The 144,179-nt window shown below is 36.2% G+C and overlaps 10 protein-coding genes and 3 pseudogenes across 11 annotated transcripts; 1 reads left to right on the forward strand and 12 right to left on the reverse strand.

The window, feature by feature from the left end:
• Positions 1–6,029: 6,029 nt before the first annotated feature.
• On the reverse strand, positions 6,030–17,331 carry LOC146139592 (4-galactosyl-N-acetylglucosaminide 3-alpha-L-fucosyltransferase FUT5-like). Its single transcript, XM_083391470.1, has 7 exons — positions 16,885–17,331; positions 14,788–14,868; positions 11,866–12,078; positions 10,990–11,155; positions 8,717–8,776; positions 7,655–7,855; positions 6,030–7,029 (listed from the first exon to the last, which is right to left on the reverse strand). The coding sequence occupies exons 1-7, from the start codon at positions 17,106–17,108 to the stop codon at positions 6,658–6,660; spliced, it is 1,317 nt and encodes a 438-aa protein (XP_083247596.1). The 5' UTR covers positions 17,109–17,331; the 3' UTR covers positions 6,030–6,657.
• Positions 17,332–23,946: 6,615 nt separating this feature from the next.
• On the reverse strand, positions 23,947–32,215 carry LOC146139593 (4-galactosyl-N-acetylglucosaminide 3-alpha-L-fucosyltransferase FUT6-like). The gene is made up of 5 exons (XM_083391599.1): positions 32,049–32,215; positions 30,884–31,066; positions 26,805–27,030; positions 25,774–26,064; positions 23,947–24,549 (listed from the first exon to the last, which is right to left on the reverse strand). The coding sequence occupies exons 1-5, from the start codon at positions 32,183–32,185 to the stop codon at positions 24,271–24,273; spliced, it is 1,116 nt and encodes a 371-aa protein (XP_083247725.1). The 5' UTR covers positions 32,186–32,215; the 3' UTR covers positions 23,947–24,270.
• A 3,931-nt stretch (positions 32,216–36,146) lies between these two features.
• On the reverse strand, positions 36,147–47,470 carry LOC146139594 (4-hydroxyphenylpyruvate dioxygenase-like). Its single transcript, XM_083391120.1, has 11 exons — positions 47,380–47,470; positions 47,156–47,182; positions 46,788–46,850; positions 46,537–46,631; positions 46,224–46,359; positions 45,092–45,288; positions 43,845–43,922; positions 41,656–41,890; positions 40,348–40,470; positions 38,349–38,465; positions 36,147–36,611 (listed from the first exon to the last, which is right to left on the reverse strand). Exons 1-11 carry the CDS (start codon positions 47,380–47,382, stop codon positions 36,534–36,536), a joined length of 1,152 nt encoding a protein of 383 aa, XP_083247246.1. The 5' UTR covers positions 47,383–47,470; the 3' UTR covers positions 36,147–36,533.
• A 1,074-nt stretch (positions 47,471–48,544) lies between these two features.
• On the forward strand, positions 48,545–50,916 carry LOC146139595 (marginal zone B- and B1-cell-specific protein-like). Its single transcript, XM_083392122.1, has 3 exons — positions 48,545–49,173; positions 49,725–49,936; positions 50,397–50,916. Exons 1-3 carry the CDS (start codon positions 48,907–48,909, stop codon positions 50,560–50,562), a joined length of 645 nt encoding a protein of 214 aa, XP_083248248.1. The 5' UTR covers positions 48,545–48,906; the 3' UTR covers positions 50,563–50,916.
• A 9,243-nt stretch (positions 50,917–60,159) lies between these two features.
• Positions 60,160–62,233, reverse strand: LOC146139596 (proton-coupled folate transporter-like). Its single transcript, XM_083392492.1, has 6 exons — positions 61,999–62,233; positions 61,394–61,734; positions 61,169–61,287; positions 60,882–61,070; positions 60,600–60,766; positions 60,160–60,410 (listed from the first exon to the last, which is right to left on the reverse strand). Exons 1-6 carry the CDS (start codon positions 62,231–62,233, stop codon positions 60,160–60,162), a joined length of 1,302 nt encoding a protein of 433 aa, XP_083248618.1.
• A 2,576-nt stretch (positions 62,234–64,809) lies between these two features.
• Positions 64,810–67,438, reverse strand: LOC146139597 (proton-coupled folate transporter-like). Its single transcript, XM_083392494.1, has 6 exons — positions 67,204–67,438; positions 66,089–66,429; positions 65,804–65,922; positions 65,497–65,685; positions 65,225–65,391; positions 64,810–65,054 (listed from the first exon to the last, which is right to left on the reverse strand). The coding sequence occupies exons 1-6, from the start codon at positions 67,436–67,438 to the stop codon at positions 64,810–64,812; spliced, it is 1,296 nt and encodes a 431-aa protein (XP_083248620.1).
• Positions 67,439–76,667: 9,229 nt separating this feature from the next.
• Positions 76,668–83,246, reverse strand: LOC146139598 (4-galactosyl-N-acetylglucosaminide 3-alpha-L-fucosyltransferase FUT6-like). Its single transcript, XM_083392495.1, has 4 exons — positions 83,186–83,246; positions 82,909–83,029; positions 81,813–82,029; positions 76,668–77,297 (listed from the first exon to the last, which is right to left on the reverse strand). The coding sequence occupies exons 1-4, from the start codon at positions 83,244–83,246 to the stop codon at positions 76,668–76,670; spliced, it is 1,029 nt and encodes a 342-aa protein (XP_083248621.1).
• Positions 83,247–91,180: 7,934 nt separating this feature from the next.
• Positions 91,181–94,515, reverse strand: LOC146139599 (proton-coupled folate transporter-like). Of its 2 annotated transcripts, XM_083392075.1 has the most exons (9): positions 94,394–94,515; positions 94,192–94,321; positions 93,706–94,046; positions 93,015–93,133; positions 92,699–92,887; positions 92,313–92,479; positions 92,000–92,240; positions 91,500–91,787; positions 91,181–91,294 (listed from the first exon to the last, which is right to left on the reverse strand). In XM_083392075.1, the coding sequence occupies exons 1-8, from the start codon at positions 94,424–94,426 to the stop codon at positions 91,694–91,696; spliced, it is 1,314 nt and encodes a 437-aa protein (XP_083248201.1). In that variant the 5' UTR covers positions 94,427–94,515; the 3' UTR covers positions 91,181–91,294; positions 91,500–91,693. The 2 variants fall into 2 exon arrangements, with proteins under 2 accessions (XP_083248201.1, XP_083248200.1); XM_083392074.1 differs by having other exon boundaries at positions 94,192–94,509.
• Positions 94,516–95,749: 1,234 nt separating this feature from the next.
• Positions 95,750–97,719, reverse strand: LOC146139600 (glutathione S-transferase theta-1-like). Its single transcript, XM_083391579.1, has 5 exons — positions 97,578–97,719; positions 97,408–97,495; positions 97,211–97,333; positions 96,972–97,108; positions 95,750–96,339 (listed from the first exon to the last, which is right to left on the reverse strand). Exons 1-5 carry the CDS (start codon positions 97,687–97,689, stop codon positions 96,137–96,139), a joined length of 663 nt encoding a protein of 220 aa, XP_083247705.1. The 5' UTR covers positions 97,690–97,719; the 3' UTR covers positions 95,750–96,136.
• Positions 97,720–99,362: 1,643 nt separating this feature from the next.
• LOC146139601 (uncharacterized) lies at positions 99,363–113,046 on the reverse strand. Its single transcript, XM_083392496.1, has 4 exons — positions 112,379–113,046; positions 111,287–111,399; positions 102,939–103,120; positions 99,363–100,055 (listed from the first exon to the last, which is right to left on the reverse strand). The coding sequence occupies exons 1-4, from the start codon at positions 113,044–113,046 to the stop codon at positions 99,363–99,365; spliced, it is 1,656 nt and encodes a 551-aa protein (XP_083248622.1).
• A 10,683-nt stretch (positions 113,047–123,729) lies between these two features.
• On the reverse strand, positions 123,730–124,383 carry LOC146139602 (catechol O-methyltransferase A pseudogene; annotated as a pseudogene).
• A 6,583-nt stretch (positions 124,384–130,966) lies between these two features.
• On the reverse strand, positions 130,967–131,626 carry LOC146139603 (catechol O-methyltransferase pseudogene; annotated as a pseudogene).
• Positions 131,627–139,974: 8,348 nt separating this feature from the next.
• On the reverse strand, positions 139,975–142,071 carry LOC146139604 (catechol O-methyltransferase A pseudogene; annotated as a pseudogene).
• Positions 142,072–144,179: the final 2,108 nt, after the last annotated feature.

Raw genomic sequence — 144,179 nt, forward strand, 5'->3', positions numbered from 1 at the left:
TTAACTGGCTTTGGAAACAGCTGAATAGTGGCTCGTTTTATCTTCTCTAACTCTGCGTTAAGTAAATAAGGCAATGGAATTCCTTTATCAATTGTGTGATTGTTTTTCACCTTGCACATTTATTAAAATTAATATTACAAAGTTACTAATTTTACTATTGGGCTTTGACAACAATTATAGTCTTCACTGTAATGTTGGATATCAAGTAAGTTAACCAAATTTTAGAAGAATAGGAACCGTAAAAAAGGAGCAGAGCATAACTTAGCAGTTATGTCCCGGAGTGTCCTTTAGTTTACCAGTTCCTATGGAAAACGCTAGGGATGAGTTTCAAAGGTGAAGACATTAGCGTTACCGCTGTCGATCTGCTTAAGGCGATTAGCCTGACAACATGTCAATCTATATAGTTTAAACTTTCCTACAACATTGTCAAGTACTTAACGTTTATTTAGGCGATATTTCTCATGGCTATAAAAGTCAACTGTTCTATCACTTGTTTACCCATAGCTGCAACCACTTAGCGATTGCCTTCTAGCACGTATGTTTATCACACAGTAAACTATCCGCAAAAGTCGGTTTGTGGATTGTATTTGCACTAACTTTCGTTTACTAACCTGAAATCTCTTTAAGCGAACCAAAAACACAAGCACAAGACAGGCAACAAACCGCACTATCCAACAAGAATCATCTGTGCTCTAACCATTGTTGAACCCCACTTAGTTTGTTTAAGCTCATAGTGACCAGACGAGTTTAGCCCGCCAGACACCTCAATAAGTTCATTTTACTATGGGTATCATTACAAACAAAACGACCCTTTTTATCAACAACCAAAACCCTGCTAAGCACGATTGCATGTCAGTAAAGAGCAGCGCTGCGCTCTGTGCCATTTAATCAAGAGGCGTGTACGTAGTATGGCTTAATGCGGTGACGAGGCAGTCGAAAGTATAGAAGGAACTTTAAGCTTTCATGCTTGTCGGAAATGACGCGGTTCAAACCTCGGAAAATCCTAGAAGCGAAATGTCAAACGACGACTTCCCTCATTTTGGTGCCTTTTTTATCATTTAGTCAATGGCGAAGTTATCCCGCGCTAACCAATAGGCTGAAAGCGGTAGGAAACTTACCTAAAGTGTAGTTCTGAAGCAAACCAAAGACCTCTCGCACAAATCTGCCTGTTTCAAATGGCGTTATATCGGTGTTAATTTTCTCTGCGAAACGCTATATTTAGCTTTTAACTAAACGAAAACCTGTCTATCACAAAGGCGTCTCCTATAAGTTTACTTGCAGGCCTTGGATAAATCCTACAAGGAAATCAAAGGCAGAGGCTGAAACGCGATTAAGCTGATCAGTGTGGTCTGGCGCATGCAAAACTTGCCCGCTTAAACCGAAATGCGTTGTTGGTGTAGTGGTGCACGACTTTTGCTTTGCTGTGACGATTGCTGTGATGCTGCTTTAACACAAAGTGTATCAAAATTATAAGCATTCTGTCGTAAGTTCGTGTCATACGCAAGACAAGATTACGACATGTCCTTGGTTCAAAAATACCTTTATCGTTTACTGGTTTCGACCAAACCACATCTACAAGTTGAAATTTTTTAATGATTTTAAAGTTATTAAACGCAGTTGTCGGCAACCTTTTCAGAACTGCGGACCGGCTCTAATAATGACCTAAATAGGACTTGGGCAAATGATGACTTTCACTGGGACTTGAATATAGTCGTGCTCGACTTGGACTTTCTTCTGCAAAGAAAACTGTACCAGCAGTCGGACAATTAGTTATCGCCAGCCAAACAATCGAAAACTAATTAATTATACGCTCGTTTTCAAAGAGAAGCCACTGCCTTTCCGCCAGCCATCAATCTCCATTTGGCTGCAAAACTCACAAAGGAACCAGATTTTCAAGCGGGTAACCCTTAATACAATTAGCAATCACTGCATGGCACCCAAATAGTTTGAGATACGTCTTATGTTAGTTGCCATCTTGTGCAACACACAGCTGAAGTAGCAACTTACGATGCTTATTTGTCTAAGCTTACCGTTCAGCAGTTGTAACAACTGTAACGAACGAGGTTAATACCAGCACAATTTAGGCGTACGAAGCATTTTGATTGATTGAGGCATTTTTAATTAATCAAGTAACTAAACTCTAAAAGAAAAAAAGCATTGTGCCACGTGAATTCACACGGCTGAATTTTAGTATTCCGATGGGGAATTTTAGAGTTTTTTTCTTTAAACGCTTTATTGTTAAAAGAAAAGTCGCTTGCAAACAAATTTAAAGACTATACCGTACAACTAAACCACCTTGCTGCCATGCTGCTTCAATACATGGTGCATTACAATTACAAACATCCATCGTAAGTTAGTGTGAAACGCAAGACCAGATTCCCACAGGCGATTTTTCTCTAATTCGACAAATGCACTTCGCCAAGTTGTAAGTTTTAAATGATTTTCAAGGTATCGCAATAGTCGGCAACCTCTTTTGCATTGCGGACCGGTTTAAAACTGATTTTTTTTTCGCGGACCGGCCTTCGCTCGTTTTGCTTCAACAAGTGCTAAAAGTTATACTTTTTCATCAAGTAACGTCATAGATCTATGGTATTTCGACATTTTAATACATTTTTTTACCAGAAAAAGTTAACAGGCCAAAATAATTAGTCTATCTCAAATATGGCCAACTTGTACATACTTCGTTGATAAGAGGCATAAGGATATTTTCGCACAGTATATCCACCAACAGGTCAAATCTGGCCGCAGTAATATATTTATCAAGTTTGGCCGAAGTGTACATATGTAGTGTTGGCAAGTGGTATATTTGACTTTACATACCATTCATCTATCGAAATGTCAAAGCTGGCCATATTACTGTTTATATCATATTGGTCAAGGTATACATATACCATACGTAATACGTAAGTTATCTAGCATTTTTGTACAAAAAGGCAAGCTTGGCCATATACAACCCCAGTCCTTGTTCACGTCAACCATCTATAAATAGTACATAAGCAGTTAACTTCTTGTAAAGTACCAGAAATCAAACACGGCCCAAACATAATTATTATATATCTGGCCATAAGGTATATAAAGTTATTGTAATTATGATAAAATTACGTTACACATGGCCATAGGTAGATAATGTAAACATAAGCCGTACCTAGAATTGTCTGGCCATACATACGCGGTGCAAAATTAACTTGGGAGAAACCTAAAATATTTGCAATTTGATAAATCACGAACGCATATACCTGACTGAAAAGTAAAACGAACTTCTTGCTGACCGGATGTGGCCCGTGGCTAGGTGGTTACCGACCATTGATTTAACGTATCCCTTCCTCATATTAGTCATGGTGTGTGATCGATTTGCAAAACAGAGAGCCATTAATGGCCCTAGTCCTTACATTATTTCTAATTAGAGCAGTATAGACCGTATAAAGTTAACATTTAACTTTTTAAAATTCATCAATTTTGACTGTGACGGTATAGAAAGACGATTCTGTTGTGTGTGTTTAGATCACAGGTGCTCAACCTGTGGTACGCGTACCACTAGTGGTACACAAAGTCATTTTGGGTGGTACGCTGTACGCAGCATGTTTTTAAATAAAATTACAGTTTTACAAATAAGTTTAGCATTTTTTTTATTGTAATAAACACATTCATCGTAATGATTGTATAGTTGAACATTTTATGCTTCTTTACCGTCAGGAACTATTATCTTTCCGGAACATCCATGTTAATTTCTTTTATGACATCATAGCAAAATAACAAAGAATCACAGGACTTGACCAGTATCTTGTAAGTTAAAAAAGGGAAACTTTTTTGAGAGTAGTGGGCCGCATTTGTTTTGAAATTTCCGGACTAATTAATTAGCTAATCCACCCATTTAATAATCCTATATACATTTTGAGTAAAGTTGAGTTTTTCGACAATGTGTTGGTACGCAACAAGATCATAGAAGCTCGAGGTGGTACGCGGTTAAAAAAAGGTTGAGAACCACTGGTTTAGATATACGGCACTGCGTCAAACATTCAAATTTGTTCTACTACAATTAAAGCATTAAAAACTAAATACTTATAATGCAAAAAAATATTTTAACCGTTCAACAAAAATCAATTTTAATTTACGAGACTCAAAATATATATTTTTTAAATGTAAACGGTTTTAGTTAAGGCCACAATGCTACATGGACTTTGCGTTAGTTTGTGCGATTTAGGAATATATAATAATAATTATAGGGCAATAATTTGGCAAACGAAAAACTCTTGTGACCGACTTGGGCATAATTAAACTTATGTTTTTCTATGTGGGTAATTAAACAAAACGTTTTTTTGTAAATATTTTTAATGTTATTCCAGGCTATAAATATAAGTTGCAATTTTTTTCCAATAATTTTTAATTTCGTGATTTGATCTTCTAATTCCGGGTTGTGCAGTGTTTGGAGAAACCTATAGTAACAAAAACCTAATGAATTAGCATTTTATTGAACCGTATTTTTTAAAAAAAAGTAAAAAAAAAATGTTGTTTCACCAAACCTAAAAACTTGTGAAGCAATTTTTATTTGCTACGGAACCACTTAAGAAAAATGTAAAAAGAGCCATTTGGACCCATTTTATTGTCACTTCACTTTAACTTTGGCGCTCTAAAAAAAACGCATTTGGCTCTCAAATAGATTTTTCGGACATTTAGTAATTTGTCGGTTAAAGTTATTATTCTTTGGATTCTTAGAAGGTCCATCCGCCTATTAAAAGCGTTTAAAAGTCCTTATCGAAAACAATTAAAACTGCCAAGCATACAGGTGTTTGCATTTACATTTTTGATATTTCTGATATTTCCCTACTTTTGATGTTAACGCTCGCACCATTTATGTTTTGCAAAGGTAAAATTCATTTATAAGCCTTTTTGTGAGGGTGTTTTATAGATAAAATGTATGTACGACAATGAGGGAACACACAATAAGATATACAAAGCTGTAGAAAAATAAAATACCATAGTATTAGCACCAAAGAAATAATTAGCCCAAACACGCAATAATACCTACGACAGAATAAGATCTAAATTGTCTGAATGAGACATAAATCCGCCGGAATATGTCCTAATTCCATATAAATACGGCCTGAATACCCTGAAAACGCCTGAAACTGGATTGGGGCTTAGTGGTGAGTACATACTTGGGGTTAGAAAATGGATTATAGGGCTGAAATTATTAGTGGAGTTAGTGATGTACCTACTTAGAGGTGTGGGTTAGGTAAAAGTTGTTTAGGCCTGATTCTGCGAATTTAGATTTTTTTTCCGGCTCCGGTTTCATACGTTATTATGACTATTAGCTATTAGTCCGAATTCTGGTCGTAATCAGAACTATGCTTTGTTCCGACATTGATGTTGTTCTTATTTCGATCTTGTGGCTGGAGTTCGACAATAAATTCAAACAAGACCATGCCTAAAGATGTTTCGTCATTATTACTCGATCGAAGATCAGTTTAGGTTTGCGCCACAATGCTTTGGTAAGTGGATTTTTGAATTTTTTTGACTTTCCACTACCTATGATGTCGTCACAAACACATTACTTAAGGCTGCAACCTTGTGTAAATGTAGCCTAGATATTTTTCGTTAAAGTCACATTTCATTTAATTATTCTACTTATAGGGTTAATTGCTTAATGAATGACCTTGAACTTTGTGACGATACTTTATTTATAGACTTTCCATTTTGATTCTGTTAGAGAACGTTGCCTACCAGTTTGGATGTGTCCTACATCAGGATTAGATTCAAGCTGCTCAAGTTAAAGAGGTATGGCTTGAGTTTACCTGTTATTTTAGCAACCTGTTGCTAAACACAAAAATACCGTATAAGCCTATCTAACTTTATGTTGCATAGCAGTTGCAGCGGATAATATGCTTTTCTAGATAAAATTATCTGAGCAACATCTCTTTGGGGTTAACTTCAATTATTAAGTTGTTGCCTTTAGATTCAGATTCAATTTATTTTTGTGCATCTTTGCAAACGTTGAAAAACAAAATAACATAAAGAATAACACAAGGTCAGCGACAGGACATTTTGGTCATGTCGAGCTGCCCATGAATAATGATTTTTTTAATCAATTCGTACTAAATTAATAAAGGCACGCCACATTAGTCTTTTACGGTAACGGTGCATTTGTTTGGAATGCAGTTCCAACTGTTCCCCCGAGAAAATCATTTGAAAATGAACAGTCGAATATGTTTGTTTTTATAAACTCTTGTTTTAAAGCATATTAAAAACCAGTTCTTACAAAAATGAAAGGACTGTTGCATATATTTGCCACACGTGTGATAAATTGTACCGTATTTGTAAACTAATACCATTATATGCTCTTGCCTTCAAGTATAATCAGAAGACAAATGGGTTTTATAAATAGAAAAAAGCGATATTTTCAGGTAACACAACTTGCAAAACGATCCATTTAGGAGCATAATGGTTGGAGGTTGTAGTGGGACGTAATAAGAATATCAAAGCCCATAGAGAAGTAGGGATCATTTTGAACGTTTCGACTAACTTTTTATTCTTTTTCAATATGTTCTGTATGGGCTTTGATCCATTTAGGATTTACGACACATCGCAATTTAATGTAGCCTTATAACGTTTTGCACAGTGACAGGATGTGAGCCTATATAGATCCGGATGGGACAGTTGCTAGGGTTGTAGGCATTCCTTGCTCTCTGAACTAAACATCCAGTCGGAAACCGACTTTATCGTTTTCCTGCTAAATCCCTTTTGTAACTTGTTGCAAAGCTGCTCTTCCCTTATAAGGCGGTGCTTCTCGATGTTTAGTTTCGCCTCTTGACTCGGTTTAACTCGCCAGTCAAAGTACTCCCGATAGGCTGTCTCGTTCTTGTTGAGGTAAAGAAGATACTCGGCGAGGCGGGCGGGGGTCGCAAAGTCATCACAGTGGATAAAGGACCCGGGTGGGACCAGATTGGTAACGTCTGCCTTTGATGGCCCCCAGATCACCGGGACTCTTCCGCTTTTAATAGCATTCGTCCAGAGTTTTTCAGTCATGTAATCCTGATTAATGAATATAACGTTAAATCCCGATAAGCGGTACCATAATTTTTTGTCATAGAGCAACACAATCTAACATACAGTGTTGTAAACAAGTCATTTTGAAATGAATTAAGTCCCAGTCAAGTCATATCTAAAATAAGTTAAGTCCAAGTCAAGTCGTTTTAAATTAATAACAAGTCTAAGTCAAGGCGTAATTAGAGCAAGTTAGGTCCTTGTCAGAAAAATTGCACATTAAGTTATTAAAATTCGGTAAACTAGTCCGATTATGAGCAATGCCTTAACTAAAAATACCAAAAACACAATAAACAGCAAGCAATGTGTAAAAATTAGAATATTAACCACAATATATAGCAAGCAATGTGTAAAAATTGGAATAATAACCCAATTTTGCCAAAAGATGAATAATGAAAACACTTTATCTCAACCCACGTCATTTGTCTAAAAGACTTAAGTCAATCAAGCCATCGACTTAAGTCATTACAGCACTGCTAACAGACCTAAAGCGTATTGATAAGATAGAAAGAAATATTTTTAAATGCATTTGCTAACTTGCTACACTGATTGGGCCGAAAACCAAAGCTTCTAAAATTACATATTGTCAGACCAACGACCATGCAAATCACACCTGGCAATGAACTGCATTTTCGAACGAGAGGTAAAACTTGTAGGAGCCAAGCGTTTCCGGAGGAAGTTTTCCGAATTCCTCCTTGTTGTTGAAGCACGCTCCGTAGCGATGAACCGGGAGTCCAGCTTTAATGAGGTCCTCAACATACTTCATCCTCATCCTTGATCCGGGAAGAAGGTCGCAGTTGCTCACCACCCAAAGCTGCGTATAACGACCCCAAAGGTTTTGCTATGGTTTATTTCGGATCCAACTGTAAGTATCGAGCGGTTAAGGTTACTATGCTCCCAGAGCAGGGGTCGGGAACCTTCTTAACCAAATGAGCCATAAAAGCCAAATATTAATGGTTGTATTTCCATGAGAGCCATATAACAGCACTTGTTTAACATCTAGTCAATTGAGCAGGGCCGTTTTATTTTGTTCTCATTTAAAGGGCAGATCATGCTTTTAAAATCATTTATAGGTTTGCACAACTTTGATTACGGAGTTCCGTTGAAAGAACCGGGTCTTTTGGATATTAAGAGATTCCTTCAAACGGGATAAGAGTCTCTATAACAGTCTCAGGGAAATATTGATTAACAGTCTCAGGGAAATATTAGGAAAGCTGCCATGGCCGCGTGCAGTTTTATTTGAGATCAGGCTGTGAAATGATAGCTTAGATTTTTCTGTGAGCAGGACTTTTTCATCATAGGAGCCATACGGCGTGACAAAAAGAGCCATATACGACTCGCGAGCCATAGGTTCCCAACCCCTGCTCTCAGAGGATTTGCATGTAAATCTGAGGTTGGTAATTCAAATACCATTGTTGTTTAGATTCGTGTGCCTGGCCTTCTATGCATAGAGTTCTTTGATGTATTTTCTAAGAAAATTACACTTATTAATATTATACATTATTATTACGTACCATTATTATTGTGGTAAAACATGTGTTAGTGTTTGTTCGTACAACGAGATAACATATCTACACCAGAGCACGACAAATGGGTAAATTTTGCATTCGACATTAAATTTTAAAACTTTGACGGGCCTGTAATGACTAAGACCTATCGTTCAATAAAAACTTACCGCTACGTTGGACTTTTTTGCCAGCAAATCGTTCACTCTTTTATTCGCGTCTATGAAAATCTGTAGAAAGTACCAATGTATATTGTTTTTTAATCATATGGTCAAGATAGAACAAAGACGTGCATTTAGTCCAAACTCTACTATAACTTCTCCTATACACTCTTTGGCTTTGATGCCCCCAGATGATTAAAGGGTTTCGTTATTAAGTTGAAACGCATCCATATCCCCAGTTTTAGGCGTGGTTAATTAAGGTGCTAAGTTTTTAGCAAATATAACAAATGTTTTTGATTTATTAAGTATAAAAATCGTGCTGTTTAAACATTTATCGCTCAATTGCAGTGTTGTTATGCCTAAGTCAAGTGTACTGAAGTCATTGTTTTTAAGAGCATTGACTTGACTTAAGTCTTTGAACCAAAATAACTTGAATTGAGTCTTTTGGGTAAATTAATTGACTTGGACTTAAGTAATTGAACGAGCTTACCAATTTGATTAGCATTTTGTTTTACGTTAATAACTCTACTTAGAGTTTATTGCTCTCATAATGACTTGACTTGACCTAAAGTTTTTATTCACATAATGACCTAACTGGTACTTGACTTTGGTAGCTAAAGATTTGTCCTGGAACTTGGCTTAATGTTTTTGCAAACGACTTACCATGGACTTGTCTAGGACTGAAGTCTTAAATCATACACTGCTAAAGTGTGTGAAATTTGGCTAACTTGATTAACTCTTCTTCCACAACCAGTTTTCTCGTGATTGGTAATATGATTGTTAAAACTTCGCGAGAAGCTTCATATGGTCAATGTGCTTGCCAACCAATTTAATTAATTTTTCGGGCGATTTGAAGAGTGGAAAAAACAATCTAAGTGTAATAAGTCACGGTTAAGTTGCAACTTCAACTTGACACAGAAAGTTTTGATTTGAGTTTTCTGATGGAAATTGCGTCATTGGTATGGCGAAACTTTGTTACAATATACCTGAAAACTTTATGAACCCATTTGAACTAAAATATATTTATGAAACTATATATGTTCAGTATATGTTTTCTAAAGACGAAACAAATCCCGTTCGGTTTAAATCTACGACTAAACAACGCACTGTGTAGTATGTCAATACATTAATAACAATCAGCATATGCTTTCTTTCTTTGTAGACCTAATACACCTGAGACCTGTTACCCATTCAACCTCGGCTGAAATATGACTAATTCTTATACTCGTCATGAATCAGCAACTGTGAGTGTTTCAATAAACAATTAGTTTCGTGACGTGTGGATAAATAATGGTTATCCAACCATGTTTGTTTAGTATTCTTGAAAAACCTAAATAATGTTGGAGCATAATGACATTCGGTTATTAGACGACGAACGAATGTGAAAGCCCATGCGATAGGTAACATTTCGTGAACGTTTTGAATACTTCGTTATGCAATGTTAACACTGCACAGAATTTTATGTATAAACTTTATATAAGCTTCGAAATTCGTTCTACGTTAAAAATAATCTGAAATGAATGCCAGTGGTTTTGGACCTATTTGGAGTCTGGTTAAACACTGCTTGTCGGCTTGTATGTTTCACGGTCTGTTTCACCAGTAAAAATACGACTCGCTCTAACGAACAAGAACGTTTATAGTTCTGTCAGTCACGCGCTTTAGCTTACTCCAGTGTTTTAATGAGTTTAGTTAAAGCTCTGACATAAATACAGTTAATTCACTGTTCTTAAATGACTTGACTTGACTTGACTTACGTGAATGACTTGACTGAAGTGCACTTAATTCACTGTTCTTAAATGACTTGACTTGACTTACGTGAATGACTTGACTGAAGTGCACTTAATTCACTGTTCTTAAATGACTTGACTTGACATAAGTCTTTTTAGTTGACCTGGACTACAGTAAATGAGTTAAATGGTTTGGGTTGAAATTAAATATTTTGTAAAACATTTCTTTATAGAATTCAGCTATTTATCTCCATTTTTTGCACGTAAAACAATCTACTTGTTACATGATCATATAATCGGTCGAGTTTACCAATTTTATTTATTTATCGTTTTGTTTTTAAATCAGTGATTTGACTTTATTTGACTCTGATATAATGATTGGACTCCAATAATGACTTAAGTGGAACTTAACTTCGGCAACTCATAAATTTGACTGGGACTTGACTTGTTATTTTTTTAAATGCTTGATTTGGGCCTAAGTTATTTCACAAGTGACTTGACTACGAGTTGAGTTTTTAAAATGACTTTACTCCAGTCGTTTTTAAAACTGCTTACTTCATTCGCTTGCGTGAAGTACGAGGAAAATATGTCGGAGCTGAAACGATACGACATGGTCCAGTTGATAAAGTCGTGGTCGAACTGTCGCATGTCACGTTGCTCCACGTTTCGTATGTAGCTGGGGCTTTCCATCGTTTGGAACACAAACACTTGATCGGGGTGCCTGTTAGTGGAGGAAAGAGGAAATTGGTAAAGCAAAGCAGTTTTTAACGGAATTGCTTTGTGGAAACGTATATTTTTTATTTTAGGTTCTTTAAAGTCTTAACACGCACGCAGATTGGGCAAGTACTGGAAAACGAAACGAAAAAAACGTTTTTTTAACTAAACATTATTGTTCACCCAACACGTTTGTAAGGTTCGGATGATTGTGTCGCCATTGCACAAAATTCACAATTGGTAGAGAGGGGGCTCGCTTAATGAATTAATACATAAGCATGTAGGTTAGCAAAATGCAAATCTTTCAAAACAGTTGCCTTTTTGCGTGAACAACAAGCGCTAACCTATACACGCAAAACGCAAAAACAATAACCACAACACTGCTCAAGCTATACGCAGGTCACTGAGAAATTAAAGGCCAAAAGGGGGAACAAATTTGAAAACGTCCATTGTGGCCAATAAATAAAAGTTTGGTTAAATGGATATTAAGATATGTTTATGTGAAGATTTCACCTAATTCCTTTGAAAGCTACAATAAAATGAAACGTTTGGATCCAATATAATTTATTTTTGACGGCAACACAAAAATTACTGTTCAAGTAGGACATGTGTATCTCGTCGCTATCGCAACAGAATACACGCTCTCAATGATATAGGGCGACCACCTTTTTTGAACCTTGCAATAACAGGAAAAGTATATATACTTGTTGATTTAACCTGTAATGCGTCCAGGGCATGTTCTCTTTGTCGAGACTCGAGTAATGGAACATGACGGCGCTAGCTTGGCTCAGTTTCGACCGGTCGTATGTGATGGTGCAGTTGCCCGCTTTTTGTCCCTCACTTGGCCCTTCGGTCGGGACCGACCAGGGATGTGTCCATTGTAAGAGCAGTAGGGGACCCTCTTGTCCCGGGACATGATCTTTGGATGACCTGTACAATGAAAGGCGAAAATGAATAATCAATAAACGCTGCACCAGAAATTTATGTTTAACTTTAATTTTAGATTAAAAACCTCCACATGTAAGGTAAGGTGTTTAGGCAGAAAAAAATTTGAATTACGCCAGAGGAATAGGTTTTTCACTGCTATAGATAGGCGTTTTTCAAGTTTTGATTTTCGAAATAAAAAATTAGGAAATAAATGGACCTTTAGCAATTGTAAACGCACCACCATCGAGCTGCAATTTTGTTTAATACAAAAATCGGTCTAAATTTAGGCAACCAGTTTAGGTATAATGCAATACTTCGGTACCACTGTAGGGTAAACGACTGAACGTTCAATGCGCGAGTTCGGGCGAAGGAGGCGGTGATGCTTCCCTCGCAAGATGAAAAATATGTATACCCATAGCAAATGATTAATCATTGGTAATACCTTTCAGCAGGCTTGGCAATTAAAAACAACAACAACAACAACATGTAAAGGAATTTTTGGGGGACACTTATTACCTTTAATGTACCCTAAATGTAACGTGAACAATGTGTGAAAACTAATAACAAGAGGCAAAGTTAACAAATTGTGTTTTTAAGTTAACGAGTTCATTAAGTCAGAGTGAAAATAAAAAAAAAGTACGGCCATCAACCAAGATGTATAAACAATATGCACGATGTATAAACAATATGCATTGCGTATTAGTCGAATAAAAGATATAGCTGAGGTATAAAACCCACCCCGATGAAGGATCAACCTGACCTGAAATATACCATACGAATATATTATTTCTTCGATCGTGCAATATTAGGATTAGGCACATATCTAAATTCGAGGTAATGAACCAAAAAATCATTAAATAAAAGGTTGCTGAAGCCTAAGTTGTGCAGAACTGGTAAATGTGTCGCAGGAGGCTAAATACAGGCTTAAAAAAACAACGTCTATTTTCAAGTTTTAATATTGTACGGTATAATCATTTTAACAGGAACATATTAGTTTTAGCTAAAGCATAAAATAAAATGCCTAATTGACCCGTTCAATTCTGCTTCCCAATTCATGTTTGAGAGGTGATGTTAAACTTTTCTAAATACGTTCATGTTTAGGAGGAATGTGCGGGCCCAACTTAACGCACGGCAGGAATAGCGGCTTACCACGTGAGATTTTTGCGGCCTTACATCCTGCATAAATCCATCGTGTTTTGCAAAGTCTGCATCCCATAGAATTTCGCTCTTACCTATAGGGCGCAGGCAATCTGCCTTTCGACAGACAGTAGACCTGCACAGTGCACATATGCTGCGTATTGTGCAACGAAACAACAGCTGCGAACAAACGCCGGACATGGCATTGTTGGCACATGCTTGGCTGCATTTCCGCGCACATTTGTTACTGAAGGTTGCGCTCATGTTAACTGTGTTACCACAGCGGTCACAAAACTGATAGCATCTCTAGCCCTGGTGTGGAAAACGAAGGAATCGTTTGGCGTGTTTTGGCGTAAAATCAACACCAGTAATGTTAGTTGTTTAATGTAAAAAAACTTAACTAAATAAGATATCGCATGTCGGGTTAAGGGTCGAAAAGGTCACATGTAAGTCACAGGGATTATTATTCCAATATACTTGCTTTTAATTGGCGGCTCTTTGTATTTTTCAAAAAACAAAATATTGTTCCTAACAAATAACAAGTCCATTTATTACCCAACATATTTCCGTGGTAAAAATCTAACCAATACAGTGAGCCTTGGTGTTTAAAAAAAAATTAAATTGACGTGTTTGTATGGATAGGAAGTTATTAACCGACGCTTCGGCAGCATATACCAGCTGACCTCGTCGGAGTAATTAGTTAAAACGACAATACGCCCAGCTTTATTATTAATCCACAGTTTATTCTATTCAACTTTTCCACAGTATAGAATCTGGCTAAAGTATTCTCGTTTTAATTAATATTTACCCTGTTAACGTCAGCTTGTATCTTCTGCCGAAACGTAAGTGGATAACCATGCTAAAAACACTTGAAGGGCAATTTTTTATCTATTGATTTGCTGTCTGGTCGAACAAACTCTATTTTTGATGTGTTAGAATTGACAAGCCTAATTATTAGCACAAAACTGAGCTAACGTAATAGAGTTACTTTCGCACATTTGCCGGTTGAAACGTCGTAAAATCGTAAAAACAGGGATAATATTAAGTCGAAATAAGACCTATGAAACGGCCAGAATAAGTCCTAAATATTTTTACCTAAGCCTTATTCCTACTAATGATATCAACGCTAACCCATATTCTAACCCCGCGCCTTACTCAACATTTTGATGTTAAGATGTCTTTAATCTTAATTCTATAATAATGTACTAATTGTATATATTGCTTCGTATGTCTTTATGTGTGTTCCATTTGTCAGTTTCTTGCAAGAACCGCATGACATTTATTATAATTATAAACGGGTGGAACTATTGAAAGACTATAATCGGTCATTTTATTATCGACAAACATATACAAATCCTCTTTTTCGGGTCTAAGTATAGGAATAAACACAATTAGAAGAAACAGAAGAAAGTACCCGCAGACAAGCGTAAGTAAAAGCTTTAAGGAAAGGCAACATCCTCCACTGACAAACAATCATAGTTATTACATTAAACAAACAAGGTTTCCTGACAATTTAGATTGGGGTGGGCAGAGGTTATGCAGAGACACTCGGTTGCAATAACCCTATACGCTTACCCGCCCTCTGCTGTCTCGTTGCCGTTCTCAGTGGCGTGTGCTAAGTCTGATACGAACAAGACCTCAACGACGGATGGCGTCCTGTTGAAGGAAATATGTGTACAGATGTTTTATGTGCAATTTGTTAGTTTTATAAAAGTAGTAATATAAAGACTTTCTCGACTTAAAAAAACGATTAGAACAATAAACAAAAGCGCAATTTTACTAAACTAAAGGACGAGACATCAAAAATCCTTTAAACCGGTATACGCAACAACACTTTTCTAAGACACAACAACACAGCGACGTTTTCGGAGTTTATTGTGCTTATAGCTTCCAAGGCGAAATCTAAATTCAGCCTGTTATGTAATAAAGGCCTGATATACATATTCCCTTTCGCAGGAACTTGCGTGAAGTCAATGTTGCTAAAATGTTGTCATTTTGTCGTCGATTGATAACAGTGCGGTCTAAATGAAATCGTCTAAATAACGTTACCAGTCCCAAACAGTCCCAGCCTTGGGTACGTTAGGGAATTTTGACTAAGTGGAAAGCTCTAAGTCAGGGGTTTTTACACTTTTTTACCGCAGACCCATAAAAAATATTTTTGCTTCGCGTGGACCACGGTAGGCAAGGAATTTTAGAGGTGACGTCATATTGATGTCACAATGCAGAGGGGCATAAAAAATCTGCTGTTTCTGGTTCACAAAATGTGAAAGAGTGATGGAGTCTAAATATACATTCAGTGCAAAAACGTTTTTTTTAATTCAATACTTTTCTTTGAAAACAATACTTTTTAACTAAGCATTCATATTTCAATTAGGCCTTCATGGACCCCTTAAACTAGTTCACGTGACCCCAATTTAAGAACCCCTGCTCTAAGGGAGTCTTATGTCACTAATATTTGTCGGCTTATAAGCGGAAATGGCGCAGAGGTAGTGTTAGATAAATGATTTAAAGTGCTCTCGTCAAACGACCGAATAAAAACTTGTAACGCAGAGTGGCATCGTCACACTTTTTTTACAAACTTTTAAAATGTGATACGGTCAGTATGTTTATTAAGTGAAAGACAGTCTGAATCACGTGTTTCACCGGCTGTGTCAGCGATTCATCAAACGTGACCATGTGATTAAGTCTTTCCAAATATTTGTTTGCAACACCGGTTCAAGTATATAAGGAATAAGAATAAACATGATACGATTAGTTAATTCAGTTCAATAAAAATGTTGACTACTATTTTGAAGAAATAGTACAATGCCAGTAATTCGTTATCAAAGCGTTGCTTAAAACATTGTGGTGACTTTTGTAGCTCAAAACCAAAAGTTTGGTTAGATTTTGTGAAATTTTTTGTTTAGTTCGACATGTAAAATTCCCATGAAATATTAGAAACAGTTGTTGATCAACATTTTACATTTTCTTAATCTAAAATCCAATGACACTTTTTTCCGCCCAGATTCGCCCTTCTGAGACTGATAATAAAGATTTTAAAGACTTTATCAAAATACAACGAACAACGAAAAGTGTTGGACGCACTACGCGACATCTTTCTTAAGTTTTAATTACGCATACGTTTTTTTGCATTGAGCAGTAATATAAAAAGTATATTTGGAAAATGTTTTATTCAAGCCTCCTCTTTTTGTTGCGTTAACGAATACGTCTACGTTACGTTGTTCCTGTCGTATCTTTCAAGCTTTCGAACTTAAACCTTGAAGCTTTTCATTCTTCACCGCACAGATAATAATATATTTCTCTCGAGGTTTGAGCCTTAACACAAAACAAGACTAACAATACTCAAACGCCCAGAGCGTTTTCACTGCCGCATGTGTTACCAAACAAGTTTCGAAAAAACACTACATTGCCACACGTATAGACTTTCCTACTGAACGCAAAACCCAATAAAAACATTGTTTACGATATGTAACTAATTTCTAACGCTGTGCGTTCAGTTTAATCTAAATAGGAATATTCAAAGCACGTTGCCAAGACTAAAAGTATAGAGGAATTTATCGTCATACCGGTATTTTAATTTTACATTTTTTCGCTACACCTTGAAACATTTTTATAATAGATAAGGCCTTAAAATATAATAAAAGTATGCAAGTGAACAACGAACTTTCTTACCTTACCTTTGGGCTGGAACGGTTTATACTGGCCATTTTGTTACTCCAAATAAAGAACAGCAGGAGCACAACTGAAGTACTTAAAATTGCAAGCGAAAAATAGCGCATGCTTCGCATCATTATGTATAGCGGCTTAATTTTCCTTAGTGACTCGAAACGTAGGTAATACACTAAAACATGTAAAGAAACATCTTCCATTATGTCTGGCGAGTTTTTAATACTCATTTGTCTCTGATCTTGACTTAAATTGTAAATTATACAAAGTAAGATAACTTCTGACTTCTTAGTTTATGACATGCGGTTCCCTAGTTAAGTTTTCGCACCAAAAAGCTTTACGAAAATGACGTTAAACACCACGAAGTGATAGCCTATACATATTCTATTTCAAATAAACGATGCAGCCACGCAAACCATTAACCAAATCAACAGGTCGCAGTGTGGACCGCTATGGTGGACGACAACTACTCATTTGCTCAATACACTACGACTAAATGCACCCCATTCAATTTGTTTTTAACGCTTGTAGCGCTCAAAAGTTAGGATAATTCGGGGCTTTGTAGCGAAGCGGACTGTACTACAAATGGATACAGGTTAACAGCAGATGTGCAGACTAATCATCCATAACGAAACGTTGTCAAGCGATGGCAACTACCGATTTTATATCTTACAGGTTTGTATATTATTATAAATGTTTATAATTTTACCTGGTTAATAGCAGGCTAAATACTTTTATTGTTGCTAAAACATTGTTAATTCAGCTTAAGTAAAATTACGTTGGGAAAGGCTTTATTGTTCGGTTTAGTAAATGTATGTTGGCTGTACTGGTGATTTGGTGAATAACGCTGATCCTGTCTATCATCTTTCATGCCAAACTTTGATTAGTCTGCACATTCGCTGTTCACCTGTATCCATTTGTAACAAAATTTTCAACACATGTTCTAACACAGACGCTACAAAGCCCCGAATTATCCTAACTTGAGCGCTATAAGCGTTAAAAACAAGTCGAATCGGGTGCTGAAATAGTAGTGTTCTCTGAAAAAATCCCTTCCATGGGTTTTCGCTTGAAACCATATTTGCAATTCGATACGTTTCAAAAGAGCATAAAAGCCAACTCAACAATGCGGACAACGGCGACAACTAACTCCAAACTTTTTTGTGAACTAGCACTAGAGGGTCGAACACGACCGTAAAGCCTTTAGTTTGATGAATTAAACCAGTTTTTGGTTCAATTTATAATAAAATTACATAACGTCTTGCTGTTTTACCTATATGGTTGGAAAATTGTTTTCAGGTTCCTATAGGAATGCGCGGCTATAACGAACATCGCGTGTTACTAGCCGAATGCAATAAGGTTGATTAGAAATCCTTATGGCATCAATCGTCGACATTTTGTGAAAGGTGTCTAGCCCGCTAGGGAAGCAGCAAATGTTTCAAACATTTATACAGTGATTTATACAATATTTAAAGTTATATAAAAGTTACCAAGCATGCTAAACTGAATAACCTGGCTCAATCTCGGCAGTTAGGCCTGAAACTGCTCGCGTTGCATAATAAATGTATTACAGTGACCTTTTGCATTGTTGCAAATTATTGCCCACGTGTATTGGGTCCCCTCCGACAACGGTAGTACTACGCCGGAAGTCAATATATTAACATTTCCGAACACTAACACACATTGAATCCTCCACCCTGTATGGCAGACTGGACGAATTTAAAGCAGGCCATGTTCAATTCCAAACGCAGTTTTACCCACGAATGTTCTGGATGAGTGATCGTTTTTTCTCTGTTCACGTGGTTCGTGAAATAGGATACTTTTTATCGATGTTAGATTAAAACACGGTTATCAAGTCAGCAAGTATATAAATCCGCCGCATAGCAGTTAACTAAAATGCTACGAAACACATGCTTGACTTGGACGAAGGTTATTTTGTAAAATATTTGACTGGTACTTAGGTCATTTTAAAATATATTGTTTACAGCACTGGCTATCGGACTCAGAAACCCACATAGGCTAAAATATTGGCTTTATAGCTTTTTATACTGACTTCGTATAGCAATAGTTTAATAAGTCTTAAATACTAACAAAACAAGTTAATTTAAAGAAGCAAGTTCATTTTAAAACAAAACAAGTTATTTAAAGTTTGGCGTTAATGACACCTAAGAAAATGAAAAAAAAAAAATAAATAAATAATGAGAAACCGCAATTATTACTAACAACGGCTAGTTTTCTGATGTATTCACAGAAGTATTCTATATTTTAAAAGCTTTTAGGAAATTAGAAAAGCCGTATTAGTCTCTCAAAACGCCCTAAAAACGCATAACAATATGGCGAAGGGTTTCTAAATATTTTGTGCACAACATATTATGTTTACTACTATAGAACCTAGAATTAAGTTTAGTTAAACAAAGGTGATATAATTATTACGCGTGCTGTAGAGCAAAAAGATACAACACATTACTATAAACACAAACGTAATTAACGTAACTAAGTTCTCGTTCTTTGGATGTCAGATGTTGTGCTATTTAACTAAAGCGTCGTTCTCGATTTGCCTCATATCTATAGCTCCGCTAGCTAGCCCTCTGTTATGCCAATACATTATAGTTTTTATGCCTTCGTTGCCTCAACAATCAATATGAATCCTTTGTGAGCTACTGTTTCCGCACCCTTACTACGAAAATCTCCAGACGCAATAAAATCAATCAACCCTTTGTCTGGCAATACAGATTGAGTGGCAAGTCTGTACCAAAAGTACCAATTTTAATTTTCTATGTGGGGACCAAGCTTCAGGACCCAGTCATCAAGCCATGCACCCCTTTTTACGTTTGTCTGTTTCAAATAAATCTGTTCACCCCAAAGGCGTTAGACATAATATGACACGCTGCGCTCTGTGAATCATATGCAGTGTCTACCTTCTGTTAAATAATACCACTTACCAACCAATGTATCAAACCTACTTTATAAAGTTGAATGTACTAAGGGCACTACACGATTAGACGAAGCCTGAAGGTTGGAGGCTGTAGTGTACAAAGACGTAGTAAAAATTGCAAAGCCCATACAGAGGTAGGTATCATTTTGAACGTTTAGAACAGGGGTGGCCAACACGCGGCTCGCGAGCCGCATGGAGCTCTTCACTCAGTTTTATGCGGCTGTTACTTTTATGTTGCAAGTATGATATCTTAGAATGTGTCGATTTTGTTTGCCAAAGTTATTTTTATTTGCCGGTTCAGGCTGTTTGCCTTAAAGCCATTTTTTGTGGGGAATACTTTGAAAACATGATAAACGCAAAAAGTATGATATTTGCAGTTCGCAAAACAGCCATAAAGCTGTGAGTCAATCATTCTCAGGTGATTTGTACAAATCATCTTGATAAATGACATTATATCGATGAATGGGCATTTTTGAAACCAATGCGCCGAGTCTCCTTCTAAATTAAATATTTGTCTTTAACAAAGTAAAGGCACTCTTTTTTACGTTTCGTGCGACCGCTTTGTGAAAGTGAGCAAGAAATATAGGTGGGGGAAGGTTGCCCATGATGGGACACGTTTTTTCAAATTATTGTAGTTCTCAGTTATACCAACAATTTTGAATAATATCATGCCTGTTTGATACCTCTGTCCTTAACGCTTAAAAAACACCTATAACTTTGCCTCTAGCGTTTCAACTTTTTTATTAAATCATCTTAGAAAAAACGTTGCTGTGTCCCGTCTTAGGAAACCAGAGTTTTATTTGATGGGACAATGTGATTCGCAAGATGGGACAGGAAGAATCCGTTGTTTTAGATTGATCATTTTGTACCACAAGCATTAAAAACAACTTTAGCTCCACCTGCTACACTTACATAAGTTTCAAACTAGCCTGTTTAGAACAATTTCACAGAATCTTAGAACGAATTTGCTTTGGTAAGCGAAAATTAATATTTTTAAATTAACAGGACAAGTGCGTGGCAAAGAGTCACTGTCTTGGAACTTTAGTTCTGTTGTGTCTATATTTTTACATTGAATACATTATACAAATATTCTGCTTGTGTTGATAGCTCTCAACACACACGACCAAGGCCAAATCTTGTCTGTTTGCTCCTTTGTTTTTTTAGTGGACTTTTAAACAATAATTTTGTTTCAATTCGAATAGGTATGCGTTTTGTTAAGTGAAGTTTTACCTGCATTTGCAATATTTCTTACAAACATGTTGATACGGTAATCCATTTTAACCAGGTGCATTTCTTAACGTATTTTATGGATAGGGAAACCGTATAAAATGTTTTACGTCATACATCACAAATTTTAAACTAACCATATTAAAAAATTTTTGAACTATAACAAAATGTCAGCTTCTTAAAAAGAGATAATGGCAAGTCCATTTTTTTGTCACAATAACCCAAAATGTAGGTTGCAACAAATAGTTCCTCACTTGGGAACGGCCTGTCCCATCTTACGCACATCACCATATACAGAAGATATACTGGCTGCTTATAGGTACAAGATAATATGAAAAACTTACCTGTATAAGTAAGCCTGGTAAATTACCCATACAATAGTAAAAACTGAATTTTATACAACTTCAACAAATATGAAATAACTCAGATATAAAAATAATAAAACTAGCAAAAAAACACCCCTGTTTTCTTTAGATTGATATATTGTAAAAACGCCGTCAGCCTACTGAAATGTTTTTGTGTTAAAATGATGGCTACCATTGGGTGCTTTAAAAGATAATTAAGAATTGGTGCTACCTAATGGTACGTTGATGTAATCGCCAAGTCCCGACTCAGGCAACGTCCCATCTAGGGCAACGTTCCCCTATATAGGCTATATTCTTTACTTTCCATGTGTGAGGTGTGGCTCTTTGCGGTTAACCAACTAAGAAATTCGTCCCTTGTTCTCTGACTGGTTGGCCACCCCTGCCTTAGAATATCTTATTTGAAACGTTCAAATTGAGAGCTATTTTTGTATGGGAATTGATATTCTTACGACGATTTTCTTTCTTACTGACCTACTTCTTGTATGGTAGACTAAAAACATATTGTTGTATACCGGACCACATGCCTTTTCAGCTGCCATCCAACTATCTCCTTTAATGTATTTAAACTATGTGCACTACATCGAACGGTACCTCAGGTTTTAAAAGGTTAAATTTTTAGACGTCGTGTTATGACGTAACTTTGTGACGTCATCTCTGAAAATGTTATCTTCCGGTAAGAAAATTATTCTATCTATAGGCCTTGTCCAAAATGTAGGATTTGCATGACTATGTAAATGGCACTTCTTGGTGAAGTGTGGAAAACACTGAAACCTATCACGCTTTGTAACCTCGTGACCCCCCCCCAAAAAAAAAAAAAAATTGTTTTTAGGGGGGTATAATTTATTTTTTTCAAAAAAATTAGCCCAAATCTGAACTTTCAAATTGACGGAGCACGGTCAATACTGAACAAAACATGCTCAGATTTGGTTTGTGGGGTTTTTAGACGCAACCTAAAAATTCCAGGGGTCCCCACTGAAATTTGACAAAAAAGTGTGTTTTGAACAACCCTAGTGTACACTGTACAACTCGGTCTACAGTGCATTAGCAGTCCGGTTGATGAACGATGTGTATAGTCAGTGTAATCATTCAGTTTTAGTTTTAGGCCAGTGGTCGACAATTGTTTTGTCGCGGCCCAAAATACTCCTCCCAAGACTTATCGTAAGTTTACGACGTGCACGCAAAATCATTGAAACAACATTGGCGGATCCACTATTTTGTTTGAGGGATAAAAAAGATTACAATGATGTCACAACTCACAACAGTATGTCATATTTTAATGTCATATATCCCCCTAAAAAAAAACAGCTGTTGTCCTCGAGAAAACTCGTGCACAATATACAGCTGAAAAACATTCTTGATGCGTGTTGCGCGAAAAAAATGCGTATATTTGTGTAATTTCGCAAAACGTAAAATAAAAACGGAAACGTGGCGCATGAAAGACGTACAAGAGATTCGAGTATTACTCGAAATAACGTCATGTATAATTTTACACAATTGGTACTTCAAGTTTACGAGTCACACAGCGCCACATGACATAGTATAGGCTACATAGCACATTAGGGTAACTCAGTTCTTTAAAACGAAATCGAGATTTGCAAAAAAAAATGGTTTTAACATAGTTAAACTAGGCTAGTAATACACGGTCTGGATGGAGATGGCCTGGTAGTCCTATGATTCATAAGCTGAAATAAACACACTATTAGCCAAACCAACTTAAAATACAGTCCAATGAATGTACGAATAACCTGCGGTCCACAAGTACGTGATGAAACTAAAATGGTATTAAATAACTCTCTGCCCAACAACAATGCCTCACATCGGTTTGCCGACCACAGTATTAGGCGTTTATTGCCGATCATGATATTGGGCGATAATTGAACAGGTATTCTGTTGAGAAAGAGAACACAGGGAAATCATGGATGCAAATACCCAATCAAACATGGAACGAAAGATTTTGTATGACCAGAAAAAATACTGAAATACTGGTTCCATGGTCTAACATGATATATACGCAGTGGCGTAGCCAGCCGAAAATTTTTTGGGGGGGCCAAAAAGTTGAAATATTTTGTTTAGCTTTTGTCATTGTATTAATTGTCGTAACGAACACAAATAACAATGCTAGCAAACCGTTTCGAGCAGCAACTGACTGAATGTTCACGCAATACTCAAAAACCACTCAAAGAGCAAAAACTGAATGAAGTAGTAAAACTACATTATTGTATAGCAAACGTTATATTAACTATACATCGTTTGTGACGTACCAATGCATGACAATTGAAAGTGTGGCATGTCTGTGATAGACTTTTGTGGTACTGCTCGCCCCCCCTGGCTACGCCTATGCCTATAGGTCCTATACACACACTGTGAGGTGTATAACGCAGTTACTTGTTCAGGTAAAATATATAGAAGGGCGTATCTTTTATGGAATCCAAAACCAAACAATAAAATTTAAATTTAAAACTGTTTTTGACTTTTTTATTAATTTTATTATTACTTTGCTATGTATATGTATTTTACTTAACTTAAAGTAACTGACGATGCCAGTATAGGCGAAACATTTGTTTTTCCTTTTAAAAATGTCTGATCCTGATTTTACTCTGATTTTTAAACTTTAAGTTTTATTGTTTGTTCAGGTAAGATCTTTATATCCGGCGTGCTCCATAGTAATTTATCATTACGCAAACCACGCCAGTCCAGGATAGGTATATGGTTTCGCACAAGTGCCCTCCTATCACCAATGCACTCTTGATAGTTTTTAAAGCCTCACGCTTTCATCCTGCCATTCATGCCCACAAATCAGACACGGCTACAAATTAGCAGTCCATGGCGCTAAACTGCGAACAGCGTGTTGTCCAGCCTCGACAACTCTTACAGTAGACACTCCGGGAACTCGTTCGTGTAAATGAAGCTCGCAACCGACGAGTAGCTCTTTGGCTTCTGATCGATAGCCAGCTTGTTACACAGGGCCCTCTCGCGGCTGTTCTTGAGCGCACGGAAGCGCAGCTTGGTGGCGCTGTCGGGGAACTCGAGCCAGCGGAAGTAGGCGCGATACTCGGCGTCGTTCTTGTCCAAGTGCTCTAGGTATTCGACCAGGGCCTTGGCGTTGGCAAAGTCCTCGACGTGGATGAATGAGTGCGGAGGAGCGACCTGGGTAGATGGGTAAGTTGTGAAATGTCGGTTTGTGCTATTCTGGTTAGTTAAAATAGGCTAAAAATGCAGTTTTAAGGGAGAGGCGTGGTCACGTGGCACGTTATTGAAGCATAATTAGATTTTCGTGTAGCGCAAAAAAATAAATTTGTGTTAAAATATGCAATATATACAGTTTGGGGGGCATTGCTTCGTCCCACACCACCCTTGGATCTGCCCCTGGAAGTTTCCAACATTCACACACGGCCCAGGAAACACACTCTCAAGGTTTACATCTTAACCTGACTTTATTACAGTAAAATATCTCACAAATATCAATCGTTCTATTTCATTGACTTTGTTTATAGGTATCCCGGAATGATACAAATATAACTTAGGCCTCTCAAAATATAACCGAAAATTTTTTTGATCGGTATCATTAAAATACCTTTGTCATATATAAAAGTCTCGATTAAAATAAATAATCACCAGAGCCTATGTGTGGCGTGCATAAAAACTAGCAGTGTCTTATTTCTTTTAACGAAACCTTCTAAATACGAACTTATCAGCAACTGTGACGTAACACGGGACATGTGGTCCGTGAGATACGTCACGACTATTCTTGTATCTGTATTATTATGAGTTTTTCAGCTCATAGCTCTGTGGAAGATCTTACCATAATTTCAGCTATCTCTTTATTCCCCGAATAGGTGCATTATGCGCTGTATAATGTGTATTGATTTCTTTAGCATCGCGAGTATGATTAACTTTTCTTCACGAGTTTTCTTCACGGTCCCCATAAAACTGCTTCGCCGACCCCTAGGGGACCGCGGACCCCGGGTTGAGAACCACTGGTATAGAGTGATTCCTCTGCCGACCCCATACCCAAATATAAGTTGAATACTCCTCAAAGACTTATGTCATTGTTTCACAATTTGTTTGGCTTGCGGCACCGTACAGACATTATAGATAGTTCTCGTCACCCTTGCTCGTACTTTTGCTGACTGGTGAAATGTAACGTTAAAAAAACGAGATTGAAACAGCACATTCACTGTGCAACAAGGTTGATAAAACGTTTTTAATTATTGGCACTTCTATCGTACACAACAAATTGTATCAAAAGTGTTACCAATAGAACAAAAATTGGAGTCCAAAATAATTTCAAATATCTCTCGGCACCCTTTAGCGTTAAAAATGGCACCCTAAAGTGCCGTGGCACCCCGGCTAAGAACCATTGGCTTATACCTTTTCGAGGTCGGCGCGCGACGGCCCGTAAACGACAGGCACCCGGCCGGCGTGCAGTCCGTGTTCCCAGAACTTCTCTGTGATGTAGTCGCGGCAGTGCACCGCGTTCTCAAAGGACAGGTAGAACTTGAAGGAGCGGTGCTGTTCGATACCGAAAGCGTTAAACTCGGCGCTGTTGTTAAAGCAGCGTCCGTAGCGCTGCACTCGGAGCCCGGCCGCAATCAGCTCGTCCACGTAGCGCATCCTGGTCGCAGAGCCGCCCGAAAAGTCGCAGTTGCTCACCACCCAGAGCTGCGAGAGAAGGCAATTTATGTGACGGGATTGTCGGGTTTCGTTGTTATGGCTTGGGGCGTTGTAGTCGTTCGTTTTTTAAGTTAGGAGGGTGGAACTGCTTGTTCGTTGTTCGTGTTGTGTTAACAAAAAAAAAATCCGTAGTGTCAGTTTTTTCATTTAGTTATTTAAATTAACTTGGTAAAGTCGTGTTTTTTTACATTCGCGACCGACGTCAAAACGGTATTTACCATAGTCTACAGTAATTTAGAAAATAAACGCCGGTGACTAGCCCGTTTAAACCAGTCGTGGCTTGCAAAGTAATAGTACAAACCACGGTCAAGATTATAATTAGTTGGTCGTATCAGGTCTCTTTAATAATTTAACTCATATATTATACATGCGACCGGTTTTCAGACGTAACTATTAACCTTTAGCTAATAAACTATCTCTAATAACCTTGAATCTATTACAAAAACGGCTAAAAACTAACCTATCTATATAACGAAATCAGAAAAATTTGTATAAAATCTTGATATTTTACGGAATTTAATTTCACACAATAGATTTATAAACAATTCATTAAAATTTAGGGATATTTAAAATATATAAAACATATACATGCTTGCCATTAAACACTAATTTAATTCACAACCCCCTGTAAACATTTGCAAATTGCAGATAAGTAACTCCTACAGCCAAGTGACTCACGAGGTTTCATTTCAGAAAAAAAGCCTATGTCCCTTATTTTAAAAACTTACCGCCAGCTTGCTCTTTGCCGCCATCAGGCGCTCGACGTGTTGGGCGGGAACGCTTAGGGCCTCCTCGTGGTAGCGAAGGTATGGGTAGTAGACGTCCGAATCGCGCCGGTAGTTCATCGTCCAGTTGATGAAATGCCCATCGAAGTCCTTCAGATCCCGGTGCTCGACGTTCCGGATGTAGCTCGGGCTTTCGATCGAGAAGAAGATAAAGCGTTGGGCGTGATCCCTGGAAAAAAGTAATGCCAGATGCCGGTTTCTCGGGATAACCCAGGTGATTGAACTGTAGGAGTGGGTTTAGCTGTTGTGTTGTTATTTTTCGGTCGAGTTGAGGTGATTTACATCAGTATGCTTCAATCGGATTTAGATGAGTGCGCTTTAAGCATTTTGTATGTGATAAAATTAATACCTACGTTATATGGTCAAACAAACTCAACTTCGGGACGATTTGCGCATTTGAATTTTGTAAGAAGCAAGTGTTATGCCCTCTATACCAAACCTCCAAAACTCTAGATCAGTGCTCTTTAGCCACGGTGCATCAAAATGTGCATGGGGGGCACCAGTACAAAGGTATACAATGCACCACAAACTTTTAATGAATCATTAATATTTGACATTCAGGATATTAAAAAAAAAGTTTGTTTGAATGCTGTTTTATGAAATGCAATAGTAATGGCAAGCAGCTTACTGCCATAATCGAACTCTCACCCAGGGTTTTTTTAAGGTTTGGTTTGGGTGACCGCTAAGTAGTTTTAAGAGACCGCAAGTGTTTCATTTAAATAACAAAAGTCCAAAATTTGGGAAACCGCTGGAGAAATTTGGGGGACCATTTCGGTCCCCCAAAACACCTTAACAAAACACTTCTCTCACCGACAGTGTGTTAAGCTTCAGCAGCTCCGCTCGGTTTAATTGACATGATGATATTGATATGCATAATGATTTTTCTTATCGCTTTCTACCTTAGTTTACCTTTTAAAGTAAATAGGGTACATGAGTTTGTCGCAACAACCTTAAGGGTTAACCAAACCAAAAAGGCTTAAGAGCACTGATTTAGATAACTTAATTTTATTTTTGGAAATGCAACAATTACTATGGGGTAGATCTAACTTATATTTTAGTAAATGAACAAATTATTGTCCCCAGCAGACAGGATACTTGTATCCAAGACGCTCTTATTATTTAAAAAAAATATGCCAATAGAGACAATAGTCCAGTTAGAAGTTACAGTCGGTAAATGGAATACGTTGCAGTCAGCAATGGAATGCTCGAAGAGGCAATTTCGCAATACTCCTTACTCGGCCGAGTTACTGGGATCCCTAATAGAAATGATCTATGAACAGCGCGGTAACAGTTATTCCAACCGAGGACTGGACGATGAAATTAGCTATATACCTATATACTTAGTCAAGTTGAGTAAATGAGAAAATTCCTCTATATAGTGTTTCGCTTGTTTGAACACTATTGCTCTTCGAAATTTTGCGTACAAAGGTCAATTAGTGTCGCGGATCAACACAGCATCCTCTCCCTATCAAAGATGAACTGGGGTCCATGAACCCCTTGGGGGTCCGTGAACTAGTTTAAGGGGGGCCATAAAGACCTACTTCAAATATTAGAGTTTATTTAGAAAGTAATCATTTTTTAAAAGAAAACTGTTTGATTAAAAATAAAACGCTTTTGCACTGAATGTATTTTAACTCCTTTCAATTTCACGTTTTTGGAATGAAATCAGCAGATTTATGAAATCTATTTGTCTGTGACGTCAATTTATTATACCATTTTAAAATTTTGTTGCCTCCTGTGGTCAACGCGAGGCAAAAATATTTACGGGGTCCGCGGTGAAAAAAGCTTAAGAACCCCTGCTCTACGGGAATGTTCCGCAACTATTGGACACGATAAAAGTATTTTTTTTATGTTTTGATCTAGGCTTTTGTGTAAAACGACAGCTTAAAGCGTAGAGATTAGAGATCGGACTAAATGGATGTTGTTTTAACTAATTCACTAAATTCGGTGACTCGTTAAGTGGTTGGGTGAAGTTAAAAGGCATGTACTGCCAAGCACTTTAACCTGTCTAACCACTAATATACTGCTCCTTAATATTCTCAATCAACAAAAGGCTGGGTTACTTTTGTTTAAAATATTGAAAAAGGTTTACTTGCATTTGTCGGCCCAAATATAACACGTAAAAGTAGATTATACTTAAACGAACTTTGAAACTCGTGAAACTGAGCTGTACGATCAATTTAACATTCTTCTACTTTTTTGGATCAAGATCCCTGTCAGTATATCATTGACAGCTACAATTGTTGTGCTAATTGCTAATTCAGTTCTTCTTATTTAGGTAGCGGTCAAAATACAATGTTCACCTTTGAACGTACGCTACCTCGTATTCTATTCCAACCGCAATAACTTATGTTTTAGGCCAGAAATGCACCTGTTCGCTCCAATACAAACCTATTTAGTTGCTTTAGGCCTGCATTTGGTATTACTTATTGGCTCAAAGACGAAAAGGCTGTTTTGCGTCAACATAACAAAAGAATGCAGTTAAAGAGGTTAAATACCACCGACCATATAAAATCCGCAAAATGCAAGCATTAACAGTATTTCTGATGTTTTAACAGACTTCAAGGTTGACATATAGTATTGTACAGGACCAGTAACGATTTACCTCACACAAGGGCGGTGGCCAATCTTACGTCACAAATTAAAGATAAGGATGAGGTAAGCCTTCAAAAATGTATCCCGAAAAGCACCCTATAATTTAGAACATCAACACAAGGTTAAACCTATTCATGTAGCACCTTTGCTCTTTATGCTTGAATGAACAAGAATACGTTACCGTGTGCCACCACCCGCTAAATTGCTGCTTCGAATGGTAAGCGAGCTAGCCCATATTTGTGATCGGAATCAACAGACGAATCATAAGTTTCGACAGTACACTATTTTGGTGAGGGCGTGGTAAAGTTATACACCCGCGTGGATACAAACTCAATGTGTTTCTCGATTTAGAGCCTAATAATAATAAATTCAGCATGGCGGTAAACGCAGTTGAATAATTAATGAAAACTGGCCAGATCGGCCATGTTCTACCTACCCTCAAATTCACACCGAAACACCAAAAATAAGTATATTATATATAACCATATATATATAACCTGGAATAGTGATATATAGTACTTATTTTCCATTCTAATTTATGTCAATTAAAACAACAAAAAATGTAACGCAAAACATTGTTTTTTTGTAATTTTATATGGCGACAATGTATACAAAATAACATTGATACATTATGTTTTTGTTTCTACAGAATTGTTCCGGGTTTGTAAAAGGCTTTTGTAGCACTCCCCTTTGCACTAATTCATTGGCACAGGTCAGGTTTAAAAATCTGAAGTTAAACTGTTGAAATTTGTCTCATCATACAAGTTTCAAACCAATAACAAAATCAAGTTTAGAATGAGCTATTTCATCATTTCTGTCAAGTAACCTCAGGCAGTATTTTATTCAGAAGCATGTTGTGGTCCTTTACAGCAACAACAAATCGTTAAAAGGCCAATAATTGGGCTAAACATCACAAAAATATCACTTATAAAAGTCACAATTTATTATAAATCAATTTTATTGATTTCCAAATTCATAAGGCTGGGTCAACGTCTGTTGCTTGATTTGGAAGGCATTTTTGGGAGCTGCTTAAAGCATCTAAGGTATTGGTTCTCCACTTTATTTAGTTGGCAGACTGTTTTTGCCCACTTGTTATAGTGCTGAACTAGGTCATTTTCAAACCACAAAATTAAAAATTAATTACAGTACAATAACCACAGTACCATTCCAATCAATAGTGCCTTTAAAAAACTTAGTTTAGACTTTAGACCTCACCAAGATTTATTTCAAGTAAAGCTCCGTATTATCAAAATAAGTATAACTTATCGAAAAAGGGAATTTACAGGATATAGCGGTAACCTGAAGCTTCCTGAAAGGGCCCAGTTTAACAGCCAGCACTTCTAACCGACGGCAAAGTTCAGTATTTATAGTTAATCTGATCCGAATTTACACACTGCGTGGTTGCCAATAAATTGGCACCCATATACCTGTAATGCTTCCAGGGCATGTTTTCTTCGTCCAGTGACGAATAGTGAAACACGACAGCACTTGCGTCCTTCAGTTTTTCCCGGTCGTACGTGAATACACAGTTGTCCACCTGTAGGCCATCTCGGATGCCTTCGGCTTCCTTTCCCCAAGGATGGCGCCACATGACAATGTAACGCACTTCTCTGTCGGAATGGAAAAGGTCCGTTGATAAGATTGGCAGTGTTGTAATGACTTAAGTCCATGACTTGACTTGACTTAAGTGCACTTAAGTCACTGTTTTTAAATGACTTGACTTGACTTATGACATTTGGGCAAAATCACTTGACTTATGTCTTTCGGATAAATGACTTGAATTGAAATGAAGTGTTTTCTTCAAGTATTTTTTATCCAAATTTTTGATCAAATAACAAATTGCTTGCTATATGTTGCATTTTTTCTATTTTTAGTTCAGTTTTTGTTTAAATCTAGCAAACTTTAAAAAATCTAATATGGGACTTGGGTCATTTTTAAATGACTTGTTTAGAAGACTGTTGATCGGTTCATTTGGGAGTCGGTTTCGTTTTTAAAGTCTCACCCCACATGTGTGTATGTAGCATGTGTGCTATAGGCGCGAAGCACGAGCCCGACGGAAGCGCATTACCGTATAGTGACTGCCACGACACTATTAAAGCTGGAATGGGATTGTTTTAAAATTAAGGATTTCCATGTTAAGAATCTGGTTAAACAGAGCTGTCCAACAAACGTTAAAGTTCGTATGAAATCCCTTTTAAACCACAAACCGCTGGAAAACTGGGTGGTTTAGGACTAAAGGTTAGCTCAGTGTTTCTCAGCCTTTTATGGTTAGCGGCATCCCTTAGAAATAATAAATAGATTTCAGCACCCCTATAGAAGTTTTTTGGTAGGTAATTCACTAGTATATCCTCATAAACAGAACTGGAACAACAAAGATCAACTCTACGCAATGTAGGAAGGTATAATTTGATTTATTCCGCTCTAATCTTACACAAAAAGTTGTAGAAGTTTAGCAAAAATTCTTAATGATTCTCAGATATCTCTCGTCACCCTTGAGCATTAGAAATGGCACCCGAGGGTGCCGCGGCACCCCGGTTAAAAACCACTGGGTTAGCTGAAACGTAATCAGCCATTATTTAGCCTGGAACTCACCCCTCACTCCTTTCTTTGATGTGCTGCTCCAAAGTTGATAGCGGTGGTTCTTTCGGCAGGTTTCGCACAACGACTACTCCGATGAAAGCAAGGAGCACCAAGAATTTGCCGACCAGCCATAAACGCCTACGCAGCATGTTGTAACAAATACACGGTCGAGCAAAGCAACAACTAAAACGGAAACTGATAGGTTTGCAATTGAATAAAGCAGTTATTTCCTAGGTTGCACCTACATGACAGTGATGAATATATTGGGACCATTACCTACTGGTAATGTTCTGCGTTAACACTAAAACCTCACTCTGAAGGTATTTTATTTCATGCTTTTTCTTGGTTAAAAATATTTTAACACAGTTACTAACTCGTAGGCTATACGTGTGTCTACAAGTTTAAAGTGAGGTAAAAAACAGTAATTGTTTAGTTATAGATCCATTAAATAAACCCAATTTTTTATCAAGACTTCGCTAGTTCGCTTACATTTACATACACCGACACTAATGTATATGGCCCGAAAATTTATTATCTTGTTTTAGTTGGTTTACCTCACTTTAACTTACGACTTGCATCTATATTTTTATTTTTTGGCTAAGCGTGCAGTTTACTAAACTATTTCAACTAGTTATTTGAGAAATCTTGCAGCCACACAAAGTTACACGAGAACTAGTCTTATTTTCACGGATGAACCTGTTTTCTACTCATATACCTGTTTTAACCTGTTAACCGTCTTGGACCCGTGACTCCCCGCGGTATTGTCTCTAACCTGCGCGCACTGAAGCGTCAATTTACAGCGCTGACTGCTGATTAAATAGGACGTTCCTTTGTAGCCGCTTTGAATAGACCAACAAACCAATAACGACAGCTGGACAGCTGGACTGTACTTATGAAGAGATAAAATCTTTATCGGACGCGGTTTTTCGGTTAGCTCTGCATAGACGATTGGTGTAAACAACCTTATTAATTCAAAACTGCTGTATAACTTCTCGAATGTGCTCCTAACGCCTCTTAAACAACAAACAAAATAAGAAAATAATCACGGAAACGACTGGTGTTTTTACGCCCCAAAATAGTCTTCAAAATAAGCCATTGCAATAAAAAAGTGACGAAATTTGACATTTGTTTCGCCTCTTGATTCATTTCCAGCTTGATTCATGCGACGTTTAGTCGCGCATAATAAGACATAGTGTTTTAGTTGGCCGATAAAAGCCACAAAGAAAACAAAGTTTGTTGGTCTAAAAATCGGTTTATTTGCTGGTCCTTTTGTACTGAGGCAAAGCGCCTTTGTTCCTAAATTGCTTGGCGCTAATTCAACGTTTTTCCAACGTTTAAGAAACTTCAAATTTAGACTGTTGACTACAGTTTGGCTAACTTAAATACCAATGCTCCTCTAGTTCACCGCGGTTAGGGTGTAAATATAGAGGAAATATTTTAGTTGTTTAAGTAGAGCGTCGTTTAGCGTTGTTTTTGTAAAAGCACCAGAAACATATAACTCAAATTTTCAATAATGACCCATATCCGCTATAGTTATACTTTACTTTAGCCTATAAATAGAGCCACAGTCAAACAAGTAATGTTGCCAAACAGCCAACAAGTAATGTTGACGTACGTTCAAGTTAATTTCTTGTCCAAACGAATAAGACTAATAGTTAATGTCCAGTTGTTTATCCCTTTATAAACACTACTAAAGTATTAAAAATACAGAACTATTTTGCAAAAAAGAGTTTATACCATTTTTGGAAGAAAGATAACATAAAATTACCAAACCCACTCTACACACTGTACGAAAAAAGGTTTTAGTAAGAGAAAGAAAAAAACATTCGTAAAACGAATGCGATTTCTACAATAATAGACATTAATAAGGCCAACCACAATTGTTTCTAAATATGCTGAACGGAAAGTTGTAAACTCTTACCACAATATTTCTCTTATGGTCTGTTTTTACGGTCTTTGCAGCTTACTTAAGCAACCCACTACTGACTGTCGTTATTATATTTCCTTGAAGTGGGCCGTTTGTCGACGAGCATCAAAGCACGCATATCGCATACGCATCACGCATACTGTCTGCTGTGCGTTCTCTACATACAATAGAACCAGATTTTTACCACCGTTTTCAAAACAACTTAACTCATGATTTTGTGTTCCAATTTTGACAGTTTTCCAGTTTACACAGAAAACTGATAAGGTGGTCAGTGAAGCTACTCAACAGATTACATTGGTATATATACCGGAAATATGTTGTTGTAGTTTCTCTACCTTGTTGGCATACCACAGGTATTTCATACAACTTGCTGGTATCACGTGTTGCTTAGGTACGAAATCGCTTGCACAAAAAGTAAAACAAGGCTTAACCTATTCTCGTCTTGTTATTCATTCGAAGTACGGCGGCACGCAAAATCCAGCCGATATAGCAAACTACACACATTGCGAAACTAACATTACTAAGAGGCAGCAAAACGTAGTAGACACATATTTCCCGGATATAAAGCATGTGCACTTTGATTTTCTAAGTGAAACACCAGTTGCTGTACCTGTTATCAGTGTTAACAAAACCCCGCAGGGCCTGAATGGCTATTGCTTAGTCAAGCGGTCATCAGACTCATCACATACCTAAAAAGGCATGATATATAATACAAGTTAGTTTTTGTCGAAGTGCAAGACTGAATTTACACTTTTAAACAACGTTTATGCGGATAAAATAAGGGTGCATGTGGCACTAATTCTGGTTTAAAAAGGTTGGGAATTTTCACCTAGTAACATCTTCTTTCTATTTGAAAGACGGCGGCGCCAAAAATGAAAACTTTGATGGAAATTGAAATCTGCCGTGCGCAATTCCTATCTACAACCGACGTAAACTTCTTACCTGTACTTTAAAACTGGTTGTTGTAATAATATTTCTATACTGTTCTTTGACACTACGTCTCATTTCTCTCGGAAAATTCTGGTCACCCTCAATGAACAATTGACTAATTACGCTTTAGGACTACATTATGCTTTCCTGTTTAGAGTTAGATCAATTGTTATTTTAAATGATCGGCGTTTCAAAACCAGGGCTAAATAGAGTGGGTGTCAGTGAAGAATTATTACTTTTCCTACACCAGTATAACATTATGTTTTGAAATGGTCCAGTTGGCTGAACGACACACATGTTGGTTTCTGTTTCAGACACACAAAAGCAGTAGTTTAAAGCGGCTGTAAAATAAAAAAAATGTCCATTGTCCACTAAGGACAGAATTTTCTTATAAGCTGCAGTTCATAAAGACAAAGTCGACTGCTTTTTTTAATTTATTGCTAACGAAAACGGCAAAGCATATAATTATGAGCTGTCTGTTTGATAAAAGCAAAATCAGCGCGCAAACGGAACGCTATCAAAAGTTTTCTATATCGCTTTTCTTTATATTGTATAGGGGTAGTTAGGTAAAAATGGGGACGTTGATATGCAAGATTGTGACTAAGAACAAAATGAAAATTTTAGGTAACAAACAACACACATACGATGCAAATATGTACACAAATAAAATTTGTACATTGAATGCTGACATTATGTGATCATTTTGTGTATAATGTGATCTCTTTATCACAATGGGCGACAAAAGATGATATGACAACTAAAGTGTAGAAAATGCAATACTATTATTCGACAAAGAGTCCAGATTGTTGCTCGAAAAGATAAAAAGTGTTAAAAGACACGATTCATAACCTTGACTATCGCAGAACAATGTGTATCACTTACGTGTAGCGGCTTCAAGAAAAACGTGTGTACGTCGACGGTTAGTTAATATCTAATTTCCAGTACAGTTTAATCTCGTGTTAAAACATTACGGGCAAGTCGATAGTTTAATCCCAAAAGCTTCTATTTCGCTCCATAGATTAAGTACGTAATTTTACACGCAGACACAAAGAAAGGGCGGAAAACGATTTAAAATTACAAGTGATTAAAAGTAAAAAACAGAGTTTTGAAAATACCTAAATAAATATACACTTGGATCGGAAGAAGATTTGATAAAAAGTTAAAAGGACTAGCTGAAGTCCATATGCCAACTGAAAACCGTAAAACAAAGGGGAAAAACAAATCGATTAAAAAACTATAAATTTTACACAAAAACGATATTTTAAGATGGGAACAAGAGATGATGAAGGCTTAACTGCGTAAAACAAGGGTAAAATGAAAAATGTTGTATTTTTATAAGGAAACAAGACTTGATAAAATGTCGAATACGAAGGGCTTATTAAAGTAGTCATTGAAGATGCACTTCGACAAAATGGATTGATTAAAATCACGTCGAATTATCAATGAAAAGCACACATCAAATATTGTGCACATTTGACGACAAACAACTCAGGATTTCACAGCTGGTAATTAGTACGTCGACTTTGCTGCTAAGTTGCATACACGCTATACACAGGGTTATTACGAGATTGAAAAACTATGCACAAACGTAGGTCAAGCAAAAGCGGTAGAGGATTGGTTGATCGAGGGTTACTTGAAACTTAGACCAGGTTGCCGCGGGCCGCCTGGTCAATTTCGATCGATTCGAAGAGGGTCTTGAAGTTACCGGCGCCGAAACCCTGCGAAAAAGTATTTACAAAAAACTTAGCACGCGGTCTTTTTAGTCTAAAAACTAACATCTACGTTTTGCAAATCTGTTGACTGTCATAAAGAACCCATATGAGGATGTCCGATAAATTTGTGCTGGTGACCCAATGACAAGTGTTAGAATCGATACTCCACCGATACTAGGGTGGTATCGATGTCAATCCAATATACAAATGAATGCAAGAATTTCAGCCAAAATTTGCCAAACTTACGCAACGCATTGTAAATTTATCAAGATAATAGTTTGACCCGCTCAGAGTAACCAAACTTCTTCAGGCTGAAAAAAACCCTTCAAAACGTCTTTAATTTCCTCTGTTATGCTTATTTTAGCATAGTAATGATGTCATTCGGTATATAGGTGACACCGCCATATTTTTGTTAGTAATATCGGAATTCCTTATCGAAAATTTTAGTCAAGTTCTGACATTTTTAATAGTGATTGTACCAAAGTTTGTAATGCTGTTTGCTATCTGTTTAGAAGTTACGAACTCAAACAGACGTCCCTTGCATAGTCCTGAACAGGACAAATACAAAAGGCGCCTACGGAGAAAAAAATGTCCTGCGCCTAAGGTCGAGGTGCAAACAGAGAATAAAGATGGAGTTTTGCATTTGATTTGTTTTTGCATGGGCTTAAGACGCTTGGCCAAATTACATTAAAAACATTGCCGCTTGGAACAGTGAGTTAAACCCTGAAAAAAGCGATTTACCCCCCGTCAACAGTACTCATTACAAGCAGGATCCCCCATCAAAGGTCAACGGTTCTTGATACAAGCAAGGCGTGAGACGCAGAAACTTAGGCCGTGTTTCGACTCCTTTTTCGTCTTATTTAGTCGGAGGTACTCCGCAAATAGCATCGCCCGTCTTATCAACCTTCCGTTATCGACAGTCCAGGAAGGCAAGCGAATAAGGAACACAGAGTTATACCATTACAAGATCAACCGAAGCCATGCTCGTGTTTAAATCCTTGACCGCTATGCGAGTTTACTTTCTTTACGGGACATTTCTTTAATGGGCTATTATTAATTGGTTACGCTAAAGTTCCCATAAACGGTTTTTACTCAAGTTTTGTGGAGAAAAATTAGTTTTTTTTTCTAAAATTCCCCGCTACAAAAATAGTTACGACTACAACGAGAAAAACGACATTTGTTTGTAAAAAGACGAAAAAAATAGTAACATAGAGCACATATCATTTAACGATCGCAAAATAAAAGAATTGTATAGTTAACGTGATACCTGATGTACAACCTACGCCTGGTGGCTTGGGTTGTAATTTTAGATTAAATTTGGAGAAGTTTTAATTCAGACAACGACAAAAGCGCATAATCTTACTTAAACTAATCGCTTCTTAATTGTGTCACCTAGGAATATCGTTTTTAACTCGCATATACTTACACTCAGACTCGGTTTTACTTAGGAAACTCGTTTCTAGCTCGCTTCTATTCGCCCTTAGACTTGAACAGTCAGGCCATTTAAAAAAATATTAAACAGCATACTTCCCTATATTTCAGTTCGAGAACCCCTGCCCTACATAACCCTGATGGCAGGTTGGGAGATCAAGCTCCATTTACTTGGTGGTTGTGGCACTGGATAACCTCCAAAAAGAAGGTGGGTCAAATTTTAATCGGCGTAGGCTCCTATATTACAGTTCAAAAACTGCTACCCTACATAATCCTGAATATAGGTTGGAAAAGCAAGCAGCTATACTATACCTGGTGGTTGTGGCGCTGGATAACCTCCAGAAAGAAAGTTGGTCGATCCTGCATCGGTTTGGCAAAGATCTGCAGCAGGTAACCGTTTTCGTCGAAGTCGATCAGTATGCGGTGTTTCTGTGAATTCACGTACACAGCAACGTCATTTAGTCGCGTGAACTTCAAGCCTTCGGTCAACCTTGCTGCCTTGCTGTTTCGCTTGCGGTACATTGAGTACCCAAGGGTATAGGTACGCCAGGATACGAAAATATTTTTGAGCCATTATATAGCATTTTCGATTTGAGTAAGAAAAAATGTTTGTTTTATGGTTCTAATCAAATAACATCAGCTCTAATAAAATAGCATCAAAAAAGGTAAATTTGCATTAATAGAGTATTTTTATAGTCACCCTTACAAAGGTCCGGTCAAATATATACTAAAAGTTATTGTGGTATTTATTTATCCCACGTTTCGGCTACCCAAGCTTTCAACGTTCAAAAAAAAAACGATAAGAGCTAGGGATGTTCAAAGTAGAATACCAAGGTATTCTAGAATAATAGGTTTCGAATCTAGAATAACGAATCCAGAATAGCGAATCCTAGTATAATTTTATTAAATTATTTAATCTCGATTTTGTTTGGGGAAGGGATTTTTTGCTAACATGTGTACATTATAATAAAAAAAATCTCCCATATGTTTAACATTCTTAACAACTGTCATCTGAAGTCGTTCTGTAAACTGTAATATGTCCATTGTCCAGGTTGTTGCCAAAACTTATATTTTTGCCAATAGTGAGTAGCCTACAATGCAACACCGAACACAGAACTCTTTAGCAATTCGGCCCTGTTTTTAAAGCATTGTTGGGTTTTTGTGCTTCTTTTTTTGACTAAAATGATCTATTATGCAGTCAAATAATAATGTACTGCAAAGAATAAGTTACTATTGACATAACGAATACTTGACAATCACGCTGTGCATTACTGTATAACCTCGCTGAATATTGGCCTAAAGTTAACCTTAAGTAACCCTATAGCGCATATGGTTACATCCAGCACCTCTTACAACGTAATGTTACGTTTGCAACTTAACGCATTTAGGGAAATTGGAACTCCCCACCTGAAATTGCACGTTAGTCGCTCGCCCAATAACGCTTGATTGACACTTAATTATTAGACGAAAGTTATCGCGAGACGCGGTAATTGGTCGCCCGAAAAAACGCTGACGCTACACTAACTGGTTACATTTAAAGCAATCACTATAAATTGGTCGCCGCAGCGACAGGCCAACTTACCACACGCGTTTGTACAATTAGGCGCGACGGTCGGTGGTAAAACGTTAAATTATATCGGTTCCAATTACCCGAAATAAACGGCAGAATTGGATTCGAATCTCATCTGGATCCGAATCCAAGGATTCGATATTCTACTTTGAACATCCCTCATAAGAGCAAAGACATCCGACAAACAAACAACGTCGGACAACCAAATTTATGCCAGCAAATTTATATGTGAACTATATTTTTAAAAGGATAAAAAACGCCACTCGCGACATAAAAATCTTTAAAGGTTTGAAAGTCAGGTAAGAGTCTTCAATGACAAACTGTTATAAAACCTTGACAAGATTTCGCACAACCGTGCTTTATCTGGTCAAAGTAGAAATTCAACCTGATAAACCACGCTTGTCCGAAAACTTGTCAAGGTTTTATTACAGTTTGTGATTAAACTACCGAAATTCCAGATTTAGAATTAGACAATACAAAGGTCCACTTTATACCATGTCTATGTTTGATCGTCGTACCATTGCTTACAGAAAAAAATATACGTCGGTATTAGGTGTACAACAACACAAGCTACCAGTGAACTACAGTTTGGAAATCAAAGTCCGTACAGAGGTAGGTATCAATTTGAACGTTTCAAATACGTCATTCTAAAGGTTCAAAATGCTACCTACTTCTGTATGGGCTTTGATATTTTTACTACAACCTCACAACCATTATGCTCCCAAAGTTTGCAAATATTACCTTGATTATTTCCATGTCTTCCTTGACGACAGTCTTTGACTTGGAGAGATTTTCCTGCAGCTTTTGGTAATAAACGTCAGGGATGGTGAGGAACTCCATGCCGCGGCTGCGCAGAACTTCGATCTGACAAATAAAAGAACAAACAAAGGCGATAAAGAATAAATGTCAGGTGTTTGGAAGAAGAGCAGTTAACGCTTATAACTATGGGCTTAAAAAGCAAGTTAATTTTAAGCTTTTTCTTATGAGAAATTATAACTTGAAATACCAGGTTCGCGAAAAAATGTTGAATACAAGGTTTTATAGAATTCATTCATTTTTTTAAAAGGACTTATGATTTGCAAAGATTTGGCAATAAAACAAATACTATCTAGCAATTCAGCAAATCGCCTAATATAATTAGCAAGTCTAAATGGGTTAGGTCGCTGAAATTGTAATTAATGTTCATTATTTAAACGTCATTTATTTACTGTTAAACTATTTAGGTCAAACCAAGTGCACTTTTTAGAAACCAGGGCGCTTCTCAGAAATAAGCACGTTACTGTCACTTCATAAATCAACGCTATATAAAAAAAAGAATATTCGAAAGGTTGCAGTAGTGTACATATGAACCGCATTTGGGGCAAAAAGTTTAAAATCATGATCAAATAGAAAAGCTGCCATTATGGTCAAATAAGCAAAATTAATCAAACTAAAACGTACATTGTGTTAGGCTTTTACGCAGTGTTGTGGTAAGATTTAGTTATAGGTTCACCATATTCTTACTGTCACTTTATAAATGAACTCTATCTAAAAATGAATTTTCGAAAGGATGTGCGACCAAGGCAGTAGGAGTGCGCTTATAGGCAGTATTTTGAAAGGCCGCCATTACTATGGTAACATGAGCAAAATTAATGAAAGGGATTTACGCAACGTTGGTGAAACCTTGAAAAATTTACCTTTTCAGGTGCAACATCGCTGCTTCGAATAGCAAACCATGGTGAAACTAACCATACTCATTGTATACCACCATACCAGATATCTACCAACCTATAGTATCGAACATTAGGGTGTATCTTTATAAAATCCAAAACCATCATCGGCAACTTTTAGCCAGTCGATCACTGCTCCGCTGACGCGTATAATAACAAGTAAAAGTCACAGTTGAAAACATGAGTAAAAACAGGATCAGACGTTTTGTTTAGAAGGAAAATATACTTTGCCAAGTGGCATCGTCAGTTCCTTATTTCGAATAGTATCGAAAGAACACACATTTTGGAGTATCGTCTCCGATAACTCGGACAGCCCCAACCCACAGCAAACCTATCTCACCGCGTTAAGGATGTCGTCGGTGTTAAGGGCGATGTGCTGTACGCCGGGCCCGTCGTTGTAGTCGCAGAACTCCTGGATCTGGCTCTTGCGCTTTCCCTCTGCCGGCTCGTTGATTGGCATCTTGATCGTTTCCTGGTGGTTGGTGACGACTATGGAACGCAGAGCGCTGAACTCGGTGTGCATCAGGTCGTCGTCGATGGACCAGAAGCGATGAAAGAGCAGGTTGTTCTCGTACCTACAGTGCAAAGAGGGTTAGGGGTAGGGAGGCGTTTAAGTACAAAGGGGGTTAGTGGGGCGTTTAAAGCCAGGTGTAGAGCAGAATTTGCGGTCCTGCTAGGTTTTCCGTGCAGTTAAACCGCCCATTTAGGAAGCTTTACTCAATCCATGTTTAGGTTTTCGGGTCATTGGTATAAAACAGCCTTTAAAATATAGTTGAGGTAAACCAGAAGGGAAACTTAAAAAAACTATTAAATCACCGCAAGCTTTTTAGTCAAAGTTTTAATTTAGTGCCTGTAGTTTTTGAACAAACGCATTTTTACAAGGGGACGAAATCATAATGGGGCTCAGCGGTTGTGAATTGTTTTTTAAGCGTTGCTGACCTTTAATAAAATACTGTTTTTTTAAACAGAAAGTTGTAGCCGGGAATTACTATCTGGCGCTGAAAAACGGAGACCACACAACTGTGAATTGTGTAGCCTTTTCTCGAAGATAGGAATAAAATGTATGTGGGAAATATTTGTATTGTTAGCCGAAAGTGCCATATTACGTATCTCAACACAGGGCAAGTAATTCTTGTGTTTGCCTACGCCTTGCTTACACGGAATTCTATGTGGAGGGCAAGCTACTTTTAATTTGCTGAGTAGGACAGTTAAAAGGTTTTTCGATAAGCTGTTCAGTTTCTTGGCAATTAGAAAGTCAAAATTAATTAAAATTGTTTTATAACGTTGCATACTTACGAAACGTGGTAAAATATAGGACAACAGTTAAATTATAGACTAGTACAAAAACCTACCAATCCTGCTGTAACATGACAAAATAACTTTATCGAACTGTACCAGTTGGGTTTCCAGGAAATATTACAACACTTTTTTGACGTGGGGTGTGACTTGCTTTTACTTCGAATATAATCGATTAATTTCAGCAAGGCAACTTAATTTGAAAGTTCGCAGTTTTTGACAACTATTTTAATGTACCAGTAGGCAATATTTTGCACACAGACAAGTTTTACGTGATTTAAGTGATGTTAAGCCATGTATCGCGAGTGAATTTGAAGGGAACATTGCTATATTTGGTTACCACAAACCACGTAAGACTTATCAATCTGACATGATTTTAGGGAAATATCCACTGTTTTTAAGTTATGAAATATAACGAAAATTGAATTAATTTGTGCCACAATTATCTATTGAATAGCTTAAATATGTAACCATAAACGTGGACATAAAGGTGATTGTATCGTACCAAAATGTCATTGCGGATGCTAAAATCGTATGGACGAATTTAAAAAGACAGGTTTGTGCCAACTGGTTGCATACGAAGGTTCAAGAATAACAAGCTTGCACCACGCTTTGATCATTAACGATTCATTGGTCGTTTGCACGCACAACCGTTTAAGCAAATTCCTCGCGTACAAACAAACGAGGATCCATGACTCAACCTAACAGCTAATAAATTTGCAATACACGCAACCACGATATTGAGACGGATCTTTTTAGGCATCCAACTAATAGACAGTGTTTCAATTTCGAAAGCCTGTTCGCAATGCGAATTGCGATGAAAGCCAGCATGAGCCTGCTTGTTATTTCTATTTGTAGTGCAATTCACTGGACTTTACTACAGTTTAGAAGGTATGAAACCGCAAGGAATCTCAAATGTACATAGGGAATAAAAGTGCAAAGTTGAAAGAGCACATATACTTATCGCTTAATTTAGTACTGTAACTCCTTTGGACCAGTAACACTTTCAAAAGCATCCAAACAGAACCACAAACGCAAAAAGCATCAACAGCTCGACCTACATACTTGATGCGAATGATTCATGGATAAAATATAAACAACTGGCAGTTTTCAAACAGGCTTGGATCCGAATATAAACAGTAAAAATAATAATAACAATATTATTATGTATCAACATCCAAGAGTGGTGCTTATTTTACAAGAATACACTGTAAGTTAAAGCAGAATACGAACCACTTAGTGACAGGCATCATTTGTTGGTCTGGCTGATTTCCGACGCAGTGATCGATGAAATTCAGTCCGACAGCGGGCCTAGAAATGCAACGGAAACACTGAGTTACGTTCGTCGAACGTTCGTATATAAAACAAAAAGCAACACGAGTATTGTGTCGCACCCTGTGATATATGGCTATGTGACGTACAAACTGTACCGGTACCTAAGTGAAGAAGATTTGGATTAAAACTTGTAGCGTATTTTACAAATTATTTTTACGCTACATGTAACACAAGGAATATATCAATTTAATTAGTATAAATCCGTTAAAATAGAGTGCATTCTTATGGCAAAAAGTTAAGACGCCGTCCAAATCACGAGAAAGCCGTATATACAAACGAATTTATTCACTTAATATATTCATATACTCCTTGTGTTACATGTATCGTTAAAATATGTTGTGAAATACGCTACAGGTTTCAATCTAAATTTTATTTATATATTTATTTTCATATCACCGTCCTGCTTCTAATTTCAGATTACAACTAAAAATATTCGTTACCACAAACTGACAAATACAAACGCAATATCTATTAGGAATATGAAAACGATACCGTTTGTTGTAACAGTTTGTTAGATGTTAGACCGAAATCTTAACCTCAGTCGTACGTTATTAAATAGGCATGTTAAACACAGTTATAAAGCTAGAGCATGATCGGGAACCTTTTAGCTAAGGGTGCCACAAAAGCCTAACATTCTTGGTTGTATTTCCATGAGAGCCATATAATACTTTTTACATCTAAGTTGTAGGTTAGAAAAATTAGCAATTTAAGCAGTGGCCCTTTATTTCGTTCTCATTTAAAAGACACATACTAAGCACGAAAATATCAATTAGGTAAGTTTGCACAACTTTCATTATGGAGTCCCGTCGAAAGAGCATGCAGTGCAGTTTAGATATAAACAAATTCCATGAAATCGCTAACAGTCCCGAAAAAACAAACCGCATTAGCGAAATCGATGAAAAATTTACTACTATGTTTGTTAAATAGGGAAAAATAAAGTTAGAAAAGCGGCCGTGGCCGCGTGGAGTTTAAGTCAAATCATGCTAAGAAACTATAGCTTCAATTTATCTGCAAGCAAGATTCTTTCATCAAAATAGCCATATGGCGAGCCATAGGTTTCCCACCACTCAGCCCCTCATTAAGGGTAATTAAGTTTTTAGCGACTTCGTAAACAAATCGAAAATCTATCAAATCGCGCGACTCACAGGCTCTTGTAAAACGGGGTCACGAAGAGTGGTGGCTTGTATCCGGGCAGAAACAGGCCCTTGTAGTTTCCCCTCTCCACCAGAGTGTGGGTCGTGTCGCCGTAGGTCTGTACCACCGCGAAAGTCACCGACCCGTCTTCATCGCTTTCCGTCCATACGTCTCTCACAATCTTAACCCCTTTCTTCGATTTGGTAACCTGAAACGGCACGGAAGTCGCGGACAATGAGTTCGGCCGTTTGTCGATACTGGACGGGGTTTTGTGAAAGCGAAAGCAAGCGAACAATATGGTTGGCACCGGTGACATGTGGGCTGGTGGCATATATTTTTAGCTCAAAGAAGCAAGGACAGGCCATGTACGGGACTCTTTAAATCGGACGCAAGACACTTTAAGGTTTATTTCGTTATACAGCGCACTACACTGTTAAAAAATGTGAAAAAAACTTTGCGATTTGCGTCTCGTTTAAACGAAACAAACATGAAAACATTTTTTTTTCACATTTTTTAAACTGTCCATAATAATCGGCACTAATTTGCAATCTTTTAGGTGCGCTATGCACGGAATGTCGATGCCAGTTATGCCTTTTTTGGATTTTGCTTCCTCTATTCACATGGGATTGTAAAGTAGCTTGATAATAATGAACCCCATAGCCAAAAAGGTCGAGTAAATCAACATCACAAAGACGTTTTGATACGTGCTAGTAGTAGCGTCTTTAATAAGATCGATTTGCTCCACCTTTTTGGCTATGGGGTTCATTATTATCAAGCTACTTTACAATCCCATATGAATAGAGGAAGCAAAATCCAAAAAAGGCATAACTGGCATCGACATTAGTTAAAACCTGGCTAAACCAAATGTTTATTACAATTAATATTATTCTTAATTAATAGTAAGTAGTTTTATTAATTGCTAAAAATTTTGGTACAATAAGCTAGTTCTACTAGAGAACTGAAGTGCCTGACTTAAAGAAACATGCTAGGGATTTAGTTAATAATTCCTCAATGTATGTCATTGCATTCATTATAGCCTAATCAGTTTTTAAATAGGTTTAATAAAGTCACTGTATGGCAAACTTTTGTGGTGTGATATTTTATTCATAATTTGTTTCCCTTTTAATTAGTTAATTAAGATACCTCCATAAGTGCAGCACAATGTTCTACAGAAAATGCAATGTCCTTCACAGCATCTCCGTGCCTGTCCATGTGTTTAGAAAATTCAGCATTTCCCGGATTTAGGGGTGATTTGAAAACAAATATGATCTTGTTCTGGCTGTGAGAAATCAATAATTTAAAAATATTAAACAGCATATACTTCCTATTGTCTGCCACAGCACAAATCTGTCTATAAATAATGTTTCAGTATATATCGGTATACACCTTTTTTACATTCAAATATTTCTGAAAACAATAATAAACAACAACAGATGGGGATATTGTTAAAACTTACCTAACAGCGTGTGATACAACATTTCTTTCGCCTGTCTCAAGGCCTTTATATGCAAGTGGCGAAAATCCCATATGTGTGCAATAATAGCTAGCAGCCTTAAAAACAGAAATAAGAGTTTAAATGGAGCTATTGCACAGCGACTAAGCTAGTGTCAATTTTTCAAATCTCTAATGCATTCACCATTGAGACAGTATTTCAACTTAAAAAATATTTCAACTTAATAACAATACAAGGAAAGTTAGGTGACAGACCTGCTTGGCATTTCCCACCCAAAATGTGACATGGTCGAAGGACTTAAACTCTCCCTTGGCATGCTGGAAAATAATAAAAATCAATATGCGATTCGTTTGTTGTTTTTATGTAATAATCTATATCTGATGGTGACACAACTACACATTCGAATATCTTTCTTAAGATGATTTTGATCTACTAGATTTATATGACTTTGTTGATAAGTAAACAATTGGTTATCACCTTGTTATTACTTTGTTTAAATATAATTAACGTGTCCATAACACTACTCAAGTAGAAATGAAAGGTGTATATTGCTGTTTAAACTATTAATTTAGCTATGACATTAAACAAGTAGACTAAGGTGTTAGGTGTATATTATACTCACCTTGTCTCCTTTTGATTCATAGTAAGTCTGGAAAACAAAATTCCTGGTAAAGCAACAAAACAACAACTGCAAACTCACAGAATCTTTATATCCGTGAATAGTATATAAAATAGTAACTAAAGATAAGCCTACAATTACCCAAGCCAAAATATTATTAACATCATTTGAAAATTAGTTATTTTAAAGTAACATAACCTTGGTGTATTATTAGAGAAATAACTTACCATTTTTAATTTCTTTTTAAAAAACTGTAGTACTAAATAAAAGAAAAAAAATGTCACAGTAAAAGCTGATAGCCTGGACAAAAACAAGAGGAATTTACTGCAAACTCTTAGGTTTTTTCACAAAAAAATAGATTTCAAATTTTTCAACATATTTTTAACAAACACTTGAGAAAATTGTGTAAGCAACTTTCACTTTAAGATTAGACTAAACTTGTCAAAAACAGGCAACCACAACTCTATCTACATAATGACCACAGCAACTGATACCATCTAAGACAATATTTTTATAGGAAACCTTATCTTAACACATAAAATGACAGAAAATAGGTTTAATTTAAAGAATTGAGCTACTTATCAAAATAAGATTTTTTTTACGAATAAACCTATTAGAGGAATGAACACAAAACCAGAAGTCACGTAAATACTGGTGGCACACTAGACTTTATAAGCTCAATGAAAAAAAGTGCTCTTACTCGCATATATCTGTATCGGGTCAACAGTCGTTGCTTACTTTAAATAAACTTAATAGCCTACTACTACATCTAATGATCTAATCACAAAAACAACATGTGTCGTTATCGGGAATGAGCATATTGCTGAGCGAGCAAGTCACGTAGGATAACTGGATCTAATTGGACGAAATCCGTACACGCCTACACACAGCAACCGCGCGTTTCGCAATATCTTGCTCGAAGGTCACTCCAGAACGCAGCGAACGAACGGTAAATTCGTCGGCAATCTACGAAACTTTTTACCAAGTGGCAATAAAAATCACATACTAATATTACTTTCTACCTTGGTTGCTTGGCCGCATAAACAACTAAGTACAGAAAGCTAGTTGGTATCTCTTAGAACATTTTGAAACTACTTTAATACAAACAACTAAATTAATTTGTATTATTTCACCGAAATGGCCATGGTCATTTTTACTCAATCAACATAGAAGTCTAATATATTAACGAGTATTATCAAATAATTACGTCAAAAAAACAGCTGATTAAGAGTTGGTCACGCTAGAGTGAACTCGTGCCGACCGTGACAGGAACTGAAATGCACCCAGGCTGTAAATTTTTCCTGATCAACTCAATTGTTTGTTTTGACAATGTTATCTCTTTATACCTACGTGGCCTTTCTGATACAAAACGCTTGAGAGAGAAAGTGTTTAGTCAGGTTGCTATTCTTTCGTTACAGTTGGACAACAATGGCTGACAGCAGTGCACATTATTCAGCAGTTAAAGACAGATCAAAAACCTACAGCTTACTTGTTTTAAGCTAAGCTTGTTTGCGTCAGTGGCGGGGCAGCAGTAAACTTAAATATATATAAACATATTTTATCTTTGATCATTTTACAGGTAGTTGTTCAAAGGCATATTTATGGGAACATTAGGTCAAGTACTGCAGGTTAATTTAAAATCGAAGTGTCAAAACAGTAAGGTATTCGACCATAGTTTTAAAATAATTCTAAACATTAACTGAATTGGTTTTGGTGAAGTGTTTTTGCAAATAATTGACATTACACTTGTTGAAATGTTTTCCAGATTAAACCCCCATCGAAAGAATTTAAAGATGACAGTTTGCAAATGTGCAGTGCTTGTCTTTGCCTGCTTGTTCACGTCACCAGTTCACGGCCAAATGGGCAAGTCGACCATTCAAAAAGACGGCAGTTCGTCTGGTACGATTAGCATGGGGCCGCCCGACCTATCTGATGAAGAAACCCAAGCAAATTTCATGCCCACTAAACTGCGTTGTGAGGCGTGTGTTGGAATTGCCAATCGGTTTGCCAACGCGTTGAAGGTTAGCCTAGGTGTATTACGATGTCCGTGACTTATGGTTAACTTTTTTACGGCGTTGCCCACTCAACCATTTTTTGTACGTCGCCGCCAACTTTTACTATCTTTATCTTGAAGCAGCGGAGCAGCTGCCATTCGTTGGTTGAATGCTTTTTTAAGTAAACGCATTTTCTTGCAATGTCGTTTTATTTTGGAACCTAAAATAATTGCGACACGCGCCGTGGACAAATCTAACTGGCGTACCTTTGCTTAATACGTAATTAGAGCTTAAACCTGGCTCTGCTGTCTTACTAAAAACAAGATTGTTAGACTCTGTTTGTTTATTATTAAATATCTTAATGTAAACTGCTACAATTTTAAAACAACTGTAGTCCGACTTCAGCCTAGAAAATCAAGTCGAGTACCTTTATCATTTACAGTCTATGTTGCAACTTTGCTACTTAACGGGTATTTGGAGCATACACAGCTTTAACTTTAATCCGAGGCAAAATCGAATCCGTTGGGCGCATTAAAACCACTTTTTGACTTTAAACTAAAAATGAAAAATACCAACAGGACAAAATCGCCAAGTACAAGTCAGTGAAGGACGGAAAACGGCAGCTGAGCGAAGACACGCTGATCGACCTTTTCGAAAACGTGTGCGCGGACAAGGAGTGGAGCGGCTTCGGTATAAAGGAGGTCAGCGGGGTGAAGCATCTCATCTATCCAGGCAGCACGGAAGCCGAAGTTCCCGGGATTATGCAGGGTGGTGGCCCGTGGCCGCGGAGGTTAGTAATCTTTGGCACGCTTGGTAAAACCTAACTTACTTTATTATGGAACAACTTATTTTGTATAATTTAAAACGGGACTTGGGACAATCACGGTGTTGATGGTAGTTTTTGAATATTTAAGATAAATCTAAGGCGAATGTGTAATGACTTAAGTAATAGATATATACTGTGATCTAGCCCTTCTGAAATACCTTAATAATGCTTTAGTTAATTTCCATTCAATGTGCCGATTTTCCTGTAATACAAAGTGATGATACAGTCATCATTTTAAAATTATTGGTGACTGGTTAAATAAATCGACACAATGGTGTGGGGACAATAACTTCCTTCCTAGTATGATATGTACAGTTTGTGACATCACGTTGTTGCCAGCACACTATTTTAAGGTTATAAACAACATGAATAAAAAGCTAGTCGGCGGGAAATCTCTTTTATACTGAAAAACGTCTTGTTTTAGGCTTTCGGACATGTGCTACCGCTATGTGGGCGACCACGACGAGTACGGAATTTACAAAGCACACGTTCACCGGCCTGAGGACGGCATCGTCGACCTGTTGTGTGCAACAGAGTGCAATTCAACGAAATCGCAGCGTAAAAAGAAACGGCCGAAAAACGAGCTGTAAACGCTTGCATTTCGGGTCATCTTTTGGCGCGTCGTTGTCAGATTTGACACTAAAACTTAATGCAATTACATATATTATATTCGACATTCTCATGTAAGAAGCCAACATTTGAATCCAAAAAAAATAAGGCGATCAATCCATTTGTGATTATTAGCAGAGTGGAGTTCCTATTTTGTAAACTTGTTTTGCATTGTGATTTTTCATAAAGTTGTTAGTTTTTTTTCTTGAGTAAGCAGTACAATACAATGTTAAAAATACACACCAAGCCTTGGTAGTGGTTATTTTTTTCTGTTGGCCAAGCTTTCCTACAAAATAAGACATATGCGAACTGGTGTTTATATTAAAGTTGAGTAAACTGTAGGTTATAATTAATAATGTTTTAATATGACTAATCACTCTGTTTAGCTTGTGGTTTACAACAACAGTACTGGTAAATTAAGTTTTTGGGTAAGTAGGCCTATACCTTGAAACAAGATCTTAAAATTTGCTAGGAAATCAGTCAGTTATGGATGATAATTTAATATTGGCATATCAAAACAAATGATTTTACCAATAAAATGAAAATAATCACCATATGAAAGTTAAAATATTGTTAAGTGTCTGAACTTTAACAAATTTCAGCTGTATTTCAAAGAAAGTTTAAACTACTGTAGACATTAAGGAGTGCTAAAAGTAATACATTTAAAAATACAGGAAGTTACATCAAAATAAAGTTTATTTGACTTTCTTAAGTTGTGGTAAACTATAATAAATCAAATAATAAAAATTAGTTCTTCTTTCATCGGATGCAACTACATCTATGCTTTTTTCTGTTAAGATTTTTGTGTGCAGTAGGCAAATAATGTTTTTCAGTTTCTGTCTTGATAAACAGTACCGATATATTAAATGACTGAATATAAATTTCCTAATTTTACCAATATCCCTGTATATAAAAATTGTATGATTATCAAATTACCCTTTGTATTATTTTAGTTAAGACTAGTGTTTCTAATTGTTGTAATGATGAAATAAAAAGAAATAGTTGCAACAATAAAACAATTAGATTTAAAGTCTTTCCTGACAATTTATCACTTTAGGCAATCAGAGAATGACTGTTGCCTTTGTTTCAGACAAGGCAACCCTAACACCTAATGACATAAATGATAACATAATTTACTACTTTTAGTTAAAATTGCTAATCATGGTATATAGATATCTAAATGATTATTACAAAAATAATATTTGACCTACTTACAGAGGAATCATTGCATTGATCTAAAAAATATTAAGCCACCAGAAAGATTACAAAAATCAGGTTAAATAACAATAAACAGCACAACAAGCTGTCACTAACCTAAAAATTCTGAAAAATCCATGGTAAGTTTAGGATTTTGTTTCAGCACAGCAACATCTGGTTGTGGAAACAAAAAGTTAAATCCTTACTATGGATTTTTTATTAAAGATCAGTAAAACACAAAGGTGGAGTACATTTGGATATAATAGATAGGAATATTTACACCCATCATTCAGGGCACAGGCATATAGGAGCAAAACATGACAGGCTGTTTTTTTTTCTTTTGGACATTTACAAATTCTTTAAGGTGGCTAAACACTTGAGCAGTAAATATCCCAATCTCTGAGCCATGTAATCTACATTGGTAGATACTGTGATCTAGCTCTGCTGAATTACCCTAATAATGTTTTAGTTAATTTTCATTCAATGTGATGATTTTGTTATAGTACAAAGAACATTATGTAATCATGATTAAATTCGACAACCACATGGGCTCATTATTAAAATTTACCATATTATTATTATTATTATTTTTTTTTATATATTTTTTTTTTTTTTTTTTTTTTTTTAGGGGGGGGGGGGGTTTACAGGTAGTTCACGAAGGATATTTTTCTCTGTCGCCTTTCTTTATTCGTTTATGTTGGCTGATTGGCAAGTATGGATTCCACATATCAGCTGATAGAATGGTTTGTTCAGTCCGGACTCTGGAGAAGGCAGACAAAAATTGCAGTACAGGAGTTCGTTGAAACCACGATAAAAGAGGATATCACACTAAACAAGGCCAAATCAAGCCTTTTTCCTATTTTGCATTCTAATACCACGTGATTACTGAATAGAATAAACACAACTTTTTCCCCTTAACAACATCTTGGATTTGAGCTGACTTGGCGAACAGCTGCGTAATACCAACAAAGACAAAGATTGTTTGTAGGTGATTTTATTTAGTAAATATATTCAAAGAGATTATACTGTTTTTTCTATCTCAGGTAGGTCGTACAGTGTCCTAATAATAGAGTTCCTGTTTTTAGCTTGGTTAAAAGAAGAACACAAAATAGTTAAAGTTGTTTTGATGCACTAACCCCTTTTTAGACAAAAGTTAAATTTATATTATTTTCCATTTGTAGGCTACGTTAGATTCGATTTTATGTTTTTTCATAACTGAAACCACCCTGGTTACGTTCTGTGACGGGGAGAACAATGGAAGAACCACTTTACTAACAATTTAGAGCCACTGCACTAACGAAAACTTTCGCTTGTAAGGATAACAGGTTGTAGATATATTTAAGCCTACGTTGTAGCGTAATAATGAAATGGCAAAAAATGTCGAAATTAAGATATTCTGCTACTGTTTTCGCAAAGGATGAACTTTAATATATCCTATGAAAAAAACTTGTATATTACACGTGATTTATTAGGGCTGTTAACTATGTATATAGCCAGGGGCGCCCGCAGAAAATTTTCCAGGGGGGGCAACCATGCAGGGGCGTAACCAGAAAATCAAACAAGCGGGATCCATAATTTTCAACTTAGGGAATTCCCCTATTTTTCGTCTGACGTTAATGAATGATGACGACATAAAACAGTGTCAGTATGACGTCATAGAATGGTGATTGCAAGACGTGATAAAAAAACAATTAGAAACAGCCAAATACGTCCAGCAAAAGCGACCGCGTGCGTCATCGACAATCCTGTCAGGCGCCAGCTGCGAAATCACAGTGTGCAATCTTTAACTAGGGGCGAAAAAAGACCGTGAAATATATGTGACTAATTGTGGTAGAATCAGATATAATTCGACTATCAGTAGCGCAGTTCTCAAGGTACATGGACGGATCGAGCGCTAAATTACAAGCACGTCTTGCACCACCTGCACTACTAAACGAAGATCGTTTTTTCCGGGTGTTATTATGCCACGATTAGCACAACATCTGCGCTGAGCTGTGTGCCAAGTCAGCTAAATTACAAGCTGAGGTTGAGGGTAAATAAGTTGTGTCTATTGCACACTTAGCACGTGGTCTTACAGTATGCTTAAAGAGCATAATTTTGCGTTAAACATTTATTACTTAAAGTCACCATTATACCTTCTTTTAAGAATCTGCTTCAGTTAAACAAATGTCGATGTTACACCACCAAAAAAAACAATAATATCACGTACAAAAGGGGGTAAGAACTCCCGCGCCTCTGAATACGCCACTGGATATTGTATAATGTTTTTAACCTTCATAAGTAATACATATTACACTTATAAATAATACTAATATTGACATTTTAAAATTCCAGGGGGGGCAAGTGCCCCTCCCCCCTTGCCCCCCCATGCGGGCGCCCATGTATATAGCCACGGCTGTAAACTCCGTTATACTTCATTATTAGGCGTAATTGCGCTCATAGTATTATAAGCTAGACTTGCGTAGGGAAATTTATAGAATAAAAATAAAATAAAAGTAAACTGCTTTCGTTAATTAGCCACTTAGTTATAATCAAACATTTTTTGAATTAACATAAAGAATTTATTTTAACTGTTTTGACAGTAAATAATGCTTTAAATTAAACAATACCGGTATATGCCACTAAAAACAACAGACGAAATGTTTGGACGATATATAAAAAAATTTGGAGAGATATATAAACGTAGTTATGCATTTAGAAACACATGACAACTAGAAGAATTCTGATGTGATACATAAAATTATTATAGGCAATATCCGGATTTGAAATTAAAATAATTGTATCACCAGTAGTTGATAAGGAGCAATTTAATCACTAAAACAGTGATTTTTCCGAGTAAGTTTTTGGACTTATTTAATCCAGGTTTTGAACTGTGTGTGTAACATAAATAAATGTAGAAAAAAAAAAACAGTTGAAATATACAAAGTAAACAAAAATGTTATGCAGACACTGTTCCCAAGTCTTCAGTTATTTGGCTATATTTTCGATCCGCATTCTCTTGTATTGCATTCTGAAGTCTGTTATAGAAAATTCTACAAAGCATATGTTTAGAAATGTTTAATTGAGGAAAACAAATATTCAAGAATAAAATATTTCTTACCTGAAAACGGAAAATATTGTTATCACAAATAGAATCGCAACAAACATAACAGCAGAAGAATACGTAGAGACAGTTGCCACATAGACACCGTTAAATATAAATGCGGCAACCAGTCCAGAAAAGGATTCAGCGCACGCAATAAGTGAAAACACGGCTCCCTGTTCATCAGGATCAACAAGTCGTGAAACAAAACTTCGAAAAACCACCGCCTCCATGGTTTTCGGACACGCTATACTTACACCTTAAAAATATTTAAGTATTAATTTCCAGTTTGTAATAATGATATGTTTACGTAACAGAACTTTAACACAACAATAAACTTCGGGAGCAAATTTTCATTTACCCAGAATAAACAACCAAAACGAGTTTGCAAATGCAAGAGTAAGCATGGAAACAATAATTGTCATGGCAGCGATAAACGTAATCCAAATTTCACTAACTGCGTATTTAAGAAGTTTCATTATCACTATGCCCAACGAAAATCCACCAGTATAGCAAGCCGTAACATAGCTGAAATAAAATAAAATGTTAAAAAATTTCGTTTAGATCGGTAATCGGTAAAAATCTTACCCAACCAATGCATTACTGAAACATAAAGGTGGAGACAGTTGGATGATAGGCAAGACATTATTGATGCCCGTTAGGCAGCATACGTGTAGAAAGAAGCAAAACATAACGACCAAAATATTCACCGTCCTCTGTTTATCTAATTTTAGCAAATTCCACACTCTTTGAAATGGCTTAAGAGTGAAAAGATGTCTGAAAAACAATGGATAAAATAATCCTTCTAGTAAAGTAGGAAAGAGTTCAAGCCAATTTTAAGAATAGGCTTTAAAGTTCCTAAAAAATGCGAACCTTAGTTTCCATAAAAATATAGAATCACTTTCAAGTACTACAGTTTCCTGGAGTACGAATGTACTATAAAGGATAGACGTTATCATCATAGAAATCAAAAACCACATTGGAACTGAATAACCCTGTTAAAATACTTTTAAATATTTTTTGGTAAAACATTTCTGGTAACACCGATATCTTAAACAAGCCTACGCAAAGGGTTAACTTCAAAAATAGAAATTAAATTAGTAGGTAGAGGCCTACGGTAACGGTAATAAAATATTTAGTAACCTGTGCATCAACCCAGACACCACTAACTAAACTGCTAAGCAAGCTTCCAAATGCCAAAGAAAATTCGCCAATTGCAACTTTGGTAGTTCTTTTGCTGTAAGAGGAAATATCTGAAAGGTAGGCAAAACCGGAGGCAAGCATTCCAGGAAAATCACCACACAAGCCGGAGAAAATACGGCCGAATAGCAAGATGTACAGGGAAAACTCATAACTGAAAACCAGTAGATACACAATCCCAAGAACCAGGAATCCAAAACTAGATAGAATTATGGGATAACGTCGTCCGACAACATCGCCCCACGATGCAGTCAGTGGGGTGATTATCATAGAAGGAACAAATCCTAAAAAAATCATAACTAAAGAAATATTTCAAATATAGCACGAGGTGGGCAAATTATTATATGAGCTTGTAGCATGTTTAAGTACATGCAGGTAATTAATACAACGTGAATCGACCGGAAGGGTGTAAAGTCTAAAAATGTTTTAAGTCAAGGATCTATAGTTAGAAATAGAGTCGTCTCTGAAAAAAGAAGTAGGTATAAGCTTCACCTAATATTTAATATGTTTTGTACACATGTATAAAAAATTACCAGCAACGTTCAGGTACAATCCCCATTCACAAGCTTCAGCTGAAACCTTATCCTGAAGTTCCTTTTCAGCTGGGCTTATTTCTGTTATGTTGCATTCGGTGGTACGAGTTTCGTTGGCGAGGCCATGTACTTTAGACAGATAGTGGTAGATGTATTCGCGCGATATTGTAGCATACATCATAAAAAATACCATTGTACCAACCAAAACAGGTTCTACAGTAATTAGACGGGGCATGGTTGATGTTTTTTCGTAGCGTTGCAGTCAGAATTATTGTCTACTAAATTTCAGACAACATCCTAGAAACTAGGATAAAAAAATCCAAACAAGCACCCTTTCAACAAAACAACGATTTCATAAAATCGATCTTAATACATGCCTAGGGAATAGTTAAATGTCTAATCTAATGTTATTAGTTTTCTAATGAATAGTGTACATTCAAGCACCATTCGTGCTTGCATGCGTTTTAGTGAAACAAATAGATCACTTTGCAAATTACCGAAAGGGTAGCGGCACACTTGACAGACACAGCACACCAGTGTGCCGCGGTACACAGTTTGAGAATTACTGCTGTAAGACTTAAGGATACCGTAGTCTAATATTCTAACCTATAGCAGGCTAGCAGGTCACTGTTAACAGTTGGACAAATCTTGAGCATTTGTGCTTTATCAATCTTTTGTAACTAAACTGCCGAACGCGAAAACATTTAACGAAGTGGACATTCTACAGGCAACAAACGGATTGAAGCAGTTAAATGCCGGACATTGGGCTGAAGCAGTTAAAAGCTGGACAAGCACCGATAAAGGTGCAATGTACACAAACGGCTCGCAACAGCTGCAGCGAAACACTATAAGTGACAAATACTATATTTCTAGTCGCTCATTAACTTTTGAGTCAAATACATCAGATACGAGTAGGTTACTGTGATATTTTTGATGTCATTTGTTGTATCTTGTGGGACTATATACCAATAACCAAGGCTTACTTTTTAATGATAAATTTTCCGTGCGACCAGAGAACCTGCGACCCTCTTTTTAGTTAAGTATGAAAAATAATAAATGTTTATTAACAAATATTTCTTCCAGTTGACTTCTGCATTATTGGCAATTTGCAGTGTTGTAAACATGTCATTTTGAAATGATTTAAGTCCCAGTCAAGTCATTCGTAAAATAACTTAAGTCCCAGTCCAAGTCATCGGTTGCCCAAGTCAACTTCAAGTCAAGCCCTTGTCACAAAAATAAAACTTTAAATTATGAAAACTAGCAAACCCATCGATTGTTAGCAATAACTCAAGTAAAAATAACATAAACTCAACATATAGCAAGCAAATTGTTTTCTGTGCAAAGATAACGCAATTTTATGAGTAATTGCTTTATGAAAACAATTTATTTTAACCCAAGTCATTTGTCCAAATGACTTAAGTCAAGTCAAGTCATTTGCCCAAAAGACTGAAGTCAAGTCAAGTCATTTAAAAACAGTGACTTAAGTCATTACAACACTGGCAATTTGTATCCAGTTTTCGCATTTAACGTTATAATGAAGTTATAGGCTACACTAGCTACCAATATTCAACACTTGCTTATTTAAAACCTTTATTAGGCAGCAAACCTATCGAGCGCTGTAGGCCTACACATCCCTAACCTACTCCCGGAGATCCCTTACTGTACCTTGGAACTCCAAAACAACTTTGCTTTGTTTAATGTGGACTTTGTCTTGTAATCAAACGTATACTTTGTTTGCAGTTACAAATATATAAGCAATATATCGATCTATCATTCAAAGGCTTGACAAGAACCGGAGAAATCAATTTGTGACAGTGTCTGTCGGAAGTGAGGCTTGTTTTCTCTCGCGAGTTGAACACGATCAGTGAAAATAACGTTTTACCGACCTAACATGTTAAATGTTTTTGACGAGCATTTAAACTTTCGCAAACCAAAGGGAATTGGCATACTCAAAACAAAAAAACTATATTGGCTTTGGGGGAAGATTCAATGTTTGTTAGATAAAATAATTAAATAAGCAACCCGTTTTTTTAAATCCCTTATGTTTTTTGGTTTGTCTTCTGTCACCATCAAAATTGTGAAGACCTAAAATTTGTTGACAACATTTAATTGAGGTTCGTTTGCTTTCTTCAGCGATGTGAACTTACTGTAATAGAAGAGATTCAATTTTATATATAAACTGTTTCAAAAGCAATCGTTCTGCCGGAGAATCCTTGTCGTAAAACGTTTGGCGGTTTAAATCTATTTAGCTGCTACTTTGTTGCAAGGCGTTAATGACAAAAGAAGTTTGCTACCGAAATTTGACAAACAGAAAATTTTAAGAAAAAACTTTAGTAGCACGGTGTGCAGTTTTATTTAACCGGATTACATTTTCAAAAATCAAAATAATTGTAATAATTCAGCATAACATGGCTTATCCTGGGTTGATAAAAAATACAAACGTTTGTTTCGAAACAGCCTTTTAGGACTAGTTTATTCGTTTTGCAAGATGTCTGATAGGTTTGCTATACCTATACAAACAAACTTGCAATAGATTTTGTAAAGAACAATTTACGTTATACAAAGCGCTGAAACATTGAAAATAAAATATTTGTAGTCAGAATTCTAAAAAGTGGAATCGAAAGTAGGTAACATTAAGAATACACTTTAAATCATTGTAACGTTATTGTTTACATTTGACGTTCAAATTATATTTAATTTGATTTAATATAAATTCGGACAGTTTTTCCAGCAATGTGATCAGTCTTTACATTTTTTTGCAAAAGCCGAAGTTGAAACTTCAAAAAGCGAACCTTAGGCATATATTAGATTACAAGTTATACAACAAACAGAATCATTCTAAATTAAATAAATAGACCTACTTATTAAAATCACGAAAATAATAAAATAAACATGAATAAAGTTAAAAATGGGAAATATGTATACCATAAATCAATCAAAATTATATGTAAGCATTAAATTGCTTCCGGTAAACTACTGCCTATCTAATTTTCTATACACTTTAATTTGTAAGAAAAACGCAATGCATATCATGGCAGTACAAAAACTTTGTTAGAACAAGTTTTTTATAACAATTTTATCAAAAACAGAACATTTTTTAAATGAATCTTAAATGTATTGCACGTAACATATGAATTCTTTAAAAGCATATTGCACAAACATACCGTATCCAACTATAGAAAAAATTACTAAAATGTAAAACAAATGTTTATGTAGCTTCCGTTGCCCCCAACTGCTCATTTATATGTCTATATGTATTTTCTTCTTTTTCTTTTATTGATCTTTCAATCTTGTTGTACGAAAATCTGCAAATGCATTATTAAATAATCGTATATATTTAAAGATGGACCGGTTGAAGACTCAAGATCCATATAATTGCGAGATTAAAACTTTGGTTCAAATGAAATTAATTTAGCTTTTATAATGTTATATACCGGTCAGCGAATATATGAACAGCGAGAATTGTTGTAAATATTAATGTAATTGCTCAACTATGGATAAAGTAGTGGGGCTTATTTTTAAAGATTAAAACTTAAAACGAACTAATATTGTTACAAAACAAATGGTTACCGGTACCTAAAAACAGAAAGTATGATCATTTGAAGAAGAATGGTAACAAACATAACGGTGGATGAAAATGTTGAAACTGTTGCAGCATAGACACCATTAAATAGAAATGACGCCACAAGTCCAGATAATGATTCAGAGCAAGCAATAAGAGAAAACACAGCTCCTTGTTCATCAGGATTAACAAGTCGAGAAACCAAACTTCGAAAAATGACTGTCGCCATGGTTTGTAAAAATGCAGTGCTTACACCTAATCATGATGTGAAAATTAATATATAAACATAAATTTACAACCTATAATAAACAAACTTAAAAATTTTTTTTTTCAGTTAAAGATAATTAATCAAAAAGCTAAAATAATTATTAAAAAATTATATTTTTTGTGTGACATTATTATTAAAATCTAAGAGTATTATTACCTGTTTAAGAGTATTATTACCTAAAATAAATAACCAGAAAGAGTTTGCAAAAGCCAGAATGAGCATGGAAGTGATCATTGACATGGCAGCTATCAGTGCAATCCAGATTTCATTTAACACATATTTAAAAAGTTTTAAACACACAACGCCAAACAAAAATCCACCAGAAAAGCAAGCTGTAATATATCTAAAAAAATCCTTGGATGTAATAATAAAATATCCTACTCACAGATTTTAGTCACAAAAAAATAATTATTTAAACAAGATTTTACAAAAATAGTAAAATAATGTCAAAGACTTACCCTATGTAAGTATTGGAAAAGCACAAAGGTGGCGATAATCCGATGATAGGCAGGACATTGAGCATGCCAGCGAAACAGCAAATTTGCAAAAAGAAGCAAAACATGACAATTACAATGTTTACGGTTCTCTCTTTACGCAACTTTAATAAATTCCAAACTTTATAAATTGTCTCCCGAGAAAAGAGACACCTAAACAGAAAATCTTTTTTATGTTTAAACTATATTTTCATTATGTTACTTTTGAAAATGTCAAGGTTTAGCACTAAAAAATAAAATGATTGACTTGCCTTATTTTCCACAAAATCGAGTCACTTTCAACCGATATAGATTCTTGAAGTATAATACCAATATAAAAAATTAATGCAACCATAATTGAAACCAAAAACAACATGGGGGGAACAAAACCCTGTAAATTAATTTTTAAAGTTTAGAAACACAGATTCACTCATGCAACAGTTTGAAACGCTTGGACTGTTCAATTTTTCAATTAATATTCATTCAAAAGACATTACCTGTGCATCAACCCAGAAACCACTTATCAAATTGCTAAATATACTTCCAAATGCCATTGAGAGTTCACCAATAGCAACTTTGATAGTTCTGTTACTGTGTGATGAAATATCTGAGAGGTAAGCAAAACCTGAGGCAAGCATTCCAGGAAAGTCGCCACAAAAACCAGAAAAGGCTCTTCCAAATATCAAAATGTACAATGGCAATTCGTAATTAAAGGCAATAACGAAAACAATTCCTAGAACCAGTAATCCAAAACTTGACATAATTAGGGGATAACGTCTTCCGACAACATCTCCCCACGATGCAGTCAAGGGTGTGATAATCAAAGACGGCACAAGTCCTTTAAATATAATTTTTTATGTAAAAAAAACGTTCTTAAATAAAAAAGTCGAATTTAAATTATTTATTTCAATATTAGCATTTCAAAAAGTAAAATGATTTACAATTCCTTTTTAAGTTTCACTGGATGGTAAAAGTAGCAATGGATGGTAAGGTGTAGCATTTAAAGTAATTGCCTTTTTATCTGTTATAACTTTGTATTCATAATATTAAATGTCTATAATTTTTAAAAACATTAAACTGTTATATAAATTATGTGAAATACCGGCAATGTTAAGATACATTCCCCATTCGCTTGCTTCAGCAGAAACCTTATGTTGCAGATGCTTTTCAGCTGGGCTAACGTCGGTTGTGTTACATTCGGTCGATCGTGTTTCGTTCGCAAGACCGTGTATTTTGGACATATAGTGATAGATGTATTCACTTGATATTGTGCTATACATTGCGAAGAACATCATAACACCAACCAAAACTGGTTCCACAGTAATAAGACGGGCCATATTGTTTTACAGAGCAATTTAAAATAAAAGATTTTGTTTGCATACCGTTTGGCATTTAGCACACTGAATAAATACTACAAAAAAAACGCAAAATATCCCATATAACTTTTTTATTATGCGATTCGATGAAAAAACATTGACTCGCCTTTGTGGTTGACTTCCACATAGCTACGCTAAAACCAAAATTAGGTTTTTAACATTGTAATATACCGTAGGCTAACGGTTTTTAACTATCGTGAAACTGTGTAATAACCTATGATTCTACCTCAAGTTGTAAGTCTCGACCTTCGGAGTACCTAAAGCTTTAAATCAAACTAATGATAAATAATGTCGCTGATAAAAACGTTCCTCAAAGTAGCTCGATGTACAGCGTACACACGCTGTTATTAACTGCACAACCAATTGTTAGGTGAAATGTGACGTATTTACAAAGTCGTTGTCACTTATTAACCTTTTCACCGTAGGCCTACTTAACGTTTTCCGACATGGGTACATCGGGATATAGAGTACGTGCACATAATAAAGTGAACACTCTGGCATTTGAAAATCTGTCATAAATGTGCACATTTCGAAAACCATAAAAAAAATATATACGCATATTGAAACGTGCACATTTTACGTGTGAGCATATGACAAAACATTTCGTCGCCTTTTGTGCCAAACAAACCACGACTTCTGTTGCAAATGTTTGCATACAGTGTGTGCCGGCCTAAACGTCAAACTGTTTAAATATTAGTATTACCTTAATTGCAAATAAAACAAGTAAATTAATTTATTAATGCCTACCAGGTAAATTAATGTTATTTTTAAATTAGGCATCTTGATCTCAACTCTGTTACCAGAAACTCAACAACCTTCCTAAAATGTGCGCACATTACATGTCTTAAACTTAAAGTGTGCCCAAATTTGGCAAAGTGTGCACACATTTTAAAAACATTTACTCGCCAAAACGGCGTCTGTTAAAATAGGAAATATTATACTCGGCGCCAAAGTCAACTACCCGACGTAAATAACCCACATTCGCGTTACATTCTCGACGTGGCAGCGCAAACTTAACCCTATAGGTTTACACCTGTTAAGATTTGAAGCATTTTGGGTATGGTTAAAAGGCATTTATTGCGAATGGAAAACTTACTGTCAAAGATTTTATTGTGCTTTTCCTTTCACAGAAACATTATGAACAATTTTTTTTAGCAAAGTATGACAATGTTGTATTGGGTGTCCTTAAATCCGTAAAAATGAGGTATTCATTTTTTAAATGAGGTAGGCCTATTCATTTAAGCAAAAATAATTGTAATAACTTAGTAGAATTAACTTGTGGTGCAATCAAGTACCACCAGTTTTCTGAAGATGAAATTTTAGGAAATAATATGACTAGTTTTTACTGGTTATACCATAAACACTTAAGCAATAAAAATAAAACATATATTTAGAATGCTAAAAAGTCCATTTAAAAACAGTTAACATTGTGAAAACATTTTAAATCATTGGTATTTTTGACATTTGATTTTTAAATGAACATGGATTAAAATTATAACGGTCATAAGGTATACAACTTGTTACGATTTTTTTGTGAAAAGCAAAAGGTGTACATTTGAAGGTTTATAACAATTGAAAAGCGCAGAATTAAAAAAATATTTGCACTCTTAACTTTCGAAAATCAAAAATAAACGATAAAAATTTATAATGATAAAACATGCAATAACGTTAAAATAGATTCATGTAACTTTGAATTAATACGTACTCTTTTAGTAAGCAGCCTACAAAATTTTTGCATAGCCTACACTTGGGTTGATAAATAAAATCCATACCATAGTAGACAAAGTTTTTTAAAACAGATTTATTTATAACGGTTAAATAAAACATCTAGGTCTACATTAAATAGTTGAATATTGCACATAAACTAATCCATTTTCGAATAACATATATTGAACTGCTTATTGAAGTCCAAAGAAACGTGATAATGATTTAATAAAAAACACATGTATACACAATGAGTATTTTGTGATCAAGTACAGTAATAAATATATTAATAAACCTAATCAGGCTGGCCGATTTCAAAAGGCTTTTGCGAAGGCATTCGGTGTATTAAATCAAAAATATTGTAATTTTCTTGCATGGTAAACAAATGTTCTTGTAGTTTATGTGGCCTCCAATTGTTCATTTATTTGCCTATATATATTTTCTTCTTTTTGTTTTATTGAAATTTCAATCTTGTTGTAAGAAAATCTGAAAAATATAATTAAGTTAAATAATTGTATATATAATAATGGAGCAAGTTGTAGATTTAATATTTCTATTTGCAACTAAAAAAATACTTTGAAAATTTGTTGGCTCTTATTAGCCAACTCAATGTTTTCTTAGTAAAATATTGATAACCATACAAAAACATTGGGCTCTTTTAAAGTCATCTACTTACTAGTGATGACATGATCGATGAGCATTATAGTTAATATAGATCGTAATTTACAAATAATAACATATACAAACTTCATGTTCAGGCAATCAGGTTTATGTTTTACGTTTAGGCCTAAAACTAAAAAATAAACCATTTAAAAACAAAACTGAAAATTTAGTTACCCAAAGACAGAAAAAATGATCATTTGAAGAAGAATAGTAACAAACATAACAGTGGATGAAAATGTTGAAACTGTTGCAGCATAGACACCATTAAATAGAAATGACGCCACAAGTCCAGATAAGGATTCAGAGCAAGCAATAAGAGAAAACACAGCTCCTTGTTCATCAGGATTAACAAGTCGAGAAACCATACTTCGAAAAATGACTGTCGACATGGATTGTAAAAACGCAGTGCTTACCCCTAATTATATTGTTGAATCAATATTTAAACTAAATTCCTAACTAATAAGTTAAAAAAGTGCAAAAAGTTTTTTTTTTTAATTTAAATGAAAAGTTGGTAAATGAACTTCTAAAATTATAATTTATCCAAATATCCTTTATTGTTATAATTTTTAATGGGTTACATTATACCTAAAATAAATAACCAGGAAGAGTTCGCGAATGCAAGGATGAGCATTGATGTTATCAGTGACATGGTGGCAATTAAAACAATCCAGATTTCCTTTAACACATATTTAAAAAGTTTTAAACACACAATACCAAACAAAAATCCACCAGCAAAGCAAGCTGTTACATATCTAAAAACAAAAAAAATTGTAAAAAAAGATTTGGTTACTATAAAATATTTTTTATTTACATAATTGCAAAATCATAAAGATATTTCCGAAAATGTAAACCCTTACCCAATGTAAGTATTTGAAAAACATAAAGGTGGAGATAATCCAATGATGGGAAGGATGTTAATCATGCCAGAGAAACAGCAAATTTGCAAAAAGAAGCAAAACATGACAATTACAATGTTTATTGTTCGCTGTTTATGCAACTTTAATAAATTCCAAACTTTAAAAATTGGCTCAGAAGAAAAAAGACACCTGTAGAAAGAAGAACAGCTGACTTCTATCTACATCAAAAATTTGTAATCGTTAAATTTTAAATATATCGGCAGAGTGTCAAAGATTATAATTAAATTACATTATGATGTATTTTTACTTTAATTTCCCCAAAATCGAGTCATTTTCAACTGATATGGATTCCGGAAGTATAATAGCAATATAAAATATTGATGCAAGCATAATAGAAACCAAAAAGAACATTGGAGTAACATAACCCTGTAGACAAATGATTTTTAACAATTAAAAATATATTAGGTTTTAAGATTAAAAAAAAAACAGCTCCAGTTATCTAACATCTCAAAAACTTGAATTTTTTCATATTTTGTTAAAATAACCAAATTATTTGTTAAAATTAGTATATGTTTGATACTAAAGGCTTCACCTGTGCATCAACCCAGATACCACTGATTAAACTGCTAAATATGCTTCCAAATGCCATTGAAAGTTCACCAATTGCAACCTTAATAGTTCTATTATTATAGGATGAAATATCTGATAGATACGCAAAAGCTGAGGCAAGCATTCCAGGGAAATAGCCACAAAAACCAGAAAAGATTCTTCCAAATATCAAAATGTACAATGGCAATTCATAACTGAAGACAATAAGGTAGACAATTCCAAGAACTAGGAGCCCGAAACTTGCCAAAATTAAGGGATACCGTCTTCCAACAACATCGCCCCATGACGCAGTTAATGGTGTGGTAATCAAAGATGGCACAAGTCCTAAAAATAGCATTTATTATTCTAAAAACCTTTGTATTTAATATGTTACAATGATAAATTTAACGGATTTATTATGAATTGTAGCATATCTTAAAAAAAAAAAATACAATATGTTAACATTTATTTGTAGAAATAGCTTAAAATTTGGTAATTGATTATTTTAATTGATATTTTAAATTGTTTTTGAAATTAGAATAACAGTTTTACAGATTTTATTTTATTATTAAACTGCATTGTTGCAAACAAGTCCTTCTTAAATCACTTAAATCTTAGTTAAATCATTTGTGAATAACTTTGTTTCAAGTAAGTCTTTTGTAAAAAAAGAACATGACAATTAAGCCAGTCCAAGTCAGTATATGAGTATTGAGTAAGCAAAATTATTTAAAACAATTAAACCTTAGAACTAATAAAATTTGTAAACTTGTTTCATTAAAAAAAAAAATAACCGACATATAAACATAGCAAGCATATTACTTTTTTTATGAATACCGGTAATCTAATTTTTTAAAAAGTTATAAAAAACAATCAGTTTTAAGCCAAATCTTCTGATTCAATAACTTAGGTCCAAGTTAAGTCATTTATCAAAAAAGGAAAATAATTTTGCCTCAAGTCAAATAATTTTGTCGAAAAACTTAAACCAATCTATTTAAAAACAGCTACTTCAGTGCACTGAAGTCAAAATATTCACTTAAGTTATTATTAGACTGTTATATTACAATAATATTGGCTAGAACAGATTTTACTTAAAACGTTATATAACTTAATGTCAAGTACCGGCAATATTAAGATACAATCCCCATTCGCTTGCTTCGGCAGAAACCTGATGTTGCAGATGCTTTTCGTCTGGGCTAACGTCGGTTGTGTTACATTCGTTTGACCGTGTTTCGTTTGCAAGACCGTGTATTTTGGACAGATAGTGATAGATGTATTCATTTGATGTTGTGGCATACATTGCCAAAAACATCATAACACCAACCAAAACTGGTTCCACAGTAATAGGACGGGCCATGTTTGATAGTGTAATTTGAAATGTAAGGTTTTGTTTTCATACCGTTCGGTATTCAGCACATTGAATAAATAAATATACTAGAAAAAGGATGTTTAAACGTATATAATTTAGGCGAAATATTCAATATGACTTTTTTACTATGCGATTCCTTAAAATAACATTGACTCGTCTTTGTGGATGACTTCTACGTGGCTACGATAAAACTAAAATAAGGTTTCAACACGTAATATACTGTAACGGTTTTTAACTATCTTGAAACGGTGTAATACCCTACGATTCTACCTTAAGTTGTAACTCTTTACCTTCAGTATACCTAAAGCTTTATATCAAACCGGCGATGAATAATGTTGCTGATAAAAGTAACCCTTTGAGTAGCTCGATGTCCAGTGTACACACGCTGTTATTAACTGCACAACGAATTGTTAGGGCAATGTGACGTATTTACAAAGACCGTTGTCACTTATTAACGTTTCGCAGTATTTGCAACAAACGTTTTCTAGCATGTGCACGTCAGTCGAAATCAGATTTGCGAGGGATTGCATTTTCTTTCACTTTGTTTTTGTTTTACTTTGTATTATTCTTTTACTTGCAAGGGCCGATGTGACGATCGATCAAACTCATGAATCCCAAGAAATGTATAAAAAGTTGTATCCTTGGCAGCCTAAATACGCTTATTTTTTTTTATCTCGGTCTAAAGCGGGAGGTCATCTCCCTTAATCTCTTACGATTATTCGGCCAAAGCGCCTATATTTTTCGTATACATATTCAGGAAAATAAAGTTTAACAGATCTCTCTTAACCTTTCTTCAGTCGCGCCCCCTTTGGTAATTTTCCTATGCCTTGCGCTTCCCCTTCCCCATGTGAAAAGCAATTTGGCATTTTCAAGTAAGCACTACTGAGAAAACTTGAAAATAGTGAAGTTTCTTGTCGGTCGTGCAAAGCGAGAAAAAAAAAGAGTTTAATTGGTTGAATTGGCGCTAAACTGTAAATTCAGGAGGCTTTTTGCATTGGGCACACAACAAATTTCTCGTGCACGAGCTGATTTTGACAAACGAGTTGTGATGGTATTTACTCCACGGTTTTAAGGCTGTGATGTTGAGTGCAAATAAAAATTTCAAGCGGAAAAATTAAACATTGCGTTATCGTGTTTTAAACTATGTGACGAGTGACGACACACAACACAACGGCAATATTGCAAAAACATTATCGATTCGCGCAAAAAAGTTCAAGTCCCCCTGTTGCAAGTCTGTTATTACAATATGGATAAAAAATAGTTCGAACGGTGGATGAGTTTTATCGTTTATCTATAAGATGGCAGTTATACTATCGATGATATGAAAACATGCAATGGCACTCAAAGAGACTTTGAGCTAAAAAAGTTAACAAACGTAGAAAACACTAGATTCGAAATTTTTTTGCAGTTTCAATATTAAAGTTGAGTTTGTACAGCGCTGTAGGAGTGGTGTACAACCCAAACGAAACCATACAATCATTGCATAAAATTTAACTTAGAGCTCGCGGCCCCTAAGAATTGCTTGGCAACCCCCGTTTAAGAAACGCTGTTAAAGACTCTGTAAGAAACAAGAACATATAGTCTATCAAACAATAACACTGATTGTATAAGATAGCCTAAGCCTACAAACCTTATAACTTTGCTTTATTAATGGACTTTTTAGATGTGAGGTTCTGTTGCCATTTTTCTGGCGAAATGTTTGCAATAAACAGTTAAGAAGGGGCTGGTAGGGCGAATTGTTGGAAAACCTATTTTAAACCAGCAATTCAGCATTTTTCATGGCTACAGTAGGCTATATTTTTTGAATTAAATACAACGTCTCGCCTAAAAGTCTTGTTAAAAGTATAAGTAAGTAACTCGAAATGCGAAAAAAAAACGTACAGCATTTCACGTTTGCTTAAAAATTAATTTTCTGGTTTAGGCTGGTACATTACATTTTTTAAAACTCTAATTTATGTTTTCTGCTTACGCCGTAGAGTACTCCAGAGTTGCTTGAAGTTATAAGTTGCGTGAAAATTTCAGCCGAGCTCCCAATCTCGGGTATTCAATCTCGGGTATTTGGTAACTTAATTTAGCAATATACTTTAAGCCATGACTCTTTTTTGTTTAAGCGGCAACGCTTGGCAATTATGTATATATATGTATATATATGTTAATGTACGGTACCTGAAAATTTATTGTAGTATTTATCATGCAATATAACTCGATATTTCATAATTTGACGTCACTATACACGTGACCGTTGTTCACTGACCCTTAAGCAAAACAACGAACTGTGGGCCAGCTCCTTCTTACCCGTTCCTACACAATCCTATCTTCGCTAAACTGGTGACCGCCTCGTTCTTTAGAAGACATCGGAGAACAGAACATTGCAACTAAAAGCAGGCAAATCTCAGGAAACCACTTAAATTTCGACAACCAGAGAGGCGACAGTCAATCTCTCCCCAAAGAAGAAACATCACCCTTCCAACAGCCCCATGGTCGATCGTCTTGTGCGAACAGCCCCCAGCACCCCGGAGCCAGAATCGTACTATCTTATTCACAGGGAGACGACAGCTGGACGATCGATTTTTTTCAATTCACAACTATCAAATTATAGTACACCGTAAAGCCATCGCAGACTCGCCGAATCTGTCGATCTATGATGCAAGCAGAGCAAGCCAGAAAAACAACTGGCCTGCAGTGAGGTTCGAACTCCCCACCTCCGGTCAAGCCGGGACCGTCGCTCCACCAACTGAGCTATGCAGGCTCAGAGAGGAGCGAGTCGAGAAACAACCATGCGCCAATACTTGCACATTTTGTTAGTACAAGCAACTTCACACTGGGGATCATCAGTCCGTATCAATCAATGAAAGACACACACAAACATATGTGTTTAATAACATCTGTGATCTAGCCCCTCAGAAGTTGCTTTATGACCAACGATTACGGCTTCCGTATCAATAGTACACCGAAAAGCCATCGCAGACTCGCCGAAACTGTCGATCTATGATGCAAGCAGAGCAAGCCAGAAAAACAGCTGGCCTGCAGTGAGGTTCGAACTCACGACCTCCGGTCAAGCCGGGACCGTCGCTATACCAACTGAGCTATGCAGGCTCAGAGCTATGCAGGCTCAGAGAGGAGCGAGTCGAGAAACAACCATGCGCCAATACTTGCACATTTTGTTAGTACAAGCAACTTCACACTGGGGGATCATCAGTCCGTATCAATCAATGAAAGACACACACAAACATATGTGTTTAATAACATCTGTGATCTAGCCCCTCGGAAGTTGCTTTATGACCAACGATTACGGCTTCCGTTTCAATAGCATTCTATTAAATTATAGTTAGATAAATAAGGTATTTTCGCTTTACTTTAGCGAAAACTGATCGTTTGCAAGTCGAATTTTCAAATATAAATTGACGAATATTTTTGCAAAAGTGTTGAACAATTAATGAAATAATTTGCACTTTAATTAGTTCAAGACCATCGTATATTGTGCGTTGTGCTGCATGAATGTTGTGTTGGCACTGTTTATTTTGACACTTCTGTATAATAAGCGCGTCGCTGTTAAGGCAAGCACAGCAGACCTTTGGCTATCACGAAAAGCGTTTCCGGTTCTCACGGCATAGATCGCGCGAAATGGGGACCGGTTTCCTAACCGCTGTAGCTAACAAAAAGCCTATCAAGGACATCTAGACAGCAGAACGAAACCTTGAAAAAGACGAAGCAGTCGAACAGAGCAGTTGATGCCTGAAAAACAGACCTCCCAAGAAAGGTGCAGCACAACAGACACATCGTATGACGAAAGTAACGACACCTTATCGTCATCTGAAGAAATAAAGAAGTCAAAGAAAAGAAGTTCAGGACCAGCGAGAAGCCGTGCAAGCGCAAGAGGGATCGAAAACCTGACTGCAAAGTGCCCGATGTGATAAAAGGGAAAGTAAGACATTGGTTTGACCTTGTAGACGACACATTTGACCGACATAAAGTATCCGACGCAAAGCGATACAAAGAACTGCCAGAAGCTATGCCTCGTTCCATGTTTTGGACACTCGTTCATCAAATAAAGAAAGTTTAGGGGTCGGCAACCCCTGGCACGCGTGCCAAAAGTGGCACTCGAGATGTTTTTTCAGGGCACACCAAATGAATGGACAGTGTTCGTGTCCGAAATAAGTTTCAATTGTTGCAGTTAACAATGTTTTTGTAGGCTTGTTGTTTAGGGCGAACCAAACTTATTACGTCACGATGCCCAAAAATTGGCGTGTTTTTCACTTCGCGCGTTAAAGCAGGGCTTTCTACATAAAAATAAGCACGTAAATTTTTGTTCGACTGAGAAACCAAGCTAAATGCCGAAGTGATAGTTAACACTTACAGGTATCGGCTGCAAAGCGTCAAAGAATATTATAAAATAGCGGGCACAGTATTGTGCTCGTGACATTCGTTTTTTCAGCAGGTTTAGGGTATCTTTACAGAATTTAACCGATAAAATTAGGTTTACTGGTGTCTCCCAAGATGAGTAAATTAGATGTCAGATCACAACAGAGCTGGGAGTCGGATCCGGGATTAGAGTAGTCTTATTCGACATGTGCGCATGCGCAGTACCAAATTTTAAACTGATAAGGCAGCAAACTGTAAATGGTTAGGGTGGAATAGCATATGGTTGCATATTTTCCAATTCCATGACCCCTATGGTTGGATTGCTAAATATAAATATTATTTTAGTTATGTAAATGGGTGAAATACAGGCTGTGAGAGTCTGAGCCGGATTCGGACTCCGATAATTGTGTTTAACCGATTCCGAAGCCCTGGTTGCCAGTGCAAAACCATACATAGAAAAATGTCCGGCACGCGAGTTGTTAATATTTTTAAATGATTCATTAACTGGCACAATGTATACGGAAGGTTGCCGCCCCGGCCTTATCTTGTCTTGGACTCAACATTTGTAAGTATTTTCCGGAATTGTGCAGGCGTGTAGCATCACGCTACAACGTTGCCATTCATTTTAGAAAATATTATACTAATCCTTTGAGTTTTTGTTTTAGGCAGCAACTTAATTACCTGATGCAATGAATCAGACGATTGCAGGGAAGCCGCGAGCAGAATGCTTGAAAACTGGTTGCTCTTTTACAAACGTAGAGTATTAAATATTTTTTTTCTTTCAGAGAAAACAGTTTTAAATGTGAGCAAGCAAGCCAGTTAAAATAACAAATACCAACTGCTAGTAATGTTCAGGGTCTACTTCTACTAGAACTTTGAACATTCGCTGCGATGTCTTGATGATTCCCAAATTAGCCTACGTATGACGTCAAAACGAATCTTCACCTATGTGACGTCATCTACACAAAGTAGGTTGTGACGTAATTAGCGGTACAGTGAACTTAACAAATGCTGCTTGCTTTATTGTATAAACTTTATACCTCTGTTGGTCACATTGCAGAGACAGTAAATTTGTCGGCGTCATAAAATTATAACAAAACAAAAAAATACAAAATAAAAAAAAAAATAAAAAAAAACCTATAAAAAAAGTAGAATATAGAGCGAATGTTCCAGGTAGATTTAGACAGTGTTTAATTACGGTTGTGCTTTTTCACGTGTAGGTCTTTGCAGGGTACAAATATCATTTTTTTATAGAAGAATACGAAACTAGTTTAAATAATATTTTTTTGTTATTTGTCCGTTACGGGGACTTATTAGTCCGATTTGAAGCACAGATATTTAAAAAAACGAAATTGTATTCCTAATGTGACGCAACCTAATTTTTCAGGCAACATAAATTCATGTTTTTTGTTCAAACGAGCCAATATTTTATACACTTGCTTAAAATCTGTAAAAGTTCAATGCAAAACATGCGACGTTTTTGGGTTTCTTTAACTAAACCAGAAGTTCTCAATCCGGTAGGAAATGTGAAGTTTAAATCATGTTCTAGTTTGAGTGAAATATTGACGTTTAAGGTAAAATATTGTTGCAAGTTATGCGCTGAGCCAACTTAAACATATAAACATTGCAGATATTTTTCGCGAAACTTTGAGTAAAGTGTATACAGTTCCCTTAATATTACGTCACAATAAGCTCTGCATTGTGTTCTTTCTGTTATTTACTGCCACTGCATTATTTAACCTTATAACAGTGGTTCTTAAACTGGGTTCCATGGACCTCTTAGGTGTCCGTCAACTAGTTTTAGGGGTTCCATGATTACCTAATTGAAATATGAGTGTATATATATTCCCTGCCGTGGTCCACGCAAGGCAAAAAAATTGTTTAGCGGTCCGGTGTAAAATAAAATTCAGAACCCCTGCCCTATAGGCACATGCTTAATTTACTTAATGGCTAATTCAGCTTTGCACGTAGGAGAATCTTAGGGAGGATATTTATACAGAAAGCCTTTATTTTCATATATATTGCAAATTCTATATGTTATATTGTTACATATATTCAGTGGTGAAATCAAGCGGCGTTTCTGCGAAATAATTTTCGCAGGTAGATCACGTCGTACCGTTAAAAAGAGTTTTTTTATACCGGGCCATCTCGCCATCTCCTTCAATGTATTTAAACGAATATTTCAGTTGTATATTCTCCGATTTCCTAAGATTACTTGATTTAGACACTGTTATGACGTAACCTTGTGACGTCATCTCTGCAAATATTTATGCGTTCCGATGAGACAAATTTTTTTCGTTCGGCTAGAAATTTTTTTTTAATTTCACCCCTGCATATATTGCGCGGTGCATCTAAATATACAGGTCTGCCGAGTCGGACTGTTGACTCTGTGGAGTCGATTTTGCTGGAGTCGGACTCGGGACTCGAGTAAGGCCACGTAAAACAACCCGAGTCCCAAGTCCGACGTGCACATGCGCAGTACCAAGTTTCGAAGCTGATAAGGCCACAAACTGCAAATTGTAATGGTTCGTTGTTTTGGCCTAAGTCGGACATGCGTTGTTTCAAACTGCCCCCACAACCCTTCCTAAGATCGATTTAATGCATCATATTTAAACTGGGTCCAAAGTGAGAAGAATAGTTTAGTGCAGAGGCGAACAACCTTTTTTGTGGCGGGTTTTGTCCGAGTTCTGTCTCAGCCAAGTTAGAACTAGAGCAACTCATCTCCAAGTCCAACCACCAATATAATAATTTCCCCAAAAACAATGAAACGATGAACCAATAAAATTAGTAAGCTTGTCCAATTATTAGCTATATTTCAACTGAAAAGTTTTTTTACGTGCAAAACTAGAAATAAATAGCTCAATTGCATAATATACTTATCAGCCTGCGTCACACTAAAACATTAAAAACTATTTCGCGGAACAATTGTAAAATTACAAAACTTGACAATCACCCAAGTAAACGTCTTACGATTGTCAATTTTTCACTGATAGCGTGCTTTCTTGTTAGCACGCGCATTTTTTAAAACAAATATGTTATTTTCCAATTTAATAAATATTACACAGCAAACTTGAAAATAACCAGTGTATAGAGTTTCTCTGATTTGCCACTGTTTTCAAAGACTTCAAGAGTCTTTTGGGCAAAGATTAACTTCAACTTAAGTCATTTGGGCAAATAAAGCAACTATAATTAAGTGCTTTAATTAAGTGCATTTTAGTAAAACTGGATTAATTGCGTCAAGTATTAACCATGAAAAATCTTAACATTTGATTTGTCATGTTTTTGACAAATAAAAATATTTAGGCTGCCGTAAAAACAACTTTAGTTTAACGGCAAATGCGTCTGAGGTAACCCAAACCAACGATGCGTATACAAAACATTTCGACTTGAAATGTGTGATCATTAAATTGAGAAATAAGTGCTCAAGCCTTCAGGGCATTAAAGTGCATTAACTTCGGTTTTTATATTAGAATGGTGGTTTTTAACCATTCTAATCTCGTTGCCCCTAAACAGACCAAAAAATGCAAAATACAGCTTGCAATTAACTAATAAAAATCACACTATTACTGTTACACGAATTGAGGACTTACGTTAAATATATATGAAAATTTAAGGCTCATCAGTGTAGAACGGCTAAACAGCTTCAATTGCGTAGAACGTGTTTTACCGTTTAGGTATTGCCACAAAACTTCACAAAAAATATCTCCAAGAACGCATGATAGTTGTTTTTATAAATTTTTTGATAAGACAAGTTTCACAATGCTAAGCCGGTATTTAAAATTAACGAGAGAGTTTTGGCAAGAGTTGCATTGTAAAATGATTCAATGATATCTCATTAAATTAGGACCACACTTAAATTTCAAGTTCGTTTTGGCTACAGCCAATAGCTTAGTGTTGTGGATAAATAAACATAGTTTTGGGTTTGGAGATAAATTCAAGTCTAGGAGATAGTCAACAAAAATACCTAACACCTGATTTAAAAGTCGTATTATATTAATGACAAATTAATGTTTTGAATATCATACGGCAAAGCAAGAGGTAGTAAAATAAAATTCGACTTTAACAAAAATAATTTGAACTTTAAACTAAGAAAAAAAACAGCAGTTTAAATAACAAAACAGTAAAATTGCAGCCGCTTTTTGTTCAAAAGTTTATAACACTCCTTATAGGCTTTATAGAGCTACTAAGGACAAATTCGTCCTCAAGCATTTGGCAAATTTACATAGAATTTTAAAACAAAAAATTGGCAAATTTTTATCAGTTGGTAAATTGACAAAGATTTTTGCAAACCAAAAAACAATGGAAAAATTGGATAATTTTTATCAGTTGGTAAATTTGCGAAGAGTGTTTTTAACGAAAAGTTGAAGTTTCAAAAAAAGAAAAAAAGTGCGCAATTTAAAAAAAAAATTAATAGCAAAATTGTATCACGACATTACGACTGTCTGAAAAGCTCAGTTTCTAATAATCGTTTAGCTTTCAGAGCCTTATTATAAAATATTCGCGGCACAATTTTTGCAAAGAATGTTCAACCTTACTTGGCAAAGCAATAGATAATTATCACATCTAAAAAATTGCGTTTATTTTAAGCCTTGCATAAGTATTTAGGAGGTGCCAATCTTTTACAATTTTTTGCTATCTTTATTTCGATTTGAGAAAATGTTCCGTGATACCACAACGATTTTTGTTGTTGAAAACTCAACAGTTTAAGACCATTTTACTTTGAAAAACACAAATACCGTCGAAAAAATTAAATCATTAAAAAGTATCAACAAAAGTGCTAAGAAAAAAGGTAAACCTAGAACGGTTTTGGAAAAAAAGAGAAAGGGAAACTAAACTGTCAAATCGTACCAAAACATTACCAAAGTAGTGTTACCTTTTCTTCATAACACTCTTTCGGATTGTTGAGCACAAATTCTTTTTCCAACGATTCTATTGTTTTTCGATCTTTCCCCTTTTCAAGGAAAACCTCACACAAAGTTTTCGGCCTAGGGTACACTTTCAGTCCCGGGTTTTCCCCCTCGACCTGCGTCATCATGACGTCATCGCTCACACCCTCTTGCTCCCTCCAGCGGAAATACTCGCGGTACGCTTTCGGGTTTTGATCGAGGAGGTTTAAATGCCTTACGAGCATCTCGGGGCTCGCGAAGTCCTCGGTGTGTATGAACGAATTTGGGGGTGCAACCCTGATGACGTCATCCTTTGTAGGTCCCCACACCACCGGGACTGCCCCGTTTCCGAGAGCGGTGTTCCAGAACTTCTCGGTGATGTAGTCTTTACAGTGAAGAGCGTTCTCGAAGGCGAGGTAAAACTTCGCTCCTCTCACTTTTCTCTTTATCTCCTCCTCTTTGCTCATCGGAAAAAGCTGCTCGTTTCCGAAACACTTGCCAAACATTTCGACCCGCAGACCGGCTTTTACAAGGTCATTAGCATACTCTAGGCGCTCTCTGGCGCCCCTTGTGAGACCGCAGTTGCTGACAAACCAGACCTGCGAAACATCGAGCTTCTTAAATCGAAAATCGGCGCAAAACAAAAGGTTTTCTTTCGATAAATTATTTTCAAACGTGAAGCCCCATTACCGAGGTTTATAAACGAAAAATTAAAATTTTGGTTATAATTTTAAATTAGCATTTAAATAGATTGACGTAACAATTTTTAAACCAAATACTTTTGACGACAAGCACGAAATTTGTTTTATTATTTTAAAACCCCAAAGAAAGATAAATAACTAACAAAACCGAAAGAATCCTACCACTTTGTTTTCTAGGTTCAGTAATGTAAGTTGTATACAATAACACTTCATCCAACCTAACGATATTTTAATCAATCAATTTTCGTGGTAGGATTTTACTAGAACAGCGCCTTCTGAGCCTGCGGGTGCTTTTTAACCATTTCTGATCGATATCTTGTAAACTTCCGGAGATATAACACGATAAAACCTTCCCTTTGGTTTAAATTATCATCATGGTTAGGTATTTGCCTCGAGCCCGCCGGTTCAGTTTTTATAGCCCGCGGTATAGTTTCTTAATGATCCCAAAATACGGTTATTACCAGTTTATTACAGGAAAATTTGTCCAATGCAAATTTAAGCTAAAATTTTTATGAAAATTAACTAAACCACAATTACATTAACCTAGGGCTACCATATTTTCAGCACCCAAAAACAGGACATTATTTTTTCGGCAAGTAAAACGAAAGTAGAATTGATACTTTTGAGTATGTGATGTTTTATGCTGATTTATGCTGATTTTCGAAATATTTGGTTGTTTTGGGATTCTCGGTTTAATTTTCGATCGGAAATTTGGTATTACTGGCCAACTCACGCGCAAATATTGATCTATTTGTTGCGAATTTAGCTGTTGGCGACAACAAAGAGAGTTATAAGTGAGAATTTAAAATCCTACGTTTTTAAGTGAATAATCCGGTCTCACACACCTTTGCTTTATTAATTGAGCAGGGGGTGCACATTTTACAACGGCCATATATAAATGGGGGAGAAACACACAACATGACATTACCTAACCTAGTTCGAAAAAATTTGGTATAATGTTTCAGGGTTTGGAAAATGGTCTGTATTTCGTTCATAGTTTAAAGACGCAATACTTTCGACAGAAGCGCAAAGATATATAAATGCAATGTAAATGCAAATATTAGACTAAGTTTGTTAAACTTTCGTTGGAGATAGTACCACAGTGCTTATAGGACGCTATTTGTCTGTAAAGATGCTGAAAAATTGCGTGTTTACGATACATCCAAACATGTAGAAACTCGTCCTTGTTTTCGCTTAGCCTTTGTATTTTATGGAAACTAAGCCGCGGGCCGTAGCCTATTGAATTGCTCGGCGGGCCGTATGTTCCCCAGATCTGATCAAGAAGATAGGGCTGGTAGGGCAATTTGTCGGAAAACCTTTTCTAAACCAACAATTCAGCATTTCTTTCTGAAAATAAATTCAACGTCTCGCCCAAAATTTGTTGACAGTATAAGCCATTAACTCGAAATGCGAAAAAAGAGGAAATTTGGGTATTTTTGTGCGTCCTCGGAGGACCATTCACATTTTTTGAGAAAAGAGGACAAATCCTCCTAAAAGAGGACAGATGGTAGGCCTACATTAACCTAATTTTACACTTTATGTTTAAACTTCACCGCATGCGAGTTGTTTTACTCATTGCTAACTAAATTTCGGCTGAATTCGGATGCCCCCCAAAGGTATCTTGTGTTCTATATAATATGTGCGGTTAATCGTTGGTCAGTACGACTCCAGAAGGGCTTCGTCTCATAATACATATTGTGTAATGTGTATACGTATGTTTCAGTTATTTTTTTTTAGGTAATATATGTATTATTCTTTAAATAAGAATCAAGTAAAGTAAGTTTAAAACAAACTGTTATCCGGCCAGCGATATTTAATCGTTACCGTAGCTTCAGCTATCAGTCCTTACAATTAACTAGCCCTTTATGAAATACATTTGGTGACCCCTTTTATAACAATAGCCTATTTAACGTGCCCGAAATCACACCTGAATATCTCCAAAAGTTACAGAACAGGGGTGGCCAACCAGTCAAACAAGAGCCGCGTTTTTTACTTGGTTAAGCGCAAAGAACCACACCTCACACATGGAAAGAAAAGAATAACCTATCACTCCATTTCTTACTCACTTCCACAAAGCGAACCCACGAAACGTAAAAAAGAGTGTGTTTATTTTGTTAAATTGACAAATATTAAATTTAGAAGGGGACTTGATGCATTGGTTAAAACAGCGGTTCTTACCCGGCGGGGCGCCAAGGAATTCTAAGGGGGGCGCGAGCTCGACTTCAATATTTTAACTTTGTTTTAGGCATAATTCCTACATACAAACTCTGGTTTTTGCCAACTTTAACAATAAAACTGCAAAAATTTTCGCGCTGCGCGCGAATCTTTTATTAACCTTTTAGAAAATCCACGGAATCACTACCCTATTATATTAAGTTATAGATAAACGATAAAAGCTATCGCCCTTTCGGACTATTTTTCATCCATATTTTATATATGATAACAGGCTATAGCAACGTTCCGCAACCGGTGTGAGAACATGTCAGGTATGCCGCGACGTTCCCGTATGTGTGTTACTTGCGTTTTTTAATTGCACTTTGTACAGCAGATTATAACGAAAATGATGCATCAAGGCAGATATTTTACTTTTATTCAAATAATCAATGTAAATATCCCTGGCTATATAAAACTATGACCTATGTTACGTTTAATCGACGGAAGTCAAATTTTTCATCTTTGTAACTAACTCAATAACATGAGTATAAATTTTTAGCAAATTATTTCTAACCACGATATAATTAGATCTAAAATCGTCGAAAAAAAATGGCTAAACCTGTCGGAATAAACCTAAAGTTGATGGGAATAAGGCCTAAATTGACAATAATGCCTAAAAATGTAACGGGAGGGTATGGAATGATCGGGGGTCATCAGTTTGACGTTGGATGTCAACGTTTCGGCGTTCTGCTTTGAATGGCGATTATGGCGCTGTTAAGTCGCCGCTGTTTTAGCATTGGGTGGTTTCCACTGTTTGGGGTAAGTGGTGGGTATATTGATTGGGGTTAAATATTAAGTTAGGGTTGGGATTTAGGAGTTAGTGATGAATTTAGGGGTAGGGTTTGAGGTTAAGTAAAAGGTTGTATAGGCCTTATTCCGAAATTTAGGTCTAATTTCGACAAGTTAGGACTTATTCCGATTTAGATGATATTATACGACTATGGGTATTAGTCCTATTTTGGTCTTATGCCGAACTGTGTTTTATTTCGACTTTGATGTTGTTCTGATTTCGGTCTTATGGCTGAAGTCCTTTTGGCCGTCTTAACATATTTCAAAAGACCGTAAAACCGTAAATTCAGAAGATAAAACAATGTAAAACGTCAAATTTTCGGCACCTTCGGCGCGTTAATCGTAAATGCACATTATTCTCTGAGCAGCCTGCTATTATGCTTTTGTTGTCTATTCTTAATCGTCATATATTTCGTAGGTGTGCCGCCAATTTTGTTTACCTGTGTGGGTGTGCCGCAAGTGAAAAAAGGTTGCGGAGCACTGGGCTATAGCAACAGGGGGAGTCGAACTTTTTCTGCGCGAAACTATATTGTTTTTGCAATATTGCCGTTGTATTGTGTGTCGTTACATCTTTTGAAACACGATAACGCAATGGTTAATATTTGCGCTGGACATTTTTTGCGCTCGACGTCATAACTCTTACAACTGTGGAGTAAATACCCTCGCAACACGTTTGTCAAAATCAGCTCGATAAAATCAATGTGTCGAGCTCGCGCAATTTGTTAAGTGCCCAATGCGAAACGCCTTTTCGGTTGCAGTTTAGCCAATTCGACCAAATAAAACTCAAAATTTTTCGCGACCAACAACACCCTTCACTATTTTCCTGTTTACTCAGTGATATTTAATTGCAATTCATGGGGGGGGTTGGGCGCAAGGCATGAGAAAAGGAAAAGAACCACTGGGTTAAAACATACACATTTATCGATATAATGCCATTTATCACGATGATTTGACCAAATAACCTGAGAATTATTGACTCGTAGCTTTATGGCTGTTTTGCGAAGTACAAATACCATACATTTTGCGTTTATAATGATTTAAAATTGTTCTTAACAATACATGGCCTTAAAGCAAACAGCCTGAAGCAAAAAGAATTAACTTTGCCTAACGAAATGGACCATTCTGAGATTTCGTAATTGTTCAACACGTACGTAAGAGCTGCATAAAACTGGGTAAAGAGCCGCGTGTTGCCACCCCTGTTATAGAGAAATAAATCCGAAAGTTTTACACAAACCTGGTTTTGGCTTTAGATATATCCAGCAAACACACCATCACCTGTTAAACGTTCATGGCGATATAATTTGCGATTAACAAATTAATATTAGCCTCACACTTTTAGCAGTTCTTATTCGACTGAGCTTTGACCACGCGTCACCACTTGCAATTATTAGGTAACAAGTTACAACTCACGGCAAGAGTCTTTTTTCCCGCCACAATCTCATCCACGACCTTTTGACCTCTGGGCATGCGCAGTGCTTTGCTACGGAATCCGTAACCACGAAAAACGTCGGCATCATGACGGTAGGTCCACGTCCAGTTAAAAAAGCCACCGAAGGGTCGATAATGCTTGGGGTCGATTATTTGGGGCGACTCACCAGACCACCAAACAAATATCTGCTTTGGACCCCTGCCATAAAAACATAAGGGTCACAATCGATTGTTAGAGTTTATGTCAGTGGTTCTCAACAGGGGTGCTGTTTCTAACGCTTTAAGGTGTCTAGAGATATTTCAAATTATATCGGATTCAATTTTTTCTCCATTGGGAAGCTTCTTGATAACTTTTGTGTGTGTGATTAAAGTGTAACAAAATGAGAGGATTTTTTTAGCCTTGTGCTCAGTTGATGCGAGTTGTTTTAATTTTTTACAGTTGAGTTTAAGAAAATACGGGATGGGAAGCCACAGAAATAGCATTAACTCCGGCTCCATCAACCACTAAAACCAATGACTTCGATTACAGGTCAAGCCCGTAGCATAACTTTTAAAGGTTCTCCAGCAGACGCTAAATAAAGTCAAGTGCTGCAAAAAAAATATTTTTAGTTTTTTTCCAACGTATTTGATACTAGAGTGGTGTCTGTGCCGATCGGATATAAAATCAATATAGAAATTCCAGGTGTTTTTGTTGCGATCCAAGATTTGCAATCCATTGCAGCTATTCGAATTTATATAAATGTTTACAACTGATAATTACACTTCTGACACTAAAAGCAAATTTTGACCTAAGAAATAACCTAAAAAAACTTTAAACGTTATAGTCTTCCTTTTTTGATTGTTTGGGCGTAGTAATAATGTAATGTGGGTCGGATTTCAAATACTTTGTTAAAACGTAGAGAAATATACAAAAATCGACCGATATCGCTTTTTTGGACCGATACCCGTTACCCGATACCAATATTTTATATACCTGGAAATGTTTAAAACTTGAATTAACCGATTCGAATATATACATCTTTATTTAATTTTCAACTTCCAACCATTATATTCCAAAAAACATATAAAAGTTAAATACCTGTAGTGTTTCCAAGGCAGCAAGCTTTCGTTGATGGTAGTAAAATGAAAAACAACCAAATCTGCTTCTTTTAATCTCTTGTAGTCCCTAGTTCGAATGCACTGACCATATGTCGAGTTTTCTTTGGGTAGATACTGTGGGTTATTAAAAGGTATTCCCCAAAATAATATTAGGGGCTGCTTGGCACTTGAATTTAGAGCAGTCTTAATTGAGGGAGTTTTTAGATTACTATGGGTCAAGTTGAGATTTCTGGAAGGAATCAATTTTAGTTTCTCACTGATATTCATTGATCCACTGTGATTGGATGATGACTGAGCAGAAACGGCCGACCTTGGCATTGAAATAAAAGACCTTGAGGCGAAATTGTCCTTTGGTGTTACTGTAAACCATATAGTGACAGCAAAAACGCTCAGCGCCATTAAAGTCAGTCGCCAAATTGCTATAAAGCTCTTACGAAACATTCTGTTGTTCAAAATAGAATCACAGATCTCATAGTAGAGTCGTTTCACACTTTTTTTTGTAAACAGCAGCATAATGAAAAGCATTTTGATTTGACAAAGAACTACAAAAAGTACAAAGTTATCAAATAATTGGTGTTAAAATTAAAGACAAAGGCAGGTATAGATAAGTCTGTTGAAATAAAGGAAGTCCTAACACTTTGCTTGTGGTAAAAGTGATACTCTGGATACAAGAACTGTCATTACAAAACTAAGCATGTAGCAGACCCAGTGTGCATTCTGTGGCAGGTATACACCCGATATGTTTTCTAAGGAAATTTGTGTGCACACCTAACAGGTAGATCGCTAACCTAAATTTCAAAAATTATAATTTTGAAAACTAATAGTGTTAGTACCGTCTGAATTCAAATAAGTCCTAAATCCGTCGGAATAAGACCTAAAAGGTCAGAATCACGCCTAAACAACACTTTAACTAACCCCAAACCCCACCCCTAAGTACATCATTAACCCCCCAATAATTTCAACACTAACTCATATTTTAACCACACCCATTACCCACCAATGACCCCAAACAGGAGCAAAACTCCGGTCCAAAATAGCGGCGCACTAACGGCGCCGGTCCGACTAGAGAGTCCAAATGTAGTCACCAAAACAGCCGATGCCAGACCGATGGCCCCCGATCGTTTCATAACTTCTACCCACAGGTTTGGGCATTAATCTGGCAGTTTAGGCCTTCTTCTCATAAATTTTGGACCTATTCCGATGAATTTAGGCTTAATTCCGATGTTTAGGCCCTACTGTGAAGATAATAGGACTTATTCCGATGCATGTAGGACGTATTCCGATGAATTTAGGACTTATTCCGATGAATTTAGGACTTATTCCGATGCATTTATGACTTATTCCGATCCATTTAGGACTACCTCCTATGAATTTAGGTTTTATTCTGACAAATTTAGGTCTAATTCTGACAGATTTTGATCTTGTGTTGTATTGGATATTACTACGTATTTGTCTGTATTATGTCGTTGGTCTTAATACTATGGTTCTATAGATTTTTCTGCTTTATGTATTGTTACTTTTTAGGGCTTATTGTGTATTCCCAATCAGTTAACCTAAACGAAAGGCGAAAAAATCCTGCATTCATTTGTCGACAGGTGTGCAAAGCCAGACGAAAAAAGGCGTTTTGCCTTTGATTTCGGTTTGGCATTCGCATAAGACGCGTGACCCAATGATATTAAAAAAAATGCCGCTTCGGACAGAGAGTTAAACCCTAACACAAACGATACTATCACTTACAAAATATTCACACAAATTTTAACTTTTGTAACTAACACCGAAACTGTCCAAATAAACTTAAAAATAAATATTGCTACTTGTAGAGAAAATGCAGCAGCAAATTTTGCGTTTTATTAACAAGTTATTTAATGCGCATGACCCAGTTACGTTTTTCAAGTAACAAAAAATATAGTTTACTTAAAAACCATAGCATGGCCGCACGTTATTAAGTCCCTATGCAGAACCCGTCAACTGTAATATATTGTTTTGCCTAAACGATGTCTAAATTTGTCGTGAGTTTACAGATGCAATTTGAAGGGGTCTTTACACCGACTATTATTTTAAATTAGTACCTTAAAACTTGCAAATTGCAAAAATAACGAACCATACATATCCGTTACTAAACTGCACTTGCGAGCATAGTAATTATGCTACTCGCACCGGTGTGAGATCCGATCGCAATACAGCGTATAGTATTTTTAGATCGGATCTCAATGGCCCGCGGCATATTTGCTAAATAAAGGTGAAGTAAACAGTTGTTGAATGCTTTTTAATACTAAATTTTTATGTATTTTAAACTGTATTTAAGGCTCACTAGAGTTTTGATTAGACAGTTATTTCCTTCATCTAAAGATAATCAAGTAAATAAAGTTCAACAACAGGCCTTAAATCGTCACGCCGTACATTTATTAGGCCTTTATGAGAAAAGTTTAATGACCCCTGCTACAAAGCATTGTCGAATTATGCTAAGAATTCCCAACGACAGGTCAATAGACTTCGATAAGTGTGCATATTTCAAACCATTTTATTTGCCTAACATTTGGTAAAAATTTTGTGTCATTTTAACATTTGCTTTTCACTTATCATTTTGTAATGTGACGTCTTACGGTGGAACTCAAACCACTACTATGGTTCAATGGTAAAATCGACATTTCTACAGCAGTTAGCTATCGAATCCCAAGCCATCAGAACAGTGTTTCCCAACCCATGGGTCGCCGACTTCTGTAATTGTTAAATTTTTGAGATTGGTTCTGAACAAGAATTTTAGAAAATGTGACACACTTCGAAAGCAATGCGAAGATAGTGCTAAAAATAATTGTATTATAATTTATTTGTGCCATTTGTCTTATGTTATGTCCACTTGCAAATAGTTCGGTGAAGCGTGCGCCTATTTGCCTTTCAAAGGTTGGTACTCAACGCTAAGTATTTCGCTTACTCAACGCTAAGTATTTCGCTTATGGAGAAGTTGAGGAAAAAATATAAAGGGTGGTTAAATGTTGAAAAACAATTCGGTAGGATGTAAATTTGCCCTCACAAAATTTTATAAATAAGTAACTGGAAAAATTGTGGTGCCCCGCAGGAACAAATTAAAATTGTACAAGGGCGTAGCAAGCAAAACATAAAGCCGAATGCATTAAATATTAGGGAAGGCGTTACAAAACTACGTTATAACATGGCGTCATACTGAAATAAATATTACGAACACTGCGTTTGTCGGATTTCAATTGGCAAAACTTTCAATTTAAAAGGTGGTTTATTAGGCACATAAACTTGTTTTATATATTGCAGATTTAAAGTCTGTTATAACTGTGATTGCTCGGACCAAGCCATGGTAAAAACTTACCCAGTAAAAGTTGGCAAAAGTATAGCAAACCATGGACGTCAAACCATTTTAAGGGAATGACAATATTTGCTTTTTAAACATGTTAGCTGGCCAAAGTGTAATAACATGCTTGTACGCATTATCTACGTAAATTCTATTTATAAAATATAAGTTTCGATCATTTCCCAAATACTACTACGCCATACTTGAACCCGTTTCGCATCCAAGCCAGAAGTTAGGTGGGGAAGTTTTCGGCCCATATCTGTTTTTGCTTGCAGAAACAAGTTAAGGAAAAAATAAAAAATATATAATATGAAATATACAATACAAAATATCAAAAAATAAAAAAAATTAAAAAAAAAAATTTTTAATTTAAAATAAAAAAAAAAAACACCAAGCACTGAAAATATACCCCCTGACAAAATATACAACAACCGCATCGTCTAGGTATATGGGCCGAAAATTTATTTTCGGGACATATCTTCCTTTTGCCCGAAAATGTTTCAGACCGATTTTTGTTCGGAGCTTTATAGAAAAAGTATACATCGTAGAACTTTCAAATTTTCAGACATGGCGTAGAGTGGTATGTAGGTGCTTTGGAGAAGTTTATGAGGCTGCACCCCCAAGGGCCTTTGCTTTGGGGGCAAAAACATTAAATATTACGTTTTAGCTCTCCTTAGCTAACGACTGCCACCTAGCAGCAGAAAAACTTCCTAGTTGTTTTATGTTTTTTTTTGGTTTGTTTCAGACCGTTTTTTGTCCAGAGTTTTCCAGGAAAACTGTAATTTGGAGAGACTTCAAATGTCCATACAAGTGGAGGCGTATATGTAGAAGACCCTTTAAGGGTTTAGAAGTTTATTTACCTAGGGGCCTTAAGCTGAGGGTACAAATTGCAAACAAAATATGACGTCATCGCAAAATTGGTTTGAGCTCTGTACTCCAACTTAGCGGTAGCAATATTTCCCAAAAAGGATATGGTTAAAACGAAACCGGCAGACTGTCTCGCGTTACGCGACAATGGGGCACTGTTAAATCAGCGAAACAGATTCCGCCAAGGAAGTACATTCTGCTTTGAAACGCCAGACACAAGTATGTCAATACTTACAGCCGAAACCTAAACATCTTACCATCGGCTGTTATCTGCAACTACGAAAACTGTCCATTATGTTTTTATAAGCCTATAAATTTGTGTGTTTTTATAAATTAATGCATTAGGCAAACTACAATACAATCCATTCTTTGAAATGTATCATGTTACTCTGAAAACCCGTACTACGGTATGTAGTGGCTACGGTATGTTATGGATTCTACACTAAAAGCTAACACTGTATAAGGTTGTGGCCCTAGTGTGATTTAGCTCGTTTTAATGGAATCGTTGTGCAATTCTATAAGATTTACAAAATTAAACTTTGTATCTCGTGCGGCTCTTCGTAAAAACTTGTCTATTTTGGTTTAAATGTTTAAAAAACGATTTTCAATTGAAAATTTTTTTTCAAATTTAATGTCACAATAATATGTCAATTGCAGTCTTAGGATTTTAGGAAAATCCTTTTTAAAACAAAAATACAATTTATCAGTGTCTTTCATCTATTATGTCACAGTTGGGCGCACAAACGTTTGACGTCTTTTTCGCAGCTGCAGTCTGGGGGAGTTTCTACTGCTCTGTTGTGAAATGATCTTTGGTTGGCTGCACTATATTGAAACTGATGCCTGACCGCCCTAAACAGACACCGCGTAACGCAATATAATTTATGTTTATTGTCGCGTACAAACTGCAGTAATGCGGTTCTAGTGAGCTCCAACGCACCTCATGGGAACGAAAATACGTAATGAATAGCGAAACATAATAATCAAACCGAATTAGGCTACGCTTAATCAGAACCGGAACCTTTTACGCGCTTGCGATTACCCAACAACGTTTATTTATTGCTTCACTACCATAAAAATATAATTATTCGCAAGGTTAGGAAGAATTACAATTTTGAATTTTAACTGGAAAAATTAATTACACAAAAACTGTAAAACTTTTCGCTTGCAATGGTAAAATATAATGGGCAATTATAAAACGAAATCAGTCTTTTTTGTAGTTTCGGAAAATTTGTTTTCTGTTTTAAAAGAACTAAACGAGTCTGCCGCAATCTATTAGGTGGAACATGCACTAAATGTTTTATTAATGCACAGAGCAAAGTATTTTTACTTTTAGCCAAAACACACGCTTCAAAGAAACATTACAATCTCCATTACCAGGATTATCATTTAAAACACAAAGGCTGGCATAGGTTATGTTAAAAGTCGAATATTGGGCAAGATCCATTATAAGTTTGGTACAACTTTAATATTTGGTACAGCTGTTTAAACTATAATTTCGATAGCCATAAGCCCATGATAGGTTGAAAGGAAAATGTTGTGGAGGCTGTTGCGCGCTAATAAATGACAAAGGGGCACTTTGATTGCAGCGAAACAGATTACGTCAAAGCGTTGTATTTTGCTTTAAAACGCCAGAAGCCAGTATGCAAACAAATATACAGAACATACCTAAAAGTCTCCCTGGCCATCGGATGTCATATGGTTTTATAGAAACTGTTTAGTATGTTACCATAAGCATTTATATTTCGCAGTATAACCAGTTCATCGAAATGTATAACGTCATCTTGAAATTGTGCACGCATTCTAAATTTTTATCTTAATAAACAAATACGGAATACGGTAAGAAACAGCCTATTGAATTTTAGACAAAAATCTCACAGTTTTAAGAATGAAATGTAATTATTTTTGTCTATATTGGTAAAAGCAGCCAACTATTTATACAACGAAGATGATATAATGATTTTATATTCACAAGTAAACAAAACAAAATCTGTTGGGAATACTATTTACTAGGGTTGCCATATTTTTAACATAATCTCTGCTAAACAACATGATGGTTTAAGGGGCATAAAAAGGCCGGAAACGTCATAAGGTTTTTGAACTTTAATAAACTTGCTGTTGTCAGGCGAAACAGACCGCAAACAAGCAGCTTAAGTTAAGTGTTTTTGCGCAAAGCGCGAAAATGTTTTTTTTAATTGTTTTTACCATGTTCATTGTTCTTATTTGAAAATGGATTTTGTTAATTGTGCTTTAAAAGTTTTGAGGGTCTATAATCTAGTACTCATAAAGTTAACCTTTAAAACTTGACATATTAGGCTTTCATCTTTAAAATTTATGTTTATTATGTAATTTTGGTTTATAGGTTTAAAATTATAAGCGGGTCCTATTTTTTCGCAATAAAATAGTGTAACGTTAAGTTATTTGAAGCTCTCTACGCCTTCCTAGCGACAGCAATATCTAGCAATATATCTCCCTTTGTTAAGTGGTCGCCAATATGCTAGTTATTTAAATCGAACCGCTAGTAAACGATAAAAATGATACTACGAATCCCTTTTTGTTTTTCACGCCTAAACAACCCAACATTCGGGTTCCTTTGGATAAAATTAATACAAAAAGTTAATTTGAATTTAGATAAAAAAAGATGATGAAGAAGGTTGTAGATTTTTGTGGTTTTGGTCCAAGAGTTGGGGTAGCATTTTTTGAAGGGCGTTTGAAAAATTTAAGAATATTGTTTTGTTAATGAAATATTTACTCCCGGGTGGAGAATGATAGTTTTGTTTATCGTTTATCTTTGGTTTCGGGGTAATCAAACATATTTGTTTAATGGATTGCTGTTTTTTTATTAATAGGGGGGAATCAGTTTTATTTGGTTTGGTGGGAGGGTGTTAAATCGATAGGCATTTTTGTTTTGTAAAAATATTTGCATCTTCGTCAAAAGTGAAGGCAGGAAATTTTCGGCCCATATTTGTTTTGCTTGCGGAAACAAGACAAGAAAAAGTAGGCTACAACTTAATGTAAAATAAGTAATACTACAAAAACTAACCTGGTAAATAATCTATTTATATACATAAAAATAAGGCCCTGAAAAATACCCCATGACAAAATATACAACAACCGCAACCCCGTCTAGTTTATTTTTTGTTTTGGATTGCGGTCCGCGAAAAAACAGATTCACAAATAGTGGTTTGTCACCCCATCCGTCAGAAATCAGTGCAGTTCTAAGCAAAAAGGTCTACGACAATCAGTGCATTCAAAGGATCAAAAAGTCCGGCTTTTAGACTTTGAGGTCTTGGACAATGCACTAATTTGCATTAACAAATGTGCATAAGAAGGTTAAGTTTAACAATACTTGACCCAACCAAACCCAAACGCTAACCAGCGCCCTAACCCAAATAATGTGCGATAATTTAATAATTATAACGCTTCAGGCCCCTATACCTCAATTTGTGACGTAATAATCTTAAATACAATGGACGAGAAACCACCTTATGCCCATCCGAGTTTGGGCTTTTTCCCCAGCATTTAAAGAATGTGGGTCAAGTGTTATTAATCCTATCTCATACTTTTTGTTATCTTTTCTGAGCTTTTAGTAAATATTTTTAATTTATCTACGCCGGGAGTTTACCTAAAGGTCCAAATCAGTGCATTGCCAGGACCTCAAGGTCTAAAAGTCTAGACTTTTCTGCCATTGGATGCCCTGATTGTCGTAGACCTTTTTGCTTAGAAATGCACTGATTTCTAACGGATCGGGTGGGTCTGTGGTCCAAATAAGTTTGGGAAGCCCTGATAACGAATGTGTAAAAAATGTCTGATTGTTATCTTTTTGTTGCTCTACACAAGAAACAGCAATCTAGTTTATTTCTTTAAACGTGACGAATTTGCCTCAGACAAACACAAAATTCAGCACCAGGATATTTAGATTACTGAGTTTTTGGCGACAACAAATTTTATTAGTTCAAATAAATTAATTATTACTTTATGTAAAAAAATATATAAATATATATATATATAGCCAATGAAAAAAGTAACCCAAAACCAAAATATTCACATATTTTGAAAAGTGAAGAAAATATATTAGGATGACCAAAACATCTCACTTGAAGATTTTTTAATTTTTGTAGAACACTAATGTTAAGTTTTATTTGAGTGTATTCTCACGTTTATGTGCATAACACAAGGCCTGTTGTTAAGTATTACGCATTTTGAGCCATGTACTGTAGTCGTTTCGCACCCTGCGGCTTAATTACGTTATTCGCATTCTTGTGCTGATTGCTGATTGATTACAGTGCTATTGTGCTGCCATGCTAATTGATTTCTTTGCTACTTAAACCGTGGTTGGTTTCGTTTCATTGATTACTTCACTGCTCTGATCAAGAATACAACACCTGTAATGGGCTTCGCTAAAATAAAAACAAAATAGGTTGAACAACTACACAAAATATTGAAATGCTAAAAGGCACACAGGTCATACTGCTACTTAAAATGGAAACTTTTTAGGTAGAAAGTGCAATAAACATACTTAACATTCGAATCACAATAAAGGGCGCATATTAAAAATGTCATAAAATTTAAAACATTTTTATGTTGTCACTGATTGGAAGTTTTCTTCTACTTGACTATAGGCTTTTGCTACATTTTCTTGTATTGCTTTCACAAGTCTGTTGTAGGCAACTCTGCAAAAACAGTGTATTTGTTAATCATAATTATAATAACATTACTACTGGTATCTAATATGTAATTCATTTGACAATATAAGAGACAACATATACTTTAAAACTTAGTTTGTTCATATGTCACTCATGTTAGGAAAAATAGTCAATTGTTGTTTTAACATGTTTTTCATATCTTTAAAATTTTAGAATAAAATTAAAAAAAAATAGTTTACCTGAATACGGAAAATATTACGACTATTAGCAGTATCGTAACAAACATAACTGTGGAGGGAAAGGTAGCAACAGTTGCCACATAAACACCATTATATATAAATGATGCTACAAGGCTGGATAAAGATTCGGCACAAGCAGTTAAAGAAAATGCGGCTCCTTGTTCATCACTGCTAACAAGTCGTGAAATGAAACTTCGAAAAATGACTGTCGCCATTGCTTGTCCACAGGCAACACTGGCACCTAAAGCAAATCACAACATCAGTTTTAGTCAACAATATTAAAAATCAATATCTTTATAAAAATGTAACTTACCTAAGATGTACAACCAGAAAGAGTTTGCAAAAGCAAGAATGACCATTGATACTATCATGAAAGTTAATGAAATTAATACAATCCAAATTTCGCTCAGAAAGTATTTCAAGACTTTCAGAATAATAATACCAACCACAAATCCCCCAGTATAGCATGCTGCGACATAGCTAAAACCAAAACAGTAAAATAAACTATTGTAAACAGTAAGAAATTACTAGATTATTAAAGTAAAACACACAATTTAGTTAACTAAAAGTTTGTTTTACCTTGCAGAGTATTAAATTAACTGTTCTACAACATAAAAATAGAACTGCAATCCATATTATGTTATGACAACATTAAATTATAACAGTTCTCCGAGAAAGAAAATATTAATGATTTTTTACCCAACAAAAGTGTTGCTAAAACATAGAGGTGGTGACATTTGAATGATAGGCAAGACATTTCCCATGCCTGAAAAACAGCATATTTGCAGAAAAAAGCAAAACATGACAACCAGAAGGTTAATTGTCCGTTGTTTGTTAAATGCCAGCAAATTCTGAATTCTTGACAGTGGCTCATAAGAAAACAGACACCTACAAAAACACAGATAATTAGTTTTTTAAACTGAAACTTTTTCTATTGGATATGGCAAAGTGAACAACAATAACAAAAAAATGTCAATCTTAATATTTAATTAGAACGTATACAAAAAGAACTTACTTTAATTTAAGTGCTATGTGGTCATTTTCAACTGGTATGGATTCGGGAAGTATAAATCCAACATAAAGAATGGATGCACACATAATTGCATTTAGAAACCACATTGGGGCAACATAGCCCTATAAAATATTAATATATTTTAATATACATTTTTATTCCTCTTATTTATGATACAACTATATACAGTAAATTCAATAGCAAATAAGACAAAACATTATCACAGTACTTTATTATTACCATTTTAACTATATATTTTTAAATTTAAGAAAATATTTTTAAACTAGACAAGGTGTGCCGCTGTGTAATTTTTTTGTAGGGGAAGTACTGTGATACTACTATATTCTGCGAAGGTATACATATCTTGCATTTATACTATTTTTCTTTTTTAGTAATATTCAGGGTTTTTGTATTCAAAAAATGTTATTCAGTGTTTTGATGCTTTAGCAGGAAAAAGCACATATGGGGAATAGTTGCATATTATTATCTAAGGATGGTGGAGTTTAGCAATATATATATATAGATATATAGTTTGCTAAAAAAAAAGACAAAAAATAACATCTGCCCAAACAAACTTATTTTAATGGCTAACATACCTTTTCTTTTAAATTTAGCCTAAATAATACACACACAAAAATATTAGACAAAGACATGTTTCCCCCAAAAAATGCTGTTCTCGGGTCATAAACTTTACCTGTGCATCAACCCAGACACCACTGACAAAGCTGCTAAATATACCTCCAAATGCCAATGAAAATTCTCCAATGGCAACCTTGATAGTTCTGTTACTGGGTGATGAAATATCTGAGAGGTAAGCAAAACCTGAGGCAAGCATTCCAGGAAAGTCACCACATAAACCACAAAAGAGGCGACCAAATAACATTATGTATAAAGGTAATTCATATTGGAACACCACTATGTATACAATAGCTAGAACCAGGAATCCAAAACTTGACAAAATTAGAGGGTAACGCCGCCCAACAGAATCACCCCAGGATGCAGTCAAAGGGGTAATTATCAAAGATGGTACAAATCCTAAAAAATAAAAAACACAAATTATCTCATAAAGGTCACATACCGGTATAAGTCAATAAAACATATCTAACAGCTAACAAAAAATCAATAAAAAATATAAAAGTATGACATTTGAATATGTGTTCTATTTAAAAATGAAACAAACCAGCAATATTCAGGAACAATCCCCATTCACCAGCTTTTGCAGAAACCTCATCTTGAAGCTTTTGTTCCGCTGGGCTGATATAACTTGTGTTACAATCACTTGCCTGCGTGTTGTTTGCAAGTCCATATACCTTGGACAGATAGTGATAGACATATTCTTTTGAAATTATAGAATACATTACAGTAAATACCATCATACCAACCAAAACTGGCTCTACAGTTATTATGCGAGCCATGTTGATTTTTGGCAGTATTTGTGATTTTCTTTGTCATTAAATATGAAACATAGGTAGCACAATCTCAACACAGCACCTTTATATTAAAAACATCTAAAATGTGAGTGGATTCCGTTATTGTTCTTAGAATAAGTTGCAAACGTCTTTTTAAAGTCTAGCTTAAAAGGTCGGATGCAAAAATAACAAAATAGAAAAACAATACATTTGCAGGTTAAGTACATATACAACAACAACAACAACTAACTGCACCCGTGCGCCTCGCTCTAAGAGAAAACCACAACAGTCTAAGTAAAAAGGCATGGCTGTGATCTGCTGTGGTTGCAGCGTTTTGATATTTGCAGGGTTCCGAATGACGTCACATATCAATTTTCGCCAACGTTGCTTAAATGCAATGCAATTATACAAGCATCTTTAAACCCGAACTATTGGTTGTTAAAACGGAAAAACTTGCGTCTAAGATCTTAGAACGTGACTTAGCATAAACTCGAGATATGTTGTGCGTCACTCTGCAAATACTGCATTGGCAGAAAGTAATTGCTTACTTTAATTTGCTGTATAAAATCGCTAACTCTTGGGATATTTCTGATATTTTACTATGCAAAAGTAAATAATCTTGACCAGCTTTATTAATAATTACTGTAGAATAAGACAAACAGCTGACAGGTTAACTGCTAGCGCAATGGCATAGTCAAGCCAACCCGCAAGTCACACATTTCACGTTTGTGAACATGAGTATCACCATGTTTCTTCCTTACTGACACACATACCTTCGAATTTTGCAGCTCGATTTATAGGAATAGTTGCACTACACATTCATAATAATAAGTAAGGTACCTACATTAACGCGAATTTATATTTACCCTGGGATATTATATGAAAAAAATTGAATGCATTCACGCTGGCAATGCTTCTAAATTCTATAGGTATTGGGCTACATAGAACAGAATAGGTTCTGAGTCGAGATTTGCAAAAAAACATTAATTACGCCAGCTAACTACTGGATGATCCAATACCAAATATTTGTACAATTTGTTCGCCAGTCGGGCGGTCTTTAAAATATCAGGGTTGTTTCCACCAACGAAACACAGTTACCATGCGACTTGTTTGAAACTTAGACCGCACGACGCACGTCTTTCCTGTTTGAAATGACATAAAGTTCGGCTGCTTGATGTTCTGCATCCGTTTCGTAATAATATAATAGTTATAAACTTAAAACCTGCTAGCGTACCGCCTCTAAAACGTTTTGGGTGTATCACTAGCGGTATGTGCAGTACAAATTGAGAACCACTGGTTTAAATGTGCAACACAGAGCAACATTAATTAAGCGTTTTATTACACATATAAGCACAAAATTAACAAGCATATATCGACGTTGCTTACATTTTAAATGCTGGATGTTAAAATCGTAATCAAGTGCAGATTTGGTATGAAAGACTGCAACGAAAAGTAAAAAAAAACTAGCCGTGACTAGTTTAAAAGAATATGAACAAAATATAGTCACCAAATAATTATATAGCAACACAAGATTTAACACCCGAATTTTGGTATGACAACATTTGCATAATTAAAATATATATGTTTTTTTAGTTGGATTAATTAAACAATAGACATATTTAAGCCGTTTTACAGTAATCTGTGTTTGATGTATCACTGATTGAAACAAAAAAAAAAATTTGCATAGAATTAAAAGGAGCCTTGAAGTTGGTTTCATCATAGCTTGAATTTTCTTGTAAACCTTTCATTTACACCGTTAAATGGCAGTGTAGCCTCACTGAAAAAAGGTTCAGTACTTTGCTTAACCCTCTCAAACCAGGCTTTTAGCTTTGGAAAGTCCTTAAAGAGGTCTCTTGTACCAACGGTCGCTTGCAATAACTCGTGAACAGCAAATAAATCAGCAATTGTAACTACGTTTCCTGCAAATTAGTGATAAAATTGTATTAAATATTTAGAAATGCCTTCTATTAGAGCAGGGGTTGGGAACTTTTTTACCTAAGGGGGCCATAAAAGCGAAATACTTTCGGCTGTATTGATAAGAGACATATAACATGTTTTAAGATCTAGTTTGAATAGGGCTGTTTGTTCTGTTCTTTTTAAAAGACAGGGAAAATTTAGCGCAAAAAAGTGCATTAGCTAAGTTTACAAAACTTTAATTACAGAATGCCATGATAAAAAACATTACTTTTGGAACAATAAGAGATTCCGTACAGGGGTACAGTTTTGAAAGGGACCATGCCTGCGTGCAGTTTTATTCACATCATGCTATCATTTATATTAAAAGAGCCATATGGTGACACCAAAAGTTATCATTTATTAAAAGAGCCATATGGCTTGCGAGCCATACGTTTCCGACCATTGTGATTGTGTTAAACAAATAAAAAAACTGTTATGTTATTTGTTCAGTTTACAACTTTATGGTTTTCTGTCATCTGAGTGTGTACAAAAAGGGTGAAATAGTATAAGATTCAGAAATGCAAAAGTTTATAATATCAAACTATACATTTACTTTTGGCCATGAAATAACCAACTTTTAAAAACTAAAATCAACCTGTTAAAAAAGGTTGGTCTTTTAAAAACATGAACTCTAGCTGATTCAGTGTTGGGGTCAGATTTTCCGCTGCCTCTTCAATTCTTGTAGCACCTCGCATCATAAGTGTACTGATAAATAATGTGGAAGCTTTCATCCTTGAAACACACAAAAAAACAAGTGTTTACAACCAATTTATTTATAATCAAACCAAGAACAAACACTGCTTGTAAACCAACAAACCAATGTACTATATAAACCTTGTATTTAAATGTTGCCATTCCAAATACTCATCAACCTTTGCTCTCTTTTGAAGATCCTCAGGGTACAAAGATGCGTTACCTCCTCTATATTTTGCATCGAGGTAGCGAAGTATGGCAATACTGTATGCAATAAAATACAATGGTATAAATATACAAATACACATATGATCTCAACAAAGAAACTTGGAATGTACCTCTCAGTTAAAAGGAAATCACCATCCTTTAAAACTGGAACTTTACCCAAAGGATTGATTTCTAAAAATTGGTCTGTCTGATGCTCACCTTAAAAATATTTATTTTTATAAACAAAATGTTTTTTTTTTAGGCAAACAAAAAACGTGACATGCCTTTAATGCATATTTACCTTTTCTGAGAGCAATCATTTTAAAATTGCAATTTATGTTGCACATTTTTATGTACATATACAACGACCGGCATGGTTGGGACATCAAATCAATATACAACAGTGGAGCCATTTTGTTTAGTTAGCCTATATTGAGTCACCTAAACAAAACAATAAACATTTCAAAATCAGACTATTACTGAATTTATTGTGTTTATGACTAAAAGGGGCCATTCAAACGCTGGCCAGGTGGTCCACCGGCAACATGCCACAAAATGAAATGCATTGCCGCTGCGATTTTTGCAAATACCCTGAGTCATGGTATAAGTAGGGAAACTCCCGTAGTGTAAACTTGGCCGTTAATTTTAATCATGTTTCCTACAACGAAGAACTTTATATGAGAGTTAATGTTATTTTATTAGGAGCACATAATGAAGCTGTCAAAAAATGTTACGAGAAATAAATAAAAGATAAACTTTAATTTCTTACTCGCAGTCCAAGCAACGTCATGCATACATTCCACCACTGTAGCCTAGTTGGCCAGTGCTTCTTAAACTTTTTTAGTTTTGTTCACACCTAGCATCTATCTCCAGACTTCATTCACCCTTGTCTCATGATATGATAAAACTATTTAGTCTATATATAACAGCACAAAATGACTTAGATTGTTTCGATTTTTGTTAGGATCAACACAAGCTAAGTTTTACCATTGCAAATCTACGATTTTTCGAGTCCAGAAATATAAAGCAACAAAAGCACCAAACAAAGTCACCGAATTTTTGTACTTATGCTAGGGCTCCCACACGTTATTGAGTAGGAAAGGAAGGTCTGGCCATAGTGGCCAAGGTATCAACGAATATTTTTCCTGTTATCTGTTTTTTATTGCCGTCTTAAAACGCAAACTGTCCGCTATATTCTACTTTCACCAGTGAATTTTCTAATATGAACGAACAACATTAATGTAGACAAAAAATCTAACAACTGTCACCAGGGCTGCGGAGTCGGGGTTAAAAATAACCCCAGTCTTACTCCCGATTCCGACTCCGGCCAAAAAATAAAACCCGAGTCCGACTCCCGAATCCCGATTCCGACTCCGGTCAAATGTGCGATTTTGTCGAGTGCCGAGTCCAGCTCTAACTCTATTCCGCCAATTTACGCAACTAAAATAACGTTGTAATTCAGCGATCCACTTATAGGGGTGTCGTATAATTCATTCACCCACAATACATGGTTCATAAAATATTCCACCATATGCTATTCCACCTTTACAATTTTCAGTTGGCGGCCATATCAATTTTAAAATTTAGTACTGCGCATGCGCATGTCGGACTCGGGCAGTTTTAAGTGATCTTACTCGAGTCCCGAGTCCGACTACAGCAAAACAAAACCGACTCCTGGAGTCCCGAGTTCGACTCCGCAGCCCTGACTGTCACTTATACTTGCGTCTACTGTTATCTTAAAATATTTGAACAAATGCTGTGGTTGCAATCTGATAATAAGTGAAATATGCGCAGTCATTTTTAAAATGTAGTTAATAATACTTTAACTACATTTGCTAACAAACGGCTGATAAACACAAAACCATCAATGTTATAGTGGTTATTTTTTTCCTAAAAAAACACAGAAGCGATGCACAAACAGCGAAAAAAACACGAATAACGTTACATCAAAATAAATACCCAACGACCGTCACTTTTCCGGTGCTGATTTGAGCGTCCACGTGATTATCATAAACTATCAATCAAAAAAGAAAAAACTCAAAAAAATCGACAAAATATCGCGTTTTGCGCGCCTATGAAGTCCCGATCATCTTTTGCCACCGAACGGGAAACTGGGAAAGTTAAACTCGTCGCCTGGCGGCGGGGATTCCCCGGTTTGCTGGGGCTGCGTCCGTTGCGTTTCGCACTGGCACTCGCTCGGGCCCTGGCCGGCGGCGAAGTGGTTCAGCATTTGACAGCTGTCGTCGCAAGGCACTTGGTGGCCTACCAGGCAACTGTGCAGGCTGCCGTACTCGTACAGCCGTCCGTCCGACTCGCCCGGCGTCTTTAGCCACACGCTTGCGTCGTGTGCAGTCATGAAGGTGGGCCGGGTCACGCAACCCCGCAACCGCGCCCTGAAGGAACGCATCACCCCGGCTGCCTCCGCCGCGCTCCTCACTTTCACAGGTGTAGCTGCTGGTTTTCGGCTCACGGTGCTGCTGAAAACGCGACCTCCGGCGCCGTTCGGGTTGTACCCGTTCGTCGGCACGTTGTTGTTGTTGTTGTTGCCGTTTTGCGCTTGATTGTACGCGTTCCGGTTCGCCTGGTTGTTGTTGTTGCGTTGCACGTTGTTCTGGTTGTTGATGAAGTTGTTGTAGCTCTCCTGGTCGCTGCGCGGCGGCGGTTGGCGCTGGTTGAGAGGCCGCTGCTGCTGCTGTTGCGGAATGCCGGAGCTATAGATGTAGCGGCGCGATCGCGCGACGGTCTTGCGACTTCCCCACGACCAACCGGGCTTTATGCCCTGTGAGGATGTAAATAAAGGTTCTCAGCGTCAGCTTAAGGGTACGCTATTACATTTTTTGGCACCACTCTCCCATGTTCTGGATCAGTCATTCGCAAACGGTGTATGTCAAAAGGTTCTTAATAAGAGTGGTGCGGAAATTGATTAACCTTTAATTGGAATTAAAGGTTAATCAGTTGGCACTATATATTGAATTCTCGACAAGCGTTCGCACAACCATGCTTCATCTGGTCAAAGTAGAAACTCTTTATTTAGAATTAGACAAATCGGCCATTTACATACATTTTTCTATTATGAAAACCAACCATATGGGCATATAAATAGGCTTGTGATCAAACATTTCAATACACATTATCTATAAGATAACCGATAACAAAATGTGTGCGACAATGTAAAGACTTAAAAAACCAAAACTAAAAAAAAATCGAAAAATAAAATGATGCTTTTCTCTTATGCTTAAACAAACTATAATTTGGCGACCAATTTTTGAATCAAAATTTGCTGATATGCAAATTTGAATTTGGGTCCCTTAATTACGATATATAGCCTAAGTTTTGTACATATTTAAACGTAGTATCATTGTTTCGATGCAAAACCGACGAAAAAGTAAAATGTTCAAGTAGGAAAACGGTTGTTTAATTTTATCTTGTTATTTTTTTGCCTTATATGCTTCACAAAATGTATCACATACAAAAATAATACTTCATTATGGCCCTTAGCAAAGCGTTTTTTAACTTTTTTATTTTCAAAGAATATTTGACAAAATGAATATATTTTCATGCAAAGCAACAACAGAGTATTTTCGCACGATTGCCCACTTACGAAACCGTTTCTTAGACCCTCTTAACCTACAAGACAATTACAGTCCAATTAAGCGATTGAGATATTTCATAATTTCAGTTAGAGCTTTTTTCTAATTGACCACTCAAACAGCGTTTACGCGACAAAGAATGCTGCAATTAAAGTATTTTGCTGCTCAGTGCATAACTCGATTATTCTGAATGTTACATTCCATCATTGTACCTTAGACACATATAGCTTGTAACTGAGATCTGCGTTGTTGCGATGTAGTTTTAAAGTTTAAAACAAAGCAGATTTAAATTACAAGCAATGTGTTTGCGCTACAATGATGGCATGTATGATTCAGAATGATCTCTTAAATGGTTGGATATAAATAAAAATTTAGGTTTAAATAGATTTCATGTCTAAGCTGTAATTTGGTGTTCGAAGAAAATTACGCGTTCATTTTTCGTTTTTTTTTCGGGTATTAAGAAATTCCACAGATAACAACGCTTTGTTTATTACGCTTTCTACGATGAGTGGTTTGTTAGTTGATAGTCTAGTTCGTGTCTTAGCCTAAAGGCAATTTCCAATATTTCTGTACAAATGGAATTGCTGATGGAGTGATGGCGCACAAAATCACATCAGTAAACCGTTATTGCCAGCAATGTTTCGCAAATGACAAAATGAAATTCATTTCAAACAGTCCTTATTCTTGAAAGTGCCAAATCTCAATTTTTGAAATAAAATTAAGATGCATTGACACAATAAAGTGAAATCGGTCGTATATAGTATAGGCCAGTGGTCGGCAACCGCCGGTCCGCGACAAGTTCGTTAGCAGGGTTACCAGATTCAAATTTTAATTTAAACACTGCACGTAAAAACCTGGAAATAGTTTTTTTGACGTACAGTGTTTAGATTATGTAAAAAGTCAAAAACACTTAAATGCATTTTTATATTCAAAACACATTAACTTTCGTTTAAATATACTTGGTTGATTGGTATGATAAAACATCACAATTAGTATCAAGCTCTCGTGAGGTTCAAAACAATTAGTGTGCTGTGGCCATATGAATTACATATCACGTTCACAACATCCAAAAATACATATTTATATTGCAAAATAAGTCTCTCTTAGTACTTACAATATATAGAAAATGGGATAAAATATTATGTATTTTTGATGTTCAAGCGTGCTCACCCTAAAGTGTAATAGAATAAATTCATGCAAACAATGTTTATAAACAATGTCCCATAATAAAATGATTTGTTATTTTAACATTTGAGCAGGAAATGTTTCGTAAAATCGTATCCTTTTTAATTAGTTTTAGCAAGTTTTAGCCTTCATAATTTTAGTTTTACCTCTTTTAAAATGACAGATAAAAGTCAAAAAGCCTTATAATTTTTGTTTGATCAACCATGTTAAAAAAGGCCAGATTTTTGTAATTTGTTCTCAAAAAAGCCCATCTGGCATCCTTACGTACGATGTAGGTATGTCTATTCTATACTATGCTGGTGTCGAACTGTGGTTCGTACTTTTTCATACGGCTATTATTTTAATTTTTAATTTTTTGTATTTACGTAATAGAAATGTAAGGCCTAAAAGTTTTATTGAAATGAGCCGCGGGCTGGGTTAAGTTGCTTGGCGGGCCGCATACCGCCGTGGGTTTCATTAGGTTCAATAATTCTTAAATAGGAGAATCTCTTTGCGGCAAAACAAATTTAAAGTTCGCAATAAAGTTGTAATAACATTCCTTTACTTAACATTTGTTTGGCCGGTCCGCGACAAAATTTCAGTTTTGAACCAGTCCGCAGTGCAAAAAAGGTTGCCGAACCCTTGTATAGGCTATATAATATGCCCTTAGCTTAGTCATTTAGCAACCACACTGGCATATTTAAAACTACTACCTAAATCGATAAATATATATTTCTTCAATACAAAGTGAGAAAAATAAACTAAGAGCGTTACAGGGAAATTCTGTATTTAACGCCTTTTTGTGTATAGCTTGCAAATCAAACAATTTACAAAAAAGTGACTGTGTTTAATTTCGGAATAGTTTTAACTGCCCAGGGTACTTAACAAAAATCTTAATTGTCGCTCACGGTTTTCATGTTGGGCGGGTCGAAGAGGCACTTCTCGATGTCACGTATAGCTTGCAGGGAGAACTTGCCGCCATTCCTACTCGTGTCCACCACATAATGTAGCCCGGTGCGACAGTGCAGTTTGCGGGCGATAAATTCGGTGTAGGTCCGGTTCACGAAGTGCATTGTGTTGATGGCAAATCCTGTCGAGGCAGAAAGAGATTTTAGCCAATTGTTCGTTTTTTTAAATACGATTTATGACAATGATAAGAGCACAGAAACACCCGTGGAATTGGGGATTCGAGAACTTTGAATCATTGCGATAAATTGCATTCTTAGGACTAATTTCAAAACGGCACTATACGTAACGCTGTCCAAAAGAAACTTTTTGTAGTGTTGCAACCAGGCGAGGATCTAGGAATTTTTTTTGTTGGATTTTGTTTCAGTTTTTTCAGAGATGATGTCACGAAGTCAAGTCATAACGTGACGTCTCATAATTATGTCATACCGTGACGTCAGAGGGTTACGTCAAACTGTGACGTAACAAAGTTACATCTACACGTAACGTAATAAAACTAATCTTATGAACACCACACAGTTCGTTTATTTAGTTAAAGTTTTAGATTGGACAGGTGTTGCTGTAATACAAAAGCTATAATGATGTAATGGAACATCTTATATTATACGCGATAAATCTTAAATTATACAAGTATACAGATGGGGGCACGTGGCTATGGCCTCGGGATATTTTGCCTATTTACATAAATGCATTTTTATTTATATCACGTTCCAGTGTGTCTAAGCCTATTTTGTAAAATGGTTTTAGCTCAAAGGCTTCTTGCGTCTCATCGCACCCTCGAACATAAAAGTGATTCATGCCCCAAAAACCAAAACCAAAATTCTGCATGTTTATAAATCTAGTTTAGTTGCCTTATATACCCTGGCCAATTGTGTCCTATAGATATTGACAATTTTTACTAACCCTTACAGACTGTTTTACAATGTATACACATTTGTAAACATAGTTTAACTATTTTGTATCCACTTCTAAATATGTCGTATATGACACGGATTGTTTGGTGTTTTCATTCACCTGGCCTCGGGGCCCACTTGTTTTTATATAATTCAACACAAATATCGCGTTAGATAGGTTTACAAAACAAGGGCACTTGCAACAACATTCACAAGGTTTGTGGCATACCAACGGCGCCCTAGCGCATTTATATCGCACAAGTAAAATAAACAAATTAGGAGCAACCACATGCTAAAGTGGGCCCTATGTTTATCAGAGACCTGTCCTAACTAATTTCTTGGTTTGGAGATTACCATTGACAGTATATAGCACTTTATATACAATACCTTTCTGCTTTTGATAATGAATTGCAAAGCCAAAAAGTCGATCGATGTCAACTTGATTAAGACGTTTCGATACGAGCTTGTATTATCTTCAGTTAGTGCTTTTTTTGGCTTTGCAATTCATTATCAAGCTACATTACAGATCCGTGCACAGTGTACCCTTTTTGTTTTGTTAGCTGAATCTTAAATATGTAACTATAACTAAACAGGTTAAATGCACAAATCGGTCAAAATGTTTAGGCTAACAGCTTTTTTATTGTCTACCAAAGCTAATCGTTTTTTGAAAAGCACATCAACCGTTCGGTTTATATCATTTGATATTAGGCCTAAATCTCTAATTTTTTTATAGTCTGTTGGTCAAACAAAATGCAGTCAAATTTCAATGAATTAATGGGAAGGATCAAATTACGTTATATTGTTTTGGTGAAAAAAACAATACGGCCCACAAAACAACGCTTCTCGGCTCTGCGCTAATTCCGCAACTGATTGTATCTCGATAATTATATTGGCCCTCCAGCATCAGATTTACGGAAGATACAAAATTGTGGGCGCGTGTTGGTTCAATTCTGCTGGTTTGGGTCTTCTGAGAACGACGCGTAACTCGCGTTTATGTAAACATCGAAAAATCCGAAATTTTGTGAGATAACTAGACAGGTTGTCGTGAGTTTGCCAAACAATATTTACCTTTATTACTCTGAGACCCTTTTATTTCAATTTTATTTACTTGGCGACCCTTGATGCTTTGTTGTAATAATCGGGGATTCGCAGTGTTGTAATGAATTCAGTCAATGACTTGAATCAAGTGCAATTAAGTCACTGTTTCTAAATGACTTGACTTGACGAAAGTCATTTTGGTCAAATGACTTGACTTGACTAAAGTCATTTAGACAAATGGCTTCACTTGGGACTATTCAGTCAAGTGACTTCGGTTGAAAACAAGTGTTTTCATTTAACATTTTACTATAAAACTAAGATATTTATCTCATGACTTATAAAACGATTTGATCGCTACATGTTGTTTGTGTTAGGTTTTTACTTTATTTATTAATAAAAAATAATAAATCGTTCGAAGTTACCAATTTTAGTGGTTATTTTACAAATTGCTTCAATGGGACTTCAGTCATTTCAAAATGACTTGTTCACCACAATTACATCAATTTACTTAAAAAGCTGTCAAATGATAATTATTTAATGTAATGCGCCGACCCTGTCCTTTTTCTAAGACCCCCTATGGCGTCCACGAAATTCTTTCGATATAAATTTTGTTTTGATATATAAAATGTGAAATTAAATACTGTAACAAAAACAGTAATTACTGAATATCGGGGAATTTGTGCCTAATTGTTTAATAAAACATTATATTAATCTGTAAGGTAATGTAATATTAAAATGCAGCTCAGTCAAAAAAATAAACTTTGATTGACGAGTAAAGTAGTTAGTAAATTCTCCTCATGCAAGAGAAAACTCACCACGTAAGAATATTAAAGTCCATACAGAAGTACGTAGTATATCATTTAAACGTTTTGAAAGTCTTACTACAACCTCCAACCATTGTGCGCCTAAACTCAAAAAAATAAGTTGGTAAATTCTCCTTGTTGCAAGAGAAAAAATACCACGTTTCCTACAATCCAAATGAGATTGTTATCTCTTGACCCGTTGCAAACGCCCCTCGTTAGTCGGCACATAATGCTGCCCGTAAACAAACGTGTTTCTGCTGCCCAAACAAGTCTTTGTGGCGACCTGGTCATTAACTGAACCGGTTTGCGGCCTCAGCATTTCGTACGCATATATGATTGCCGGCACCGTTCAACGGTAAAGCAAACAACCATAAAAAACAATTAACGCGACTCGTCTCAGCGACGATTGTGCGAACCGGGCGATTTTTCGGGAGTTTGATGACGTCGCCAGGCGTGAAATGACGTCGTTAATTTGGGCGGTCGCATTGTTATCGTGACTTCTCACCCCCAACCACTTCCCGACCGGTGCATTGTTTATTTCAATAAAGCGAAAAGGCGGAACTTGCGACAATAAAAGGCGGAACTTAATATCTTCGCGGCCAACCAACGGCGCTTTGATCGCCTTGTCGCGTTTTACAGATCCTGTGTAACCATCATACATCCGTTTTTACGGATTTATTCTAAATTTCGGTGTTAAATGTTCGTCTAAAACAGGGATGGTTTTCATCGCGCGGGTCACAAACACGACCTTAATCCTTACAAAATTCTCAAGTGGGTCATATATTTAATTATTTGCTAATTTTATGCGAAATTAACCTGCTGTTGCATCGTTGTAAGTGTTGTTGTGTGGGTTGATAGTTTTTGTATGATTTCCAAATTCGGATTCCCACAAATATTAAGAAGCTAAATAGTTAACAAATGCTGCAGCATTAATTATGGGATTACAGGAGTTCAGCAGAAAGCTTTTATTGGTTTATTGGTTTAACCAGGGTATTTAGAATTTTTTGTCTGCGAACTCCAGGATCGCCACCATTTACGTTTTACAGTGATAAACAAAATGCTTTTAGTCAGCTTTTCTGTACGTATTTTTTTGAAGTGCAGTTAATGTTGGCCTAATCGTCACCCCTAAAACATTTTTGCACGACCCACAGATGGGCAGCCCTAGTGCTATCTAACGAGAACTGTCTTGCAGCAACTGTTTCTTTTACATTTATCCTTTTATGAAAATGATTGATAACATTTCGGTATTTCTAGAGAGGCAAGTGGGTCATTAAAAATCTGTGGTGGGTCACGAACTGATCTAAAACAATAGTTTCCTTTATAGTATTAATTATCATACACTGTTTTGGCATCTGTAAAATTCAATTGTAAAGATAAAATGTGCTATTTCACAAACTGACAAAATTTCCTGATTTCCCTGTAAGCATCACCATCATGACCAAACTTTGAACTCGGTACGATTTATAAACTTTGAATACGGGCTATTATATGCTATTAGTCAAGTTATAGCCTAACTATCAGTCGCTGGAATGTTGGATTATATCAGACTGTATACCTAGTAATATATGACAAGTGTTTGTCGGTACTCGGACGATACTCGGCGGAATCATTACTTGAATATTAAAGTGTGTGTATGACATAATGTGTGTGTTTTCAGCTAGAAAACTACGCTTGCGATCCAGCGCAGTAAAAAGGTAAAACGCATATTTGCTATATAAAATTCCCAGGAGGTAATAAACATCGATTGAAAGTGACTAATCTTCCTTACGGAAAACCAAACTTTGGCTAAATAACCTGAAAGTTTTAACTTAGTCAGTTTTGCTTATTTTATCTCGGTAATGACATCATTCAAACAGGCGAACTTTTCCATCAAATATCGGGTTTCACTATGGGAATAGAAAACGAATCTACATATCTTTAATAGCCGCTAAAGCGGCTCAAAACATTTTTGTTTGTATGAAATCGAATATGCCTCAGGAAATGTTTTAAAACTTATAAATTCGAGTCCAATACACGTTCCTAACATACACATTATTTTGCTGTTGGTTCCCGACAAAATTACAAATGTCCGACATTGCCGGTCCGATTAAGTCGCAGTGACGAAACAATGCCTGTTGATGAATTTTCTACGCGTTAAACTTGTCATTCGAGTTTGGCGGGTTTATTTCGTCTTAACCGCAGCACAAAACTCGCGGCTAGCATTTTCTTGCTAAGTTCGATAAATATTTTCGCAACACATGTGTAGGGTAAATCCGGAAGGCGTTCTCGCGCCTAGTTTGCGAGCAACTGTTTAAATCTGTGCTTCACAGCTCACTTTTTGGAACCTTTGTTATGTAAGGGTCACACTTCGGGAACCTTTGTATATTAACAACACTATAAGCACCACTGGTAAGCAGGAAGTTGCAAAAAAGAAAGATTTGCACATAATCACTTCTAAAAATAGAATTTGCTCCAAATGGCAACATATAAACAGACGTAAACCTCTCTTGTGGTGTAAACGCAGTTAATAACCGACGTTTCGGCAGCAGGTGTATCAACTTTGGCCTCATCAGGGTAAATAGTAAATTAAAACGAGAATACCTTAACCAGCCTATTCTTAAAATAGTGAAATAAAAATACTCTTTAGATTAGCGCCACAATTTGCTCAAGTGTAAGATAAATTAAATTGTCAATTATAAAGAGGGTTCTTTCGACAATAATTTATTCTGTACCGACGTTTCGATAACCTATCCAGGTAATCTTCATCAGGGCATTATATGATTGTCTGAAGAACCCTCTTTATAATTAATTTAATGCCTGGCAGCAACAGTATATTCATTAAATTGTCAGTTCAAAAGTACAACTTGTATTTCCACCAATCAAAATTAAAAAAGTCAAAAGAGCGCGCTCAGCTGAATGATCTATACTTAACCTACCGGTTGAGCAGCAATAACTTAAATGTTTACTTTAAAATATAACCGCGATAAGTTTGGAGGCAACCTGTGTCTCCACAGGTCCCGACAATGATCGATTTTTGCTGCGATATGCAAGGCCGCCGCAGACCTAACTGGCACACTGCAGAAAATAATATGTAGATATATAGGAAGGGGCCTTATCCAGTAGGTAAGCGTTGTTCCTTGCCACCGGTCAACTCATTTAGAGCATTTTTTCATTAAATTTGTTTGTTGTTTGTTGCCTTATGCTAATTTGTTTGGTGATTGAGCTGGATTTTGGTCTGAAGAACTGAAACTTACAAATCTGTTTAAATAATTTATCGTTTATTCGCTGATAACCATCTGTATAAACATTTTCTAAATACTCAGATAATTAATTTAAAACGCCAATGAAAATAGGGGTTTATACGTTGTACTTATACATTTTAATTTACAGTACTCTTGTCCGAGTTGGGGCGGTTTTAATACTTAAAGCGTGTCAAGTTTGTTGTGATCAATACACGAAGGCTCTTCCGTTTGAATTGTATAGGTTCAGTCGACCGCGCTATCTATCAATCTTATTACGCGGGTACCAAGATAAGCGGATTATCCAAATACCGACAATGTGATACACTCAACTTGAGCCACACACGATCTTACGCAATCAAGTGCCCAAGGCTGCGCGGATTACATGTAGTCATACATAGACCTATATACATAAACCTAATCAGCCTATGCTGATTTACTTTAATAGTGTGCGCGCCAGCACTTTAGATATCAGTAACCCGTTTTCTTTACCCAGCCTCTTTTAGAGGTACATTAGGATATTTAATACGATTTATATATTGCACGCTGTTACAACCGCTTCGAGTTCTTTATTTGAAGTAAACTTTTTACCAACCCGCTCCCGAAAACATAAGTACGCAGATCCCGCAAGTTATTTGGACACACACATGCATTCGTGGCAGATCACGATAACGTTAGTTTTTTCAAAGGGCCTAACGCATTTAAGTAGATGGTTGACGACAGTTGTGGTTGCAATAAATCCCGCAGTTCAGCTTTGTCTCTATACTGCGCACCCGCTCGCATGCTGTCAGTAATTTTCTTGCAACGCTTTCTTTTAGGCGTTGCCGCCAAAGTCGTTACGACGCTGATTGGGGCTGTTTTAAGGAGGTATGCTGAAAATCTGATTTACGGCACTGCTGTCTGGTGAATTGCACGCTATTTTGTGCTTATAAATGCAAGCCAGGTCTCTAAGTTTTTTGGCCGACAGGTGTGATTTTTGTTGTTATCAAAATGACATCGAACCGGCATAGGCGAAATATTGATTTTCCAATTGCAAAAAAATTCCGTTTACTTTAACATAGCAAACGCCTTACACGGGGAATTCGAATTTCCGTGTTATTTATTAGTCTTTCGCAAGTTGTAAATTGTAACAAACGAAACGGTATCAGCTTATGATTTAAAAAACAGCGTTTCTACTGCAACGCCGAGGCTTTAATATATAATTTATTTTATTATTTTTTTCTGTTTTGTTTTCTGCAAAAGCCAGGCCAGGCGAGCCGCCTGTCGACGCTGAAACTACATAACGAGAGCGCGTAAAGAGTGGGCTTTTTTGTAGCGCTTTGCATTAAACCCGTCGCAATTTTGCCATCAGGCACCAATCAAGAGAGCCGCGGTCGGTGAAAGTTCTCAAGAATCGCCACCGCGATGGGTCAATTACCGCAGCTGGTCAAACACAGTAAACACCGCCCTTCGTCCTGAGTGGCGTATTGCGATCGCGAACCTCACAACGACGAGTCAGCCCTAAGCCACCGACTTACGGGTGTCGGGTGTTGTCAGGTCTCGACCTAGACGTGGCTTCTCGCATGTCGCCCTGGATAAGCCCCTCTATCTGACGTGTACGTGTCGAGTTATGGTCGTGTGCCTGTGGGAATCTTCGTAGACGCCATTTTGAGATTGTGTCGAAATCGGATTTGCCACAGAAGAGCAACTGTGTGTGTTTCGCCGGCGGATCGCGCGTTTCGCAAATGTCTTAAAATACGCCGCTAATTCGAGCTCAGCAGGCGCCGTTGTTTACGATGGACGAAGAGTTGTGTTTCAACTTATGTGGATTAAACTACGTGTGTTCGTTTGAAGTGTGATCCTGTACACTGAGCACTCGAGAGGCAGCAAGTATATTGATATATTTTCGTGCTACAATTGACCGCAAATCTCGCCTAAGGGCTATTCAGTAACTTTTTAGGTGGTACTGCGGATAAATTGTGTTTTAATGCAGATCCTGTATTGTATTAAATTAAAATTTTAATTTTAGCTATGAAAAAGAGAAAGGCGGCTGAAATCCAATAATTAATCTCGATATACCTTATACACGTATCTATACGGATGACCTAAGATTAGTATGATATGTGTGCAAAAACGTTACATGCATACAAAAAATAACATTATATAGGCGTTTAAAATATATCTTAAATTCTTTGTCTGGGTTGACTGTTTAATATAAAAACCTTCAAAGTGCTTCCCTATATGAAATAAATTTTATTTTAAACCTGTTTATGATATTAGGGTAAGATTTTCCCTCGAACCAAACACAACCCCTATTATGCTCCAATTTTGTTTACAAACTAAAACCATGCGGTTGTACCTCGCAGATCGTGCAGCCTTAGCAGTGTGAGGGCCATCTGGTCCAGGTTTTTCAGGTTGCTCAAATAGCCGGCGTTTCCCGCGTCCAAGTACACCCACGAGCGTTTTAACCTCCTGAAATAAGTCGAACACGTCACTGCTTGTGTACAGACAAGCTTTAAACACGCTGACGGTAGAGTTCAACACGCTTTAAACGCTACAACTGAATAACTTCAAAATGATCAGCAATATTGGCATAGGTATAAACATATCTTCCATACCAGGGATTCTTAAACATTTTTAGCTTGCGGCACAGTAAGCATAAAAACAAATTGGGCACACTTTCTACATAAGATACTCTGGTATTATCAATTTTCTTGTGGATGATAGCGTGCATTAAAGTCTCACATGCTTGCAGGCAGGTTTGAAATACGAACGTGTTATTTTCTTTGGTTTTAAAAGTTAGGGACACACTTGAAAATCTATCGAGACACACTAGTGTGCGGCACACAGTTTGACAAAGCAGTTTGAGAATCACTGTTGTATACCGACAGCTGGAATAATTTATATTAGCCTACAGTGTAAGGGTGTTTGACGATTTTTTTTCGATTTGAATATAACCTACAATTTCTTTAATTGTTTTTTTGCTGTATACCGCTGTGTAATATAAATATTGTATCCCGGTTAGCGAATTTTGTGTTTTAGTTGGGCTTTCGCGATTCTCTAATTTTCATTTTATCACGTAGAATTCAGTCTGAACTTGGCGCCAGGATGGATTAAATGTCTAATGATTACTTAATGGACGACGAAGGCTTAAGGTTTGGACAAGAATGTCGGGTTTTTGCAACCTAAAATTAATCCGCCGAACACTAAATCTGATTGCACGTTTTAAGTCCAAAGTCGCCTAAGGTCATACTTGATTTATTTTATCCAGTCGTAGGAGTTTCAATGTAATCACATTGTCCTAAATAATGCCGCCATTTGGTTACGATCAGACGGTCTTTCTTCGTTATACATCGTTCGGTATCGAGATAAAGTATAAAGTTATAGACATCCATAGAGCTGTCACGCCAAAAAATGACAGCGTCACAATAAAAACAAAACTTTCTCTTACTTGATGACGCGTTGCGCACGCTTAAGAAACTCTTCCTCGTACTGCGCGTTCTTCCAGCGGAACTGCTGGTTGCTGGCATCATAGGCGTACATCAGCAGGTCGGGCTCGAGCACTATAAGCGAAGGAAAGCGTGCGAGCACCTTGAGCTGCCTCTCCAGCGCTCTGTCGTATTCCTTCCAACTCTCCAAGGCCGAATCTGGCTTGTAGTGCTCCCACGTCTGGAAACCGTGACTGATTTTCAGACCCTCGCTCGGTCGCATCTTGATCGCAACCACTGGGATCGTTTTTTGGCACGCCGCCAGCTCGATCTGCTCCAAAACGCGCGCGTCTTCAACCGCGTCGCCGCTAAGCCAGAAGGCGTTGCGCACCACTTTGAATCCGGTCTGTCTTACCACAGATTCGCGACTGGCTATCTTGCTCAATCCCATCTTCCCGGTGAATTCGATCTTGGCGGATCCCGCCAGGATTCGAACGCAATCTTCCCGCGAACGCGCGCCGCCTCCGTCGTTTGCCGCCGACGGCGTGTCGGTGCTGGCGGCCGGCAAACGCTCCTCGGCCGGCGCCGCGTCGTTCTTGTTCATGACCCAGACCACGATCGCCACGCCTCCGCCTAGCGCCGCCACAACGACCAGAAGCAGCAGCACGAAGCACTTTTTCGACATTGCCATCGCGAGACCAACTTTATCAAGTGCTTTTATAAGCCTTAGCCAAATCTGCGAGTATTACGAGTAGTAAACAAAGTTGTTATTTTTGTTTTTTCTCTGACGGTGGTCTTTAACCGGATCACTGTAGAGTTTGTGTCCTGGCATTTTTGGGGGGTAAACACTTAACCTATTAGCTACACCAGGGGTCGGCAACCTTTCGTATGCAGTGTGCTAGTTTATGAATAATTTCAAAATATCAACAACTCGCGTGCCAAACTTTTTTATGTTTGGTTTTGCACTCGCAACCAGGACTTCGGAGTCGGTTAAAAACTACCCGAGTTCGACCCCAGCCAAATGTACAATTTCATCAAGTCACTTCATCAAAGGCTCATGGAAATATGCCATTCTACTTTAACAATTTATAGACAATTTCATCAAGGCTCATGGAAATATGCCATTCTACTTTAACAATTTATAGTTTGCTGCCTTAACGGTTTCGAATGTGGTATTGCGCATGCGCACACGTCGGACGGTAGTTTTACCTAGTGTTACGAGTCCGAATGCGCAGCTCTCCTGTGATCTGCTAATTCACAAATGATATGACATCTACGAATCTTGGGAGACGCTAATAAACCTAATTTCATAAGTTAAATTCTATAAAAAAAACTAACCCTGCTGAAAATAAAACGAACTGTCACGAGAACAATACTTATTTTGGAATATACTTCGACGCTTTTTAGCCGATACCTGGAAGTGTTAACTAACAGCTTTTAATTTTTTTAAACGCAGTAAACATCACGCCAATTTTAGGGAGTTCGGACGTAATACGAACGGTTAGTCGTAACCAACAAGTTTAACGCCCACAAAAAATAATGTTAAATTCAACAGTTAAGACACTAATTTGTGACACGAACTGGTAATGTGCCCGTTAAATCAAAAAATCAAACCGCACGAAAATATCCTTATGCCGTTGTAAATTCTTAAACTGTTAGCAAGCCTCTTCTTCAACGTGATTCCGTAATTCTCGAACACAAGACACCCGGGAAAATAAATACATTTTCGTAATTTTTTATAGCTTAGTAAAATTTCACTTGTCCTTTTTATTGTGCCACAAACGATAAAAACATCAAGCAGTTATTTTGTTTAAGTTTTAATACCTGTAAGATCACACACTAATAAGGGCCAATAAATTCTCCGCAAATTCGTTATATAATACATCCCACCAGTATTGGCAAAACATTTCGTAATTACGTAATTAATTCTCCTTCGATACATAAACGCTTCGGGATGAAGCCCTTGCCAAAATAAAGCGTTATACGTGTCGCTTTTTCAGGTGTAACTTGTTAAGCAATTTGAATTTTGATCGCTGTGTTCATCAAAATCGGGAGTAAAATATATGCTTATGACTGGTGTAACACTTTTAACAAGTATCGTTAAATGTTATGTTACTACAGTAAAATGGCAAATGTCTGCCAGATTTGATTAAAGAAATAATCTTACAAATTTACATGTTGAGATATAAACAATGTCCGCCCTACGAAAAATATAGAGAGATGTACCGATATCTATTTAACTGCGTATATTAACTATATAGGTGGATACCTTGTGACAAATTTCATTAGACGAATTGATTGCACTGTTCGCTAGCCATAACTTCTGATTATACTAATGCAACTACATTGAAGTAGCCTTTATTAACTGACAAACATTGGTAAACTTTTATGTCTTGAAGAAACTTGAAATATATTATGAGGCTGCAATGCGTTAATGGCAAATCTGTAAGCTGAATTCTAGCACAGCCGAAACCACCAAGTTAAAATTGGCACATTGCCAAATTGGCCTCACAATTTTGTTTCTTGTGAAAATATATGTATTCATATTTAAAACCCTTACTCTCTTATGACTATTGCAATGTACGATTGGTAAGCCTAAAACTACGCTCCAATATCACCAGACTTACTGTTAAACAACAAATACACTTGCCATGTGACTTTAACCCAATTTACCTTGAGATCTCGCTGACCCGCACCGACTAACGACAATTCTCTGTAATAATTACATGGGATCAACCTGGTAATTTCTCGTCAGGTCCACGTTGCCTTTTTTATTACTCGCCCTTGAGGGCGGACGGCTGTAGCCTCGGTCTATAATTATAACGGTATGCTTGCGATATTAATGTTTGCGGCAAACCGTGACACTTTTTTACCTTTCATTCTAAACCCGAAAAAATGGAAATTTTATCAGCTTTAGTATAATCTTGATATATACAATGTTAAATGTTATATTATTGCACACAAACATTGTATAATTGTATTCCGCTCGTCACTATGTTTTTCTTTTACCTAAAAAATAAGAAAGCCTAAGAAAAACACGTTGGTAATTTCAGAAAATTGTTAAGCAAACAGTGGTTGAAATACAAGGTAAAAAATGTTGTAAAAACTTAAAGACCGATCATTTTTATCGAAGTTCGAGCTAAACCTAATGCGATAAACCAGGCCCGCGTGGTTAGCTCACGTATACCGTATATGCCACTAAAATTTGTCTAATATAAGACAGTTAAAATGTTGTTCGAAGTAATTCAAAACCAAATTTAATACAATAATAAACTGAACGACAACTTTAAATACCTTAATATAGTTTTTTTCTAATTTTGCAAACAATGTTTGTGTATTTTGTAACGATTTTGACATTTTTTGAAAAGTCAAAACCAAATCGCCCTAGTTATAAAACACTGCCGGTCAAGTCAAGGTCAAGCCAAGCTGCTGTCTCGTTTTTTAGTTCAAAGCCGGATTAAAACCGACGCACAAGTTGTTTACTTGCTCAGTCGCGAATTAGAAACTTTTGTGTATGATTTTTTACGACTGGATGGCAACACTTTACTACTAAAGCAAAAACATTAGTATATGTAATTCTTTGACGATTTCTTATTTGATCGTTAATTTATCAGAGTAATTAACTTTAACTATTTTCAATTACTACCTGTCTCTAACAAGAATTTCAACGACACGTATAACCATTAGAGCAAAACTTATAAATATCTGTCTGGTGATTTTAGGCTTGATTACTAATTTACTATAACTGTCTATGACTAATTTAAATCACCTGCGTATATCCACCTAAAGTTCCATTGCTAAATAATCTAACAGAGCAAAAAAGAATGCCTTCGACAAATTTGCAATATCTACCCATCTCTGCCTAAGATTCCAACGACATTTTTTCTTTTAGGAAAGATCTGAAGTATTACTTGGTAATTAGTCGGGCGACACAATTACGATTCACAAGCGAAGCGGTCCACACCGCGATAAGGTCGCCCGAAAACCGCACACTTTTGCGCCAAGCACACAACGAAAACGCGACAGTCCCACCGCACAACTGGCGCACTTCATCACCGCCTGCAATCGGTCTATCTGCCGCGCTCATAAGGACTATAGGTTTTAAGGCGGCCGTGAGCCCAGGGGCCAAAATGCGCCGTGCATTTCGTGCTATGCAGGGCAGCGCAGCCCAAGCTGTGAAGTGTGCAGTGTTTACGGGTTGATCGACGAGTGACGGGCGCCTTTTGCGGCCGACTAACGGGCCGCTCGTAATCGTGAGAAAGCCCGTTTGATGTATTGCCCTTTGAACTTGGTAAATTTTATGTCGTGCCTGGACTTTTCGTCGGCTGCGTATTAGTGCCTTAATGTGGCGAATTTTTGTTCTACTGCGAAGTGGTATTGCCCTTTAAGATGACCTTGAACTTAAATCGCAACCGGGTCGCGTGGTTTCCAAAGCATTCAAGCCGTTGTAACGTATGAGTTACGTGGATTATGAATATGAGCTGTAATTTGATGTCGCAAAACTTCTCTTTCTCCAATAATGCAAAGATTTTTTTCTTAAATGTATATTAGGGTAAAATGTGGCGCCCGTAGCAGAAATGCGTGCCGTTATTGAAGCTTTTTATATTATGATAATCGAATATTTCTAGAGATGTATATTATTCTGCCCTTACGTATTTTCACGCCTTGTCTATTTAACGTAAATAACAACACAACGGACATTTTAGTTTTCTGTCATCAAAAATAAACCTGCATAGTTTTATCAGATATGTTAGAATAAATCCTCTTGTCAAATGGAAACAAATAATACTAGACCTGGTACCTAAAACCATCTACAATTTTGTATCGGTGATATTGTAAACAAACATAGGTTAAAACGAATTTGAATTTAATTGATCGATGTTTTAATTTATACCTTTGTATAGTAAGTTAACTGCTTTAAAACAGAATAAATAAGTGCAAACACGACATATAGGTTTTCAACTATTTTCGAATTTCGGTCATTTTCGCATCACCGACCGTTAAGTTTATTTAAACATTTTGTTCATTTTTCACCCAAATTACAAGAAAAAAACCTATAAGGGTTGACGGACGTATACTGACCTTGTTCGAACACTGATAATATTATAAGAATATCTTTAGCACTACCTAACGCTGCGAATCGTATTGTTTTCTATACATACTTTCGTGTATTCAGCACAACGAAACGCTGGCGACTTAGTGTGCAATAAATTAGTCTATAAATAATTTTTCTACCGTCCAGTGTCGCCAAATCGGGCATCTATGTTTTGCGTTAATTATATTTCCACAAGTACCTATATCAGGGGTGTCCAACTCAAACATGATGGCGTGCCAATTTTTATCCCATAACTTCTTCCAGTTCCAAAGTTTAGTAACTAATTCTTTCTAATAATAAAAGCGTTTTTACAAATAATAAAAACGTATAGTAGCAGTGCGCATTACTGCATCTAAGTGTCCGTCTGTGAGCTGACTTTTGCTTCTTTTGCGTTTCTTCATAACAAACGTTATAATAATGTGAATGCTAATCTCCACTGCAATATGATGTTATGGTATTAGAAGTAATTGTTAGGTGTCGTGATTGCCGCGATCGTGTTAGATATTGTAAATAAACAATGACTATTTACTGTATAAAAAATTATGTATTTTTTGACAATTGACTGAATAACAAATTAAATATGTTAGGGGGGCTTGCGTGCCATTTTTTATTAGGTCGCGTGCCAAATTTGGCACCCGCTTGTTGGATACCCCTGACCTATATTCTTTCCTAAAGTTTTTAAAATGTTTGCTAAAGAGGTTTGCCACATCTGTTTCATTTGCACGTACCGTATGTCATCAGCTATTTGTCATAGTTTAATCCGTTTTGCTGTAAAAAGTACCTCGGAATCTTTCCACATATATATATCAAGTCAAGCTCTCTCCCAATAAAGGCGTTAACGAAAACAAATTAACGAAAACGCCTTTAATAATGAAGCTTCTTTCGCTTTACTTACTCCTCATAACTGCGGCCTGCACTGATTGCTGGAGGCCATGGTGTGATCTAGAACAGGCCGTTGCGGAATGATCTTGTGATGCTTAAATAATATCGCTCTCGCGCGGCATTATATTAGGCAACAAACATTAAATCAGAGTTACCTTATTTCGCTCCAAGCAAGTTTGATTTTTACAGCCTGTTTGATTTATTTATTAGTAGCCAAATTGTTCAACGCATGAAAATGTCATAGTGTGCTGTTGCATGGGTTTCACTAATTTGGTATGTGTAACCTTAAAATGAAAAGCATTTAAATTCGTTAAAATGTACTACTATGGCCTAGCAAGTCAGTTTATATGGTGATTACCTTTTGCGTATAGGGTTGGCTAATTTTGGTAGGTTCATTAGCAATCTGGCAATAGTGTAAAACATGCCACCTCATACTTGCAACTTGAACTGATGCCGATTGCTTACAAGGAATGTCATAGCAGAACGCCAAACCTTTGTCGTGGATGCTGCTTCACGGTTTACGATATTTGTAAACATAAACCGACGATTGGCAAACATATCGACGAAACTGGTTCGGTACGTGAAGCTGATATCACGTTTCTACATATATTTGTTTTTTTTTAATAAAAATGAATATTAATATTTTTTTAATATTTTTTTCTGAAAGTGTGATTGCTGGATTGCTGAAGCTATTATAAGGCGTGTGTGAAAATTTCAGATCTCTAACTTGAATATTAGATGGTATTTGGGGCATTTGAAATCGAAAGGCCATATGTCGAATTTGAGCAGTTATGAAATTTTTGATCGCATATTAAAGCAAGGCCCGATTGATATTGACTACAAGCTATGGCTCATTTTGAAGAGTATGTCTTGTAGTTTATTTCGTGAAAAAATTAGCGAGAAAGTTTGAAAATTAGGTGTTAATATAGCTGAATATTAATATTCATAAAAATGAATATTAATATTTTTTCGTTAAAAGTGTGATTGCTGGAAAGATGTAAGCAATATAAGGATTGTGTAGAAATTTCAACTTTGTATCGTCACAACTTTTGGAGATATTGCCCAAAACCAATCCAGCGCGCCAACTTCGCCCAGGTCCTTTTTTATTCCTCGCCCTTGAGGGCGGACTGCAATAGCCTCGGTCTATAATTATAACGGTATGCTTGCGATATTAATGTTTGCGGCGAACCGTGACACTTTTTTACCTTTCATTCTAAACCCGAAAAAATGGAAATTTTATCAGCTTTAGTATAATCTTGATATATACAATGTTAAATGTTATATTATTGCACACAAACATTGTATAATTGTATTCCGCTCGTCACTATTTTTTTCTTTTACCTAAAAAATAAGAAAGCCTAAGAAAAACACGTTGGTAATTTCAGAAAAATGTTAAGCAAACAGTGGTTGAAATACAAGGTAAAAAATATTGTAAAAACTTAAAGACCGATCATTTTTATCGAAGTTCGAGCTAAACCTAATGCGATAAACCAGGCCCGCGTGGTTAGCTCACGTATACCGTATATGCCACTAAAATTTGTCTAATATAAGACAGTTAAAATGTTGTTAGAAGTAATTCAAAACCAAATTTGATAAAATGATAAACTGAACGACAACTTTAAATACCTTAATATATTTTTTTTCTAATTTCGCAAACAAGTTTGTGTATTTTGTAACGATTTTGACTTTTTTGAAAAGTCAAACCCAAATCGCCCTAGTTATAAAACACTGCCGGTCAAGTCAAGGTCAAGCCAAGCTGCTGTCTCGTTTTTTAGTTCAAAGTCGGATTAAAACCGACGCACAAGTTGTTTACTTGCTCAGTCGCGAATTAGAAACTTTTGTGTATGATTTTTTACGACTGGATGGCAACATTTTACTACTAAAGCAAAAACATTAGTATATGTAATTCTTTGACGAATTCTTATTTGATCGTTAATTTATCAGAGTAATTAACTTTAACTAGTTTCAATTACTATACCTGTCTTAACAAGAATTTCAACGACACGTATAACCATTAGAGCAAAACTTATAAATATCGGTCTGGTGATTTTAGGCTTGATTACTAATTTACTATAACTGTCTATGACTAATTTAAAACACCTGCGTATATCCACCTAAAGTTCCATTGCTAAATAATCTATCAGAGCAAAAAAGAATGCCTTCGACAAATTTGCAATATCTACCCATCTCTGCCTAAGATTCCAACGACATTTTTTCTTTTAGGAAAGATCTGAAGTATTACTTGGTATTTAGTCGGGCGACGCAATTACGATTCACAAGCGAAGCGGTCCACACCGCGATAAGGTCGCCCGAAAACCGCACACTTTTGCGCCACGCACACAACGAAAACGCGACAGTCCCACCGCACAACTGGCGCACTTCATCGCCGCCTGCAATCGGTCTATCTGCCGCGCTCATAAGGACTATAGGTTTTAAGGCGGCCGTGAACCCAGGGGCATTCGTCGAACAGACCCTGCCAAAATGCGCCGTGCATTTCGTGCTATGCAGGGCAGCGCAGCCCAAGCTGTGAAGTGTGCAGTGTTTACGGGTTGATCGACGAGTGACGGGCGCCTTTTGCGGCCGACTAACGGGCCGCTCGTAATCGTGAGAAAGCCCGTTTGATGTATTGCCCTTTGAACTTGGTAAATTTTATGTCGTGCCTGGACTTTTCGTCGGCTGCGTATTAGTGCCTAAATGTCAATTATTTCGCGCTTATGGTGGCTTAATCACCCACAAACGTATTTGACTGTGACGTTTAAATCTCAAGGTTTTAATAAATTTGCAAAACATGCACATTAGGGCTTACGAGACTTGATGCATTGGGCACATACAAATTAGTAGGCCTTACCATTGTTCGATATATATTAGGGTCGTTGACATCACCTTCGTGTTCTGTGCCAACCTCTTTGACTCTTTCTTGATTTCGACAACAAACTTCAAATTTAGACAGTGTGTGATTGTTGTGTTGCCGACATAGGAGACGCGTTTCGCTACAAACTTCAGCCTTCACAGTTCTGCGCATAAACCGGGGCGCATATAACAAACGTTATATACATTATGAACCTATTTTCTAAGAATTTCATTATCAGCATTAAATTCCTCTTTAAATATGTTTGGTAGCCATTCTTCTTGTCATAAAGACAGTAAAAAAGTGCAGTATCTTATTTTATATTAAGCTTTCGGAACATCTCTAATTAACCTCCAACACTTCCACTTTCCAGTTTCCTTGATATCGCTTCTCCATCAGCTTAATATCCTGACAAAATCGTTCACCCTGCTCCAAGATTTTGCGGAAACAGGTTGGGTGACTGTACAGGACTTAATTGCTCTTGTTACACCATTTTGTTTGCAAGCAGAAGAGGAGTCCCCTCTATAATATTTGTTAGTTGTGAGACTTTTTGTTCCCGAGGAAGTATTTGACCACATGGCCAAATGTGTACGAAGATCAAAGCAAATATTGGGAAGGGTATATCATCGCAACAAGGAACGGGTCGGTTATCGAAAAGGTTTGCTCCGGTTTCATTAAATGATTTTTCTTTTTACATTTTACATTAACCTTAGGTGATGACTCCGCTCCCTACCCCACTGCGTTTAACACGCACTCACACCATTTGTTGGCTCTTAACGACTATTATAAGCAATTTGAACGCCCCGCCATAGAGTAAAGGTTAGTATTATAGTGGGAATATAGCTTATTGGCCATTGTATTCCCAAACAAAATGCTATACTGGAAGTCTAGGGAGGTCAACTCGGGTGTTTTTTTGCAAAAATGGAACATACAGATAGCGCCAAAACTTGATGTGATAACGAAAATCTGACAACAGATTTGAAATCAGCTCGCCAAACTACACTTACAACACTTATCACAGTTTATACAATTAAGAAAAAATATTTTTTTGTTGACCAGTGTTATGAGGAATAAATTCAACTAAATATAACCAAAACGTAATACCAAGCAAGCAAATTTTTTATGTGCACAGATCTAGGTGTATAACCCAAATATTTTACAAATATTGATTAAACATCAGTGTTGTAAACAAGTCATTTTAGAAAGACTTAAGTCCCAGTCAAGTCATTTGTAAAATAACTTTAGTCCACGTCTAGTCCAAGTCAAGTCTCAATCCAAGTCATCAGTTGCGCAAGTCAAGTCATAATTAGAACAAGTCAACTTCAAGTCATGTCTTTGTCATAAAAATAAAACGTTTAACTATTAGAACTATTAAACTCGTACGTTTATGAACAATAAGTGAACTAAAAAATAAGAAAAACGCAACATATAGCAAGTAATTTGTTTTTTGTGCAAAAATTTGGTCAAATAGCTAAACTTTATAAAAAATACTTGAATAAATACTTTATTTAAACCCAAGTCATTTGTTCAAAAAAATTAAGTCAAGTCAAGTCATTTTGCCCAAATGACGTAAGTCAAGTCATTTGAAATCAGTAACTTCCATGCACTTAAGTCAAGTCATTGACTTAAGTCATTACAACGCTGTTGAAAACATTAAATTTTAACCCAAGTTATTTGACAGAATGACTGAAGTCAAAGTTAATTCATTTAAAAGAACAGTGACTTACAGTAAGTTAAGACATTGGATTAAGTCATTACAACACCGTATAACACCGCAACAAGTTGTTGTATTAAATTTGATTAGTATTTTAAGTACATATGTCTCATTTATTAAAAATTATTACATTTTTATAAAAGATCACATATTTATTAAGATATGTTTAGTTAAGTGGCAGATGGGTAGTGAATGATAAAACAATCGAATAGGGTAAAGCATATATATAAGTTTTATCTGTAAGTGTACATTTAATACAAAACCAAACTAAAAATCTTAATTATTTTAAAGTATTAAAAAAAAATTACTTTGAATTAAATGAAAACAATACATAGGTCTCTGATGAATATTAGTAAAGGCCTATATTAAAAAAATTCTAGATACATATGATGCTTTATTGTTATAAAATGCATTTTTTGACGTATATAAAAATAAATTGTTAGTATTTTGGCTTGATCCTCAAGCTATATTAAATGAAAAATGCATATACTTATAAAATAAAACTTGTTTTAAGTGAAGAAACTTACCACTCATATAATTTATCTGATAATGCGAAAAACATACTGCATAACTGTTCTAGCACACATTACAATTAATTACTTGAAATTGACACTATATTTTGATAGATTAGATTAATAAGATAAAACTTAATATGTATGTAAACAGGTGTAACAGTTAAAAAACTGGTTTACATATACAGCGTTACATGAGAACCAAAAAGTTCACACAGATATGCATGGATTGTTACAGGTTTTCTCGTATATATTAATTTAATTTTCGTACAAACTTAGTTAGGTTCAAAACACAAAAGTTTTATTTTTCAGTATTCTACAGTTTATCGTAACCTTTTATACACAGACTTTTCCAAAGCATCTTCCCTATAAGAATACTGTATTTTGGACGGATAGTTCGTGCATTCAAATTGGGGGTGCTTCCTCACATATTCAAGGTAATCTGGGCATCCAGGATAAACAACATTATCAGCTACAACCACGCTTCCAGCATGAAGCAAATCCAGCTTTTCAATAAGAATAAGATCTGGCTTATAATAATGTTTCCAGTGATCTAAAAAGACGAAGTCAAAACTTTGAACACAAAGGTCTTCACGCAATTTAGGCAGTACTTCTGATGCCGCTCCTTCAAGTAAACTAATATTGTCTTTCATTCCGGCGAAAGAAAACATTTCTTTGCAAACAGCAGCATTGGCTTGGTCAAACTCAATTGTGTAAAGCTTGCCAGCTGTACCCATTGCTCTAGTAATTCTAAGGCCACTGTAACCTGCATATGCACCCAGCTCCAAGGCAACTTTCGGTTTGCATTCTTTGATGATGTCATCCATGATTTTTCCCTTCGCATCACCAACGTTCATTGCTCGTTCAAAATTGCAGCAGTAGTGGTCAATAGTGTTGATAACACTTGTGACATCTCCTTGCTGTGCATTTTCTTTCACATACTTCAAAATCCTCTGTGGTATTGTTTCCTCTGCCATGTTGTGCAATTATACCATACCTTAGAAGATCATAAAAACCTACCCCAATCAATGACTAACAAAAAAAGAATGCAATCGTTCAATGTATTGTATCTGGTTAGTGGTTATGTTGTGATTAAAATACTACCCCTTTTGCAGCCGACTAACAGGCCGCTCGTAATCGTGTGAAAGCCCGTTTGATGTATTGCTCTTAGAACTTGTAAAGTTTTATGTCGCGCCCGGCCTGTTCTTCCGCTGTGTATTTGGGCCTATATGTTGCGGATTTTCATTGTACTGCACATTGGTATAGCCCTTTGTAATGTTATCCGACTTCCAATGCAACCGGGTCGCGTGGATCGCAAAGCATTCACGCCGCTGTAACGTATGGTTGTGAGCGGGATGGATTATGTAATATGAGCGATATTTTTAAGGTTATTTAATGTTGCAAAATTATCTTTCTCCAACAATACAAAGATTGTTTCTTATGTATATAAGGGTAAAAATATGGCATCCGTAGTGGGAATACGCGTTGTTATTATACGACGTTAAGCGAATATATATATTAGAGGTGTATTAATTACTATACTTCACGCGTTGTCTATGCTTTGTCTATTTAACGTAAAAACAAGACAACGGACATATTAAGTTCGTGTCATTAAAAATAAACATGCATAGTCTTATCAGATATGTAACAATAAATTCTCCAGCAAAATGGCAACAAATAATACTAGCCTGGGGACCTAAAACCATCTACAATTTTGTAACGGTGAAATGGTAAACAAATTAGATTTAAATGTTCAAATTTAAATGTAATTCATCGAGTTTTGTAATTTATGTATTTGAAGTACTTAATAACTGCCTTGAACCAGAATAAAGAAGTGCCAACACGACATTTAGGTTTTCACATTTTTTTGAACTTAGGCCACAATTTATATGACTGTTCTGCAAAGCTATCTTTATAGTAATTCATGTAGCAATATGCAATGTATAAATTAGGAAATTGTGCCGCCAAGTAGGAGGCTTACCCAGAATTGCCACTAAACTAAACGACAAACGTATAGTGCATTTGCGGAAAAAAATATAGAATAAATACACTGCCAATTAAAACCCAAACTTCTCATAAAGATGTTTTGCTAAACTGTAAGATAGGGCTGCAGCTTCTTTCAAAATGCACCCCGCAACCCATATTATTCGGTCATTTTCTCATTACAGGCCACTAAAAACCACTAAGTAATAACAATTTTGTTGATCTTTACCAAATTTTTGTCCACAATATCCAACTTTCCCTAAATAAGTCAAACAAAACCTAACGGTACGATGGACGAATACTGTCCCTGGTCGAAGACTAACAACTTTATAAGAATGCTTTTAGCATTACCTAGCGCTGCCAATCGTTTCCTTTCCTATATCCACACATTTGTATACAAACACAAAAAAGCTGGTGATAATGATAAATCAGTGTGCAACACACAATTCGTTGAATCAGTTTTACTTCCTGTGTCGCCAAACCGGGCATCTATCTTTTGCGTTAATCATATTTCGACAAGCAAAGCGTGCCTCGAAATCTTTCCACATACATAAGGTCAAGCTGTCTCCCTAATAGGGCGTTGAGGAAAACAAAAATTAACTGTTGCGACGAAAATGGCTACGATAATGAAGCTTCTTTCGCTTTACTTACTCCTCATAACTGCATCCTGCACTGATTGCTGGAGGCCATGATTCGATATAGAGCAGGCCGTTGTGGATTGACCTTGCTTAAATATTATCGCTCGCGCTCGGCATTATTAGGCAATAAACAATGAATCAGAGTAGGCCTAATCTGATTTTGCTTTAAACAGTGCAGCGAAATGTGCGATTTTGTTGAGTCCGACTCTACAGTCTGTATTTTACCCACGTGTCATATAATTTATCTACCCATTTACATGGTTGAAAAATATTTTAGGAAGGCCATGTCCTGGAGGCCCTGTGGTACAACAATCAGTCAAGATAACAACTCTTTGTCCATACCTTTTAAAATACAGTACAATAAATGTACGCCCATCACGCGGTCCACAAATACACGATTAAACTAATCTATTAAAAAATAGACTCGGCCACCTTACTTGCAACTTGTACTGATGCTGAAGTTGATATCACGTTTCTACATATATTTATTTGTTATGGAAGTGGGAAGACCAGGGGTCGGGAACCTTTTTAGTTAAGGGAGCCATAAAAGCCAAATATTCCTGGTTGTATTTCCATGAGAGCCATATAATATTGTTTTCATCTAGTTATGGTTGAATAAATAGCAATTTGAAGAGGACCCTTTATTTTGTTCTCATTTAAAAGACAACACATAACTCCTCAGCACGATAAAATCAATTAGTTATGTTTGGACAACTTCTATTACGGAGCTCCGTCGGAAGAGCAGGATATTTGGGATATTAAGAGATTCCTCAAACGGGATAACAGTCCTGAAAATACAATTAGGATTCGCGCGAATTGCCGAAAATTTTCCTTCTATATGTGTGTTATAAAACGAAAAATAATGTTAGGAAAGCCGTCGTGGCTGCGAGTTTTAGTCAAATCATGCTGAGAAATGATATTTTAGATTTATCTGCAAGCAAGATTCTTTAACTAAGAGCCATATATGGCTCGCGAGCAATAGGTTCCCAACCCCTGGGGTTAGACTGCCTCTGCTTTTAAGGTGTAATGTGGTCGAAGTATCTACGCTAAACGTAAAACCTCTAACGATCTACTTTATTTTGAGTGCAGCAATCACGAACAGTTTTCTCATTAGCACAACGCAAGACGATGACGTTACAATGCACAATTCAACTCACCAAAAACGTGAAAGGAAAACAACGAAACAGTATCAAAGGTTTGGCCAACAATACTTCAAAGTTCAAACTGGAGACACGAATTCAGTTTAGCTAAGTCACCTATGTGGCAACCAAGAATAATTAAAAATGCAACGTATCTCACCTAAGTATCTACAGTTTCAGGCATTAACATCCACAATTTACATACATCTGCTGTATACAAATACATTTACTTTAATAAAATTATCTTGATAGTTTGCTTTTACTGAAACACATTTAACTACATTCACCAGTCAACAACAAACAAAATAACTTTCAACGAATTTAACTGAAACAGCTTGCAAAATAACGGAACAAAATGATGAAGAGCATCACGATAGGCAACCATGCATAAAATGTAATATTTTGACAGCAGGGGAGCGTGGAGAAACTATTACACAAAGGTTTTCCAAAGTAAACCTGGGCAATCCATATATTGGCTTGTTAAATACAAGTGGCTCATGGTAAACAACGTTAATCTGTATGTAATAAGGGAAAAATATGTTCGACCGTCAATAAAGAACACGGCGTGTTGCAAGCAATTTTCGGAGCCTTGCCAATATATACGACTTGTAACCTAGCATCCACGACACTGCACACTTTAACTCATACAAATACGAAAATCTTTCAAACTGCAGATTCTTGGGGAGTCCACCACGTCAGTAAATGCTCTATTAGGTTTCTTTTCAAATACGGCTAAGTATAGACACTTGCACGGCTGCTTCCTATGATGCGTCGGCGAACTCTTGAAGTTGTCTCTTCTGTATGTTGTCGTAAGTATGCAAGAAAAAGAACTAGAACGTCATGTAATTTATCAGACCCACTAACCACTTTTCTCATTTTCGTAGATACTTAGCGGGTATCTCGTCATCCCATTCGATTTCTTGCCGACACAGATGCATTCCATAATTCTTAGAGGCTTGGGCAGTTCATCATTTGGCAGACTGTCCAATACTTCCTTATATTGCTAGCCATTTAGGTAAACGAATTCCAGCTTTAGCTAGCAAGGACCGTAATGCTGCCCTCGAAATTTTTTTTGCCCTCGAATTCGGCACTAAAGTCACTAGCAACTTGCCCAAAACAAAACGCAGCACAACTGGGAGAAAAAGTTGTACCAAAGAGGTAGACCTTCATTTTGTGGGGCGTCGGCTCAAAGGACAAATCCCCTTCGGGCCACCATAAAAAACGTAAGCAGTTGCGATCGCGCGGAGCAACACCAACTTGGTAAAACATTGCTTTAACATCCGCCACTAGGGCAATTGATTCTTTACTAAAGCGAAGCAACACGCCGACTTGGCTATATACTAGATCTGGCCCTGCATTAACGATTGGTTCAGCGACACACCGCTATGCTGAGAGGCACAATAAAAACAGATACGTAATTTTCTTGACTTGTTCGGATTTAGAACGCCATGGTGGGGAATGTACCAGAGGCGACCGATTGCACACGATTCTTCATCTGGCATATTTCAGTATAACCCTTGTTGATGGCAGCCTGCATCTGCCAGGCTTATTTTGTTCTCATTGCGTTATCTTTAGTCAGACGGCGTTAAAGTGAGCCAAGTCGCTTCTTTGCCAATTTTGCATTGTCGGGCATACTTTGGCGAACATACCGCCAGGGTTGTGACAACATCGACAAATTCCACAGAATCTTTCATTAAACGATGTATTATTCTGTCTTCACTATAGAGAGCCGTTCCAAGATTCTCAACCTCCCCATCAGTAGCAGATCACTATCGTCACTTAGAAACATAGCGTTCGCGGTTTCAACAGCACAAATTTTATAGTTGGTACAGGCATGATAATCTGTGGACCCAAAGTTGATACCGAAACGATCATCCGGGCAGAATCCATTTCTTGTTTGGTTCTCCGCCCTTTAGCAGGTTCCACCGAAACAGACATAGGAATGGTCTAACTGACGTGGCGTCGTCAGGGTATTCAACAAAATCTGTTTGGGCTTGTAGGATGCACCAACCTTGTCCACAATTTTACGTTCGCAAAACTTAGTCGTGGATCCTTTGTTCAAAAACGCGTAGGTATTGATGGCTGTGTTCCCAACCCCATATCAAATACTAACAGAAACAACTTGTAGAAGAATATTAGGGGCATTTACGCTCGAGCAATGTTCCTGTATCTCGGTGCATGCCTTTCTATTATCAAAATTATCAGTAACTATTGAACGGTATTTCTGGTTGTGTAAAAGAGAGTGGTGAAGTGTTGCTGAACAGTCTTGTATGCTACAGCTGCCTTCAGCATTCCACTTATTGGCCACGCGAGCACCTTTGAGACACCTAAAACATAAGCCCTTGTTTCTCACAAGACCACGGCGCTCTTCGTAGGTCATTTTCTCTTTCTAAGATAAGGCAATTTTCAAGGTTATGAGCATCCGAACATATGGCGCATCCAGCGGAAATAGAAACAGAAGTTACGGTGTTGTGAGTCGTCACCTTGACTCGGCGATTAGTAGGCTTGCTATTTTCTTAGGATGGAAATAACGCCTTTCCAAATATAAGGTAGGCTACACCTGTTTGCTTTTTGTAGAGCATTATTTGTTAACTAATGACTTTTGTATTTTAACTTTTATGATGTCTGTGCTATGTGACACAATTATCGTCTATGTCGAAGCAAGTGCTAAATAACACCCAAGTGCTACATGCTAAATAGGGTTTTAAATAATCATCTCTCTGCTTTCAGCATTTTGATTTTGTCTACCTAAGACGCGTATTCCGCTTAAAAACTAACCTTTATAGTTATCGAACCTTCATGTTTATTGTAGTGGCCTCTAATTTATGCTAACTTGTTTACTGATCTGTAGTTTGAAACTGGTTGTTCGTTTATCGACTATAATACAATTCTAATCACCAGAACATCTTGTAGTTGGCTCGTGAGTAAGATAGGCGGCCTGAAATTGGAGTCAGAACGAAAGCGTCAATTAAAACGATGTATATTTCAACAGGGAGACATGACCACCGTACTATCTTAACTTCACTATTTCGAAACCTAACTAACTGTCATTGCATTTCAAAGTGCACACTGTCAGGTCGCTTATAGATTTATTGTACTTTCACATAATTCAGCATAGTTCGCTTTCAACGAAATAGCTTACGACGCAGTAAAAACATGTGTTGCCAGTAAGGAGTGCATCGCTGACTGTTGTTCAGTAGAATTTGGTTACGACTATAACGCTGCAGTAAAAGCGATTGCGTTGGGGATTAACTCTCCAGTTAACGAGCAGACCACACGCACAAACGAACACAGTAAATAACAAATACAGACGCTGGGTCCTCTACATTCTACAACGCCTTTCTGTTGAAAAACAATTATAAGTTCAACAACTAAATTCGAGCCCCACACTTTCTTGTCCGACAAATTTATCAAAATAAAAAAAAATGCTGATATATAAAAACAAAACTCGTTCTTAACTTCTCAGTAAACAAAGTTCCACATATATATATCTTATCTAATAATCTGTAAAACATAGTGCATAACTGTTTGGACAAAAATTTACAAACTTTCCAGTAAAAAGCAAACAGATTATTAAATATTATTTTAACTATTGACAATATAGGATTGATAGATAAAACTTATTATGAAGATAAACAGGTATAACAGTTAAAAAAGTAGATTATATATACAGCTTTACATGAATTTTAAACCGTTCAAACAGATATGCATCAATTGTTACAGGTTTTTCCCGTATATTCATTTAATTTTTGTACAAATTAAAGTCGATTTAAATCACAAAACTTTTATTTTCCAGTATTCTACAGTCTATCATAACCTTTATACACAGACTTTTCCATAGCATCTTCCCTATCTGAGTACTCTAGCTTGGAAGGATAATTGGTGCATTCAAATTGGTGGTGCTTCCGGACATATTCAAGGTAATCTGGGCATCCAGGATAAACAACATTATCAGCTACAATCACGCTTCCAGCATGAAGCAACTCAAGCTTTTCAATGAGAATAAGATCTGGCTTATAATATTGTTTCCAGTGATCTATAAAGACGAAATCAAAACCTTGAACACAAAGTTCTTCATGCACTTTAGGCAGTACATCTGATGCCGCTCCTTCAAGTAAAGTGATATTGTCTTTCATTCTGGCGAAAAAAAACATTTCTTTGCAAACAGCAACATTGGCTTGGTCAAACTCAATTGTGTAAAGCTTGCCAGTTTTATCCATTGCCCTAGCAATTCTAAGGGCACTGTAACCTGCATATGCACCCAGTTCCAAGGCAACTTTCGGTTTGCATTCTTTGATGATGTCATCGATGATTTTTCTTTTCATATCACCAACGTTCATTGCCCATTCAAAATTGTGGCAATAGTGATCAATAGTGTTGATAACACTTGTGACATCTCCTTGCTGTGCATTTTCTTTCACATACTTCAAAATCCGTTGTGGTATTGTTTCCTCTGTCATGTTGTGCTATTGTATGACAGAACCCTAGATTTAGAACAACTACTGCAACAGACGTTTAATAAGGTTAGTTTCTTACTTCGTTGATAATTAACTCATTGCAATTCAAAATGTTGAACTAATATATTGACAATTGACATGTGTAAACACATGTTATTGTATACTAAACCCTATCAGATTATAAAAAAACTACTGGAATAAAAGAGAAAGCCGCTTGATGTACTGCTCCTTGAACTTGTTAAATTTTATGTCGCGCAGGCCGTTTCTTCCGCTGCGTATTAGGGCCTAAATGTCGCGGATTTTTATTCTACTGCACATTGGTATCGCCCTTTGTGATGATAGGCTATCCAACTAAATCGCAACCAAGTCGCGTGGATTGCAAAGCATTCAGGCCGTTGTAACGTATGGTTGTCAGCTGTGTGGATTGTAATATGAGTTTTTAAGGTGTTTTGATGTTGCAAAACTTCCCTTTCTCCAACGAGTAAAATATTTTTTCTTCTGTACATAAGGGTAAAAATGTAGCGCAGTAGTAGGGAGGGATTCCGGTATTGAAGCCTATTATATGATGCTAACCGAATATGTCTAAAGATGTATTACTATACCTTACGTATTTTCTACGCCTTTTCTATTCAACGTAAAAAACAAGACATCGGACATATCAAGCCCTTGTCATTAAAAACAAACATGCATATTTTTTATCAGATATGTAACAATAAATTCTTCAGAAAAATAGGAACAAATAATACAAGCCTGGGGACCTCAAACCATCTACAAATTCATACCATTGATACGATAAACAAACATAGATTAAAACAAATTTTAATTCCTTTTTTTTAGTATTGTAATTTATATATATGTAGTACTTAAAATAACTGCCTTGAACCAGAATAGATAATAAGTGACAACACGACAATTAGGTTTTCAAATTTTTTCGAACTTTGGCCACAATTTAGATGACTTTTTAAAGCTTACTTTATTGTAGTTCATATAGTAATATGCAATGTATAAATTAGGAAATTGTGCCGACTAAAGAAGCCCGAAAAACAAGCGTTGTAACTTTGTAAGTAGTAGGTTTACCCAGAATTGCCACTAGAATAAGCGACAAGCCTATGGTGCATTAGTGGGACAAAATATAGAATAAATACACTGCCAATTAGAACGCATACTTCTCATTAAGTTTTTTTGCAAAACTGACAATTTTATAGGAATGTTTTAGGATTACCCAACGCTGCCAATCGTTTTTTCCTATATCTATACACACTTGTGTATGCAAAACAAAAGCTGGTGATAAGACATGATAAATCAGTGTGCAACATATTACTCGTTGAAACAGTTTTACTTTCTGTGTCGCCAAACCGGGCATCTTTTTTTTGCGTTAATCATATTTCGACAAGCAAAGCGTGCCTCGAAATAATAGCGTGCTTCGAAATCTTTCCACATGTATAAGGTCAAGCTCTCTCCCGAATAAGGCGTTAACGAATACAAAAATTAACTGTTGTGACGAAAATGCCTTCAAATATGAAGCTTCTTCCGCTTTACTTACTCCTCATAACTGCAGCCTGCACTGATTGCTGGAGGCCATGGTGCTATCTTGAACAGGCCGTTGTGGAATGACCTTGCTTAAATATTATCGCTCTCGCGCGGCAATATTAGGCAACAAACATTGAATAAGAGTTATCTGATTTCTTTCAAGCAGGGATGCGAAATGTGCAATTTTGTTGAGTGCCACTTAGCCTGTATTAAGTTGACATACTGATATCCTGAAATTCTAAGAATATGAACACAAAATGACCGAGGGACCAAAGAAACAGACTGTTCGGTACTCGACTCTCCATTTCTAAAAATACTCATGCCAGCACGTATAGGCTGAACCAAATGAGTCCAAGTTTCAACATGTACCTAGATATATCCTCTATCCACAAAGTCACTGCTTTAGAACAACCTTAAGACTATCAAAACACCTTACGAATAGCCTACCAAGCTAAAAAGTACATTTGTAATATATCAACCATTTCCCAAAGCAATGTGCGACAAAGTTCTTTACACAAAATCTTATTCCCATAACAAAATTTTATTTAGTTTCGCCGACAGGTTGCGCAGCGTTCCATTGGTCCTCCTGTTTGATAAGTCCTGCACCTCCCCTAAACTTTGTGCCCCCCCAAATGTGTTGACATGTGTTATTAGTAACAAAACCAAACTTTTCTATATACTCAGGATGCTCTCACATGAGTAAAATACATATTTTCTAATATTTAAACAAATCAAATTCAAGTTAACTTATGTTGAATAAAAAACCAGTACGCACATCATATGTTTTGGTCGCCAAAGATGTACGCCAAGATTTTACGCCAAAATTTGACATTTCATGGTAAAATCATCATTGCGGAAGCATTTCAATCCAGACGATGTTTTCGGCCAACTTTCCACAATTAATATGTTTGGCAGAAAACGAACACAATAAGCAATGACATCAAGTTTTCCATATTAAAATTTTGAATAAAAGGCAAACGGCGCAGAAAAAAGCATAACAGCCATAACATTAATTAAATGAACTTTTATATACAAAACATAGAAGGCGTTACCTAATACTATAGGTTGAATTGCGTAACAATAAATAACATTTTAAGCGGGTAGATATCTCTTAAAATGAGTATATCTATTAAAACGTTTTGCTTTAAGGTTGAAAACAAACTGGTGTGTTGTGGCACCATTAGACACATAAGACGTTCACAACGTACCAAAATTACCAGAAACTATGAGGACTACAATTTAATATTTTGTTTGTAGTTGCCAAGCTCTATAATTGTGCAATCTAACTCCAGTACGTTAAATATACTAAAAATAATTAGACTTGAAGAGCTATCCTCAAATCAGTGTTGCTCAAACTTTTTTGGCTGTCACCCAGAAGTACAAAATCGTACCTTTCGCTAGCCTATCCCCTTCATTGAACTGTTCAAGCTAAACAGGAAATATGACCCATGTTCTTTGTATATTACTACGTCTGGTTCTTTTGTGTTTTGATGCTGTTTTTCAACTAGATCACATTCGGAAAACGTATTGAAAAATATTTGACTTAAATTGTTTAACCATTTTATTTTTGTGAAAATGCAACAAAAACTCGCAAGAAATTAGAAAAATGCCGTTATATATTTTTTTCAAAGTTTTTTTTTTAATTTTGTGACCACGCGTTAAACATCGTTTTATATGATCTAATTGTGCAAAGATTGTTGAATGTTAAGGCTTTGAAACTCGTGATGCTATGTTTAGATTGAAAAGACGTGAAATTTTGCACAGCGTAAAAAAATTGTTTAAGTGAAAATGTTTTTGGAAACACCATAGTAGCCTAGAGCAGTGGTTATCAACCGCCGTTCCGCGGACCGGTGCCGGTCCGCATCAACTTCCCAGCCGGTCCGCTAAATATATTACAATTTTATATCGTAGTCGCAAAATGCAAGATGTTCAAAGCTTGTCCATCAAATGTAGAACTTCGCCAGTTCCGTAATTTGCTGCTTTGTGACGCAACATAACGTTAATAGTCTACTTGGGCAAAATAATCTAGCAAAGCTAGCAATTCAGGTCAGACACATTAACCAGATCTTAAAAAGATATATATATATTTCGCCAACTAAGGCATCGTCAGTATATCTGAATAAAAACAAACGCAACAGTATAAGAATGAGTCAGAAACATTAAAGATTATCTTTTTTTTTTTTTTTTTTAATCTTTAATGTTTCTGACTCATTCTTATACTGCTGCGTTTGTTTTTATTCAGATATACTGACGATGCCTTAGTTGGCGAAATATATATATATCTTTTTAAGATCTGGTTAATGTGTCTGACCTGAATTGCTAGCTTTGCTAGATTATTTTGCTGTTACTGATCAGGAATTAAGGTCGACATTTATCTTGCAAGGGTCAAGGTGATTTCTATTATTCACATATTCAGTGCAACATAGTCTACTAGGGACTTTATTGTTTGTCACAATGGTGCAAGTGTTGTACGTAAAACACCTATGATATCAAAAAGATCGAAGCAAATTGCTTATTTGACGTTTCCATTCTGTGCTTTTAAGTTGCATATACTTTTGTCGAATCATTTTGGATTGATTTTGATTTTTGAAGGTCCACCGGTCCGCAAAACTTGTTTTAAAATTTTACCGGTCCGTAAGCTATAAAAGGTTGAGAACCACTGGCCTAGAGTAGGGACTGCTCACGGCGCCTTTAGGCTAAAAAGGTTGCCCCGAAACGCAACAGGGGACGTGGCATTATTTTGCACAATGTGCGCAAAAATGTGCAAAAAATGTGCGCACCTTCTAAACTGCCTTAAAAAATGTGTGCACTTTTTTAACAATGTGCGGGGTGACGTCAACGTACGCCTACCTGTGTTTATTATTTGAAACCTGTCATATTAACTGATCGTGTTTCGTTAATTGTCCACAATTTCCTGTTTTTCGTTGCGTCCCCGAACCGCATTGTTATAAAATTTAATTACCGCCAGCTGGAAAGCGTGATTTAAGCGCTGGCATTTTAAGCCAAAATCAGCAGTTGTCTAAACCAGTGTTTTTCAACATTTATAACCATAAGCGATCCCAATTTGAATAAAATGAAATCAGAATTTAGGAGAAGTGCGGGACCCACGAAACATGGGGACCAATGAAACACCTCGATAATGCGCCACCTGTTGGCGCAACCAAATAAAATTTTGGTTGTGGGAATGCGATTTTGTGTAAATAACTTCGTCTAAAAAGTTCTACAGCGTGCTTTGGGAAATGGTTAATTTATTACAAATTTTCACTTTTTTAGGTGAAAAATGTATACTTGTTAGCTTGATATTCGTGAGGTGTTTTGATAGTCTTTAGGTAATTGTAAAGCAGTGAATTTTGTTTTGTGGGAAGGGGAGATATCTAGCTTCATGTTAAAAGTTAGTTTGATTCATTTGGTTCAGTGTACTGGCTTTAGCCACGAGTGATTTTCGTAGAAATGGTGATTAGAGGACCTTTGGAACAGCTGTTCCATTGGTCCCTCGATCATTTTGTGATTATATTCTTAGATTTTAAGGATATAGCATGTCAACTTTTAATACCAAAGCATCTAAAAAGGAATTGTTTACTTCGGACCAGGGCTGCGGAATCGAGTCGTACTCGAAACTTGACGAAATCGGTTGTTTAGCTGGAGTCGGACTCGGGACTCGAGTAAGACCACGTAAAACTACCGGCGTGCGCAGTACCAAATTTCGAAACTGATATGGCGGCCAACTGTAAATTGTAAGGACGGAATAGCATATGGTAAGGGCGGAATATCATATTGTAAGTGGATAAATTAGATGACACCGCTATGAGTGGATTGCTGAATATTGTATTTAATTACGTAAATGGGCAAAATACAGGCTGTAGAGTCAGAGTCGGACTCGGAACTCGACAAAATCGCACATTTGAGTATTACTATTTTTTACTGTGTTCTCCTAAAAAAGAAAAAGAATTGCTATATTAACCTGGGTTGCTAATTCAGCCAGAAATTAAAAAAATATAATTTCGGTATTTTGTGCTTGTTTACACGTTTTATTAATTTTATTCTTGTAAATAATTTATTTTGTGCCATTGTTTCTACCACATTAATTGAGAAGTTATGCACTTCAGCAATACCCAGCGCAGTGTTTTTAGATGCAGTCATGCTCTGTTCCATAGGTCCTGTGGGGTGGGACCGATGGAACAAAAAGTGATGTTTTTTATATTTAAAAAAAAACTTAGAAGGATATGTCAGATTTTAATTATTTTTTCTTGTAGAAACCTATAGCTGTAAGCTATCCACAGAAAATAACCGCGAGTGTTTTTGAGTTGTAATTCGAAAGAAATCACCGAAAAAACAAATCCGTTCCATGGGTCCCGCACTTCCCCGTTGCGACCCCATTTTGTGTCAGATACAGATACAAATATTTTAATTATTGCTGTTACAAAGTAACTCAAGCAAATATGCGTAAATTATACACAATTCCAGAGAACTGTGGCTACAAATGTTTTAGTTAACATTTAAATTTGAAATTAACCAACGAATGATTACAAAATTTTTATATGTTTCAACAGTAGGCTAAATTGCATTCAGTGCGATGATTGTTTTTGCCACTAGTTTTGCAAACGTGGCTCCACTTTACATAAGCATATAACCTCATGTCATGCTTTACTTTTCAAGCGATTAATGTTACGTTTTTAATGTTACTCTTATTGCGCTGAATCCAGGTTCACAAAGCCATTTATTTCAATAATATGATTAAAATTAGATAGAATGGGGCACATGATGGATTGCATCAAATTGACTAAGCAGCTTTTAAGAGACCCAAAGAGCTAAAAAACGGCAATTTTATGTAGAAGAAACGAAAGCTTGTCTCACCTATACGCACTCACTCACGTTTATTAGTGTGACTTCATCGTAAAGAAAACGAAATAAATAATTCGTACTAAAACAGTAGGAATATAATGAGTTATGGCGACCCCACAAAAATTCGGGGTTGAGACCCACAGGTTGGAGACCACTGTTCTAAACTGTTCACTTGTGGACTCCAAATCATTTACGTTATGGAGGTAAATTTATTGTACTTATCGTAAGTACCTGTAAGTACCGTTTCTCGTTTGTTTATTTGCAATAAATATTCTTTCATTGTGGCTCGCACTCACGTCTCAAATTCCCATTTGCACCAGGGGCGGATTAAGGCGGGGGCTAAGGGGGCTGCAGCCCCAGGCCCACCGAAAAAATTAAAAAAAAAAACATACGCAACAAATTAATAAGACCAACCGACGTTATCTCTGTAAAAACACTGTTAAGTTATAATCTAGAGCAGCGTGGTCCAACTATATTTTGTCGCGGGCTAACAGAAGCAATTCGTTTTATATGGTGGGCCAAAGATGTAATGGCGTATCCGAATTTTAGTTGGCAGGGGACATATGACGTCACAATTACGTCATCATTCATAATGGCAAATTCACCGCGCGAAGCACGAAAACAATTTTTTTTTTCATTTTCCGTTCGCCAAAACGTTTATCATAGAAGTTTACTTGAACACACACAAAAAGATTGGCACTATATTATCTCCCACCTGAAAGGCGTAAACACGTTAAAAGTTCGCACGAAATGCGGAATCAATTACGTTTATCTCGTTTAAAAAGTCGAATAGGTGTTACTTATGATACAATATTGCGAAGGTGTAAGAAAGGTGCAGTAACCAGATAATTTGACAGAAGTTTCAGTTTGTACCGAGTCAAAGGCCATACAGAGCTCGGCTGTGGACAAACAGAAAATGTAAAAAAATTACAGGCCTTCATGAATTGGCATGACATAATTCCAAACATACTAAGTTATCGTAAAACATACGCGTGAAGCGAAAAATAACTACGATTAACTTTGAAAGTAGCAAAGAAGCTCAATGTTTAGCTTTATTAACGAAAATGAATTAACGTATCGGTTGTACTAAGAATGTATCGTTGGATAATGATTACTAATTGTTCAAACGGTTGCCCATTTTCAGTCCTTAATCAAACGTGTTTCTGGCCAAAATAGGTTGCATTCGTTTGCTCTACTCTGCATAAGAAAAATAGATTTTTGGCAAAAAAACAGCGACAAAGTTTTCAAAAGCTTTGCTTTATTAAAGCTAGAAAACATGTTAATTGAATCTGTTTGATAAGTGAATAAAACAATGCTATTTCATGTTATTTTTGGTTGGACAGAATGAAAATGACCAATAGGCCCCTGGCTACCATACAGCCCCAGGTCCATGAAATCCTTAATCCGGCCCTGATTGGCACCCTTGAGCATTATAAATGGCACACCAAGGTACCGCGGCACACCGCTTAGAGTTATTGTAATAACTTACTATAACTCCACTAGTTGTGCTGGTTGAATTTATCAAGGTTTATAGTTTTTTCGTTCTATTCCTATTAATGTTGCTCGAAGAACGCTAAATAGACATCTGACACATACCCGACCAGATCGTTTGCGATCGACGTGTTGGCCAAACCTGCATCAATAAGTAAATATGATACGTGCGAACATTTACGTAGTCAAACTAATTCAAAAATATATTTATGGAAGGAAATGTTGTCAGGCAACCTTCAATCCACGTTGGTATTGACTTATTGGAACATAAGTTAGCACATTTTAGTTTATCAGTCGTGCTGAATCGACCATCGCGATCAAGTTATTTGGTATGGGATCTTGAAGCCATTTTTATGACAAAATATGGACAACCTGTATCACATATGTTCACACTAAAATTTTGATTGCGTTTGCTGTTCAACACTTAGTTAATTAATTTCATTAGTTGAAGTTTATTTGAATAAGAATGACACTAAAGAAATGGGCAATGAGATACAACAAAAAAATGCAAAGACAAAATAAGAACATCCAACATCATACTAATATGCCACATAAATATGACAAAGCATTGTCATACGGAATTCAAGTGTTATATGGTAAGCTGAATACTAATTTATCAACTTTAAAGTAATAAATTTTTGTTATGTATCACTTGTTAAGATAATATTAGTAATATGGCAGATGTTTAGTAAATGATAATATGATTAAACAAGTAAAACACATTTTTAATATACATTTCAAAAATAAATTGGAATGGCACGAATAGTAAACTCATTAAGATCACTGTATATATTTCTTTTGTACTTTTAATAAATATTTACAAAACCAATATAAAAATCTTATTATTTTACCATAAATTTACTGATGCGATGGAGCAGTTTGCTAACCGATACAATTTAAGCAATGATCTTTAGGAAAAAAATAAGCATAAATATGTAGTTCTAATCAATAAAATTACCAAACAAAATATATTATTTCTAGCACTTTTAAATACAGACTAACTACAATTATGAAATTGAGAAATGAGTACTGTTTACGAAATATTGCTACCATTCGGTAGGAGTATAGATATGTGTTAATAGATGGGTAAAACTTTATTATATTGGTCTTGCCACTTTATTTAAACCACTCAATAAATTTAATTATGAAGTAAAATTGTGGAATGTTTGAAAATTATATACAGTTTTTTTTATAAAGATTTGGACAAAAATTGTTGTGAAACATACCAAAGCAATCCAAAAAAGAATAACGGCCAAAACTAGATATGTCCAGAAAACAATTTTTTGGCCCATTTTATAAAAAAAGCAGATATATAAAAACAAAACTTGTTCTCAGGAAGCAAAGCTATCACAACAATAACTTATCTAATAAAAAAATACATATTGCACAAAATTTTACAAACATTTCAGAAAACAAAGCAAACAATTTAATACATAATAGTTGTACTAGACCAGCGTTTCTCAACCGTGGCCCTCGGCCCCCAGGGAGGGGCACGGAGCAGTCTTCAGGGTGCCACAAGCATGTCTTAGTTTTCGTTAAACTATTTTTTTTGGTTTTCATTACATCTTTAAAGACCTCTCTTATAATGGTATTTTAAGGGTTTCTCAAATCACGAATTTCAAGGGGGGCCACGGAGTGTTTTGTGCTAATGAAAGGGGGCAACGATGCATGAAAAGTTGAGAACTGTACTAGACAAAAGAGGATTGATAGATAAAACTTCATATGTATGTAAACAGGTATAACATTAAAAATAGTAGATTAATATACAGCTTTTCACGGGAACCTAGAAGCTTACACAGATATGCATAGATTGTTTTTCTTGTATATTCATTACATTTTCGTACAAATTTAGGTCGATTCAAATCACAAAAGTTTTATCTTCTGATATTCTACAGTCTATCATTACCTTTATACACAGACTTTTCCAAAGCATCTTCCCTATCTGAATACTCTACCTTGGAAGGATAATTGGTGCATTCAAATTGGGGGTGCTTCCGGACATATTCAAGGTAATCTGGGCATCCAGGATAAACAACATTATCAGCTACAACCACGCTTCCAGCATGAAGCAAGTCAAGCTTTTCAATAAGAATAAGATCTGGCTTATACAATTCTTTCAAATGATCTATAAAGACGAAGTCAAAACCTTGAAAACAAAGTTCTTCACGCACTTTAGGCAGTACTTCTGATGCCGCTCCTTCGTATAAAGTAATATTGTCTTTCATACCGGCGAAAGAAAACATTTCTTTGCAAACTGCAGCATGGGCTTGATCAAACTCAATTGTGTAAAGCTTGCCAGCTTTATCCATTGCTCTTGCAATTCTAAGGGCACTATAACCTGCATATGCACCCAGTTCCAAGGCAACTTTCGGGTTGCATTCTTTGATGATGTCATCCATAATTTTTCCTTTTAAATCACCAACATTCATTGCCCATTCAAAATTGTAGCAGTAGTGGTCAATGGTGTTGATAACACTTGTGAGATCTCCTTGCTGTGCATTTTCTTTCACATACTTCAAAATCCTCTGCGCTACTGCTTCCTCTGTCATGTTGTGCTAATTGTATAACAAAACCTTAGACCAAAAACCACTACTACAATAAACGTTCAACAAGGTTAGTTTCCTAATTAATTGTACGAAATTGTACAGCAAACCTAACCATTTTTAGTTCTTTAAAGTTTGAGCTTTCACTTTGTAGATTACAGTCGGATTTAAAAAAAATTTTTACATAAAATATCATTTATTTTTTCTGTCTCTGAACAGTGGACTTGTTAGCTGGACAGTTAGAGATGAACACGACTAAAAATTTTATTAATTCAAGTTTACAAATACATTGTTAACCACAGGTGACAGGTGTATACTAGGGTTCCTCTCCGGGAATGTTTCGACGGGAAATTCCCGGGATTTCCCGCGAATTACTGATCCCGAATCCCGGGAAATTTTTTTTATAATCCCGGGTATTCGGCAACATAGCAAAACTTAAAAATAATTGTCGTTTTTGAGTAATATAAAGAAAAAAGTAGTACCAACCACGTTAAAGTCGTTGCTTGAGTTGCTCTATTCGCGCTTAACAGCGGAAAAACTTCATTAAATTTATTCTACCAACAAAAATGCATGCGCTTTTTTTTAAATAAAAACCATCAAGGGTCCTGACTTTTTTTAATACGAGAAGGTCCATAAATGAGCTTAAATAAATGTTTGGAGCTAAAATAAAAAAATTTCAAACGTCATAGTGACGCAATTTTATGTATAATTTTTTTGTCGGGATCCCGGGATTCCCGGGAAGTTTCATTTTTTAATCCCGTTTCCCGGGATTGAAAAAATCCGGGAAAAAGAGGAACCCTAGTGTATGCGCTGAAGCAAACACACAGATAGTGTAAAGTTTTAGTTTAAATTAGCGGCATTAACATCTGGGTTATACACTAGAAAAAACTCAGCGGCCATTGAGGTCTACTAAGCGGGGTTAATAATTTTTTTATGAAATAACCCGACCGCCAATAATAGTGCTAAATTGACTTGCCATCATAGTCGTAGTACTTTAGGCTAAATGACAACCCAATTTCCGTTTTTCCAACACATCTACTTAATGTTTTGGTGTCAAAGTTTTATAGCCTAAGATTTTACGTCACAATTCTGCGGAATATACACTACATTTTATGGTAAAATAACGATACCAAAGTACCTTGAGCAAAAATAAAATGCAATCGACCGAAGTATTATATCTGCTTTGTCATCTTAGTGCTCATATGTTACCATTGTCATTTCGGCGAAATAATTTTTCATGCTATTTTCAACATTTTTAACACCGCTTACCACAATTTTATATTCTACCTATAAAAGATATTTTCGCGTTTTTCATCATCAATATAATCAGATTGTCAAGTCATTCAGGTATTTCCAGCGAAATAGTTTTTCGCATTCAATTTATAAAAAAAATAAAGAAAACCTAATAAAGGCAAAAGTTAATGGGCTACACTGAGTCGAATTTTTGAAAACTATCCGAACATTAAAAATTCCTAAAAATCGCTACACAGCTACTAAAAAGCATACCGAACAAGATAATCTTAGTCTCCCACTCTGGTCATTCAGATATTTCCAGCGAAATAAGTTTTCTGTAGCCCATTAATTTTAAAAAACAAAGAAAAATTCAAGTTTGGGGGTATATTTGGTCGAATTTTTGAAAACTATCCGAACATTAAAAATTCTTAAAAATCTCTACACAACTACTAGAAAGCATACCGAACAAGATAAGCTTAGTCTCCCACTCTGGTCATTCAGATACTTCCAGCGAAATAGGTTTTCCGTAGCCCATTAATTTAAAAAAACAAAGAAAAATTCAAGTTTGGGGGTATATTTGGTCGAATTTTTGAAAACTATCCGAACATAAAAAATTCTTAAAAATCGATACACAACTACTAGAAAGCATACCGAACAAGATAAGTTTAGTCTCCCACTCTGGTCATTCAGATATTTGCAGCGAAATAGGTTTTCCGCAGCCCCATTGATGTTCAAAAACAAAGAAAAATTCATGTTTGGGGTATATTTGGTCGAATTTTTGAAAACTATCCGAACATTAAAAATTTCTAAAAATCGCTACACAGCTACTAGAAAGCATACCGAACAAGATAATCTTAGTCTCCCACTCTGGTCATTCAGATATTTCCAGCGAAATAGGTTTTCCGTAGCCCATTAAT

Source organism: Ascidiella aspersa, chromosome 6 (assembly GCF_963924565.1).
Source record: "Ascidiella aspersa chromosome 6, kaAscAspe10.2, whole genome shotgun sequence".
In the NCBI taxonomy this organism is placed as follows: Eukaryota; Metazoa; Chordata; class Ascidiacea; order Phlebobranchia; family Ascidiidae; genus Ascidiella; species Ascidiella aspersa.

What these genes read in the sequence shown, in the direction of transcription:
- LOC146139592 (XM_083391470.1), bottom strand. Translation starts at nt 17,108, where the DNA reads ATGAGTATTAAAAACTCGCCAGACATAATGGAAGATGTTTCTTTACAT. An exon ending in ATGCCCTGGACGCATTACAG is followed by an intron (nt 11,156 to 11,865) that starts GTTAAATCAACA and finishes CTCCACTAACAG; the next exon opens with GCACCCCGATCAAGTGTTTG. An exon ending in AAAATGCAGTTCATTGCCAG is followed by an intron (nt 7,030 to 7,654) that starts GTGTGATTTGCA and finishes TTCATTAATCAG; the next exon opens with GATTACATGACTGAAAAACT.
- LOC146139593 (XM_083391599.1), bottom strand. Translation starts at nt 32,185, where the DNA reads ATGCTGCGTAGGCGTTTATGGCTGGTCGGCAAATTCTTGGTGCTCCTT. An exon ending in ATCAAAGAAAGGAGTGAGGG is followed by an intron (nt 31,067 to 32,048) that starts GTGAGTTCCAGG and finishes CCATTCCGACAG; the next exon opens with AGAAGTGCGTTACATTGTCA. An exon ending in CGCGCGCCGACCTCGAAAAG is followed by an intron (nt 24,550 to 25,773) that starts GTATAAGCCAAT and finishes CCATCTACCCAG; the next exon opens with GTCGCTCCTCCGCACTCATT.
- LOC146139594 (XM_083391120.1), bottom strand. An exon ending in ATTGTGCTGCACTTATGGAG is followed by an intron (nt 45,289 to 46,223) that starts GTATCTTAATTA and finishes GTGCCGTTTCAG; the next exon opens with GTTACCAAATCGAAGAAAGG. An exon ending in CCGACGACATCCTTAACGCG is followed by an intron (nt 40,471 to 41,655) that starts GTGAGATAGGTT and finishes TTTATTTGTCAG; the next exon opens with ATCGAAGTTCTGCGCAGCCG.
- LOC146139595 (XM_083392122.1), top strand. Translation starts at nt 48,907, where the DNA reads ATGTTTTCCAGATTAAACCCCCATCGAAAGAATTTAAAGATGACAGTT. An exon ending in GGTTTGCCAACGCGTTGAAG is followed by an intron (nt 49,174 to 49,724) that starts GTTAGCCTAGGT and finishes AAATACCAACAG; the next exon opens with GACAAAATCGCCAAGTACAA. An exon ending in GGTGGCCCGTGGCCGCGGAG is followed by an intron (nt 49,937 to 50,396) that starts GTTAGTAATCTT and finishes GTCTTGTTTTAG; the next exon opens with GCTTTCGGACATGTGCTACC.
- LOC146139596 (XM_083392492.1), bottom strand. Translation starts at nt 62,233, where the DNA reads ATGGCCCGTCTTATTACTGTGGAACCAGTTTTGGTTGGTGTTATGATG. An exon ending in TTTTCCAATACTTACATAGG is followed by an intron (nt 60,767 to 60,881) that starts GTAAGTCTTTGA and finishes GGATTTTTTTAG; the next exon opens with ATATATTACAGCTTGCTTTT. An exon ending in TTTCTGGTTATTTATTTTAG is followed by an intron (nt 60,411 to 60,599) that starts GTAATAATACTC and finishes CATCATGATTAG; the next exon opens with GTGTAAGCACTGCATTTTTA.
- LOC146139597 (XM_083392494.1), bottom strand. Translation starts at nt 67,438, where the DNA reads ATGGCCCGTCCTATTACTGTGGAACCAGTTTTGGTTGGTGTTATGATG. An exon ending in TCGATTTTGGGGAAATTAAA is followed by an intron (nt 65,686 to 65,803) that starts GTAAAAATACAT and finishes TTCTTTCTACAG; the next exon opens with GTGTCTTTTTTCTTCTGAGC. An exon ending in TTCCTGGTTATTTATTTTAG is followed by an intron (nt 65,055 to 65,224) that starts GTATAATGTAAC and finishes CAATATAATTAG; the next exon opens with GGGTAAGCACTGCGTTTTTA.
- LOC146139598 (XM_083392495.1), bottom strand. Translation starts at nt 83,246, where the DNA reads ATGCCAAGGTCGGCCGTTTCTGCTCAGTCATCATCCAATCACAGTGGA. An exon ending in CTGCCTTGGAAACACTACAG is followed by an intron (nt 82,030 to 82,908) that starts GTATTTAACTTT and finishes TTTTTATGGCAG; the next exon opens with GGGTCCAAAGCAGATATTTG. An exon ending in CGGGAAAAAAGACTCTTGCC is followed by an intron (nt 77,298 to 81,812) that starts GTGAGTTGTAAC and finishes GATGTTTCGCAG; the next exon opens with GTCTGGTTTGTCAGCAACTG.
- LOC146139599 (XM_083392074.1), bottom strand. Translation starts at nt 94,426, where the DNA reads ATGGCTCGCATAATAACTGTAGAGCCAGTTTTGGTTGGTATGATGGTA. An exon ending in ATTGTTCCTGAATATTGCTG is followed by an intron (nt 94,047 to 94,191) that starts GTTTGTTTCATT and finishes TTTATTTTTTAG; the next exon opens with GATTTGTACCATCTTTGATA. An exon ending in GTGTCTGGGTTGATGCACAG is followed by an intron (nt 93,134 to 93,705) that starts GTAAAGTTTATG and finishes AATATTTTATAG; the next exon opens with GGCTATGTTGCCCCAATGTG.
- LOC146139600 (XM_083391579.1), bottom strand. Translation starts at nt 97,689, where the DNA reads ATGGCTCCACTGTTGTATATTGATTTGATGTCCCAACCATGCCGGTCG. An exon ending in TGGCAACATTTAAATACAAG is followed by an intron (nt 97,109 to 97,210) that starts GTTTATATAGTA and finishes GTGTGTTTCAAG; the next exon opens with GATGAAAGCTTCCACATTAT. An exon ending in AGACCAACCTTTTTTAACAG is followed by an intron (nt 96,340 to 96,971) that starts GTTGATTTTAGT and finishes ACTAATTTGCAG; the next exon opens with GAAACGTAGTTACAATTGCT.
- LOC146139601 (XM_083392496.1), bottom strand. Translation starts at nt 113,046, where the DNA reads ATGGCAATGTCGAAAAAGTGCTTCGTGCTGCTGCTTCTGGTCGTTGTG. An exon ending in CGTGCGCAACGCGTCATCAA is followed by an intron (nt 111,400 to 112,378) that starts GTAAGAGAAAGT and finishes GACTTATTTCAG; the next exon opens with GAGGTTAAAACGCTCGTGGG. An exon ending in AAGGCTGCACGATCTGCGAG is followed by an intron (nt 103,121 to 111,286) that starts GTACAACCGCAT and finishes CTGCCTCGACAG; the next exon opens with GATTTGCCATCAACACAATG.